General features: G+C 45.1%; 6 protein-coding genes across 10 annotated transcripts; 3 read left to right on the top strand and 3 right to left on the bottom strand.

The window, feature by feature from the left end:
* Positions 1-16,327: 16,327 nt before the first annotated feature.
* Positions 16,328-27,553, top strand: trim3.S (tripartite motif containing 3 S homeolog). 2 transcript variants are annotated; one of them, XM_041583207.1, is made up of 12 exons: positions 16,328-16,512; positions 17,805-17,939; positions 18,148-18,382; positions 18,691-18,842; positions 20,546-20,726; positions 21,140-21,863; positions 22,592-22,695; positions 22,784-22,951; positions 23,155-23,335; positions 23,547-23,617; positions 23,978-24,118; positions 24,619-27,553. In XM_041583207.1, exons 1-12 carry the CDS (start codon positions 16,343-16,345, stop codon positions 24,769-24,771), a joined length of 2,415 nt encoding a protein of 804 aa, XP_041439141.1. In that variant the 5' UTR covers positions 16,328-16,342; the 3' UTR covers positions 24,772-27,553.
* A 10,989-nt stretch (positions 27,554-38,542) lies between these two features.
* LOC108710103 (FH2 domain-containing protein 1) lies at positions 38,543-66,554 on the bottom strand. Its single transcript, XM_018250509.2, has 12 exons — positions 65,994-66,554; positions 45,268-45,840; positions 43,977-44,038; positions 43,646-43,748; positions 43,468-43,553; positions 43,125-43,225; positions 42,685-42,755; positions 42,441-42,548; positions 41,609-41,679; positions 40,891-41,008; positions 40,577-40,741; positions 38,543-40,093 (listed from the first exon to the last, which is right to left on the bottom strand). The coding sequence occupies exons 2-12, from the start codon at positions 45,742-45,744 to the stop codon at positions 39,332-39,334; spliced, it is 2,124 nt and encodes a 707-aa protein (XP_018105998.1). The 5' UTR covers positions 45,745-45,840; positions 65,994-66,554; the 3' UTR covers positions 38,543-39,331.
* A 6,435-nt stretch (positions 66,555-72,989) lies between these two features.
* On the bottom strand, positions 72,990-91,961 carry LOC108709065 (arfaptin-2). 3 transcript variants are annotated; one of them, XM_041584692.1, is made up of 8 exons: positions 91,827-91,961; positions 89,795-89,894; positions 88,433-88,541; positions 80,579-80,694; positions 80,190-80,411; positions 79,024-79,181; positions 78,487-78,661; positions 72,990-77,090 (listed from the first exon to the last, which is right to left on the bottom strand). In XM_041584692.1, coding segments are annotated over exons 1-8 (1,038 nt in total). In that variant the 5' UTR covers positions 91,829-91,961; the 3' UTR covers positions 72,990-76,934. The 3 variants fall into 3 exon arrangements, with proteins under 3 accessions (XP_041440626.1, XP_041440627.1, XP_041440628.1); XM_041584693.1 differs by lacking the exons at positions 88,433-88,541; positions 89,795-89,894; positions 91,827-91,961 and adding an exon at positions 85,596-85,651; XM_041584694.1 differs by lacking the exons at positions 88,433-88,541; positions 89,795-89,894; positions 91,827-91,961 and adding an exon at positions 81,122-81,214.
* Positions 91,962-92,019: 58 nt separating this feature from the next.
* timm10b.S (translocase of inner mitochondrial membrane 10 homolog B S homeolog) lies at positions 92,020-104,344 on the top strand. The gene is given in 4 exon segments (NM_001091849.1): positions 92,020-92,066; positions 102,854-103,043; positions 103,601-103,696; positions 103,794-104,344. Coding segments are annotated over 3 exon segments (378 nt in total). The 5' UTR covers positions 92,020-92,066; positions 102,854-103,013; the 3' UTR covers positions 104,046-104,344.
* Positions 104,345-112,886: 8,542 nt separating this feature from the next.
* On the bottom strand, positions 112,887-120,573 carry rrp8.S (ribosomal RNA processing 8 S homeolog). Its single transcript, XM_018250505.2, has 8 exons — positions 120,520-120,573; positions 119,965-120,139; positions 118,924-119,068; positions 118,054-118,804; positions 117,775-117,904; positions 114,317-114,423; positions 113,760-113,856; positions 112,887-113,262 (listed from the first exon to the last, which is right to left on the bottom strand). The coding sequence occupies exons 2-8, from the start codon at positions 120,061-120,063 to the stop codon at positions 113,149-113,151; spliced, it is 1,443 nt and encodes a 480-aa protein (XP_018105994.1). The 5' UTR covers positions 120,064-120,139; positions 120,520-120,573; the 3' UTR covers positions 112,887-113,148.
* A 368-nt stretch (positions 120,574-120,941) lies between these two features.
* On the top strand, positions 120,942-140,620 carry ilk.S (integrin linked kinase S homeolog). 2 transcript variants are annotated; one of them, XM_041583174.1, is made up of 13 exons: positions 120,942-121,089; positions 123,610-123,718; positions 125,322-125,487; positions 125,614-125,709; positions 126,052-126,148; positions 127,176-127,259; positions 127,774-127,859; positions 128,256-128,365; positions 129,756-129,883; positions 137,447-137,568; positions 139,166-139,265; positions 139,559-139,689; positions 139,797-140,620. In XM_041583174.1, exons 2-13 carry the CDS (start codon positions 123,630-123,632, stop codon positions 139,944-139,946), a joined length of 1,359 nt encoding a protein of 452 aa, XP_041439108.1. In that variant the 5' UTR covers positions 120,942-121,089; positions 123,610-123,629; the 3' UTR covers positions 139,947-140,620.
* Positions 140,621-141,992: the final 1,372 nt, after the last annotated feature.

Genomic DNA, 141,992 nt, shown 5'->3' with positions numbered 1-141,992 from the left:
GTGTATTTTACAAGTATCTATGTTTGGGGGTGGGTGGGTGTGAGGTTTATATCACAGGGTGAATATTAGGCATGGGGGCGGCACCGGAATTTAGGCCCCGCCTCTCGTGCCGTCATTTCACAAGTGCCAAGTTTTATACAGAATTGGTTTTAATAAGTTTAAATCTGTTTGTAAAAAATAAAGGAAATAAGAAACATTGCTTTGTGGAATTTATTCTGTACCCCAAATATCTAACCCCCCAATCTCTGTTTACCTCTGGCACTTAGTAAAAAAGTCGTACAGTTCAGTTGCTCAGAGACCAGCACATATAATGGGGTACAGTGTAGGGCATTATCTTGCTCATCATATTGCGCCCCCCAGTGGTTATTCCAACAATCACACACTCCATTGGGCAACACCGAGCCCCGCCTCTCAACCCCATAGAAGTTTATTCTTGTCTTCAGATCTAAGGACCCCCCCCCAAATTATTAGATTTAGGGTGCTGCCAAATTCTGCACATGGGGCTTTGGGTATGAAATGTACCCGCTAACACTACCACATCATGAAGTGGAGATTTTATCTGCATCACAGCTAATTGTGCTCCCCATGGGGCAGAATGCCCAAAATCTGTTCCTATAGAGAAACATCAGAGCTGAGATCCACTGACCAGGTGAGTTGTACAAGGAGCAGCTACTCATTCTCACTCGTTACTCATGTTACTCCTGTTACTCATTCTCACTCGTTACTTATGTTACTCCTGTTACTCCTGTTACTCATTCTCACTCGTTACTCATGTTACTCCTGTTACTCATGTTACTCATTCTCACTCGTTACTCATGTTACTCCTGTTACTCATTCTCACTTGTTACTCATGTTACTCCTGTTACTCATTCTCACTCGTTACTTATGTTACTCCTGTTACTCCTGTTACTCATTCTCACTCGTTACTCATGTTACTCCTGTTACTCATGTTACTCATTCTCACTCGTTACTCATGTTACTCCTGTTACTCATTCTCACTTGTTACTCATGTTACTCATGTTACTCATTCTCACTCGTTACTTATGTTACTCCTGTTACTCCTGTTACTCATTCTCACTCGTTACTCATGTTACTCCTGTTACTCATTCTCACTTGTTACTCATGTTACTCATGTTACTCATTCTCACTCGTTACTCATGTTACTCATTCTCACTCGTTACTCATGTTACTCCTGTTACTCATTCTCACTCGTTACTCATGTTACTCCTGTTACTCATTCTCACTCGTTACTCATGTTACTCCTGTTACTCATTCTCACTCGTTACTCATGTTACTCCTGTTACTCATTCTCACTTGTTACTCATGTTACTCATTCTCACTCGTTACTCATGTTACTCCTGTTACTCATTCTCACTCGTTACTCATGTTACTCATTCTCACTCGTTATAAAGAAAGAATTGTTCAGTGTACCTTCCTAAAAAAGCAATACGTTTTCCGAACGAAAGAGGTGTGATTACCAAAATAATGTGTTATAGAAATGAAAAGAAAAATTTTGCAATAGTAAAAATAAGGAAAGCGCCTTAGATTTTGCCTTGACAAAGCCAGCAGGCGAAACACGTGTTGGCACACTGGGAAGCGCTTTTTGTGAAGTCTCCTGGGCGCTTTCCTTATTTTTACTATTGCAAAATAATTTCCTATTGATCTTAAACCTTTGCGACCGCATTGATTCTTCTTTTATAATCTTACCTGTTATCCAATGGCACTGTGGGATTTGTAGTTTTATAGGGAAGATTAGCTCTCCGAATTATAAGATAGCAAGGTAAAATTGAGACTACAGTCCCCAGTGACCTACTTTCTCCTCCGTGTGGGGTCCCAGACTTAGAAAAATACAGGCAGCTAGAACTTGGGACTTCTCCACCTCTAACAATTTTCCTATTCCTCCTTTCTCTTTCAATGCTGGTCTCCTTTGAATAATTTTATGCAAACGTTTTTTAACACCCTATAACTTTAACGGGGGTGTATGGATTAATTATTACTCACCAATTTTCATGCAGTCTTCAAAGATTACCTTAATTGATTTGCAGCAATTTTAATGAATTTAGTAAAGTTTACTTTTTAACAGTTAATCAGTTATTTACAATCTTCTATAATGAATGGATTTTAATGTGTGATATATAATAATGAATTAACTTTAATCTCACCTGGGTCAATTTAATCCTGGGTATTTAAGTTAACTTCTTAATTTCATTTGAAGCACTAGCACTTTATAGCACAATATTAATTAATCCTGTTACATGATTTTTAATTGCTAATGAATTATTAGCACCTAGCACATAGCACTTTATTGGGTAACCCAGCAATGGCTGCCCAATAATTGAAGCAACACTGGGTTAGTAACCGTTAACGAAACTGTTAATAAACTCTGACACTGCTGCACTAATACTTGAATTTTCTTTAATTGGTGGCCAATTGAATAGAGAGGGGTTTTACTTCTTTTCATTTCTATAACTCATTCTCACTCGTTACTCATGTTACTCATGTTACTCATTCTCACTCGTTACTCATGTTACTCATTCTCACTCGTTGTTACTCATGTTACTCATGTTACTCTAGGGAAGGTGCAGTGCACTGGGGTGATTTGTTACCAACAATGAGAATTGTTTTGTCATAAGGACCCCCGTCTCCTCCCGAGGATCTCAAGTAAAAGCCCCTCTTGCCCCCTTGTGGCCCACGGCCCTGTGTCAGCTGTACTGTATGTCATTGAGTTTGGGGTTATAGTTCTTGTAAAGTCCCAGTACAGCCGGGGGTCTGGGGGACTTCATGTTGGGTTACTGTATGGGGGGCAGGGAGTTCATTCTTATGCAAAGTCCTTGGTTTCAAAACAGAATAGCAAGGGACAGGGGTGCAGGGCAGAGCCGTATATACAATATATATAATATGTGTCATGAATAATATTATGTTATTGGTGAAATCATTGGAGTTATTCACACTGGTCTTATTGCTCAGTCGGTCAGGCCTGTCCCTTTCTATTCTCTGCACTAGTTTTCTTGACTCATGAAAGAAAGGGATTTTGTACTCACTCGAAAATCTGGAGGCGGGACAGAAGAATTGGTCTCTTGGCCCCTCCCTCAAGATATATAGGCTCCACCTCTGTTCCCCAGTTCTGTTACAAAGCTCAGTGAGGTGATTAGGAGAAAGAAGGAAGGAAGGTCAGGAGACAACCCCAGTATGGAAAGTAACATATATATATACTGTATATACATACGTAGTTCAAGCCTACTAGAATAGGATATTCCGGTGAGTACAAAATCCCTTTCTTGCAGTGCAGACCAGTGGGGACGTCCAAAAGCTTTCCTGTAAACAAGGATGGGAAGGCTGACCCTCCGTTATATTAGTTACTCATTTAAGCAACTGCCGCTTGTAAGACTTTACAGCCAAACAAGACCTGTGTAGAAGCAAAAACATGTAACTGGTAACATTGAATAAAAGTGTTGGGTGAAGCCCATGTGGCTGCCCTGCACTGGGGGAGCCAAGTTTTGAAGAGCCCAGGAGAGTGTAGGACTGATTAATGGTCTCTACAAGCCACCCTGTGATAGTCCTTTGTGAGCTGGACTGTAGGAAACTAAAAGTGAGTCTGATCATCTAAAGGCAGGTGTCCTCTCTTTGTAGGTCTTCATTGCCCAATATCAAGCTTGTGTCGCTATCTTTCCTTATCATTAGTTGGATTTGGACAGAAAGGTGGGAGAACAATCTCCTGGTTTATATGGAACCTCCAATACTACTTTTGGTAAAAAAACAGGTCCTGCCAGGAGGACGAGTTTGTCATTGTGGACTACAAGCTATGGCTCTTTATGTGACAATGCTGCCATTTCAGACACTCTTTTGGCAGAAGTAATCGCAATAAAAAAGGTGACTTTTAGTGTTAACCATTTTAGGTTGCAGGTGTTCATAGGTTTGAAGGTTTCCTTTTGTTGTACTGACAATACTAACGTTAGGTTCCATGTTGGTGTTGGGTTCCTAAAGGGGGGTCTGATTCCCAGAGCTCATTGAAGGAACTGTTGGATGTCTGGATGATCTGCCCATTTGAAGTGAAATAACACAGATAATGTGGATACCTGAGATTTTAGAGTGTTAGGTGCTAATCCTTTTTGGAACCCGGTGGTTAAAGTCAGTCTTTACTTGTGCTGTACTGTCATCCCAACACAGTTGTCTCCCCTCACACCAGTCAAGAAAAGTTTGCCAAACATTGTGGTAGGATTTTGCTGTGGATGTCTTCCTTGCTTGTAGAAGAATGTTTATTACTGGTGGAGAAAAACCTCTCTTTGCCCACAATTGGGTCTCAAAAGCCAAGCCGTTAAATGGAGCATGTCTAGCTTGGGGTGTCATATTGGACCTTGTAGAAGAAGATCTGGTCTTAGTCTCCACGGTCTGGACATGCTGACAAGATCTGTGTACCAGAGTCTATTTGGCCATCTGGTGCAATTAGTATGGCTATTAGGGATGTCGCGGACTGTTCGCCCGCGAACTAGTTCGCGCGAACATCGGGTGTTCACGTCCGCCGAATGTTCGCGAACATCGCGCGACGTTCGCCAATTTGGGTTCGCCATAGCTGGCGCTTATTTTTGACCTCTCACCCCAGACCAGCAGATACATGGCAGCCAATCAGGAAGCTCTCCCTCCTGGACCACCCCCACACCCCCTGGACCACTCCCCTTCCATATATAAACTGAAGCCCTGCAGCGTTTTTTCATTCTGCCTGTGTGTGCTTGGAAGAGATAGTGTAGGGAGAGAGCTGTTAGTGATTTGAGGGACAGTTGATAGTAAGTTTGCTGGCTAGTAATCTACTTGATACTGCTCTGTATTGGAGGGACAGAACTCTGCAGGGATTTGAGGGACATTTTAGGTTAGTTAGCTTTGCTGACTAGTAATCTACCTTCTACTGCAGTGCTCTGTATGTAGCTGCTGTGGGCACTGCTTCTGATCTCATCTGCTGACTGCTGCCTGTAACCCAATAGTCCTTGTAAGGACTGCTTTTATGTTCTTTTTTGTTGTTTTACTTTGCTACTGTAAGAGCCCAGTGCTATTAGTCTAGCTGTGTTGGGGAGTGGGACTGGTGTGCTACTGTGCTCCTCCTAGTAGTTCAGCACCAACCCGAGAATTTTTTTTTTTTAATATACATATACATATTTTTTTATTTTACTTATCTTACTGTTCTGTAACGTGTCCAGTGCTGTTTGCTGTTCTTCATAGTAGTGCACTTGCAGGCATTATTTGCCCAGTGTGTTCTTCAAACAACTGCCACCTAGCTGTGTGAGCTTTTTCACATTCTGTCTAAATATCAATAATAATACCGTCTCCAGAAACACCACCCGAGTGACGTTTTTCAGGCAGCAATAATATATTCCGTATCCACTGCTGTAGTGTATACGTTGACCTTGCAGGCATTGTTTGCCCAGTGTGTTCTTCATTTTCAAACAACTCCCATCTAGCTGTGTGAGCTTGTTCACATTCTGTCTATCCACTGCTGTAGAAGTGTATACGTTGACCTTGTAGGCCTTGTTTGCCCAGTGTGTTCTTCATTTTCAAACAACTCCCATCTAGCTGTCTGAGCTTGTTCACATTCTGTCTAAATATCAATAATAATACCGTCTCCAGAAACACCACCTGAGTTGTTGTTGTTGTTTTAAAAATAATGCCAGGCAAAGGCAGGCCGCCACGAAGAGGCACAAGGGGCCGTGCTGCTATGCTATCCTGTGGCCCTAGGAAATTGCCCAGTTTTAAAAAGGCAATGACCCTGAACTCCCAAAATGCTGAAGAGGTAGTTGACTGGCTTACACAGCACACCCCATCCTCTACCGTTTCTAACTTTACCACAACATCCTCATCCTCCACTGCTATGGGCACCCCACGTAACACTTCCTCCACCACCGGCGCCCCTTCTTCACTGGAGTCAGAGGAGTTATTTTCACATGAGTTTCTTGAACTGAGTGATGCGCAACCATTATTGGCAGAAGAAGATGAAGGAGATGAGGACGTTACACCAGATTTAATTCTGGCAGAGAACACAACAGAGATGGACATAATAAGTGATGAGGAGGTCCCCGCTGCTGCTTCCTTCTGTGAGCTGTTAGAAGAAATTGATGCATCTGAGGAGAATGAGGATGAGGAGATTGATGTTTTGTGGGTGCCTAGTAGAAGAGAGCAAGAGGAGGATAGTTCAGATGGAGAGACGGAGAGTCAGAGAGGCAGGAGGAGAATAAGACTTAGAAGAAGCAGGGAGGACAGCCCGCAGGGATCAGTAGGGCAACAACATGTATCGGCACCTGTGGTCAGCCGGCCAACGCACCCGCCATTGCCGCCAATGCCGCCAACTTCTACTGTTACCGCCAGATTGCCAGCTTCAAATAGGTCAGCAGTGTGGGATTTTTTTAATGTGTGTGCCTCTGACAAAAGCGTTGTAATTTGCAATGAGTGCAGTCAGAAACTGAGTCTTGGGAAGCCCAACAGCCACATAGGTACAACTTCTATGCGAAGGCACATGAACGGCAAGCACAAAGCACTATGGGAGCAACACCTCAAAGGCAACAGGCAAACTAAAAGCCACCCTCCTTCTGGTCCAGCATCTTACTGCTCTACCTCTGCTCTCCTTGACCCGTCTGAACCACCCTCCACTCCGCCTTCCACCTTGACCACCAGTTCCCATTCCCAGTCATCTGCCCCCAGCCAAGTTTCTGTGAGGGCCATGTTTGAGCGTAAGAAGCCAATGTCACCCCCTTGCCCGGCGTCTGACAGCTGGCTTGTCTGCACTCTTAGCCCGCCAGCTTTTACCATACCAGCTGGTGGACTCTGAGGCCTTCCGCAAATTTGTAGCAATTGGGACACCGCAGTGGAAGGTACCCAGCCGCAATTTTTTTTCAAAAAAGGGAATACCACACCTGTACCAACATGTGCAGAGCCAAGTTACCGCATCTCTGTCACTTAGTGTTGGGCCAAAGGTCCATATGACTACTGACGCATGGTCCTCCAAGCATGGTCAGGGCAGGTATGTCACCTACACTGCCCACTGGGTGAACTTGGTAATGGCTGGGAAGCAGGGAATGGGTAGCTCAACAACAACAGTGGAGTTGGTGTCACCGCCACGGATTGCACGCGGTTCTGCCACCACCTCTACTCCTCCTTCGCTCTCTACCTCGTCTTCTTCTTCTTCTTACTCTGCTGCTGGGTCCTCCTTCTCCTCCTCCACACCTGTGCACCCCCAGCTCCCCCTAGGCTATTCGACGTGCCAGGTACGCCGTTGTCACGCTGTCTTGGGGATGACGTGCCTGGAAAGCAAAAACCATACCGGATCTGTACTCCTGTCATCTCTGCAGTCACAGGCCGATCGGTGGCTGACCCCACACCAACTGAAGATCGGAAAAGTGGTGTGTGACAATGGAAGCAATCTGTTGGCAGCGTTGAGACTAGGCAATTTAACACATGTGCCCTGCATGGCACATGTTCTGAATTTAATAGTCCAACGTTTTGTCTCAAAGTACCCAGGATTCCAGGACGTTCTCAGGCAGTCCAGGAAGGTGTCGGCCCATTTCAGACGTTCCTACACAGCCATGGCACGCCTTGCTGACATTCAGCAGCGCTACAACATGCCAGTCAGGCGTTTGATTTCTGACAGCCAGACTCGCTGGAATTCAACGCTCCTTATGTTGGAACGTCTGCTGCAACAACAAAGGGCCGTCAACGAGTACCTTTTTGAACTGGGTGGTAGGACTGGATCTGCACAGCTGGGGATTTTTTTCCCCCGTTACTGGGTGCTTATGCGCGATGCCTGCAGGCTCATGCGACCTTTTGAAGAGGTGACAAATATGGTCAGTCGCACCGAAGGCACCATCAGCGACCTAATACCCTTCGCTTTATTCCTGGAGCGTGCCGTGCGACGAGTGACAGATGAGGCTGTAGACCAGCGTGACGAGGAGCTGGAAGCGCACGATTTCTGGTCGGAATCACCAGAACGAACCCAGGCACCTGCTGCAACGCAGGGAGAGGTGCCAGAAGTGGAGTCAGAGGAGGAAGGTGGCTTTGTGGAGGAGGAGGAGGAGGACCAACAGGAGCAGGCTTCCCAGGAGGTTTGTGGTGACCGTTTGGGGACCCCTGGTCTTGTACGTGGCTGGGGGGAGGAGACCGTGGATGATGCAGTCCTTGATAATGAGGAAGCGGAGATGGATAGCTCTGCATCCAACCTTGTGAGAATGGGGTCTTTCATGCTGTCATGCCTGTTGAAGGACCCCCGTATCAAGAGGCTTAAGGAGAAGGACCTGTACTGGGTCGCGACTCTACTAGACCCTCGGTACAAGCATAAAGTGTCAGAAATGTTACCAACATACCACAAGTCCGAAAAGATGCGGCATTTACAAACCAGCCTGCAAAACATGTTGTACAATGCTTTTAAGGGTGATGTCACTTCAGGAACTCATCAACATTCCAGGGGCAGAGGTGCCAGTAATCCTGCCACGAGCACACCTGCAAGGACAAAGCCCTTTGGCCAGTCTGTAACGTCAGACATGCAAATGTTTTTCTGTCCAAGGCAGCGGCAGAACCCTTCGGGATCCACCCTCAAAGAACGCCTCGACCGGCAGGTAGCGGACTACCTGGCATTAACTGCAGATATCGACACTCTGAGGAGCGATGAACCCCTGGACTACTGGGTGCGCAGGCTTGATCTGTGGCCAGAGCTGTCACAATTTGCCATGAACCTCTTGTCTTGCCCAGCCTCAAGTGTGCTCTCAGAAAGGACCTTCAGTGCAGCAGGAGGGATTGTAACTGAGAAGAGAACTCGCCTAGGTCACAAAAGTGTGGATTACCTGACCTTTATTAAAATGAATGAGGGGTGGATCTCGGAGGGTTACTGCACGCCGGAAGACTTGTTCTGAGTTTCTGATTCTGACTCCCCATGCAGCTGTCCTTCTCTGCACGCCTCATGACTCCACATACAGCTGTCCTTTAGCGTCCTCCTCCCTCCACCACCGTTACAAACTAGGGTGCAAACCCTACTGGTTTCATTTGAATCCAGGTAAATCCTGAGTTTTTCTGGCCTCTGTGCTTCAGTGGCTGCGACAAAAAAAACATAATTTTTCAGGAAAGTACACATGCCTAATTTTTCAGGGTTCTGCAACAGTGGTAAAATCGCATCTTTTATGGTCACCGCAGGTGATCAATAAAGTAGACCAAAACTGGGCCCACACTGCAGAATCAGTGTTTTTTGGTTCACTTCACTGTACATTGAATTACCTCTGCCTGACCGTGCACGTGCGCACAAGCACGGTGACTGCTAAACACACCACTACAGAAATGTTGCCACCAACAGGACGAACATCCTGGAGGTGAGAAGCAACTAGTAATTAAAAACTATTATTTGCTCACTTGACGGTATCATTCATAAAAATTGTTACAAAGTATCTTATTTGCACCTGTTAGCTGTTCTGAGCTCTCTGCCAAAAGCTAATTAAGTTAGAAACTGGTTTTTTTCTGGCTGTTCAGTGCAGAGAAAAGAGGGACTTTCCAGTACAAAAGAGGGACAGGGGGTTGAGTGGTCAAAAGAGGGACAGTTGGGAGGTATGCAAGTGCCACCTAGCTGTGTGAGCTTTTTCACATTCTGTCTAAATAACAATAATAATTCCGTGTCCGTAAACATCACCTGAGTGATGTTTTTACAGCAGCAATAATATATTCCGTATCCACTACTGTATACGTTGCCCTTGCAGGCATTGTTTGCCCAGTCTTTAACCAAGTGCCACCTAGCTGTGTGAGCTTTTTCACATTCCGTGTCCAGAAACATCACCTGAGTGACGTAGTGTGATTTCTGCCCTTTACAGCACAAAACGCAGCGCTGTGTCAACAATGTATTTTTCAGATACATTTTTGCCCTTGATCCCCCTCTGGCATGGCACTGTCCAGCTCGTTGCACCCTTTAAACAACTTTAAAATCATTTTTCTGGCCAGAAATGTCTTTTCTAGCTTTTAAAATTCGCCTTCCCATTGAAGTCTATGGGGTTCGCGATGTTCGCGAACCATTCGCATTTTTGTCCGGAAGTTCGCGAACATGTTCGCGAAAATTTTTTCCGATGTTCGCTAAATCCCTAATGGCTATCACTTTTTACTGGAATCACCAGGGAATCACTAAGGTATCTATGAAGGCCACCCTTGGGTCCTTGGTCCTGGAGCAGTAGCACGGGACTTGTGCCTTGATGCCAATATGTTGATGTCCAGTGTACCCCATTTGGTGGTTATCTTAGACCATGTCATGACTGGTGCTACTTCCTGCAGTGCTAGTGGTTCCTCCCTGCTTGTTTACGTAATCCACTTCTGTGGCATTGTCTGATTGGATCAGGACTGGTTTTGTTCGAAGTAAGTTGGACCATCCTTGAAGAGTTAACACTATAGCCCGCCCTGCAGTTCTAGCATATTGATTGGCAATCGGGACTCCTGCTTAGTCAGTCAGCCTTGTAGTGTGTGAGATGGGCAAACTGTTTCCCATCCGAATGTACCGGCATCGGTCGTTACCACTTCCCAAGTTATAATCACCCAACTTCTCCCTGTGATTAGGTTTGTTGTACCTGCCGTGACTGTGGGTATTTTGAGGAGACCGGTTGAGGCACTAATTATGTTTCCTACCTTGGCTTCTGTTAACTGCACTGTTTGACGTCTGGAGTTGAACTATAGACCCAGAAAGAGTATTTGCTGGGAAGGTAGTAGTGCACTCTTTTGGAGGTTGATTAACTACCCGTGCTGTGTCAGGACTTGTACAGTTAATGTCATTGCCTTGGTTGGTTGACTTTGTGCTTTGAGTAGGAGGTTGTCTAAGTACAGTAATACATGGAGTCCCATTGTTCTTAAGTTCTCATTGGTGCTAGAACCTTTGTGAACACTTGTGTACAGAGACTGAAGGGAAGAGCCACAAATGGGAAGTGTTGATCTCCAACTGCAAACCGGAGGAATATTTGGGATTTTGAGTACATGGGAGATCAATGTCATGTAGCATTTGGGTTCCATGAAGGCTATTGCTGACCTGATCATTCCATCTTGAATTTTTGGTTGTGAAAAAATTTGTTTAGTTGTTTTAGGTTTAGGACTGGGCAGTATGTCCCCCTCTTTTTTTGTTAACAGAAAAAGGTTGGTATAAAACCTTTAGAATATTTCATGTTGTGGTTCTGGAGTAATGACTCGCGCTTGTTGCAGGGACAATACTGTTAGGAGTAAAGGTGGCCATACATGGATAGATCCGCTCGTTTGGTGATGTCGCCAAATGAGCGGATCTCCCTCCGATATGCCCACCTTGAGGTGGGCAATATCGGGCAGATCCGATCGTGGGCCCTAGGGCCCAACGATCGGATCCTAGCATTCGGAAACGGGCGGTCGGATCGCGGGACCGCATCACTGAACAGATGCGGCCGCGATCCGACGGTATTTTTAACCCCATCCAATCGAGATCTGGCCGACTTTGGCCAGATCTTGATCGGGGAAGCCCGTCGGGGGCCCCCATATACACGTCAATAAACTGCCGACTCGGTCTGTCTCCAGCTTTTATCGGCCCGTGTATGGCCACCTTTAGGTGTGTTGTTTGTGTGGATGTACGATTGAAGGAACGAAAACTATGATTTGGTTTGGACCAAGTTTGTTTGGCGGTTGATTGTTTGGCTGGTCCATCCGTCTCCTTTTTCCAGATGGAAGGAAGGTACTCCTCCCTCCCGTAACATCAGTAATAATTTGTTTGAGATCTGGTGCAAACAAGGATTCTCCTGTCTAATGTAGCCCCAACAGCTGATTCTTAGAGGTTGTATCTCCAGACCAGTGGTGTAACCAGAGAGCCCGGCAACTAGAACATTGGCAGCAGATTGTGCGACAACTTCCAATGCTGAGTCTGCCAGGAAAGAGATTGCAGCCTATTGATGTCCCCAACTAATTCTTGAGCTGAGGCTGGTGGACTGTGTGTCTTCTCCTGTGCCCAGAGTTTTTCTGTACAGACTAAACCTGCTGCAGCCATAGCTGGTCATAGGATTGCCACTGATTGTCCCTTTTTAGGGAGGACTCTAACTTCTTATCCATTGGAAGCTGCTTGTTTGGTTGGAAGAGTAGTTTGGTTAGAGAGTCTAAAGATGGATGAGTCTATTCTAGGTGGTTTATCCCATAACTTGTTCCTCAGGTACCGGGTAAGTAAAAACGTTTGGTTACAGTAGACCCCTCTCTGCTTGTCCCCATTCTGTGGCAATTGATTTTGTGATGGAATTGAACATGGGAAAGGTCTGTGTTTTCTTTTCATGGACTCCTAAAAATTTATTTTTGAGCTTTTGAGACTGATAGTTTCATCCTTAATCTCGAATGTCTCCATCATCTCTGTCAGTAGTTTTTTGGCAATATCTGGTTTGTTTGGAATCTGAGTCAGTTTGTGGGTCACAGTCAAGTTCCTCAGACGCCTCAGACAATTGTGATCTCACAATCATGAAATTGTTTTAGTATTAGGGGCAGCTCCTTCCTCACTGTCTCTCAGGTGGAGACTCATGTGCCTTACGCTTGGTTGGCTGTTAATGTTGGTGGAAGGTTGAAATGGGGTCACAATCCAGTCTGGGAAATCCCCTACTTGTGGTGTAAATATAGTGTCAGTTATATTGTGTCCCACTTCTGAACAGTCAATAGAGTTAACTCAGCCTGCAGCCTTGTGCCTTTATATGGTCACAGAACAACCTCTCAGTGACTTCTAATATCCTTATCATTTACAGTAGGGGGTACATTATCCCTTATAATACATGAGTGATACTCAGAGTTCCCTGTATAACTCAGCCTGCAGCCTTGTGCCTTTATATGGTCACAGAACAACCCCTCAGTGACTTCTAATATCCTTATCATTTACAGTAGGGGGTACATTATCCCTTATAATACATGAGTGATACTCAGAGTTCCCTGTATAACTCAGCCTGCAGCCTTGTGCCTTTATATGGTCACAGAACAACCCCTCAGTGACTTCTAATATCCTTATCATTTACAGTAGGGGGTACATTATCCCTTATAATACATGAGTGATACTCAGAGTTCCCTGTATAACTCAGCCTGCAGCCTTGTGCCTTTATATGGTCACAGAACAACCCCTCAGTGATGTCTAATATCCTTATCATTTACAGTAGGGGGTACATTATCCCTTATAATACATGAGTGATACTCAGAGTTCCCTGTATAACTCAGCCTGCAGCCTTGTGCCTTTATATGGTCACAGAACAACCCCTCAGTGACTTCTAATATCCTTATCATTTACAGTAGGGGGTACATTATCCCTTATAATACATGAGTGATACTCGGAGTTCCCTGTATAACTCAGCCTGCAGCCTTGTGTCTTTATATGGTCACAGAACAACCCCTCAGTGACTTCTAATATCCTTATCATTTACAGTAGGGGGTACATTATCCCTTATAATACATGAGTGATACTCAGAGTTCCCTGTATAACTCAGCCTGCAGCCTTGTGCCTTTATATGGTCACAGAACAAGCCCTCAGTGACTTCTAATATCCTTATCATTTACAGTAGGGGGTACATTATCCCTTATAATACATGAGTGATACTCAGAGTTCCCTGTATAACTCAGCCTGCAGCCTTGTGCCTTTATATGGTCACAGAACAACCCCTCAGTGACTTCTAATATCCTTATCATTTACAGTAGGGGGTACATTATCCCTTATAATACATGAGTGATACTCAGAGTTCCCTGTATAACTCAGCCTGCAGCCTTGTGCCTTTATATGGTCACAGAACAACCCCTCAGTGACTTCTAATATCCTTATCATTTACAGTAGGGGGTACATTATCCCTTATAATACATGAGTGATACTCAGAGTTCCCTGTATAACTCAGCCTGCAGCCTTGTGCCTTTATATGGTCACAGAACAACCCCTCAGTGACTTCTAATATCCTTATCATTGACAGTAGGGGGTACATTATCCCTTATAATACATGAGTGATACTCAGAGTTCCCTGTATAACTCAGCCTGCAGCCTTGTGCCTTTATATGGTCACAGAACACAGTGACTTCTAATATCCTTATCATTTACAGTAGGGGGTACATTATCCCTTATAATACATGAGTGATACTCAGAGTTCCCTGTATAACTCAGCCTGCAGCCTTGTGCCTTTATATGGTCACATAACAACCCCTCAGTGACTTCTAATATCCTTATCATTTACAGTAGGGGGTACATTATCCCTTATAATACATGAGTGATACTCAGAGTTCCCTGTATAACTCAGCCTGCAGCCTTGTGCCTTTATATGGTCACAGAACAACCCCTCAGTGACTTCTAATATCCTTATCATTTACAGTAGGGGGTACATTATCCCTTATAATACATGAGTGATACTCAGAGTTCCCTGTATAACTCAGCCTGCAGCCTTGTGCCTTTATATGGTCACATAACAACCCCTCAGTGACTTCTAATATCCTTATCATTTACAGTAGGGGGTACATTATCCCTTATAATACATGAGTGATACTCAGAGTTCCCTGTATAACTCAGCCTGCAGCCTTGTGCCTTTATATGGTCACAGAACAACCCCTCAGTGACTTCTAATATCCTTATCATTTACAGTAGGGGGTACATTATCCCTTATAATACATGAGTGATACTCAGAGTTCCCTGTATAACTCAGCCTGCAGCCTTGTGTCTTTATATGGTCACAGAACAACCCCTCAGTGACTTCTAATATCCTTATCATTTACAGTAGGGGGTACATTATCCCTTATAATACATGAGTGATACTCAGAGTTCCCTGTATAACTCAGCCTGCAGCCTTGTGCCTTTATATGGTCACAGAACAACCCCTCAGTGACTTCTAATATCCTTATCATTTACAGTAGGGGGTACATTATCCCTTATAATACATGAGTGATACTCAGAGTTCCCTGTATAACTCAGCCTGCAGCCTTGTGCCTTTATATGGTCACATAACAACCCCTCAGTGACTTCTAATATCCTTATCATTTACAGTAGGGGGTACATTATCCCTTATAATACATGAGTGATACTCAGAGTTCCCTGTATAACTCAGCCTGCAGCCTTGTGCCTTTATATGGTCACAGAACAACCCCTCAGTGACTTCTAATATCCTTATCATTTACAGTAGGGGGTACATTATCCCTTATAATACATGAGTGATACTCAGAGTTCCCTGTATAACTCAGCCTGCAGCCTTGTGCCTTTATATGGTCACAGAACAACCCCTCAGTGACTTCTAATATCCTTATCATTTACAGTAGGGGGTACATTATCCCTTATAATACATGAGTGATACTCAGAGTTCCCTGTATAACTCAGCCTGCAGCCTTGTGCCTTTATATGGTCACAGAACAACCCCTCAGTGACTTCTAATATCCTTATCATTTACAGTAGGGGGTACATTATCCCTTATAATACATGAGTGATACTCAGAGTTCCCTGTATAACTCAGCCTGCAGCCTTGTGCCTTTATATGGTCACAGAACAACCCCTCAGTGACTTCTAATATCCTTATCATTTACAGTAGGGGGTACATTATCCCTTATAATACATGAGTGATACTCAGAGTTCCCTGTATAACTCAGCCTGCAGCCTTGTGCCTTTATATGGTCACAGAACAACCCCTCAGTGACTTCTAATATCCTTATCATTTACAGTAGGGGGTACATTATCCCTTATAATACATGAGTGATACTCAGAGTTCCCTGTATAACTCAGCCTGCAGCCTTGTGCCTTTATATGGTCACAGAACAACCCCTCAGTGACTTCTAATATCCTTATCATTTACAGTAGGGGGTACACTATCCCTTATAATACATGAGTGATACTCAGAGTTCCCTGTATAACTCAGCCTGCAGCCTTGTGTCTTTATATGGTCACAGAACAACCCCTCAGTGACTTCTAATATCCTTATCATTTACAGTAGGGGGTACATTATCCCTTATAATACATGAGTGATACTCAGAGTTCCCTGTATAACTCAGCCTGCAGCCTTGTGCCTTTATATGGTCACAGAACAACCCCTCAGTGACTTCTAATATCCTTATCATTGACAGTAGGGGGTACATGATATAATAGAGGAGTTTGGCTGGAGGAATAAAGATGGCGGCTGAGAGAGTGGAAATAAAGGGTAAGTAAGACGCTGGTGTCAGGGAGATTTATCTGAGGGTTTGTGTAGGAGGTGAATAAGATGCTAATGTATATGAGTGTAGGTGAGTGAGGGGTCGGTGAGGGGTCGGTGAGGGGATACGTTGTTATTAGAGGAGAAGTCCCAGTGAGAATGTTTCAGTGAAGCAGAAGATTTTCTCCATATAAATCAGAGGGTCTGAGGGCGGATGGGAGGAGTCTGACATGCTAACGAGTGGGCGTGTCCCAGCGAGTAGGAGGCGGTGTGTGACGTCAGAGAGGGGCTGTCCCAGTGACGTTGTTTCTCTCAGCTGTTCCGCAGTACAATGGCAGCCGGAGGGATCCCGGGCGAGGCCTGTGGGAGAGAGTCGGTCGGTCGGTAACGGAGAGCGGCGGTGAGTGACACGTGACAGTTGCTATAGTGACAGAGAGACGAGACAGAGGAGAGTGAGACAGTGAGAGACACAGAGGAGACTCCCTAATTGTCACTGCAGAGATTCCACTTGTCTCCTCCCTCCCCCGAGTCACGTGTCTCTTCTCTTCATTCATTTCTATATATATAATATATATGTGTGTGTAAGTGAGTGTATAATATAATATATAATGTATGTGTGAGTATAAGTGAGTCAGTGTATATAATATATAATATAAGTGAGTATATAATATATATATATGTGTAAGTGTATAATATATAATATAATGTATAAGTGAGTATAATATGTGTGAGTGTATAATATAATATATAATATAATCTATAAAGTGAGTGAGTATAATATAATATAATCTATAATCTAATCTATAAGGTGAGTGAGTCCCAGTGAGAAGAATGAGGAGTAATGGGGGGGGGGGAGGGAGACCAGTGAGTTTCTCAGGGACAAGTTTGGGGGGACAAGGGGGGGTCAGATGATTGTGTCTCTGTTATTGGTCAGGCCCATTGAATTAACACTGGGGGTGTTTGTGGGTTTCCTTGTCCTTTAATCAGAAGTGGGGGGGGGGGCAGTTGGAGGAATTGTCTGTATTTCAGCCCCCCCCCTCTCTTAGCAGCACATGGGGGGGTCGTAAATTTCTAACGTCCCTGAAAGAACAAGAGAAAGAAATTGTCCCGATTATTATCCAGCCAGGAGGCCCCTCCCCCGAGGAACTGCCCCCCCTGAACTTCAAGCTCAGTCCTGTCCCAGGGACACGGGGGCCTCGTTATTTTTATCACCCCCCCAATTCTCCCCACAAACCCAATGCAGCTCAGTGACTGGGGGCAAAGAATCAGCTGATGTCACTTCCCTTATAATCAGAACATTGAGCTGTACATGGGGGGGTCTCACCCCTAAACTGCCCCCCCCCCTCACTAATACTGATCAGAGACAATAAGAGATTCCCCTGGTCTCACTTTTCAGCCAATCAGCAGCAGCGACAGGACAAACCCACTGGGGGTTCCTATTGGTGTAAACTTGGCCCCAGGCTGGAGATAAGGGGGGGGGGCAGGTTCATTAAGACTCAGTGATAAACTAACGAAAAAGAAGTTATTAAATTACAACTGGGAGTCTTTATTTAAAGGGCAATGTCCCTAATAATTAACTGAGCAGCATCTTGTCCCTCATCCCCCCATTTCCGCTTATGTTGTGCCCCAGCTCTTGATCTCTCTCCATCTCTTCTCCCTTTCAGCTCTATTTCTCCTCACTCTCTCTCCCAGTGCGTCTCTATCAGTGAAGATCATGGCGAGTCCGGTGGTGCGTGAGATTGACAAGCAGTTCCTGGTCTGTAGCATCTGTCTGGAGAGATACCACGTTCCCAAGGTGCTGCCCTGTCTGCACACGTTCTGTGAGAGGTGAGTGGCACTTACTGGTCTTGTCACCTGCAGGTCTGTAGTCATTCTGGGACAGGTAAGTGCCATCTAGTCACGTGCCATGTCTCCTGCCCATATAAACACCTTCCCTGCCAGTGATGTGGGGGAGTTGAGTTGAATGTGTTGATCATGGGTTGAGGTTCCTTTGCTGACTGCCATATATATATACTGACCTCCCTCTCATGTTTAGATGCCTCCAGAGCTATATCCCACCCCAGAGCCTGACCCTCTCCTGCCCAGTCTGCCGCCAAACCTCCATCTTGCCTGAGAAAGGAGTCTCCGCCTTGCAGAACAACTTCTTCATTACAAACCTGATGGAGGTCCTGCAGCGCAGCCCAGAGAGTGGGCGCCAGGAGCAGAGTGTCCTGCCGAGTGAGGGCCAAGTAGCCGGGACCCCATTATCATGCCCAAACCATCAGGGCAAGGTAAGTGGATATTCAGTATTGACCTCATAGTCCCTCCACCTGGGGACTCTAACACCCATCTGATAATAACGGTTGTGTCCAACCTCAAGCTCTTTCTAATGATCCAGAAGTCCCTCCATCACCAGGAGATCCATATAATACTATCAATCCCCTATATGTAGAAAACAAAATACTCCGATATTTCTTCCCATCCTGGAGTCGTTTTTATGTCCCCTCCTACAGCTTCTCTGTTACCCATTTGTAAACGTGAGAATGTTCCTCCCAGTGTCCCATCTCTTGCTCACAATCTTGTTCTCTCTTATCGGCAGACAATGGAGTATTACTGTGGCCCCTGTGAGACGGCCATGTGTGTGGAGTGCACCGAGGGGGAGCACCGGGAGCATTGCACCGTCCCACTGAAAGATGTTCTGGAGCAACACAAGACATCACTACGCAACCAACTGGAGAGTATTAGGAGCAGGTACCCCATCCTGTGCCATGTGCCCCCCAACATCATCCCCAACATGATCCACAGCTCCACCTTATCCCCCGTCATGGATTCCTTATACCCTTATTCTTGGTCAACCAGGGCTTGTCCGTTGAGGTGGAGAGGGAATGTGGGCAAGGAGGGTTAGTGGAGGTGGCAGTGGTGGGTCGCATCATTGGCTCCATCTGCAGGGGTGGTGGCTGCAGTGGGGGGATGCAGAAGCCCATTGGTTGGAAAACATCATGTTTCCTGGCAACTAGAACTCGTAACAAGCTCAATCTGCTTCTTATATTGGGTAATTCCAGTCCAGTCTGATTGACCAGAAGGGCGGCTCTATGATTTTGGGGTAAAAAGCTGACTGAAGCCCATCTCCATTGAGTAATTACCCAGTGCTGTGGAATGGTGCAATCTGATTGGTCTGCCAGGAGGAATGTGATTCGTTCTTGGTTAGAATTAAGCCAGAACAGTCACTGCAATGGGTGAAGGAAGTTGGTTGTTAATAGAGATGTTTGTAGCACTAAGTACTAATCACTAATTATTAATGAATCTTCTGAATGAATGGAGCAGCCCAAAAAAACAGCAGATCTTTTCTACTTCACTTTCCCAGGCGTCTTCTCCAGACTTCAAATCCCATGTTTACACGTGTCTCATATTTACATGTATGTTACAGTTGGATATTTATCAGATTTCATGCGCATGTGCCGGGGGGGGACATATTGTCACCCCAACTGAATTGGCCTTTCCATGTGCTTAAACGACCCCAAAACAATGCGCCGTCATTGCTTTACTAAACGACAGGGGTCCCATCCTTTTTTGCCAGTGAGTCGCATTGAAATGTAAAAAGAGTTGGGGGGGCAACACAAGCAGGAAAATAGTTCCTGGGGTGCCAAATTAGGGCTGTGATTGGCTGTTGGTAGACTCTATGTAGACTGACAGTTACACGAGACTCTGCTTGACAACTAAAACTTGCCTCCAAGCCTGGAATTCAAAAATAATCTCCTGCTGTGAGGAAACTGGGAGCAACATGCAAGGGGTTGGGGAGCAACAGGGGCTGGGGGTAACACACTGGGGGAGACAGGGGTCGGGGGGTAACACACTGGGGGAGACAGGGGTCTGGGGGTAACACACTGGGGGAGACGGGCGGGGGGAAAAACTGGGGAGACGGGTCTGTGGGTAACACACTGGGGGAGACAGGGGTCGGGGGGTTAACAAACTGGGGGAGACAGGGGTCGGGGGGTTAAAAAACTGGGAGAGACAGGGGTCGGGGGTAACACACTGGGGAGACGGGTCGGGTGGTTAACAAACTGGGGGAGACAGGGATCGGGGTAACACACTGGGGAGACGGGTCGGTGGTTAACAAACTGGGGGAGACAGGGGTCGGGGGTAACACACTGGGGAGACAGGGGTCGGGGGTAACACACTGGGGAGACAGGGGTCGGGTGGTTAACAAACTGGGGGAGACAGGGGTCGGGGGTAACACACTGGGGAGACCGGGGTCGGGTGGTTAACAAACTGGAGGAGACAGGGGCCGGGGGGGAACACGCAGGGGGAGACAGGAGTGGAAGGAGCCATCATGTAAAGTGCCTGACACAAGTCCCACTATATTAATATGGAACAATCAAGCAATTCCTAAATTCCTATAATAGAGGACATTTGCCCGACTGATTGAGACTGACCCCTGACTTGTTGTTTCTCAGGATTCCTCAGCTGACCTCGGCCATTGACCTTGTGACTGACATCAGCCGACAGGTGAGCGAGAGGAAGAATTCGGCCGTCAATGAGATTTGCTCTGCCTTTGAGGAGCTGGAAAAGGCTCTTCAGCACAGAAAGAATGCTCTGCTGCAGGACCTGGAGGCAATCTGTTTGAACAAGCAGAAGGTAAGTCCTTGAGTTAACAAGCCTGGAACTACAACACTACTAGCTAAACCAATGGTAGGGCCCTCTCTAGCTGGGGGCCATATTGTACCCATGCTGATCACTTGATGTCCAGTCTTGTTCCATAGTGTAAGGACAATGCACATTTAACTTGGTTTCCAGGGATTTGGGTGATGCCATAATCATTGTGGCCTTTTGCAGAAGCTCCATCAGGATTTAGTGATTGTGTTTTTTCAGTGTTTGTGGTTTGTAGATGCTCCAAAGTATTGTTGACTTTTATGACTTGTGCGCAGCTTTCCAGCCACTGCCTGGCATTGATGCTCCAACCACAACCTTCTCCTGTTACTGATTTGCATTTTGGGATAGATTTGAGTTTGTAAATGTAATTCTTTTTGGTCTTTTCTTTTTTTTCCCAGGTCCTCCAGTCTCAACTGTCCTCCCTACAGCAAGGTTTGGACAACATGGAGAGCAGCGTGCGTTTTACAGAACAAGCCCTGGGTCACGGCTCAGAGACAGAAGTCTTGTTGGTGAGGAAACAAATGAGCGAGCGACTCAATGAACTGGCCTCGCGTGAGTTTCCACTCCATCCCCAGCAGAACCCACAACTTGAGTTTCGAGTGGAAACTGAGGGACTCAGACGCTCCCTACAGAACCTGGGGGCCCTGCTCACCACAAATGCTGTTGCGTATGCATCAGTGGCCACAGGAGAAGGCTTACGCCAAGCCCTGGTCGCACAACAGACATCAGTTACAGTTACCACCAAGGACATGGATGGCGAGTTGGTTCGCAGTGGCAATGCCACCCTAAAAGCCCAAATCACAGGCCCAGATGGAGGAGCACAAGAGGGAGAGGTGACCGACAATAAGAATGGAACATATGAGGTTGTGTACACATTGCGCATAGAAGGGGAGCACCTCTTATCTTTAAGGCTTTATGGACAACCTCTGCGTGGAAGTCCTTACCGAGTGCGAGCAGTAAAACCTGGGGATGTGCCGCCTTCACCTGAGGATGTCAAGCGCCGGGTCAAGTCTCCAAGTGGGGGTCACATTCGACAGAAGGCTGTGAGGAGACCCTCTAGCATGTACAGTACTAACAAGAAGAAGGAGAATCCCATAGAAGATGAGATGATACTAAGAGTGGGTGAGAGGAGGAGAATATTGGGTGGGGAAAATTTGCTACAAAGCATGGGATGGAATTCTAAAGGAGGACTGATACTAATACAACTAAAGGAAAGGTTTGGGGTCGGTCAGAAAGAGATGCCACATACAAGGCACTGGTTATAGTAACACATCATAGGGGAATGATTGAGATCTGCTCAGGGGAAACTTGGGTGGGATTCTGTAGGCACTGGCAATACACATAACCTGGAAAAGGCTTTGGGATCAGTTCAGGGCCACCATCAATGGGCTTCTGTAGACACTGAAAATACAGTACACATAACATAGGGGAATGTTTTACTAGGGATGCACTGAATCCACTATTTTGGATTCGGCCGAACCCCCAAATCTTTCGCAAAAGAATCGGCCGAATCCGAACCCTAATTTGCATATGCAAATTAGGGGTGGGAAGGGGAAAACATTTTTTGCTTCCTTGTTTTGTGACAAAAAGTCACGCAATTTCCCTCCCAGCCCCTAATTTGCATATGCAAATTAGGATTCGTCCGAATCCTGCTGAAAAAGGCCGAATCCTGAACCGAATCCTGTATTTGGTGCATCCCTATGTTTTAGATCTGCTCAGGGGCACAATGGAATTAGTGGGACGGGATTCCAGAGTCACCATTGGTACTATTTATAGATGAGAGAAAGTTATTGGTATCACTGGGAATGTTCTGGTCTCTTTATCTAATGTACCATCTTATACTTTTCCAGGCTCCCGAGGGAGAGATAAAGGGGAATTCTCCAATTTACAGGGAATCTCCACCTCCTGCAATAATCGCATAGTTGTGGCCGACAGCAATAACCAGTGTATCCAGGTAAAGAGACACAAGTGTGATACCTTAGACCTTTGTCCATTCCCTAGATCTACCCACCCTCTCATCTCCCTCATGCTTCTCTTCTCAGGTCTTCACCAACGATGGCCTATTCAAGTTGAGGTTTGGAGTTCGGGGTAGGTCCCCAGGGCAGTTGCAGCGTCCAACAGGAGTAGCAGTGGATTTGAATGGAGATATTGTTGTAGCAGATTATGACAATCGCTGGGTCAGCATCTTTTCACCTGAGGGCAAGTTCAAGGTAATAGATTTCTGAAGTCTGAATCTGATAATAATGAGTCTTCTGTTTATATTCTTTTCTCCCCAGTTCACTTCTTTCTCCAGTTCGTCCCACATTTCCACATGATCCTTCTTCCCCCTTTCATCACCTATTTCTACTGACTTCTCACTGACGTAACTAGAGTTTTCTCTGCCTCCCCCTCCCATGTTACTTTCTTTTTGCAGAACAAAATTGGTGTAGGGCGTCTCATGGGGCCTAAAGGAGTTGCTGTTGACCGTAATGGACACCTAATTGTAGTAGACAACAAATCCTGCTGCATCTTCATCTTCCAGTCCAATGGGAAGCTTGTGGGGAGATTTGGGGGACGTGGACCTGGGGACAAGCAACAACCTGGAGCTCTAGATGGTAATAATTGAGGGACATTTGGGGGAGCGTTGGCCTGATAGGCTTCCGTTACTTGCTGCTCAGGAATTTTGGGAATGGTTAGGGGAAGAAGGGAAGTTTGGGGTCTTGAGGATGGAAGATTTAATAAGGAACATGGGAATGAAACCATGGGTAAGATGGGATGGTGTTTTTGTGGTAACATGGAGTTTAATTGTGTTTTGTTTTGGCCCAGGCCCCCATTTTGTGGCAGTGAATAACAAGAATGAGATTGTGGTTACAGATTTTCACAACCACTCAGTCAAGGTAAGTCGTGGCCCCTGTGAGTGTATCTGGGTGTCTGGCTGAATCCAAAACTGATTTGGTGTCCCCTTAATATGAAATGTAGAAATGAAATGTTGGGAAATAAACAGTCAATGGTTTCAGAGAGATGGAAGGTAAAAAACCCAACTGGCATAAGGAGTAAAGGGAAAAGCTGTGGTCTTGGGGTTTAGAGACATTGGGTTGAGGCCGAAGTAGAAGAAAGGAAAGGGCTCGGCACTACACGGAGGAACTATTTCCCTCTAACCCATTGTGGAATATTTCATGCTCCAGCCTTTTCTCGAAATTCTTTTGCTGAGCATTTCCAACTATTCCCTGATCCTTTCTATGTTCTTATTCATCCAGGTCTACAGCGCAGATGGTGAGTTCCTCTTCAAGTTTGGATCCCATGGGGAGGGGAATGGCCAGTTTAATGCCCCCACTGGAATTGCTGTGGATTCTAATGGAAATATAATTGTCGCTGACTGGGGCAACAGCAGAATACAGGTGATGAAAAGGGTGGGGTATTAGCCACTGAGTGACAAAAGGTTAAAGAATCATTAGATGAGGAGAGACACTGGACCTCCGTTTGTAGAACTGCGGAAAGAAGGGGGTGTCGGGTGAAAGAGACTTAAGGAGAGGCACTGGACATCATTTTGTAGAGCTGAGGAAAGAAGTGGTGTGTGGGTGATAGAGACTCAAGTAGAGGCACAGGATATCAGTTTGTAAAACTGAGGAAAGAAGTGGTGTCAGGTGATTAAAGAAGAGAAGGATGTTGGAGGAGACAGAAGCACATATCGGGCATTATGGGGTATGGTTATGTGTTTCCCAAAATACCCAGTGTAAGGGAAGTCCTACATCACATGTCATTATGGAATAGGGACGAATATGTCCCAGAATTCCCCTGGCTTTTAGAGCAGCAATGTGTGGGAGGTTCTTGATGGGTGAGAATAGAAGCTTACCCAGAATTCATTGGTTTGATGATCAATTGCTTCTTTCTGATTCAGGTGTTTGACAGCTCAGGTTCATTCCTGTCCTACATAAACACCATGGGGGACCCACTGTACGGCCCCCAAGGTCTGTCTCTGACCTCAGATGGACACGTGGTGGTCGCAGACTCTGGGAACCATTGCTTCAAGGTGTATCGTTACCTGCAATGATGGGCTACAGCTTTATCTGCCAGTTCCTCACCCAACTTTATGTCAAGCCTGAAGTGATGTCTTCTTCTTCTTCTTGTGAACTCAATGTGTCCTGCAGCCAAGCTCATCTTGTGCCAGATACTGCTACGTGTTTTCTGCAGCACCAGATGCACCACACCCAGCCTCACTCCTACAGACTGGTATCTATCCAGGCTTATACCCATTCCTGCCCAGCTTGGCCTTGCTGTGTTTGTGTGTCTGCCCTCAGATAATACTGCAAAGGAGTTGCTTCTTCATGGAATTCCTGCCAAGGTGGCCTCAGGACAGGGAGGTGTTTGCCTGGCGGCTGAATGTTTACCTGGGACAAGAGAATGGAGGCAGGAGTTGGTCTCCTGGGCTGCTGCTTCCCACTCCTGGCCAGTTTCCAGTGGAATGTTTACAGACTGGAGTATGTCTATAGCTCACATGTGGTGGTGCCAGGGCTCTCAGTGGCACAAAATGGATCCCAGGTGGACTTGGACTTTTGACCACTGGCTTTCTGGCCCCTGCCAACACTGCTTGCACTAGAAGGCTTGGGGTACAGAGAGGTCCTGATTTCAGGAGGTTCCCTTCTGTGTCTCCTCAGAATGTCCACTAAGGAGCACACTGGAATTCTGCCTCCAGAAGGGAATCATTTTTTTTAGTGTTTTAGTTTGAATTTTTTACTCCTCCGACTAAGCCCTTACCTCAAACACACCCTTATATACCTAGGGGCCATGTAAAGGGCCCCACTCCCAGCATGCTCTTTATCTAAACCCACTGGTGAAAGCTAAAAACTCTTAAGGGCAGATATAGCGCAACTCCTTATATGTCCCCTGGCAATTTCACGTGTCCCAGTTACAGATTTTCTGTGGTGGGCTTCCAAAAAGTCCTTCCCTCCTCTGCATATTTGGTCTATTGTAAAATGTATCTTTAGGGGGCAGCAGAGGAGGAACTGCCCTTTCTGTTCTCTATCTGAGTTTTGGAAGTGTCAGCTACTCTTCTGTCTCTGATGGGACCTAGACCTTCTGCTGCTGTTGTGTCCTTCACATTTCAACTGCATCTAGCGACCAGGGAGCATAGCAACCTAAAACAGGGTATGGGGGGGGGGGGTGTTAGGTGAGAATAAACAGATATGGAAAGGGAAATTACAGATCATTCCAAGTTCAAGCAAAGAGATAGGTGGCACAGTAATGGGCATCCATACATGGATGGATAAGGAGAGGGGTATATATATATATATATATCAGGTGGAGAGAAGAGACAACTCCAAAAAGTAGCACTCATCGTGTCAATAGAAATGCACGGGCACCTACTACCAGGGTGGTACCTATGAATGACCAGGGGTATGTGATGGGTCAGTAACGGGCAAGAACATGGACTGTAAGGGGGGTATAGAAGAAACAATGAGGGCAGGTATTGATGTGTTGGCTATAGCAGGGCATTGAGGTGCCCATAGTAAGGCTGGTCGAGTATATTGTAAGAAGTTACAGGTCCTTATGCCAAGCTCAGGCTGGCAGTGCCAATACATTGGGGGTATTTAGAATGCACAAAGGTCATGGGACAACTAAGGGAGGAGAACTCAGGGTGGCTCTGGCACAATGGCAGGAATATAGGACGCCTGCTTTTAGGGTGGTACATTAGAATAAATACGAGGGGGCATTTACTGAATGTAACACTTTTCAGGAGTCACAGGGTCCCCCCTTTCTAGGGGGCTGCACTTTACTGTCATATTTCATTCATCTGCGCCAGACTTAGCCCCTCACCATAGTCTGTGCCCCATCACAATGTCACACTCAACCTCAATTCTTGGGGTACACTCCACTGCACCGTGCTGAGGGGTGAGTGGCACCGACTTGCTATAGAGTTCCAAGAAACAGACTATAAGGTTTTTGGGTGTGCTGATAAAGGGGCAGCTGATGGAGGGTCGCCACAATAAACACAGGGCATCACCCAATGGAAAAGCATTTGCACATGTGGTCCTTTAAATTTCAGCTCCCAGCCGGGGCCACACTTACTGCTGGGGCCAAACATTCTGTGGGGTTTAAGGGAAAGCAAGAGCTGCCATTGAATGTATCTGGGCTCATTCTCATTGGGGTTTCATACCAACCTGGGGAAAGACGGGAAGTGGAACCTCAAGTCTACTGACTCCCTAACATTGGCCGTTAGACTAGTCAACGACTCCCCCTCCAAATCCTGTTCCATCTCTTTGTGTCTACACTGGGGCCCCATGTATTTATATAAAGCAATGACTTGCCCCCCCCTGTACTTTATACTAGAGTTGAGTGAGAATTATGGGGGTGTCCCGGCTGTGCTGTTACTCTGTACTTACACTGAATGTAACATATACTGGGGTGCAATATGGAACCTGCGTGCAATGGGACATTGGAACAATTTGCCCCTGTGACTCTCATGCCAAATAAGCTCTCGCCCTGTGTACTTGGCACATTGATGGGGGGGCAGCGACACATACTGGGGGGCACAGAGAGAGAATGTTCTAAACCTTCATTTGTTCTCATACAAAAGAAAACAATATGGCAGCTCCATGGTATATCTATACTGTATATACACACACATGATTTAGCCTGTACGTGTCATTGGAGAACATTGTGACATCACCCGCCTATAGGAGTGAAGAGAAACGGAATGAAAAGAGAATGTGGCCAAAGAGAGATAAAGGACTGAGCAAGTTGTTGGCCAAAAGTCTCATTGTTCCACCAAATGTTTAGTAAAGAGGAAGAAATAAACTGCTCACAGCAAATAAACTTGTATCTCACTCACTGTCTGACCCGTGTAATGTAACGTTACCTGTAGTCTGACCCACAATTCATTGGATCTGATTTTAACCCATTCTTCATGTGTAGTGGAACGTGTGGAAGGCCCTCCTCTCCATGTTCTCCATGTACAAGTTGGCCATAATGGGAGAGACTGGAGAAGTCAATGTACAGCCATGTTTGTGTGTGTGTAGAAGGGCTCCTTGTAGTTGAAGTATGTGATGTTTAGGCACAAGTCTAGTAACAAAGCAAACTTGGTTAGGGCTGAACTCTGTTCTGCTGCTGCTCCAGTCTCAGTTGCCTCTGTTGTAGGTCCACTGTCCATGTGACACCATTGTCTCTTCTAATTGGACTCCATGGATTTTGGGCACAAACTCTGTGAATGTGATGCACTGTTTTGCTGACCAATGGGGCGAAGATGTTTGCCAAGTATTTTGCAATGTTGTAAGTTGTCAAGTTGATGCTGCAGACAATAGGCCTGAGTGGGGCTCCTTCCTTGTGTATGTTGGGGAGTCCGTATAGGCATGGGGTGGCTTCTCTGGGGCACAGATGGTGGTACAAGGCTTGTTTGATGGCTTTGTCCTGGTAAGCAATGTCCTTCTTCTTTTAACTGCTTGTTGGGTTCGTACATATCACCAAGTAGTCTGGTCATGTTGTAGTGATGAGGGGGCAAAAGACGTAACAATTACAATCTTAGAAAAGATGTTTCCAAGAAAGATTGTTGGTTTCTATACACACGTGTAGAGCTGAATGGTCAGATAAACTGATAGAAACAATAGAATTCTACCTGTATCTGACCATTCAATAGTAACAATGGCCCATGTTTGGGACCCTTCAAAGGAACCCGATCAAAATTTTCCCTCCAGCCCAATTGACGAGCCGACTGATATCCAAGTCTTCTGCCGATATTGGTCGGATCTTTTTCCACCATACTATAAATAGATTTGCACCGAATATTGTACGAAAATTCATTTTGTATGATATTGTCTGTTCATCTATGGCCACCTATAGTGTATTGAGCACCACAGTGTATGACCGTTTATCTGCTGGTAGGAAAGAAATGTTTTGTTGTGATGAGTTGCACAACTTCTTGCTAATTCCATCCCAGTAACTACACAACATTCGTCAGTTCCAGCTGTCATCTCTCCGGTTACTTACACTGCACCATTGTGATGGGATCATTGGAAGAGTTAATATGACGAGGAGCGGTCAGTTGAAGTGAAGAAGCTGCTCAGATAAGTAATGACCCAAGTATAAGAGAAGGAAGAGGCGCTGCAGCAGTGTTACTGTATAACAAGTCTTTATTCCAGCCAGTGGCAAACACAACATGTTTCAGCTTCAGTTCCCTTTATCAAGTGAATAAGGACCATTAACACAAGCTCCCATTTAACACTCAATTGCACTTTGACCTATACAACATAGTGCAGTCTGGGTAATCCATTTAAAGAGAAATGTACTAACACATTTTCCAACATTGCTGCGTATAAAGGTTGTATTACAAGATATAAATAGTAAAGTCAGTGCTCAGACCATAATTATGTGCACAAATATAAGAAGTAACAAATACAAAAGCTTAAAGCCACACTCTCTGTTTGTCTGTAACATGGATTCCCTGCTAGAGGCTGCTGGGAGTTGTAGTCCATAGTGAGCGTGTGCTGACGAGCAGTGAAAGGATAAAGTGACACTTATATCTGTGTGTGTAACATTATTATTAACACATAAATAGGAAAGTCAGTGCTCAGACCATAGTAATGTGCACAAATATGAGAAATAGAAAACTTTGCAGAAAACAAAGTTAAACATCCCAATCTTGTATTTGTCTTTATTTATTTGTATCCAATGTCGATAAGTCCAGGATGGTAAAAAATGTCCAATGTTTAGAAAGAACAAAATGCCCATTAATATAGAACCAGTGAAACAATTCCCTGAAAGGAACAGAAGGAATAAATAAGTGTCCGTTTAGGCGACTGTGTAACTAAAAGCTGAACTACTTAATGATGAGACACTTAGTGGCAAATAAACTAAGATGCAAAGTTGCGCCAGGCGTAACTTCGCCGCACTTCGCCAGGCGTAGTTTCGCCAGCGCTCCGCAAATTCACTAAAATCCGAAGCTGCGCACAGGGGTAGCGTAAGGTTGCGAAGTTGCGCTAGCGTTGATTCGCTATATAAAGTGAAGTTACGCTAGCGATAGTTAATTTACATACGGCGCCAAATTCAAATTTCAATGGAGGAACACGTATCAGCAGTACAAATGCCTGGGAAACCTTCAAATCAGCAAATAAAATGTTTATTTTGCCCTACACATGTGCCCACTGTCTAGGTAAGTTGCCATGAGTCAGGAGATGTAGGGGGGAAGGAGGGGAGCCCCAAAAAATTTTCGATCTTTTTCAGCCTATCAGCCATCATGTAGAAAACACGCCAGCGTTTTTTTGCGACTTTTTGACTTTTTTTGAAACAATCCCTATCTACTCTATTGCGCTTCGCCAGGTCTGAGGTGGTGAAGGAAGTCTGGCGTAAAAGGTAGCGTTCAGTACACTGCGCAAGTTAGTGAATTTGTGTAGTTACGTCGCTAGCGAACATTCGCCTGGCGTAAGGTTGCGAAGTAACACTAGTGAAACTACGCCAGCGTTCGTTAGTGAATTTGCGCAGTAGTGAAAATGCCAAACGCTAGCGAATTAACGCTAGCGTTCGGTGCTTCGCGGCTTAGTGAATTTGCCCCTTAATGTCTGTCCCACGTAAATAAAGCTGAAGTAAGTGTGTAAGTGTGAGACTTCCTATAGTCACAGGGATACAGACATACCCTAAGTATTAAATACGTCCCAACACTCCCTATGTGACCCAGAATATATTATGTGGATTATAGTATAATATTTACACCAGCATATACTGGAGTCATTTATCTCCTGTAAAGCTGCCCATAGACGCAAAGATCTGATCTTATGAATCGTGGATTCGTACAATTTTCGGACCGTGTGTGGAGAGTCCCGACATTTTTTGTCCCATGGAGATCGGTCGTTTGGTCGATGGGACAGGTTAGAAGATTTCTGTTGCTGCAGATAATATCTCTGCGTGTATTGCCCATCGTACGATTTTCAGAGGGAGACTCACCAGCTTTGGTTGGACATAGATATCGTACGATTACTGTCAGGGGCAGAACATTGCTGATCTGATCTTTTACTAATCTGACTGGTAAGACTTTGATCTGAATGGTTAGTGGCGGGTCGGGAGATGGGAAAGTCCGATTGTACCATGATTCCTACAATCAGATCTTTGCATCTATGGCCAACTTTAGTCATATTACATTTACGGCAGGAGATCCGTGTAAGACTGTGTATAACTGGCTTAAATCTTTATAGTCTTAATATCTGCCAGAAAAGAAAAAAACCAATATACAAGAAGGTTAACACAACTTTTGTTACAAGAAGCAACTTAAACTGTATTGGTGATTCATCCCATGAGGTATAACAATATCTAAGCGCCTAATCCACCTGGGTTCCCTTTGGAGTCGTTTTTTATTCCAATTCCCTCCTCTTACTGGTTTGGAAATACCTCCAACACTTTCCATTTCAATTGGCAAACGCTTTGTTTACTGCTGAAAAAATGTCTGACACTGGTGTATCAGTGTCGGTGTCTTTCTTGGAATTGCGGATATTGCCCTTATGCTCCTTCATGTGAGAATTCACAGACCGTATTGTCCCACATAGAACATTCCGCATGGGCCTTTCAATACAGAAATGACATATTTACGTTGCATGTGGCATAAGCCTCCAATCATATAGTGGCCCCACTCAAATGATACTTTATATTTGGCCCTTAATAATGGAGTCGCAACAGTTACATTTCATACACGGGAATGGGCCTATTTTGGGGTTTGCCTTCAAAGAGCTTTTTTTGAGGGGTAAGTTGAGTTGAACTTAATAAATCTTTAAGTGAAGAACCTCGTTTCTACGCAAAACTGGGCTATTGTTATAATGAGCCTCCATACTTGTCATCTGATTGCAGAATTGGCCAAAACTTTTTAATAATCTCTTCTATTTTATGGCTTTTGTTGTCATATCTCCCTACAAACATCATTCTATTCCTGTCACTATTACGTTTTTTAGGCTGCAGTAGTCGCAAATTTTCTACCTCATTAGTAATAAGTTGTAGTTTGCCTTTAGATTAACCTCTCCCTCTCTGCACAACACAATGTGAGGTGATTGGCTGCTTCTCTATAGAGGAAATCATTGGCCGCTATTCTTCTTGTTCTCATGTACTATCTTTTGGGGATCCCTAACATGTAACAGATTATTTCTATCCATTGATTTACTATACAACCCAGTTATTAATCTGTTATCTATGGATTTAATGTTGACATCAAGGAAATTCAGCTCATGCTTTGAAGTTTCAAAGGGAAATTTAACTGTACGGTGGGACGTATTGGCCTCATTCACCATTTGCTCAAATGTGCTTAGGGGACCATCCCATATAATCAATGTATGGTCCACGTATCTATAGTACTGTCTGATATAAGGTAAGTATGTGTCATTTAAGAATAGTTTCTTCTCTAGCCCATACATACGAAAAGATTCGCTAGGGATGGCGCGACCGCCGAACCCATCGTGCCCTGTTTTTGCCAATAAAATTGCCCATCGTACATAAAATAATTCTTACCCAGGACCATCTCCAAACAATCAACAGAAAGTAAACTAGGGCATTGGCTAAATTAGTATTAGTATTAGTATTAGTATTAGTATTAGTATTAGTTCCACACACAACAGCCCTTCTCCCTGAGGAATGGAAGTAAACTTTCTTTCTATATCAATACTACACAAAGTGATCTCCCCTCCTATAATGCTCAAATAGGGGTATAAGTGAGTTACAGGAGATAAATGACTCCAATATATGCTGGTGTAAATATTATACTATAATCCACATAATATACGCTGGGTCACATAGGGAGTGTTGGTTCGTATTTAATACTTAGGGTATGTCTGTATCCCTGTGACTATAGGGGGTCTCACACTTACACACTTACTTCAGCTTTATTTACGTGCAGGGCCGCCATCAGGGGGGGACAGGGGGGACAAGTGTACGGGGCCCGGGCATGAAGCAGGGCCCGGCAGCGCTGCATTTTTTGAAGATCTGGGCCCCCCTTACGAGCGCCCGAGCCATACGTCTTGCCTCTTTCCTCTTGCGTGCCGAATGCGGAAGTGCCGAAAAGCCGAAGCCGATGCGCCGAAAAGACCCGAAGTCACGGAAAAAGCCGAAGTCCCAAAGTCACGAAGCGCCGAAAAAACCCGAAGTCACGAAAACAGCCGAAGCCGAAGTCCTGAAGCAGCGCAAAGACCCGAAGTCACGAAAACAGCCGAAATTGAAGTCCTGAAGCGGTGAAAAGACCCGAAGTCACGAAAGGAGGCGAAGTTGAAGTACTGAAGCCATGAGTTCAATCCTACTGACACCAGTTTGTGTTTTTTTTTTTTTAATCCCCTGGCCACCAATGTATTATTTTAATATTCTATAGGCCCCTGCCACCAATCTTTTTTTTAAAACTTTTTTTTTGGGGCCCCAATTTTTTTTTTAACTCGTAAGGGGCCCCTTGCCACCATTGTATTTTTTTGTTTGTTTTTTTTTTAAAAAAAAATTAATTTTCTTTTTGGTGGCCCCAAATTTTTTTAATTTGTAAGGGGGCCCCTGCCACCAGTTTTTTTTTTTTTTTTTTTCAAAAAAAATTTTTTTTCAAATTTTTTTTGGGGCCCCAATTTGTTGTAACTTATAAGGGGGCCCCTGCCACCAATGTTTGTTTATTTTTTAGTTTTTTTACATTTTTTTTTGTTGGGGCCCCAAGTTTTTTTAACTTATAAGGGGGCCCCTGCCACCAATGTTTTTAAAAAAAAAAAATAATTTTTTTTTTTCGGGCCCCAATTTTTTATAAGGGGGCCCTGACCATCAATAGCTTTTTACAACTTGTGTGGGGGGGGGGTTACTTTTTTAGCGCTGATGTCTGTGTGGTCTTTTAACTGTGATGTGGAGTGGGTGGGATCTGGGGTGGAGCTTGGTCGTCAGTGTGGGCGGGGCCCAGGGGGGCCCCAAAAATTTTGTTGTACGGGGCCCCGTGATTTCTAATGGCGGCCCTGTTTACGTGGGACAGACATTAAGTGTCTCATCATTAAGTAGTTCAGCTTTTAGTTACACAGTCGCCTAAACGGACACTTATTTATTCCTTCTGTTCCTTTCAGGGAATTGTTTCACTGGTTCTATATTAATGGGCATTTTGTTCTTTCTAAACATTGGACATTTTTTAACCATCCTGGACTTATCGACATTGGATACAAATAAATAAAGACAAATACAAGATTGGGATGTTTAACTTTAATTGTTTTAATTGTTTTGGTCTGAGCACTGACTTTCCTATTTATGTGTTAATAATAATGTTACACACACAGATATAAGTGTCACTTTATCCTTTCACTGCTCGTCAGCACACGCTCACTATGGACTACAACTCCCAGCAGCCTCTAGCAGGGAATCCATGTTACAGACAAACAGAGAGTGTGGCTTTAAGCTTTTATATTTGTTACTTCTTATATTTGTGCACATAATTATGGTCTGAGCACTGACTTTACTATTTATATCTTGTAATACAACCTTTATACGCAGCAATGTTGGAAAATGTGTTAGTACATTTCTCTTTAAATGGATTACCCAGACTGCACTATGTTGTATAGGTCAAAGTGCAATTGAGTGTTAAATAGGAGCTTGTGTTAATGGTCCTTATTCACTTGATAAAGGGAATTGAAGCTGAAACATGTTGTGTTTGCCACTGGCTGGAATAAAGAGTTGTTATACAGTAACACTGCTGCAGCGCCTCTTCCTTCTCTTATACTTGGGTCATTTGCAGCAGTTGCAGCACAGAACAACTAATAAGGAATTGGACGCATACCATTTGGAAAAGTTGTGCTGACCACCATCCCCCTCTTCTATTCGGATAAGTAGTGAGACATCTCCAATGAATGCTCAGCAAGTCCAGTTGCTCTAGATCTACTTCCACTAGATGAAGACGATGATGAATGAAAAGCTTCATGGACAAGTGAATGTAAAATTGACGAGAGAGAATCCCCACATGTTTCCTAAGCAGAAGAACATCAGCCTCTTTCTTTCTCCTGACAATTTCCTTGACTACTTGCTGGTCAGACTGGTGGGAAAGTGACCAGCAGGTGGCGCTGTTGTAACAAAATTCAAATAGACAGGAGTAGAGGAGTTAAGGTGGCCATACACGGGCCGATAAAAGCTGGAGACAGACCGTGTCGGCAGCTTATTGGCCCGTGTATGGGGGCCCCCGACGGGCTTCCCCGATCGAGATCTGGCCGAAAGTCGGCCAGATCTCGATCGGATGGGATTAAAAATCCCGTCGGATCGCGGCCGCATCTGTTCGTTGATGCAGTCCCGCGATCCGACCGCCCGTTTGGCGAACGCTAGGATCCGATCGTTGGGCCCTAGGGCCCACGATCGGATCAGCCCGATATTGCCCACCTCAAGGTGGGCATATCGGAGGGAGATCCGCTCGTTTGGCGACATCGCCAAACGAGCGGATCTATCCGTGTATGGCCACCTTTAGTTGAGAAGTCTGAAGCTCCACCGAGGAGAGTAAGTAGGATTAGAGCCCCGGGAGTGAAGAGTAAGGATTACGTGTAGAAGTTTAGGGACTAAGTAGTAAAAGTAGGTTCCACTTAAAGGAAAATCCAGAAAGCTGGGGGTGACCCATGCGTATTAAGCTAATCCTATTACTGTGATTTATGTTGTACGGTGAGTCTAGGCCTCAGCACATGTTCCTGCATTAATATTGGCGACTGCCTTGTGGATCAAGTTAAATGAATCTGTTGCTGTGCTGAGAGATGTAGTTAAACTACTCCCTGGCCGCTAACATATTTGACGGCTCATGCCTGAGAGAGAGAGATCCAATTATTGGTTTTGGGAGCCCCATTTTCCCATAGTCTTACACTTTATTAGACTTCTCCTCCCTGCGGGGACTTTGCTTCTCAGTAAGACTGTACAGCACTGTGTATTCATGGGGCTCTTACAGTGAATAGACACTTACTGCTCATTCCAGACCAATAGCCCAATGTTCCCTGTAACGTACCAGTCACTTTGGCATTTCACACAGAAGCCTCTCAGGGATTCCCAGTCATTCCCTTCTCTCCCCAGTACAGGACATAACCCAGGTCTCTCCATTGCCTCTTGCTGAACACCCCCAGGGCTCATAGTTACCCCAGGGTCTCTGTGTCACTGACTGGTGGGCTACTTGCCAGGACACTGTGCCCTGTCTAACTTGACACTACTAGCCCCCCCCCAACGCTGGGGAATTCCTAGAATTTACTAAAATGTTGTCCTACTCCTTAGTCCCCTCTAGAGGCCCCTGTATTGAATTGCAACTGATAATGGTTTATACCCCATCTCTAGGCCCCCGTCTAGTGGCCACAGGTAGAAGTGACCCTCAGAGAAAGAAATATGACTCTGTATTCAACTTGACATTGACCCTTGCGCCGGGGGAACACAGACCCGATTATTTCATGAAAATGCCAAAATCAGGGGTAAATTGCCAGATATACGGCTGGTGACACCCAAAAAGATCACATTGACACAACAGGGACAAATATTCATGTGCAAATCTATATTTAAGAGGCAATTCAGCTTAAACCATTAGTATGTTATAAAATGTCCTGCTCAGTTCAAGTTGGGGCCACAGTGTGTGACGTGACGTATGACAAGGCCACAAATGTTCACCAGTTGGTTTCAGTGATTTTATTACGATACAATTACAATAGAACAACCAAATGGAACTCTCTCTCCATGCTGGGAAATTCCTGATGTGAGTAAATCCACGGGTAACTGGCTGGTAATTCTCCTCAACTGGAGTAATGTTCCACATAGGACCACCAACATATCCAACATGGACCAAGTACCAACCCCCCACAGTGCAGTTAGGAATCCAAAAGGAATCTCTCCGTCCCCGGGTGGCCAATACTTTGGTCAGACGTAGCACCACAGCCACTATGTCCAACAACAACAACAACAACGTCTGTAACAACTGCCTCGCCCAGGTCCTCTGTGTCCAGTTTGGAAATCCCCTGGGCTTAAGACCCCACCCCCTTGCTATCATTCCATTGGCTGCTCTTCCTCTTTACTCCCCCAGGTGTAGGAGGAGTCCTGCCTTCCATTGTTCAAGCAGGTGGGTGTAAGTGACCTGTAGCAGATACTACAAGGTAACCACCAGCCTCTCCCCCTTAACCCATTGTCTCCTGGAGTGATTTATATACAGATATCGTCTGTTAATTGCTTGAGACTAGGGTTGCCACCCGGCCTGTATTTTACCACCCTAGCCTGTAAAACACCTGCCAAGACCGGGGCCGGTATTACAAATTTACCAGCAATGTAGCTGCCGATAAATCTGTAATACCCCTATCAAAAGCCCTTGGCCTGCCCCCAATCTGCTGAAAACGTACCTTTTTTTCCCAGTGTCTGTCCAATCGCCCCCTCCGAAGTCACAACACGACACCTTTCTTCCCGCCCCCACCATGGCCGGTGGAAATCTTTTTGAAAGGTGGCAACCCTACTTGAGACCATAGCTGAGGTCTCCACACAATATATACAGTCTGTATCTCTAGGGTACGGTATATAAAGTTAATATCTATAGGGTACAGTATATAAAGTCAGTATCTATAGGGTGCGGTATATACAGTCTATCTCTAGGGTACAGTATATAAAGTCAATATCTATAGGGTACATTATATAAAGTCTGTATCTATAGGGTGCGGTATACAGTCTGTATTTCTAGGGTACAGTATATACAGTCCGTGTCTCTACAGTGCGGTACATACGGTCCGTATCTCAAGGGGACATTATATACAGTCTATCTCCAGGGTACAGTGACACCCAGTAGAACTAAATCCAGTGAGTGTAGAACTACACTTGATAAAGGACCTTGCCCGAAACATGTAGTGTGATTTTGGATATTCACCCCCCAATAAAAGAATTTTGCAGTCTCAGAATATTGCCGCGGGTTTGTCCTACAGTCCAACCATTTATGAGCCATCCAGCAGAATTGCGGCTAAAGCAACTGGACTTTTCCAGACTGGATCAGATAATGTTCTAGTCCAATCCCCAATGGAGGGGCTGCTTGGAGAGGAGCAGAGATATACATTTAGCAGAGACTATTGGGGTGCCCAAGTCTGGTCGGTCTGCCCAGGAAAAAGAAATAATGGGCAGAAAGCATTTAAGGCAGAGAGTTGCACAAAATCCAGTCCAAGTGGGCAGGAACCACACCTGGGGGCAGTTGGCAATAGGAAGGTGACAGTCACTAGCAGAACAGTCGGCTCTTGGAATGGAGAAAGGGGATACCCCACCCCAGTGAAACCCCCAGAGTCATCACCTCAGTGTTCCCCAGATGGAAGGATCCCCTCCTGTGTGATGTTACATGGACTGGAGCCTCTGCAGAGGTTGGGTGGGACTTGGAATTAAAGAGAAGGAACCAATGGCAGGGGGTAAGAAACTTTAGGGAGAATACACTCTGGAGTCCATTTGTAATTGGGGTTATTCAAGAAGGGGGTCACCTGGGCCTGCCTGGGAGAATGAAGATTTTACCACCTTTACATTTCTCAGTCTCCCTGAAATGCCCATTATTGTCCTGGAGGTCAGAGCTGTGACATTTGGAGGGTAACGACCGACCTGAAATATCTTCCCTAAATTCTGTGGGTTCCGTGTAGATCTCATCCCAACACTTACCTTGTTGTGCAATTCAATTTTTGTCTATTTAATAATAACCTGGGGGCCGTTCAACCAGATTGATTGATTGGAGCATTCATGGGGTGCACTACAAGTAGCAATGTCTCCAGGGGTTCAGTTGTAGATCAAAGAGCACCCTAATAAGGCAGTGTCCAATGGAGCAGTAGCACTCTGATTGGCCGAGACCTATCCAACCTCTCTCTCTGGGAATCTCACTGCCATGAATAAATGCACAGGGGTCACCACAAAAATCCCTTTTATTACAAGTTCCATTAATCATTTTCAGTCTTAAAAATAAGCAAGTCACCTGCCACCAAGAAGCACTGCCACCTACACTCACACTCACACTCAGATACACAGACTGGCCAAGCTCAGCTAAACACTCAGTAACATTATCCAGGTGACAGAATGAGGTGCCAATAAGCAAGGCAACCAGCGAATCTATAAAAGCCCCACCCTATATACAGTTCCCCCTATAAATAAAACTTCTGCCCTCCATTGGGTCCCTAGGAAAGTGCTTATGTCTCTATAGAAGTACCATTAGGGTCCATTTAAGTCAGACGTCCTCCAGGTGAGGGAAATCCATTCAGACTCATTGTCTTGAATCCTTCCAACACCCCCAGAAATAATATTAATAATACACAATATTTAATTTGTCCCCTGTAAGTTCCAGGCCATGACCTTCCCCTGTACAATAAAGAGGGGCAATGTCAGAAGTTCCATAGACAGTACAAACATCTGCCAATGGTTCTGAGATCAGGAGAAACAGGAGGACTTCCCAATGACTGGAGGGGTTACACTTATGTGCCCACCTGTGATCCTCCAATACTGTGTCCTTCATGCCCAACTGGCACTTCTGTCCCTTCTTGCTCTCAGCCTTATAGACTTAGAAGACTCTTCTCAACCCCCAGTTGTCTTTATTACCCAAGTGCTGCAAACCCCCCACTGTCTCTAGAACGTGCGAGACGCACACTGGTCCCACCGGGTCTCCACGCTCTCCATGATGTACAATAACCTCCTATGGTCAATTATTTGGGAGAACGACGAACATTGTCAAAACGCCTGAAGAATGTGGTAAGTGCAGAGGCTTCACTGCCCCCCTTTTGAGGATCCTCCCCAAGAGAATGGTGAGAGGGCTCAGGACTCCGTATGCTCCCCTTCTTTTGGAAAAAGCCCCCCCGGCGGAGAGAGTTGGGGGATTCTGATTTTGGAGAGGACTGGTCTTTTTGGGAAGACTTTGGAGTATGTATAAGGGGGGCATTTTTGGGGGTGTGTGGAGATGAAATTGGAGCCACTTCTGATGCTTCATCAGGGGGTACAGAATTTATTTTACATTGTACATTGGGAGAAGTATTTTGGGAGTTCTGTGCCCCGTCACTGCCCCTGTAGGGGATAGAAGAGAGTGTGTGCCTTCGGTTAATCTTGCCTGGTGTTTCCTGAAGCTCATCACCCCCAGAGCTGACTTTTCGCCTGAGTCCTTGCTTGGTATCAGATCGGGGGGTGGCTGTGGGGTCTTCCTCCTCTGTAATGATGTCTGAAGAGAGGACTCTGGATCTGTAGTCACCGGGTTCTTCCACAATGGATGGGGAGAGATGGAGGGTGTCTATAGAGTGGGTGCGTGGAAGTGGCCGTGGCTTCCTCACTGAGCGCCCCCTGCGGGGGATTCGGAGCAGCAGGAATTCTAATTCCACATCCTGAAGGTCCTTGTCAAGGGTGGAGCAGCTGGCAATGGATCGGCGCTTTTCCAGACGCTCCTTGCGGTGTTCTGCCTTCTCTCGCTCCTGGTTCTCCTGCAATAAAGGGGACACCCCATCAATACTCACACAACTGATCATTGGGGTCATATAGCCAAAAACAGTTCAGCATGAGCTACGCATGAAAGGAGTGACCTCTGGGAGACAAATTTGAGGAATAAAGGGCACAAAGGTATTTTAGATTTCTGGAGGAGTAATTCATACCCTTCACTTATACTCATTAATAATAATAATAAGAATAATATACAATGTATATGTTCCTAGATCCCCCAGAGGGAATTAGAGGAACCTCACTTTGTTTGGGTCTCATGGGACAGAGAACTTCAGGAAAGGATCATGACAAGAGCTTTAGGGAGGGCCACTTTGTACAAAATAAGCCTCCAAATTAATCATGGTGCAAAAGGGTCACTGCAGCAGCTTATTCTCCTAATTTCCCTCCCTGTGTATCTTTCTGAAACTTAAATGAGCAACTGTTGGGTTTGTGTGACACCTGAGAAGTTGATGCCCAACAGGACCCACCTGCACAGCGGAAAGGAATCGGGCACAGAAAGTGCTGAATACCAAACACATCTCCTCCATCCTGAAAGCAGACTCATCCTCGCAGAAAAACTCCATGAGTTCCCGGCGCTTATCTCGCAGTTTCTGCAGAGAGTTCAGAACCTCACGGAGCTCGGCCTCAGCAAGCTGAAAGAAGAGTACGGCAGTCAGAACCCACAATGAACCTTCTGACATATTTACACTCATAGGCTCCATGTGCCACCTTTCAGTGGGCCCAATAAGACATTACCACTGCTGAACAAATTGGGTTCTTCTCCACCCAAACATCTCCTCACCTTCAGGAAGGGTCCCATGGAACTCTTGAGGTCTGACTGCTCTCGGAGAGCCTCCCTTGTGCTGCTCAACTTCTTTGTCAGGTTCTCCAAGTCACTTTCTATCTCCTGTGAATTGATACTTGGGGGCAAAGACAACATTGTTAGAACCGGAAGGGAATCGATAGGGGGTCAGGGATATGGTGGGGGGAGGAATGAAGGGGACTAAGTTAGTGGAAACCATAGGATGAGTGTAAGAGGCTGCAGGGGGCAAGGTTTTGGGATCACTTACCCAATTCCCCAGGCTTTTGGTGCCAAGTCTGGGGTACTTTTGAGCAAGCGCCACAGAGGGATCCGCTTCTTCACAACTGGTGCCAATCTCCGGCCCCGGGGCCACTGATGAAAGAAGCAGCAGCAAACGATCCACGGTGCTCGATCAGAAATACCCCAGACAGGAGCACAGGCCCAGGTATGTGATTAGAATTGCTGGGGACCATTTGCAAATCAGTGACCCCCCATATTTAATGGCAACTAGCAGAGTCACAAGAGATCTATATATAAATATATATATATGGACTATGGGACATTTGGAAGAGCTAAATTTAGGGATGGAGTTGTGCTTTTCTCCAGTCAAACTAACTATGGAAGTGGGGGGGAGCAGGAAGGGGAACATGGGGGGGGGGTCATTGGGTTGAAATAAAGGAGCAACGTGCCAGTGTCTGGGCCCAGGATCCCCACTTACCGGGACGCTTGGCTGATATGCGCCAACTTGTCTGGGAACGTCAGGAGGGAGCGGCTGTTCCTCTCGGCTTCCTGCCCAAGAGAAGAAACAGGGGCAATAGGCAGGGGCAACAAATAGTGATTGAGAGGAAAACCTGCTGCTTTTCAGAAAGTCTGCCCCTGCCCCTAACAAAGATGGTTGAGATGCCCCAAGCAAAAACCCCAGAGTCAAATATTCTGGAACTGCCTGCACAACATCCCGCGTGGCCATTCAATTCCCATTTGTTGAGGAAATCCCTTATAATTCATAGAAGTGCATTGATTTCCCTGCCTTTGGGCCTTTAGATGATTTCCCAAAAACAAAAAAATACTCCAAAAACATATGTAACGGTCCAATTGTAAATACTCAAAAGCTGCAGTGGGTGTGGCTATATCTCAGTGTGGTGCCACCCCTCAATCAGCACATGTGGCCACCGACCTGCACCAATCACAGATTTGCTCCTCCCCCAACCCTGGAACTGGACTCATCAGGAGGGGGATTATTATAAAGCTATAATATATATATTATATATATATAAATATACGGTACATAGCCAAAATAGCATGGCTTGAACATTTAGCCAACTGCCCATACACAGGCAAACAGGTAGTGTTACATCACACTTGATAAAGGGTTTGACACCCAAAACATGTCAGGTAAATATGGAAATAGATGCACTTTGCAGTAATTGCTGCCTGGGCTTGTTCCTACCTTATAATTGTTATAGTTAAACCAAAAATTAGCCCTCTGCTCCCCCATATCTTCTACATGGTCTGCTCCCCCCCATCTCTCCGCCATTTCCAGCATTTCTTACCTTTGCAACAAAGTGCATGAGGTTGACTCCGGGTTTGTTGGCTTTGGTGTCGGCCAGTTTGAGCAGGGAGCCCATCCGAAAGCCCAGAGCACTCCCGGCATAGCCGCCCTATTAGAGATCAGGGGAATGGTCAGTGAATGAGTGACGAGAATATAGTGGGTCTGTGAGGGATGAGTATAGGTGATCAGACAGCAGAGAGTATACCAAGGGTTAGGGCTACTTCTGTAGTTGGGGATGAACTCACCGCATTCATATAATTGCCAGCTTTCAGCACCAGATGAATGACCGTGTGTAGCTCGTCACACGCCACCAGCTCTGGAACAGAACATAGAGTAGGTCAGGTTGAAATTAATTAGCCCCTTGCTCTACAGGCTTCTCTACCTGCTCCTCAACCAACACCCCTCTAACGCTCTCCTCAACCCAATCTTATTGTCCATCCCTGCCATCTCCTCGGGCCCTTTCTGGCAGTTCCAACCACTCCCTCCCCTGTCAGCTCCTCTGTTGCCCCCATCTGCCAATCTGTTCCTTAACCCCAACTCCCTCATGTCAGCCCTCATGATTCCATCATTAGCACCTTCCACTCCACCCATGCCCACAAGCCACGTGTTACCTGTCATTCAACACCAGATCTCTGGTTTCGGCCAGTGTAAAAGGGTTCTAGACAATCCCTGAGCCCATTCTTACCAGTGGCTGCTGCCGTCTGGATTTCCACTGCCTGTTTCATAGAGTTCAGTTGAGGAAAGAATTCTTCCTTGAGGATCATCACTTGCAGCCTCTGGGAACAACTAAAAGCAAAGAAAGCAAGAACATAATAGATATTTTTCATGTTTAAGTCATTTGAAGAAAGGGTTAATCTGATTCTGTTGGTGGAGGACAATGCTGTAGCCCATACATCTCCGTATATATCATCTGTAATTGGCAGCACTTGTCATTGTTTCCTGAAAATCCCAACTTTATTTAAAAACAAATGAATAATTATCTCCATTGCCAATAGGTGGGAGATCATGTGTGAAATGAATCTTCTGACCTGGGCACCTCGACTAGAAGTATCATGAAGAGTTCTGGTTCAGACAAGTTGCTTCGGTCCCCTTTGAAAGCTCTTAGTCTCTTCACCTTGAGGCGTGAAAAGGAGAAGATAATGTACATATCAGACATGGAGTTAAACCCCAAATGAACGAGGTCAATCCTTTTTCTCTCCCACTTACCTCGTCTTTCTCAGGAAGTAGTTTTAGAAGTTCTCTCAACTTCTCAGCTCCAAAATTAGATCCCACACCTCTCTTTATATCCTCAATCATCACATGTACCGGCCTAGTCAGAAAGGGAACATGGGAAGGAAAAGTGACACAAAAATGTTTCAGAGACATTAGATTGTAAAGGAGGAGGATTCTGAACAAGAATGGGGGGGGAGGCAAGAGTCTACAGACAAGGAAACAACATGGAAGTCTAGTGAAGCGCTAAACATGTGTCTTTTTCATCACACAAAATTGTCAGCATTTTGGTTTTTATGTGTCATGGCCTCCCATTTGGTGCACTTACCTCTTGAATTGCTTCAGGAATATTCCCAGGTTCATGATCTTCTTAGAATCCAGAAGGGACACCTAGATGTGATGGGTAGAGCTTGTTATGCATCTTCAGACAGAAACCCCAAAGAAATGTCCCAGGCTCCTTTGAACCTTCTCATTCTCAAAATCCATAACAATGATCTAAGGGAGGCCACTGCCTCCAGAAACATCTGTGTGCTGCTTCTCTAGAATCCCTGACATCAAAAGGACAGAGTGAACAGAAGGTAAAATAGAAGGGACACTTTTTTCAAAGAACCTTCTCAAATGTTAGTACTGTAAGTGCCTTTAACATACTAAATTCCAAATAACTTGCATGTTTTATACGTTTAGGGCTCAATCACACAGCAGGGTTTAAACTAGTTACATTAGGCCAGAACAACTGGACCATCATCATATAGTGACCAGGTGGCCAAACACAATGCAGCATGAATAACTTAGCAGCTCTAAAGATACTCCCTATACAAAGACTATTGCCCCTATTGGATTATATAGTTGGGATCTAAAAGTGCAGGAAATTGGATATAAACCAGCTGTTATGGGGCAGAAGAACCACACAGAGCCTGCATCTTTGCAGGCCAAGACCTATTTCTCAAGACTCTGAACATAAAGATGAAACCTGCACAGGTCTACCAATTCCCTGACAATAATACCCTAGTCTGACCCAAAATCAGGACCAACCATTATTAGATTGTGGGGAGAAGGGCAGTCAGCATTTCGGAAATAAATGGGATGCCTGCAACACCTTGGCATTCTGGGTAAATGAGATAACAGCATGCCCAACACATTATTAGAAAGGAACATTTGTTTAGGTTGGCCCTCCCTACCAGGAAGATCTGGGGCACTCTGAGATCCATACGGATGGAGCAAACTTTATCTAGACATTAGGATGATTCACCAGGTCTCATTGAGTTAAGCCACGTAACAATCTTTCCTGCAGTGAAATGAATAGTTTGACATGTTGTCCTGTGGTGCACTGTTCCATAATGACATCATTATTCCCACCAAAATCATCTGCAATGATAGAGTTTATAGGGTTCCCAAATAGGCTGCTTCCTGGTCTAGAAAACAAATGATTCAAAATAGTGTAGAATGGAGCACACCGTAGGCAGGCTCTGCTGCAATAAATTTTATTTGGATTATCTAGAAAACAAATTGCTTCCATTGGCAAGCTGCAGTGGCCCTAGAAACCACTCAGAACCCAATAGCATATGTTTATTTTATGGAGAAAGCCGTAACATTCCACCAAATGAACTGCATTTTCTCACCTCTGGTTCATGGTCAGCCTGTTGGTGTCGTGGCCTGAACCTTGCACTTAATCGCGCTTTACGTGGCTCATCTCTCTGAGCAAAGAGCTCGTCCATGTGTGAGACATCGATCTGAAGATTTGGCTGTTGTGACCCAGATGTCCATAGATTGCGTCCCTTCATCACACGCTCAGCAGGTATTGCATCCCAGTTGAAGTTGCGCAATTTGGATCTACGATGGTCTCCAAGCCGCTCAGGAGCTGATGGAGGACGTGGCAGAGTTGTACCCCCAGAGGACTTAGGGGACAATGATAACTCCCCTGATGGTGGGGGAGGAGGAGGAGGAGGACCATGGAATTTAGTCAGTGGAGGAGGTGGTGGCGGTGGGAAAGAGAACCCTGCAGGAGGAGGTGGTGGGCAAGGTGGTGGACAAGGTGGAGGACATGGTAGAGAAGAGTTCATACTAGTTACCATGGCAACAGAACCAGTCTCATCCATCTACCCTTGGGCAAAATGGATTTTACAATTCTTTGGTTGTGCCAATAGCGGGGAAAGGGGTAGATTAGAACATTCCCAGAAGGAGTTTCTTCCAACCTAAAGAACAAGAAGGGAAGACAGTCAATACACAAATGTTACAAAATCAATTCCTCACAGAAATAGCCCTACCGTCCCTTACAAGAACACTATAATCGCTATAAACAAAATACAACAACCCAAGCATTACATATACCCACAAACATAGAGCTACCAGCATTGCAGGAAGATGATCATACAACGGCCAATATAGACATCTGGGAGCCCTTCCAGCACATCTTGACAGCTTATTGGCCCATGTATGGTGTCTTCCCCAACAACCTGCCCAACCCAATATCTAGTAAGAAAAAAAAAAGCACCCAGATATCGATCCACTTAGAAAATCCCATAGGGTCAAGTTCCACTCATTTGAAGGCCACCAACATCTACAGGCAGAAGAAACAAGGTGGGTACCATTAATAGAATCACAATGCAGAAAATGTAAAGTTTGGTGATACCTTTTATTGGCTAACTGAATAAGTAACAATTGCAAGCTTTTGGAACCCACAGGCCCCTTCATCATGCAAAATACAAATGAAAGGCTGGAAAGGCACATCATATATTTACTGTTAGATTCACAATGGTAAGAGAAATAAGGTGCTCCAGAATATAATGTAGATAGCTCACCAGATAGTAGATGTGGTCCAAGTGCACCAGCCCCAGACACCCAGCTTTAGGGAGCAACAAACCAGGATATATGACAAAAAGAGCACCCCCTCTTTACAGAGGAGACCCACAGGCTTGCCGAGGATTTGTCAATCTATGCCAAATCCAAATTGAATTGCAACCTGTGCAGTGTGTGTTGGAGAGAGCCAAGGTGGGGTATGTGATTACTCGTCTGGAAGGGAAAGCTCTAGAATGGGAATCTCCCCATGGGAAAAAGACTCTCCTTTGACTCATGATGCTTTCTGACCATATGGGACGCTCCAGGTCGGGATACATCGGCTTCATCTCGACAGATTCGCCAAGGGAATCGGAGCGCTAGCAAATATGCTATTGATTTCTGCACGCTAGCAGCTGAAATATAATAAAGAATAATGAAGCCTACCATCTATTCTATCATGGGTTATCTACTCAGCTAAAGGACGATTTGGTCTCTCGAGTTCTACCTACTCAATTTTATGACCTCATTGCACTAGCAATAAAGGTGGATACTCGGCTTTGAGAACATCAGTCAAAGATAGGACTAGGAAATTCCAATCCATGCTGGCCCCGCGTTTCCAGAAACCCATTATTCCCAGCACATCTGATATCTCTTCTCTGGCTTTATCTGAAGAGCCTGTGCAAATAGGGGGAGCTCGACTCTCCAAACATGAGAAACAGCAAAGACGTGCTGCCGGGTTATGCCTGTACTGCGGGGGGCAAAGCCCATTTTGTTTACACTTGTCCTGCTAAACAGGGAAACTCCAACACCTAGGTAAGTTTGGGGATACTCACCTGGGCGGAAGCGATCCTTTTCCCCAACAAACTTCTCACAGACTTCTGCTTCCCGTACAGCTTCAAGTTGCTTCAAGAGACATCCATGTACAAGCCTTCCTAGACTCCGGAGCTGCAGGAAACTTCATGGATCAAACTTTTGCTGTGCACCATGCCATACCCCTGCAAGCCTTGCCTGTACTCTAATAAGAGTTCTGGCTATCGATGATAGACCTTTTTCCACAGCTTTCATTTTCAAGTCATCATTGGACTTACACTTTCAAGTTGGCACTATTTACAAGGAGAATTTGTATTTCCTCACCATTGACTGTCCCTCCACACCAATAGTTTTGGGGTTACCTTGGCTGCGACTCCACAATCCAGTTATCGATTGGTCGGAAGCACAAATATCCCATTAGAGTTCCTTCTGTCAATATAACAGTCTGTCTTCCAACATTCTTTTGAAGATGACCGCTGCTACTCTAGCACTTCGCTCTCTTCCTTCAGCTTATCAAAGCTTTTTGGATGTGTTCAACAAGAAATTTGCAGAGTCTCACCCCCCACACTGGTTGTACAATTGCCCCATTGAGTTACTTCCTGGCACCATGCCACCTTGGGTCATACTTATCCCCCTCTCCCAGAAACAAAAGCTTTGAAGGAGTATATCCAGGAGAACCTTCAGAGGGGATTCATTCGTCCTTCATCTGCCCCTGCTGGAGCAGGATGGCAGTCTACAACCTTGCATAGACTATCAGGCTTGAACAAAATTACATCCAAGAATCTTTATCCCCTTCCTCTCATCTCGGAATTGTTCGACCAACGTAAGGGAGCCAGCATCTTCACAAAGTTGGATCTACGCGGAGCCTATAACCTGATCCACATCCGTGAGGGCCATGAGTGGAAAACTGATATCTACTCGAGACGGTCACTATGAATACTTCATCATGCCGTTTGGGCTCTGTAACGCGCCTGCAGTTTTTCCAGGCGTTTGTTAACGATGTTTTTTAAAATCTTCTGTGCCAATGTGTTGTAGTACACTTGGACGGCATTCCAATCTTTTCTAAGACTCTGGCAGAACATCGACTCCAAGTCTGTGAAGTTTTCTCTCGGTTGAGGAAGAATGCACCGCATGCCATGGGTATACCCATACTGTATGGGTATATCATCTCCCAAAAAGGATTTGAGATGTATCCTGCCAAAGTCTCCACGATCCAAGAGTGGCCTCTCCCTACTAGCACAAAATCATATAGAGATTTATTATTTCATTATAACTTTCTGCCATGGTTCCAGAAATAAGAAGACAGACGCACTTTTTAGAAGCTTCATTGTGGAAGATCCTTGTATTCAGGACACTGATCCTATTGTTCCGCCAGCCAAAATTGTGGCTGCCTTGTTCCCCTCCATGGCTTCACAGATCTTGTTAGCCCAGTCTGCAGCACCCTCGAATACACCCTTGGGGGTAGCTTTTGTACCTGTAGATCTCAGTCACACCGTTCTTTGTCAGTCTCATAACTCCAAGCAAGCTGGTCATCCTGGTGCCAGAAAGACGACAGACCTTTTATCTCGTCTTCTCTGGTGGCCCTCCATTTGGAAGGATGTTAAGGACTTTGTGTCTTCGTGTAATGTATGTGCTGCATCTAAATCTGGACATTCTCCCCCCAAAGGGTTACTCCAGCCACTACCCATTCCCTCTCTACCCTGGACTAATTTAGTCATGGCAGTGGATCTACTGGTCTCCTTGGGACACATGGTCATTTGGGTGGTGGTGGATAGAGATATTCATTCAGCATATTTTTAGTCTCCATGGATTTCTGGCTGAAATTGCGTCCGATAGAGGTTCCCAATTTGTTTCCAAGTTTTGGAGAGCTTTGTGCAAAGCCCTTAATATTTCTCTTCAGTTTTCTTCTGCTTACCATCCTCAGTCTAACGGTGCTGCAGAACGAGTTAATCAAGCACTTGAACAATTTTTGAGGTGTCAAAACGATTGGGCTGACCTACATCCTTGAGCAGAATTCTCTCACAACAATGCCCTGCATGCCTCTTCTGAAAGATCTCCCTTCTTCTGTGTTTATGGTCAACATCCACTGGCTTTCCCTCAAGACCTGCTTCTCACTAATGTACCTGCAGCTAATGACCAAGTCGCTCATATGTCGGCTGTCTGGCATGCTACAAAGTCCAACTTAGTGAAAAGTTCTATCTCATAAAAAAATTTTGCTGACAAGAAACGTGCCCCTACTCCTCAGTATGCCATCGGAGATAGGGTTTGGCTTTCCACCAGGAATATTCATCTCAAAGTTCCAACTCCGAAGCTAGGTCCCAAATTCATCGGCCCTTATTCCATAATTTAGATTATCAATCCAGTATCAGTTTGCCTTCAACTACCTCCCGAGATGCGGATGTTTTTCATGTATCCCAGCATTGATCTCAGAGGATTCTTCTTCTTCTTCTTCTTCTCCTCACCCCACACCGATACTTCTGGATGGTCATCAGGAGTTCAAAGTAAGAAGAAATTTGGATTCCTGTTTTTCCAGAGGTTCCTTACAGTATTTGGTTGAATGGAGAGGGTTTGGTCCTGATGAATGTTCCTGGGTTAAGAAATTTGATATTCATGCTCCTGTACCACAAATTATTCCTTTCAAAACCTAATCATGGTGGTCCTGAGGCCCCCCAGAAGGAAGGGGGTACTGTAATGAATACTCACCATCCATGCCGATGCCATAGGCAAGATGGCGGTGCCCAGGACTCCCACATGGCACATTCCGATGCCAACGTGTCAAAATGTGCGTAGAGTCAGCATGTGATGCATGAAGTCATCACACTTGTTTGGAGTGAAAATCTGCCTATAAAAGATGCCAGAACCTTACAGACCTTGCCCAATTATAGGTTCAACTCATTGTGTTCCTGGGTGTGACTTCTATTATTGACCTTGATTCATGTTATTGACTTTGGCCTGTTATATCGACTAGAACCTTGATGCCTGGATTGACCCTTCAGCCTGGACGTTGACTACTCTTCTTCTTGAACCCTTTTGTTACAACGAAACGTGTTGGACTTCCTGTTTCCTTCTTGGTCTGCAAATCCTAGCGGAGCCTGCGGGCCCTGACACCACAGGACCAAAATATTTTAGTTAAAACTAAAAATGTTAAGAATTAAAAAAATGTATCCTTGCATCTCCATCCGCCCTATGTGTTTTGTACCCACAAGGGCACTTAATCATGGGCCATGATTATACCATTAATAGATACATATAATCCACAACAAAAGCTAACCAGAGATGTACAGAACTCTCCACTAATAGGAGCTGAAAATAATATTTGCACATCCACTTGCCCTTGTAATTACAACAAACCCCAAATGAATGTTAAATGACAGTTACAAGTTCCCAATCAGAAGGGAACACAACATGTAAAATATGCCTGAGGCCACTCAGCAGAAACAGTTCTGCAATCTATTCAATATAATCCAATGGCTAAATATGAATATTAATTCCTCCTTTGGAACCCAGTTGAAAAAGTTCTGTCAATTCTGTAAAACCAAAGGAACCAGTGGGGGGGGGCTTAGACCAGTTCCCTCTCCTTTTCTCATTTTGTTAAAGGAAGATCCCGCCTTTTGGAGCATTAGAACATATTTCTTGTCTGGTCCAGTCCTGGCATTTGATGACAAACCTCTGCCCACTTGTCCCCTATAGATCTGCGCCTGTATGTTCTCCACCCACTTCGATTGTAAGCTCTATGGGGTAGTGCCGGGCCAGCCCATTCAGGCCCCCAGGCAGCCTGGCCAGTACAAGCGCCCAACAATGGCGCATGCGCTAGGGACCACGTACACATGCGCAAAACCCTGATTGAAAAAAAAAAAAAAGATGCCGGACTAAGGGGGTAGGAGAGGCAGAGAAGGTGCCTGCATGGTGCCCCCCCCCAGCTTTGCACCCTAGGAACGTGCCTACTCTGCCTCCCCCTAGTTCCGGCCCTGCTATGGGGAAGGGACCTCCCTCCCACTAGTACTTGGCACTTATTCTTTGTGTATTTATACATATTTCTTAGTGTGCATGATATTCTTTATGATAATGGTCCTTGTTCCACACTGTAGTACAGCACCGTGTATTCACAAACAGAATTACACATAGACAATATATGAGGTCAAAGTACATGGGTCCTTGTCCCTGCGACTTTCTCAATAACCCAAAGTCATGGAAACAAATATCTTCTTCAACTGGTGCCCTAGTTCCCAGGATACCCGGCAAGGCATCACCACATAAGCACATGGGCAAGCCTGGAGTCTTAGGGCCACAAGTTTCAAATGAAAATGGTATTTTATTGCTAAAACACAATTTGGTGGTGGTTTATGTGACTTGTGCACAAGCCAATTTGTGGCCTAATCCCAGCCTAAGAATAACCTTGAGCCACATTCCTACTGATTCCTGTCACGTTTCTCAATAACCCCCCAAACTACTCATGTGGTTTCTCCCTGGGCACAATTCCCTCCATGACACTCACAGTGAGTTCCCACCAGTAGAGAAATGCGGTGATTTCCCATAGGCCAAAAAGCTTAAATTTATATGGCGATATACAACAGAAAGAGCAACTGCCATCTCTTTCCAACCACGTATACAATTCCCATATAAACATATGAAGATGACCCAATTCTAAACATAGGGGTAGACTGGCCAATCAGGTTGGTTATCCTCCAGCTGGCGCTCTCTCTAGTCTCCACTGGTGACAAACAGCACTTTATTCAGGGACTCGTATACAAGTTGTAGAAACCAATCTACAGGGCACAGGGAGTCGTGTGATTATTTGTAGGAAACCCGCTGGCACTTCCCTCCAAGTGAACTTGGAAACCACAAATTCCACCCATACCAACCAACACCTTCATGACTGACAAACAAAAGCCATGGGACGGGTGCAAATGGAGAGGTATCACCAGGTAGAACACCCATTGAAATGGAATCCACTCAGCTGCCTCCATTGCACGTGCAAAGGCTTCAAACCTGCCCCACCTGGAAGCCACAATGATGTTATTCCAAGTAAACTAAAGCCACAGCTTGGCATTTATACCAAATACAGAGTTTATTCCTCTTATCATATTTACATAAGGGAACGTCAGCCAACGTGACTCCCAGTAACATCCAAGCCTCAACCACACCAAGATTTGCTACTGGACTCTCCCACATTCAAATGTTCCCCAGTTACACCCAGCGCTCCATTATGCACAAGCCACAGAGAATGAATTTAGTCATTGCTGGTACAAAATACACTGGAATTTAAATTGTTTGTTGGGCGGGGGTATTTACTTTGACACACACACTGAATGGGAAAGCCATTGAATGAGATAGAACAGACTCTTGCATGTAATAGTTGAAGCCAACTGGAGCTTTCTAGGAGCAGAGATGAGTTCTCTATGGCTGGGGATGGTGCCCCTGGGTGACAACACAGATACAAACATGGGTTTTACCCAGAGCAAAATCCCCTCTCTGCTTGTGGATGAGGAACTACACCCTAATACTAAGGAGGGAGGTGGTTTTGGTGCGCAGGAACTTACTATAAACACTGCGCTCTGCCTCAGTCACCAGGAACAATCAGCAAGTCAAGCGGAAACCAAAACAAGTGTCTCATCCACAAGCTGAACACAAACAGGTGTAAGGAAACGTTTTGGGCTCCTTTCCAACTTTGCACAAAAATGCAAATAAAAGAGGCGTTTAGACCCCACTAAACTGCACTTAGGAATATTATCAGTAATCAAAGTATCCCTCCTCAGTGGAACCCCAGTAATATTTACTCCTTCAACCTTTTCTAACACATTGAATTGGATTGAGGCTGTGACATATCCTTCTCCATGACACGTCCTACTCCAGTCCATAGTCCTCCTGTTACCCCTCTTATGTTACCGGCTGGGGAGCCAGTCACTACCTATCTGGTACTGTCAGTAACGGCCTCACCTCTGTGCCTTCCATTGGTCATAGGTCCCATCAGTCTCCACCAATCCCAAGGGGCTTTTCAGAGAATCTTAGTCCCTGAACAACAGATACAACCTTCATGGTGAGCGTAGGGCAGGACTTTGTCTACTTGTAACATACATAGTAACATAGTAAGTTAGGTTGAAAAAAAGACACAGGTCCATCAATTTCAACCTTTTAACTTTTTTTTTTTAACCTGCCTAACTGCCAGTTGATCCAGAGGAAGGTGAAAACCCATCTGAAGTCTCTCCAATTTGCCTCAGGGGGGAAAAATTCCTTCCTGACTCCAAAATGGGACCAGTCCCTGGATCAACTTGTACTATGAGCTCTCTCCCATATCCCTGTATTCCCTCACTTGCTAAACACCATCCAACCCCCTTCTTATACCTATCTAATGTATCAGCCTGTACCACTGATTCACTTCCCAGCTCTCCCTGTAACACCCCTTTCCCTCCTCTAATCTCATTGGCTCCCTCCTGTCTGCTGGGAGGAGCTACTGGTGAATAAAGCATCCGACCCTTCCTTGTACCTATCTAATGTATCAGCCTGTACCCCTGATTCACTTCCCAGCTCTCCCTGTAACACCCCTTTCCCTCCTCTAATCTCATTGGCTCCCTCCTGTCTGCTGGGAGGAGCTACTGGTGAATAAAGCATCCGACCCTTCCTTGTACCTATCTAATGTATCAGCCTGTACCCCTGATTCACTTCCCAGCTCTCCCTGTAACACCCCTTTCCCTCCTCTAATCTCATTGGCTCCCTCCTGTCTGCTGGGAGGAGCTACTGGTGAATAAAGCATCCGACCCTTCCTTGTACCTATCTAATTTATCAGCCTGTACCCCTGATTCACTTCCCAGCTCTCCCTGTAACACCCCTTTCCCTCCTCTAATCTCATTGGCTCCCTCCTGTCTGCTGGGAGGAGCTACTGGAGAATAAAGCATCCGACCCTTCCTTGTACCTATCTAATGTATCAGCCTGTACCCCTGATTCACTTCCCAGCTCTCCCTGTAACACCCCTTTCCCTCTTCTAATCTCATTGGCTCCCTCCTGTCTGCTGGGAGGAGCTACTGCTGAATAAAGCATCCGACCCTTCCTTGTACCTATCTAATGTATCAGCCTGTACCCCTGATTCACTTCCCAGCTCTCCCTGTAACACCCCTTTCCCTCCTCTAATCTCATTGGCTCCCTCCTGTCTGCTGGGAGGAGCTACTGGAGAATAAAGCATCCGACCCTTCCTTGTACCTATCTAATGTATCAGCCTGTACCCCTGATTCACTTCCCAGCTCTCCCTGTAACACCCCTTTCCCTCCTCTAATCTCATTGGCTCCCTCCTGTCTGCTGGGAGGAGCTACTGGTAAATAAAGCATCCGACCCTTCCTTGTACCTATCTAATGTATCAGCCTGTACCCCTGATTCAGGGAGACAATTCCACATCTTCACAGCTCTCACTGTAACAAACCCCTTCCCAATATTTAGCTGGAACCTCTTTTCTTTTAATCGGAATGGGTGACCTTGTGTCAGCTGGAAAGACCTACTGGTAAATAAATCATTAGAGAGATTATTATATGATCCCCTTATATATTTATACATAGTCATCATATCACCCCTTAAGCGCCTCTTCTCCAGAGTGAACATCCCCAATTTGGCCAGTCTTTCCTCATAGCTAAGATTTTCCCTTTACCAGCTTAGTTGCCCTTCTCTGTCCCCTCTCTAATACAATAATGTCCTGTTTGAGTGATGGAGACCAAAAGTGTACGGCATATTCTAGATGGGGCCTTACCAGTGCTCTATACAGTGGGACCCCCTCCTCCCGTGACTCTCTGCCCCATTTAATACAAGTCAAGACCTTATTTGCCCTTGATGCTGCTGACTGGCATTGCTTGCTACAGACAAGTTTATTATCTACAAGGACTCCAAGCTCCGTCTCCATTATGGATTTGCCTAGTGCAGTCCCATTAAGGGGATAAGTGGATATTGTTACATCCCAGGTGCAGGACTTTACATTTATCAACATTGAATCTCATTTGCCACTTAGCTGCCCAGATTGCCAGTTAGTCAAGATCCTGTTGCAAGTGCCACATCCTGGATGGAATTAATTGGGCTGATAGTTTTGTCTCATCTGCAAACACTGATACATTACTTACAACACCCTCCCCTAAGTCATTAATGAACAAGTTAAATAAAAGTGGACCCAATACTGAGCCCTGGGGGACCCCACTAAGAACCTTACTCCAAGTAGAGAATGTCCCATTAACAACCACCCTCTGTACCCGATCCTGTAGCCAGTTTCCTATCCATGTGCAAACGACTTCATTAAGCCCAACAGACCTTAGTTTAGAAAGCAGTCGTTTTTGGGGCACAGTATCAAACGCTTTGGCAAAATCTAAATAGATCTACTGCCCCCCCACTATCCAGAATCTTACTTACCTCATCATAAAATGCAATCAAATTAGTCTGACATGACCTATCCTTCATAAAGCCATGCTGATTGTTGCTCATAATGACATTGACTAGGACAGAATTTTGAATGTGATCCCTTAACAAGCCTTCAAATAATTTGCCCACCACAGATGTCAGACTTACTGGCCTATAATTGCCAGGCTGAGATCGTAATCCCTTTTTAAATATTGGAATAACATCAGCTTTTCTCCAATCCATAGGCACCATACCAGATGACAGTGAATCTGAGAAAATCAGAAATAGGGGCTGGTCTAAAACTGAACTAAGCTCTCTTAGAACCCGGGGGTGTATGCCATCAGGCCCTGGAGCCTTGTTTACATTCATTTGTATTAAAGCTTTATGAATCATATCCTGAGTCAGCCACTGACTAGATTGAGCTGAGCCATTAGTGCAGCTATAAAGTGAGCCTGGGAACTCACACTCCTCTATTGTATACACTGAAGAAAAGAACTGATTTAACACATTTGCCTTTTCTGTATCTGTTACAACCATACTGGTACCATTATTTAATGGAGCAACACTCTCAACCTGCATCTTTTTACTATTAATATATTTAATAAACATTTTGGGGTTAGTCTTGGCCTCTGTTGCAATTAACTCTTCATTTCTTTTCTTAGCCTTCCGGATTGCTGATTTACAACATTTATTACAGTGTTTATATTCATTAAATGCAGCTTCTGTCCCTACAGATTTGTAGTCAGACAGACAATGTGACAGAGAGATGACACAGAGACGTCATAAAAGAGAGAAAGCCTAGAGCCTGAGAGCAACAACACAATAAAGAGACAGACATAATATTTGTCTTCTTCTTTGATTCCGGCTCCTTTATGTTGAGAGAAAACAGTTGTTACACGCGGCACGGAAACAACTCCTCTCCCACTCTTGAAATGTTTTCTTTGCTCCATCTAAAAATACCCATGAGGCAGCTGGGCGTGCCCCCAAAATAAATACCAACACGCAAACATTCCTCCCAGCGCTCACCTGCGCCCCGAATCAAAGGAACAATCACCCGAGTCTCAATGTGACACCAACAGAGCTGCCCAGTCTCAGGGGCATTAGATCTATCTAGATTCTATATTATATTATACAGGGGCAATAGATTGGGTTATATATATATATTTACACAAAAGCTATGAAAATCCTGTAAATTATATCCTTATAAACGGTGAGTTCTGATGTCATCAGTTATAAACGGTGAGTTCTGATGTCATTTCTGTCACATGACTCACTGAAATTTGTGTATTATAATAAATAAAGTACCCCCAGTTGTAAAATATGAGGATATTAGAAGTTACCTCAGAGTTCCATGACCTGTATAAAAACACTCGGCCTTCAGCCTCGTACTTTTATATGGTCATGAAACTCCTCTGTAACTTATAATATCCTTATATTTTACAACAGGGGGTACTTTATTCACTATATATCTAGATTCTATATTATATTATACAGGGATGTTACATGTACAGATCACAGGACACTGAATGGACTGGGACCCAGTTGGGCTGTGGTTTATACAATGGGGATTCCCACAATGCACCAGTCTGTCCCAGTCAATTTACTGCAAGTGATTTGGGGAAGGAACGGGGTGACTCTGGGCCAACAGGAGAATCAGTTTCCTTTTCAGAGAACCGAGAGTCACATTATTTAGGATTTAATTGGGCAAAACAACATTAAAGGGAAAATAACCCCCCAGGGCTAAATGGGCAGACAGGACTCAGGGGGCAGCAGCCGATGCACATAAAGAATATGAAAGTAAAAAAAGTGAGACGATGGACAATTATAGGACAAGTACAACTCCCCCCCCACCCAGTTATTTGCTGAATCAATAGAACCCGTCTAGCAGCAAATGTCATGGGCAGAAATAGCAGAGGAGCAGGTCATGGTCCCACGGAAATGATTGGAACAAATAAACCGAAGCTGAGACAAGAACAAAGGAACAAAGGACAAAAATGTTCAGATTTACTAAACATCAGACCCGCCCCCTCTCCTCTGCCCAGTTCTACTCCAGCTCCTCTACTACTACTTTGCCCCACTGCCATTTCATCTCCCTATTCTTCTATTTCATTACTGTCCCCCTTATATATTTATATATAGTGATCATATCCCCCTTATATATTTATATATAGTGATCATATCCCCCTTATATATTTATCTATAGTGATCATATCCCCTATATATATTTATATATAGTGATCATATCCCCTTATATATTTATATATAGTGATCATATCCCCCTTATATATTTATATATATTGATCATATCCCCCTTATATATTTATATATCGTGATCATATCCCCCTATATATTTATATATAGTGATCATATCCCCCATATATATATATATACATATATATATCTATATATCTATATATCTATATATCTATATATCTATATATCTATATATCTATATATCTATATATCTATATATCTATATCTCTATATCTCTATATCTCTATATCTCTATATCTCTATATATCTATATCTATCTATCTATCGTGATCATATCCCCTTGTATATTTATATAGTGATCATATCCCCTTATATATTTATATATAGTAATCGTATCCCCTTATATATTTATATATAGTGATCATATCCTCCTTATATAATTATATATAGTGATCATATCCCCTTATATATTTATATATAGTGATCATATCCCCGTATATATTATATATAGTGATCATATCCCCCTTATATATAGTGATCATATCCTACTTATATATAGTGATCATATCCCCTTATATATTTATATATAGTGATCATATCCCCCTTAAATATTTATATATAGTGATCATATCCCCTTATATATTTATATACAGTGATCATATCCCCTTATATATAGTGATCATATCCCCTTATATATAGTGATCATATCCCTCATATATTTATATATAGTGATCATATCCCCTTATATATTTATATATAGTGATCATATCCCCTTATATATAATGATCATATCCTCCTTATATATTTATATATAGTGATCATATCCCCCTTATATATTTATATAAAGTGATCATATCCCTTTATATATTTATATATAGTGATCATATCCCCTTATATATTTATATATAGTGATCATATCCCCTTATATATTTATATATAGTGATCATATCCTCTTTATATATTTATATATAGTGACCATATCCTCCTTATATATTTATATATAGTGATCATATACCCCTTATATATTTATATATAGTGATCATATCCCCCTTATATATTTATATATAGTGATCATATCCCCTTACATATTTATATATAGTGATCATATCCCCTTACATATTTATATATAGTGATCATATCCCCTTATATATTTATATATAGTGATCATATCCCCTTATATATTTATATATAGTGATCATATCCCCTTATATATTTATATATAGTGATCATATCCCCTTATATATTTATATATAGTGATCATATCCCCCTTAACCGTCTCTTCTCCAGTGTAACCAATCCCAATTTGTCTTTCCCCATAACTGAAATAATTAGAATAATTAGGATTATGAGCATCATGGGGGGCAAGATAAATAATAACCTCAAAGAAAGGATTCAGGGTCACCCCCAGTCATGATCTTTAGCTCTACAGCACCCCTCTCCTCAGGAGCACCCTTGGTGCATTTCTTATGGAGAAAGCCTCACCTATAAAAGAGGTGGTTCACGAAAATTATGTTCTGTAACAACTCCACTGAGGTGCAAATGATCTCAACAACATGAAGCGTCAATCAACCCCAAAACAATGTGATCCTAATCACTAACTACCCCTGACAACAACAGCACCCTATGACCTGGGTACCCCTGGAACTATAGCAGGGTGACACCCCAATGATTCTATATATCTGTAACCTTGTTATGAGCAAAGGGGGCCCAGTCTGAAGGTCAGTTAGGGGGAGATTCGGGGTGAGTGCTTATTTGAACCCTGGGTACCCCTGGAACTATAGCAGGGTGACACCCCAATGTTTCTATATATCTGTAACCTTGTTATGAGCTAAGGGGGCCCAGTCTGAAGGTCAGTTAGGGGGAGATTTGGGGTGAGTGTTTATTTGTACCCTGGGTACCCCTGGAACTATAGCAGGGTGACACCCCAATGTTTCTATATATCTGTAACCTTGTTATGAGCACTATATATAAATATATAAGGGGGATATGATCACTATATAAAAATATATAAGGGGGATATGATCACTATATATAAATATATAAGGGGGATATGATCACTATATATAAATATATAAGGGGATATGATCACTATATATAAATATATTACGGGATATGATCACTATATATAAATATATAAGGGGATATAATCACTATATATAAATATATAAGGGGGATATGATCACTATATATAAATATATAAGGGGGATATGATCACTATATATAAATATATAAGGGATATGATCACTATATATAAATATATAAGGGGATATGATCACTATATATAAATATATAAGAGGGATATGATCACTATATATAAATATATAAGGGGATATGATCACTATATATAAATATATAAGGGGGCCCAGTCTGAAGGTCAGTTAGGGGGAGATTTGGGGTGAGTGTTTATTTGTGCCCTGGGTACCCCTGGAACTATAGCAGGGTGACACTCCAATGTTTCTATATATCTGTAACCTTGTTATGAGCACTATATATAAATATATAAGGGGATATGATCACTATATATAAATATATAAGGGGGATATGATCACTATATATAAATATATAAGGGGGATATGATCACACTATATATATATATATATATATATATATATATATATATATATATATATATATATATATATATATATATATATATATATATATATATATATATATATATGGGGATATGATCACTATATATAAATATATAAGGGGGATATGATCACTATATATAAATATATAAGGGGGATATGATCACTATATATAAATATATAAGGGGGATATGATCACTATATATAAATATATAAGGGATATGATCACTATATATAAATATATAAGGGATATGATCACTATATATAAATATACAAGAGGGATATGATCACTATATATAAATATATAAGGGGATATGATCACTATATATAAATATACAAGAGGGATATGATCACTATATATAAATATATAAGGGGGATATGATCACTATATATAAATATATAAGGGGATATGACCACTATATATAAATATATAAGGGGGCCCAGTCTGAAGGTCAGTTAGGGGGAGATTTGGGGTGAGTGCTTATTTGTACCCTGGGTGCCCCTGGAACTATAGCAGGGTGACACCCCAATGTTTCTATATATCTGTAACCTTGTTATGAGCTAAGGGGGCCCAGTCTGAAGGTCAGTTAGGGGGAGATTTGGGGTGAGTGCTTATTTGTACCCTGGGTACCCCTGGAACTATAGCAGGGTGACACCCCAATTTTTCTATATATCTGTAACCTTGTTATGAGCTAAGGGGGCCCAGCCTGAAGGTCAGTTAGGGGGAGATTTGGGGTGAGTGTTTATTTGTGCCCTGGGTACCCCTGAAACGATAGCAGGGTGACACCCCAATGTTTCTATATATCTGTAACATTGTTATGAGCACTATATATAAATATATAAGGGGGATATGATCACTATATATAAATATATAAGGGGGATATGATCACTATTTATAAATATATAAGGGGGATATGATCATTATATATAAATATATAAGGGATATGATCACTATATATAAATATATAAGGGATATGATCACTATATATAAATATATAAGAGGGATATGATCACTATATATAAATATATAAGAGGGATATGATCACTATATATAAATATATAAGGGGATATGATCACTATATATATATAAATATATAAGAGGGATATGATCACTATATATAAATATATATGGGGGATATGATCACTATATATAAATATATAAGGGGATATGATCACTGTATATAAATATATAAGGGATATGATCACTATATATAAATATATAAGGGGGCACAGTCTGAAGGTCAGTTAGGGGGAGATTTGGGGTGACTGCTTATTTGTACCCTGGGTACCCCTGGAACTATAGCAGGGTGACACCCCAATGTTTCTATATATCTGTAACCTTGTTATGAGCTAAGGGGGCCCAGCCTGAAGGTCAGTTAGGGGGAGATTTGGGGTGAGTGTTTATTTGTGCCCTGGGTACCCCTGGAACTATAGCAGGGTGACACTCCAATGTTTCTATATATCTGTAACCTTGTTATGAGCACTATATATAAATATATAAGGGGATATGATCACTATATATAAATATATAAGGGGGATATGATCACTATATATAAATATATAAGGGGGATATGATCACTATATATAAATATATAAGGGGGATATGATCACTATATATAAATATATAAGGGATATGATCACTATATATAAATATATAAGGGATATGATCACTATATATAAATATACAAGAGGGATATGATCACTATATATAAATATATAAGGGGATATGATCACTATATATAAATATACAAGAGGGATATGATCACTATATATAAATATATAAGGGGGATATGATCACTATATATAAATATATAAGGGGATATGATCACTATATATAAATATATAAGGGGATATGATCACTGTATACAAATATATAAGGGATATGATCACTATATATAAATATATAAGGGGATATGACCACTATATATAAATATATAAGGGGGGCCCAGTCCGAAGGTCAGTTAGGGGGAGATTTGGGGTGAGTGCTTATTTGTACCCTGGGTGCCCCTGGAACTATAGCAGGGTGACACCCCAATGTTTCTATATATCTGTAACCTTGTTATGAGCTAAGGGGGCCCAGTCTGAAGGTCAGTTAGGGGGAGATTTGGGGTGAGTGCTTATTTGTACCCTGGGTACCCCTGGAACTATAGCAGGGTGACACCCCAATTTTTCTATATATCTGTAACCTTGTTATGAGCTAAGGGGGCCCAGCCTGAAGGTCAGTTAGGGGGAGATTTGGGGTGAGTGTTTATTTGTGCCCTGGGTACCCCTGAAACGATAGCAGGGTGACACCCCAATGTTTCTATATATCTGTAACATTGTTATGAGCACTATATATAAATATATAAGGGGGATATGATCACTATATAAAAATATATAAGGGGGATATGATCACTATATATAAATATATAAGGGGGATATGATCACTATATATAAATATATAAGGGGATATGATCACTATATATAAATATATAAGGGGATATGATCACTATATATAAATATATAAGGGGGATATGATCACTATATATAAATATATAAGGGATATGATCACTATATATAAATATATAAGGGATATGATCACTATATATAAATATATAAGAGGGATATGATCACTATATATAAATATATAAGAGGGATATGATCACTATATATAAATATATAAGGGGATATGATCACTATATATAAATATATAAGAGGGATATGATCACTATATATAAATATATAAGGGGGATATGATCACTATATATAAATATATAAGGGGATATGATCACTGTATATAAATATATAAGGGATATGATCCCTATAAATAAATATATAAGGGGGCACAGTCTGAAGGTCAGTTAGGGGGAGATTTGGGGTGAGTGCTTATTTGTACCCTGGGTACCCCTGGAACTATAGCAGGGTGACACCCCAATGTTTCTATATATCTGTAACCTTGTTATGAGCTAAGGGGGCCCAGTCTGAAGGTCAGTTAGGGGGAGATTTGGGGTGAGTGTTTATTTGTACCCTGGGTACCCCTGGAACTATAGCAGGGTGACACCCCAATGTTTCTATATATCTGTAACCTTGTTATGAGCTAAGGGGGCCCAGTCTGAAGGTCAGTTAGGGGGAGATTTGGGGTGAGTGTTTATTTGTACCCTGGGTACCCCTGGAACTATAGCAGGGTGACACCCCAATGCTTCTATATATCTGTAACCTTGTTATGAGCTAAGGGGGCCCAGTCTGAAGGTCAGTTAGGGGGAGATTTGGGGTGAGTGATTATTTGTACCCTGGGTACCCCTGGAACTATAGCAGCGTGACACCCCAATGTTTCTATATATCTGTAACCTTGTTATGAGCTAAGGGGGCCCAGCCTGAAGGCCAGTTAGGGGGAGATTTGGGGTTAGGATTTTGTGGGTGCCATGACTGAAGATAACCCCAATGCAAGGCACTCTCAGCCGCCCCCTCCTGTGTGGGCAAGTGGTATTAAGATTATCCAGGGTGGGGGGGGTAAATTTCCATTCACGTGGAAAGAGAAAAATCTATGTAAAAATAATAAAAAATGTTGTCAAGGAAATTATGATATTGGTAAATGTCCCCCCGAAATAAGACAAACAGCACAAAGAAGTTGGGGTGCTGAATCCTTATCAGTGGAGCACTGACCAGAGCTGAGTATCTAGTTGCTCATTACATAATCTCTGCAGATTGAAACCAATGATTCACTCTCCCCTAACGACACTAATTAGCAAAGAATTTCTAGGAGTTTCCTGCATTAATTATCGTCCTCATATTCTCTCCCTTATTCAGGGCTTGTTCCCCATGCACCCCAATATGCGCATCCCAATAAATTATAGGGCCAGCAATTGGGGGACAACAGCCCCAGGAACCAATCATATTCAGTAGTTTGTGTCAGTCAGAAGTGAAGTGCAGGATGCAGGTGTCAAACTCAAAGGCCCCAGGGCCCCAGGAACCCATCATTACTGTGTGTTGTGTTACTATTGGGTGGACATCTCAGAAACCCAACCAAGGGACCCGGGCCCTCCATAGCAACCACAGAACTGACACTTGTATAGATTAAAATGTGGGGTGGACACCACTATGGAACCTACTGCAGGTCCAAACACCAGTCATGGGAGATCACGCGCCTCTCAGAAATATAAGGTCCAAGTGGCCAGAATGAGGTTCTCCTGGTGCGACCGTGTTTGGAGAATTTTCCATTAGCACATTAACCTCTAAATCATTTGCATCATTCATTTAGTCTCCTCCTCATGGTTGTGAGAAGGGACCCTGGATGCCGGGTTCTCTGATGGGCCCTTGGGGACCCAATTGGACATGTCTTAGGTAGATACTGATGGTGAGCTTGTCATTGGCCCATGATCCACCACTACCAGCAGCGCTTCTGTGTTTTTAAATAATAAATTCTCAATGAAATGACAGAAGATCAGCACATGCCACAGAACCCACTGTTGCCCCAGTAGAAGTACCAGACCCAGTACCAGACCCAGCGCAGGCAGTGAAGCAGCTGAAGTCACAGAGGGAGCAGTTTCTTGACGCACAAGACAAAGGAATGTTTTGCTCATTTAAATAAGAGACAAGAAGACAAAGTCAGGGTGTGGGAGCAACATTCCTATTTCTCTTCTGACTTCCTAATATACCAGCCCTGCCAACTGGGGGTTCAAGCCGCTCCTCTCTGCACCCCACAATGGACTCTGCCAGAAAGTCAGAAAACCAACCCATGAAACTTCATTCCCTCCGACCCGCCATTTCCATTCTGGGCTTCCCAGAAACGAGAGACCAACTGGCCAACAAATACATAAAACTAGTAATTGTGTGACATATCAAATAAAGGGGACATTACCCCCAAACATCAATATCTCCAGTGCCCGAGGTGCACGACCTTACAACCCCCAAATGTCCCTCCAATAGGCTGTGATTCAGTTAAGGGGGGGGGGGGGAGGGAAGACCCAAATCTAGAAAACAAATACAACCCAACAATCCATATCAAGATCTTATACCCACCTATATCTCCTTATATCCCCCTATATCGAATTATATCCCCTTATATCCACCTATATCCCCCTATATCCCAGCATTTCATTCCCTACCCCACTATAAGCAGCTGCCCCCCAAACATGAAGCCCCCACATCAGCAGCTGAAAACCCACCAAGTATATCATTTCCCACTCAAGTATTAGCAGCTGGCCCCCACTAATATGCAAACACGACCCCCCAGTGAGAGTAGTTGGTTTGAGTTAATATTCAGTAAATTCAGCAGGTTCTCCCCTCCCCCCAGGCTTATTAAAATTCACCCCTAAATATCCCAAGAAGGTCCCCCACTATCTCTAGTGCAGAGGAAATGGTTAATTAGCAATCATTGGGATAAACAGGGCAGTTGGCTGGCAGTTTAGTCTGCAGCAGGAATCTCAATTAAAGGCTCATTCTCAGTGTGGATTTAACATGTGGTTTTAAAGGGATCAGTTGGGGCTCTCTAACCCCCGCCACATGTTAAACTTTAGCAACAAGGAGAAGATAGGGCCCGCCATTAGATGGGTCTCCCCTATAACACATACAGGTGCCAAACAAGGATCTGCTGTAGTAGTAGTACTTACCTAGAATGGACACCAGCTGCCTCTCTCTAATGGGAGGTGAGAATGTGCTCTCTCAGGACTATGATAAATGCATGTCTCTCCCACACTCCCTTCCCCTCAGAGGGTGTCTCACTGAAGAGAAGTCTCTCCAAGTACAAGCAGTCTCTAGGCTGTCAGTCTAAAGTAGATGTGCCTTTTCTGGATCTTCATTATAAAATGTCTCAGGTCAGAGATTATTCATGTTATTTACACCCAAGTCCAGAGTCTCTCCCCAACTATCAGTCTCTATAGCTGATGTCTCTCGCCAGGTGTCTGTCTCTGTCTGTATAAGGATCTTTATGAGACTGTCACTATGAGTCTGTGGGTGAGTGAATAGAGAAAACTCTCAGAGCAGCACCTGTGTCAGTGGGTGTGGCCTTACTCACCTGAACCCTCATTTCTAAATATAAATATACAGGACCTGCTGTCTCTCCCCATTCATTATCTCTCACTGGGCTGCTGTGGGTGTCTCTTATTATTCCTAATTACATTCTTGGTATGACAAGTTCAACAGGAACTTTGTGTCTATAAATCTCCCGATCTAATGGGAACTTGCTCTGTGTGTCCAGATGTCTGTACGACTGTCTCCCCTTCCCTCTTCCATTGTACCCCCAACCCTATTTGCCTCCTCTCTCCCCTCTTTGTACCCCCAACCTTAAACTTCCATATCCCTGTATTCCCTCACTTGCTAAAAAGCAATCCAACCCCTTCTTATACCTATCTAATGTATCAGCCTGTACCCCTGATTCACTTCCCAGCTCTCCCTGTAACACCCCTTTCCCTCTTCTAATCTCATTGGCTCCCTCCTGTCTGCTGGGAGGAGCTACTGGTGAATAAAGCATCCGACCCTTCCTTGTACCTATCTAATGTATCAGCCTGTACAACTGATTCACTTCCCAGCTCTCCCTCTAACACCCCTTTCCCTCCTCTAATCTCATTGGTTCCCTCCTGTCTGCTGGGAGGAGCTACTGGTGAATAAAGCATCCGACCCTTCCTTGTACCTATCTAATGTATCAGCCTGTACCCCTGATTCACTTCCCAGCTCTCCCTGTAACACCCCTTTCCCTCCTCTAATCTCATTGGTTCCCTCCTGTCTGCTGGGAGGAGCTACTGGTGAATAAAGCATCCGACCCTTCCTTGTACCTATCTAATGTATCAGCCTGTACCCCTGATTCACTTCCCAGCTCTCCCTGTAACACCCCTTTCCCTCCTCTAATCTCATTGGCTCCCTCCTGTCTGCTGGGAGGAGCTACTGGTGAATAAAGCATCCGACCCTTCCTTGTACCTATCTAATGTATCAGCCTGTACCCTTAAACCAAAACTGTAGGGCATATTCTAGATGGGGCCTTACCAGTGCTCTATACAGTGGGACCCCCTCCTCCCGTGACTCTCTGCCCCATTTAATACAAGTCAAGCCCTTATTTGCCCTTGATGCTGCTGACTGGCATTGCTTGCTACAGACAAGTTTATTATCTACAAGGACTCCAAGCTCCGTCTCCATTATGGATTTGCCTAGTGCAGTCCCATTAAGGGTATAAGTGGATATTGTTACATCCCAGGTGCAGGACTTTACATTTATCAACATTGAATCTCATTTGCCACTTAGCTGCCCAGATTGCCAGTTAGTCAAGATCCTGTTGCAAGTGCCACATCCTGGATGGAATTAATTGGGCTGATAGTTTTGTCTCATCTGCAAACACTGATACATTACTTACAATACCCTCCCCTAAGTCATTAATGAACAAGTTAAATAAAAGTGGACTTCTTAACTGAAACCAAACTGCTTTGCAAGTATTCAGCAAATACCTGACCTCTATCTTACAGCCCTCCTCTCTATTCTTTGCATCATCCCTACTTTTTATTCTACAGTCCTTCTATAATTTTTTCCACCAACTCTTCGTCCTACAGTTTTCTTCTCATCTATTGTGTCTTCCCAACTCTCTTTCCTAGTCATTGTCTTCATCCAATGACTTTCCTACACTGTTCTACATTCCTTCCCTCCATCACTTGTGTCTCCTCTACTGTGTCCTACAGTCCTGCTCTCTACTTGGCTTCTCCATTTCCTACGCTACAGTCCTTCTCTTCAACTAGTTTGTCTCCCTTATTCTTTGTCCTATAGTCCTTCTCTCCATCCATTATTCCTTACCTACTCCTAGTCCTTCTCTTTATTATTTGTCCTACAGTCTACCCTATTGTCGATTCTACAGCCTCTTTCTCCATCATTTCTGTCTTTCCTACTCTCCATAATGTATCCTGCAGTCCAATTGGTTGTGTTGTCCCTACTGTCTGTTTTACTGTTTTTCTCTCCATCACTTGAGTCTTCCAACTCCTTGTCCTACAGTCCTGAAAGCCTTTAAAGGAGAAATCAAGTTACTGAGTAAGTTTACTCCCAATAGATTAGCCACAATAGTACAAGCTAGAACACTATTTATTCTGCAGAATGCTTTATCATACCTGAGTAACAGCTCTAGACACTCTCTCTGTATGTTTAGGATAGCAGCTGCCATATTAGCTCGATGTGACATCACTTCCTGCTCACTCATAGCTGTGGGCTCAGATTACAGGAGGGAAGGAGAGGGGAGGAAACTGAGCATGCTCAAGCCCTAGCCCTGGAGGTTTAAGCTGAAAACAGTTAGTCTGATACAGAAGCCCATGAGTACACAATAGAAGGAAAGAAATGTGCTGTTTCTTTTGACAGAGGACTCAGAGCAGCATTACTTTGAGGGGTTACTGGTGTATTTATATAGACCTTTCTGATAAAACTTACTTAATTTTAACATTTCCTTCTACTTTAAAAAGAATTCAATCCACAAATAAAAAAAACCCTACCCCCCTACCCTACATAGACCCCCTCCATCCCCCCCCAGCCTAGCTGCTACTCCGTGCAAATGCCCCTAACTCTTTACTAAACCCCTTGGTGCAGATTCTGTCCAGTGGAGTTCACGGTAGCCATGTTGTTCCAGCTGTTCGGTAATCTTCGGAAAGAGACTGGCAGAGCGGCACATGCGCAGTAGGAGCAATTTTCTGTTTCGCGACCGAAACTCACGTAAATTGTTGAAGCGCCGGCCTCATTCCGAAGATTACCGAATCTGCTGAAGATGGCTACCATGAACTACTGCAAAAATTCGCCGAAGCGTGTTCGAAAAATCACTTGCATCAAAACTGTTGTGCGTCAACACTATGCGGACGCCCATTGACTTTAACACTGGCGTCATAATTGATACGAGCGTAAAAATTTACATGAGTGTCAATTTTTGAGTTACATAAATGTTTCGCTGTTGCAAAATTTGAAATTTTTTTGGTGAAGCATTACGGGAGAAATTCGCCCATCATTAGTCATCATCCCGTTGTTCTGTTGTTTGGCTGCTGGGGGGAAAGGGAGGGGTGATATCAGTCCAACTTGCAGTACAACAGTGACTGAATTTTATCAGAGCAAAAGTCACATGACTGGGGGCAGCTGGGAAACTGACAATACACTTGATAAAGGGCACATAGGCCTGAAACACATTGTCTACGAGCAGTCGGCCAATAAAAGGAAAACCACAGAATTGATATGCTTGCTGAGTGCTCTCCTCGTTTCCAAAAAATTGAGAACTGACAATATGTCTAGTCCTATGCCGGGTTTCAAAATGAAATATAAAAAATTTGTTTTCTCTTTTTGAGAAATGGATTTCAATACAGAATTCTGCTGGAGCAGCACTATTAATGGATGTGTTTTGAAAAGAGAATGTCTTCCCATGACAGTGTCCCTTTAAATAGAAATAATGAATCCCCTGTGGCTGACCAGCCTACAATACAACTTCCATCAACTCAATAACATATTTAATAACATTTGTTTCATAGAAGTATTAGCAACAATTCATTAACTCCTAAACCAATCAAACTTGTAATAGCAGCAACCTGTCACGTCACTGAAATGTAGTTAATGTCCCAATAAATAAATGCAATTAACGCTCGCGATTTCTTTAAAAATGATTTACCCAACAAGCAGCAAAAAGCAGCAGGAACTGAGGAAGTCTTTTCTTTTCTGCTAATTGGCTGAATTGAGAAATGTGGATATATAATTGCTTATAATAATATATAATTCATCTATTGGGACATTAATGTTTACTTTTGTTTCTGTTGTACATTTAGACTGTATTAGACTGAGCAGCCACAGGGGATTCATTATTTCTATTTCAGTTGATGAAAAAATGGACAACAACAAGTTGCCGTATCTTCATGACATTGGAACATCAGGAGTTGTACTGGGAAATACACACACACGTTGATTTCTAAATGTTGTGCCCATTAACCCTATGTATGCACTCTATAGTTATCATTAACGTGTTTGTGAAGATTCTCATTCATCCAGGTCATGGTCAAATCAACTGGACTTGCCGTGTTTTTCTTGAACATGTTTCACCAGTCATCCAACTGGCTTTCTCAATTCAGAATAAATTGGAAATAGGATCTTTTTTTGGGACTATATCCTCTGGACTGTTGCTCCAATCTGCATAATCTGTTTATCATAATCCACAAGGATGTCATGAAATTAGGTGTTGATTGTATTAGCAAGATTGGAGCTTTGAGGTGTTATTAAACCTTCAAGATAGAGGAGCCAAAACAGCATTGTATGTGTCTGACAATAGATGTCGCACCTCCACCTCTATTCAGACTTGGTTCTCAGTTTTTACATATAAAACCTCTATTGTACCAGTCGCTCTCCTGGTCTAGAATCTGCACTTCTTCAAACACGTGTCCTTTTTCCTATAGATGTAGGTACACGGCTGAGCAGGTCTGGACTGAGAATTAAAACAGGCCCTGGCATTTCAGTACACAGAGGCCCAAGTAGTCCACTAAATAGTGACTTTCTATGGCACCTTATAGAAGCCCCTCTGGCATTTGCCAGAACCCACAGATTGCCAGTCCGGCCTGTGGTTGAATCCTGACCAGCAGAGCTGACTCTCTTGTGCTGCGCCATATACTGGTTAAACTGTTGTTTGTTTCTGCCACATACAAATCAGAACTCCCCTCACTGCACTGAATACACAATGTTACTCTTCTTGTGCTTTGCGGTTGGGTCTTTAGGGTCAACTAGTTGCTGCCTCAATGTGTTGCCGGGTTTAAAGCAGATATTTTATAAACACCACATCCCTATCTGCTTTAAACCCAGTTTCAAAAGAGGTGTTAAAAAAGCCATATATGTAAATACTGAAAACACCGTGTGAATAGAGGTGGGGGTGCGACCTCTATTGTCAAGACACATACAATGCTGTTTTGGCTCCTCTCCCTGGAAGGTTTAATAACACAATCTTGCTAATACAACCAACACCTAATTTAATGACATCCTTGTGGATTATGATAAACAGATTATGCCAATTGGAAAAACATTCCAGAGGATATATTCCTGAAAAAAGAAACTATTTACAAGTTATTCTGAATTGAGAAAGCCAGTTGGATGACTGGTGAAACGTCTTGAAAGAAAAAAAACCAGCAGGTCCAGTTGATTTCCAGCTTATTTCTACAGAGAAGTTTCATTAACAGTTTCATCAGCTCCACTCATGGTACACTGGGAAATATTGGACATTAAGAGTTTCTCATGGTTCAGAGGAACCACAAATTCTAGCAGGTAAAACAGGATTTTTGACAGTTCTTCCATGAGTTCATATCTGGATTTTGTCTTTCTCTGTCCTATAGTCCTTCAAATACTTGTCTTCTCTCTGTTTCTATAACCCTTCTATCCATTGTGTCTCTTCCTGTCTCTGTCCTATAGTCTTTCCAACACTTGTCTTCTCTCTGTTTCTATAACCCTTCTATCCATTGTGTCTCTTCCCCTGTCGCTGTTTTATAGTCCAACACTTGTCTTCTCTCTGTGTCTATAGCCCTCCTATCCATTGCATCTCTTCCCGTCTCTGTCCTATAGTCCAACACTTGTCTATCCACTCTCTTCCCGTCTCTGTCCTATAGTCTAATACTTGTCTTCTCTTGTGTTCCTATAGCCCTTCTATACATTGCGTCGCTTCCCCTGTCTCTGTCCTATAGTTCTTCCAACACTTGTCTTCTTTGTGTTTCTCTAGCCTTTCTATCCATTCTCTTCCCCTGTCTCTGTGCTATAGCACTTCATGGCTCTGTCCTTGTTTCCAATAGTCTTTCTATCCATTTGGTGCCTTCTCTTGTTCACGGAAGACTTCCTCATGGTGTTGCACTTGTAACATTTCTCCCATCTGCTCATTGTTGCCCCTATAAGTGTATTTTATTTGCTCCTGGGACAGTCCAAAAACATGCCATTGTTTGCAGAGACTTGTGGTTAAGGAAAGGTCTAACGCAGGTCTTTGCTGCAAAATTCAAGGAGCTTTATTGTGACACGACATGTTTAGAGCCGAGCTCTTTTTCAAGTAGAATTCGGCTCGAAACATGTCGTGTCACAATAAAGCTCCTTGAATTTTGCAGCAAAGACCTGCGTTAGACCTTTCCTTAACCACCATTTTTCCTTGCTGATGACTATGCTACAGTACATTGGACCGGAGCAGTGGTTTAAGGTCAATTGTACTGAATTTTTCCTCACTTGATTTCCTATAAGCAATTGTTTACAGATCTTGGGATTGGGAAGTAGAGGAATACTTGATGGTATGTAGCTGCTTCAGCAATATTCCAAGTGGTTGATGGTGTAAACGCCATCATTGTTGCGCGAGTAGATGGCAGTTAAACGGTTACTCCAAAAGTCCTGACATCTCAATATGTTTAGGACAGTCACTCTAAGCAGTAACAGTATCTTCATACCAAAGCGGTGGGGGAAGTATGGTTCAAATCATATCTGATCTAGGCATGCATGGCTATCTTTTTCCCATGATCACCCATGTCAGACGAGAGTGAAGCAGTGAGGTGCTCATGGGAAGAAAAGCAAGAACAAATGGCGAAGCCAGCAGGACTCTATTATCCTCCCTTCTCCTCAGAAAGACGACACCATCCACTGGGCTCAACTGGCCAGACCTCTCATTTGTGGTATTGTACATTATTTATTTGCTGTTTCATCAATTTAATGAAATATTTCCATAATCAGATGCTCTTTATCCCATGTTACCCCCACCCCAGTCTTTTCTACAACACAACAAGACACAAAAAGATCTCCATTCATGCTCCACCAGCGAGAATCCTTCGACGATCTTCTCTGTGAGACCAGTTGTTTCTCTACCCAACAGTACAAAGGTTCTTCTGCCCAGAACCCTCCTAGTTAGAGCATCCCTCCGGCACAACAAGCTCTTTACCCACCAAATCTGCCTCCAAGAGAACTTCCCCACAGATCTCCCCAAGTGATACAAGGTATGCATGGATGAACCTCACCAACACTCCAATGAGTGTGGATTCCCTCGTGAGTCTCCTCAGGCTCAATGACAGTCCCTCAGTCCCTGGGACCTCTCAGAGCCCCCCCATTTGTAGTGCCAAGATTCCAACCCTCCTGGGCATTAAATTGGACGACGGTAGTGTTCCCTAAACACAGATAATTCCATAAAGTTCTAGCACTTGTCCATATGCACTCGCCCAGCAGATACTCCCTGTACTGTACACAAACCCAGGGTTACACACTCCCATGCACCTGTGCTCAGTGGAGTGTTACACACAAATTAACAGACACACAAATGCACAGACATGGTGTGTAACAGCACCAAGCACAATCCCACTGTGCTATGTACACACTCAAGTTTCACAACAAGCCCCCGAGGAGTGTTACACACAAAGGACATGATAAACACACACACACACACACATGTAGCACAAAGCATTGCACATACACACAGAGTGCTGCACTTGGCAACACGCACAATGTTATTCCATCAATTAGTGAATAATTAAAGAACAGGATTTTCCAGAACATTCAGCCACACCCTATTTAGCCTCCAATAGGAATGGTTGTGTATGTTGTAACGCACGGAAACCTTCGCACAAACACACACAGTGGGGGGCCTTGTTCCTTTTGTCTGTATTTATCAATGAGAGCAGCAATGGTCTGGTCGGGGGGCTCAGTCCCCAGATACCTACGTCTATTAAACTAACCCCATCATAGGGGAGCACAAGCCTCTCTGTACATCAATGGCAAAATGCCCAAAAGCTCTGGAATGTTCTCTATAAAATAGCTCAGAGGAAGTGCAGGAGCCGACTCCCAGAGGAGGCGAAGGATTACAATGAGCAGGCAGGAAAGGGATTAGAGCGTCAGCAGCAGGACGACTAATTACCGACAATCCCAAATAAACTCTCCCTAATCAGCAATTACTTTACATTTGCTTCTTAATCTGATTAACCCAACGGGACAGACAAACGGAGTGTATCACTGGACTCACACACGTGCACACACATGCGCGTGTCCTCTGGTCATGCACACACACGCTTCCTCTGGTCATGCACACACACGCTTCCTCTGGTCATGCACACACATACACACGCTTCCTCTGGTCATGCATGCATATACACACACGTGAGCACACACACACACGCTTCCTCTGGTCATGCATGCACATTCACACACATGAGCACGCATGCACATCAACACACACATGCGTCCTCAGGCCATGCACACACACACACAGTATTAGTGTTTCCCATAGAATTAGTGATTGTTCACTTACAGTCTGTTGGGCCAGTTAAAGGGCAAGTAAGACCAAGCCATGGAATCCTCACAACTCCCTGCCACCATCACGTATAAAAAGAGAGATTTCTTAAAGGGCCAGTAACACCATTTTTATTTGAAAATATCTGTAGGTTTCTGGTAGAGTTGTTGGGGGCAGATGATACACAGAAACAGGGCCTTTGTGTGGCAATCCAACCCCTTTTCTCTGTGGGGAGGGCTCTGGGTTATTGGCTGTTTTTGTATATAAATCTATATGTAAATGTATACAGCCATTTATTGTACAGCGCTGTGGAATATGTTGGCACTTTATAAATACATATAATATATACATACAGATAATATATTTATACAATAAATAAAAATGATGCCAGGGAAGCGTGTAGTTGCACAGGGCAGAAATAAATAGCACGTCAGGGCAAATACATTCATTTTTGTTTTGGTGTTACTGCTCCTTTAATATTATGTTTTATCTCATGCATCTAATTGGCCCGTAATTCCTCCAATCAGCGTCCAGTCATGGCTGAACCCAGACAAGATCAGACCTTTCTGTGGGATTCCATTGGCTGTAACACTAACAAGGGCCCCTGGTGCCAAGACCCAGTCCAAAGTCCGAGCCCAACTACATGATGGCACCTAAATAAATATGGCAAGTAGGAGGAGCTACAGACTTCTATTCTATTGTCCTCCCTCCAGAGGTTTCCAGGTTTGAGTGTGGAAATGGGCAGGAAAAAAGGATTTATCAGTCGGTGTGAAACACTGAGTAGCAGCTGAACTCTCACTGCCATACACCAGCCCCAGGGCCAGAAGCCGACGTTGAGTGGAACTGACAGTTTGCACTGCAGGCAACTGGTGTATGATGCAAAGGCTACAGCGGCTGGTGCACACCCAACGCTCAGCAAATCCTTCAGCACAGACTCATCAGCTTTCCACAAGTAACTGACTGTCTGCAACAGGGAAACAACAAGAGAGAGACGACCTACCCACAGGAAGTGACTGCAAGAGAAAGCCAATAGACACATGGAACAGGGGGAGCTTTAGGGTAGGGGGCGGGGCAGGAAGTCAGTAGAGAGATGGAACAGGAGGAGCTTTAGGGTAGGGGTCAGACGTCAGTAGAGAAATGGAACAGGAGGAGCTATAGGGCAGGGGACAGAAGTCAGTAGAGAAATGGAACAGGAGGAGCTATAGGGTAGGGGGCGGGGCAGGAAGTCAGTAGAGAGATGGAACAGGAGGAGCTTTAGGGTAGGGGTCAGACGTCAGTAGAGAAATGGAACAGGAGGAGCTATAGGGCAGGGGACAGAAGTCAGTAGAGAAATGGAACAGGAGGAGCTATAGGGTAGGGGGCGGGGCAGGAAGTCAGTAGAGAGATGGAACAGGAGGAGCTTTAGGGTAGGGGTCAGACGTCAGTAGAGAAATGGAACAGGAGGAGCTATAGGGCAGGGGACAGAAGTCAGTAGAGAAATGGAACAGGAGGAGCTATAGGGTAGGGGGCGGGGCAGGAAGTCAGTAGAGAGATGGAACAGGAGGAGCTTTAGGGTAGGGGTCAGACGTCAGTAGAGAAATGGAACAGGAGGAGCTATAGGGTAGGGGGCGGGGCAGGAAGTCAGTAGAGAGATGGAACAGGAGGAGCTTTAGGGTAGGGGTCAGACGTCAGTAGAGAAATGGAACAGGAGGAGCTATAGGGTAGGGGACAGAAGTCAGTAGAGAAATGGAACAGGAGGAGCTATAGGGTAGGGGGCGGGGCAGGAAGTCAGTAGAGAGATGGAACAGGAGGAGCTTTAGGGTAGGGGTCAGACGTCAGTAGAGAAATGGAACAGGGCTATAGGGTAGGGGACAGAAGTCAGTAGAGAAATGGAACAGGAGGAGCTATAGGGGGCAGGACAGGAAGTAAGAGAGATTGAACAGAAGGAGCTTTAGGGTAGGGGGTGGAGCAGGAAGCCAGTAGAGAGATGGAACAAGAAAAGGTCAAGAGCCAATTAGAACTGTACTATAGGGGTGTGGCCTGCTTGTACCACCATCAAAAGGTTCTGTCTCATTCACATGGTTCCTGAGTCTCACTGAAACCCCCAGAGGCATGCAGAGACCCACTCACACAGCCAGACTTACATACACAGCTAGGCATACGTATGGAGTACAGTCTCACTCACATACTGAAGTACACACTCACCTAGTCCCACTCACATACCCAGGCATATGTACAGTGTGCACTCACACACTCACCCAGTTGCACACACCAATTGTGTCACTCATGGCCAGACACACGTAGGGAGTGTCACACACACACACAACTCTATAAATAAGCGCTCCTCCTGCTGCCCCCGTCACTGTTCCTCCAGCCAGGAGGGCTTGTCACTGGCCCGACTGCTCAGCTTGATGTTGAACTGCTGCAGGGAGGCCTCCAGTTGCTGCTGATTGCCAGCGAAGTACGAGGAGATGGCATTATGGAAGAGCAGGAGCTGCTTGCGCATCACTTTCACCTGCAGGGGGACAAACAGCAGCGGGTCACAATCTTGCCAAATTCCAGCACCCTCACTGGCTCTGGTACCAGATCAATTGGGGCCACTCAATAGGACATGCCCACTCACTGGCTCTGGTACCAGATCAATTGGGGCCACTCAATAGGACATGCCCACTCACTGGCTCTGGTACCAGATCAATTGGGGCCACTCAATAGGACACTCACTGGCTCTGGTACCAGATCAATTGGGGCCACTCAAATTGGGGCCAACTGGAAAGGACCATGCCCACTCACTGGCTCTGGTACCAGATCAATTGGGGCCACTCAATAGGACATGCCACTCACTGGCTCTGGTACCAGATCAATTGGGCCACTCAATAGGACACTCACTGGCTCTGGTACCAGATCAATTGGGGCCACTCAATAGGACACTCACTGGCTCTGGTACCAGATCAATTGGGGCCACTCAATAGGACACTCACTGGCTCTGGTACCAGATCAATTGGGGCCACTCAATAGGACACTCACTGGCTCTGGTACCAGATCAACTGGGGCCACTCAATAGGACATTCACTGGCTCTGGTACCAGATCAACTTGGGGCCACTCAATAGGACATGCCCCACTCACTGGCTTCTGGTACCAGATCAATTGGGGCCACTCAATAGGACATGCCCACTCACTGGCTCTGGTACCAGATCAATTGGGGCCACTCAAATAGGACACCTCACTGGCTCTGGTACCAGATCAATTGGGGCCACTCAATAGGACACTCACTGGCTCTGGTACCAGATCAATTGGGGCCACTCAATAGGACACTCACTGGCTCTGGTACCAGATCAATTGGGGCCACTCAATAGGACACTCACTGGCTCTGGTACCAGATCAATTGGGGCCACTCAATAGGACACTCACTGGCTCTGGTACCAGATCAATTGGGGCCACTCAATAGGACACTCACTGGCTCTGGTACCAGATCAACTGGGGCCACTCAATAGGACATTCACTGGCTCTGGTACCAGATCAATTGGGGCCACTCAATAGGACATGCCCACTCACTGGCTCTGGTACCAGATCAATTGGGGCCACTCAATAGGACACTCACTGGCTCTGGTACCAGATCAATTGGGGCCACTCAATAGGACACTCACTGGCTCTGGTACCAGATCAACTGGGGCCACTCAATAGGACATGCCCACTCACTGGCTCTGGTACCAAAACTTCCCCTGGCCCGTTCTATAGACAAACAACCTCCATGGCGCAAGCCAATAGGGTTGACCCTGTAGTTCTGACACCCCAGAGATTCCAGCCCATGCACTGAGCAATCTCCCATGTTCCATTAGCTCTGGGGTCCCTCACTGAGCCGAGTACAGAAACACGGTCTGTTGGAGGACGGTCTGTTTGGGGGGAGACTGACCTTGTTCTCCTGTAGGAAGCGCAGTTTGATAGTGACGTCCCCCCTCAGCTTCTCGTATTTGACGCGGTGCGACTGGAAGTTCTGTTGTGCGACCTCCATACGACACAATGTGGCTGAATCCCGCGGCCCCAAACTCAGCTCCTCCAGGTCGGCCCGATAAGCATCAAACTCCAGTCTGAAACATACAGTTGTGTTACATATTTATACACTCATGTACAGTTACACACACACTCATGTACAGTTACACACACACACACACTCATGTACAGTTACACACAGACACACACATGTACAGTTACACACACACTCATGTACAGTTACACACACTCATGTACAGTTACACACACACTCATGTACAGTTACACACACACACACACTCATGTACAGTTACACACAGACACACACATGTACAGTTACACACACACTCATGTACAGTTACACACACACACACACTCATGTACAGTTACACACAGACACACACATGTACAGTTACCGATAGAGGGGAATGTCACACAATCACGTGACAGCACAACGCACCTTGCAGTCTCATACAGTTTGACAGTCATCAACGTGTCCTCCATGGTTTTATTAACGAGAGTGTTGATACTGGACACAAAGAAATTGACCGCCCCGAGGAGCGTCTCCCCATTCTTACACAGCAGTTTCTGGGTCTCTGCGTTGTACCCAAACTCCTCCTGTCATTGCAGGGGTTAAAAACAAGGAAAAGAAACATCAAAGAGAGGAGCCAAATGTAGGAAAGTATTAAGGGGACAATTGACACTTAAAGGGGAAGTATAACTGAACTGATAATTACTTTCTGTTTCTGTTTATCTTATGCAATTAAGGAACATAGAAGATTAAACATTGTGTTCTGTTTCTAAAGTGATCAATTTACTCCTCTCCCCCATGCAGTCCCGGACCGACAATATGTCAGTTCGGGCAATTTCCCGAAGGGCCGCTCCATTTTTCTGTGAAATGGGCCGCTTCTGCTTTATGGCGATTTGAGGTAGAGAGATTTACAGCGTGCACCCTGTGATTCTCCTTCACAGACACACGAAGCACCTGCGTGTTCCTTCCTCCTCCCTCCTCCTAAGATCAGTCAGGAAGGCAAAGTCCCTCTGATTGGCCAGCAGACGGGGTGGGAGGTGTCGGAGAGTTCCCGTGCTGTTTCAGGAAGCTCCTAGGAGAGGTAGGGGTGTCTGTGTTTGTGTCTCTGTGTCTCTCTGTGTTTGTGTCTCTGTGTGTTTCCCTGTGTTTGTGTGTGTCTCTCTGTGTTTTTGTGTGTGTGTGTTTCTCTGTGTTTGTGTCTCTTTGTGTGTCTGTGTGTTTCTCTGTGTTTGTGTCTCTTTGTGTGTCTGTGTGTTTCTCTGTGTTTGTGTGTCTTTTTGTGTGTGTGTCTCTGTGTGTGTTTCTCTGTGTTTGTGTATCTGTGCATCTCTCTGTGTTTGTGTGTCTCTTTGTGTGTGTGTGTGTTTGTGTCTGTGTGTGTGTATGTTTACACGTGTGCTGCTTGGGCTGCTTTTTGCTCCCAGTCCGGCTCTGCCCCATGTATTAATGTTAACTGTCTTTTAAACTAAAGATTGATAGGAACCCCAATACTGTGTCTGTGTGATATTAAAGGGGAAATGACAGGGGAGGGTACATGTATATATTTATAGGGCAGGTCTCAGTGAGTGAATCCTCACACTCAAGGGCTGACTCACCTGCAGTTCAGGGGACTTCTGGCTCAAGTCAGAGAAGGCATCACCGAGGGCCCTCTGAGTCTGCACCAGGCTGTAGAAGTGAGCAGTGAGGGCCCGGGCCAGGTGTAGGACCCCCTCGTACTTGCGCTTGGTGTCCCTCAGAAGCTCTATCTGAGTTTCCAGCTCCAGGTCGACAGTGCGAGTGCCCCGGCCAAAGCGCTCAGAGATCATCTGCTTGGTGCACTGAGACAGGGGGAGATGATAAAGAGAGGGTCCAGCAGAGAGCACAGGCAGCACAGGGTTAAACACAAACACGCAGGGTTAATGGATAATAGGAAAGGGATATACAGGTCAATGTACGGTGGCTCAGAAGCAGGATTTGCTAGTGACAGTATAGAACAGACTCTTACTTTATAAGTGTTTATTCCCCACTTCTTCACAAGATCAAACTTCTCCACAGCTAAACCTCTGTTGAGTTCCTCAGAGGTGAGAGCAGAGTGTGAGGAGCACTGCTGAGACATGGCCCCTGGGAACAGAACACAGCCAGCATCACTACTATTACTACTACTACTACTACTAATGCTACTACTGCTACTGCTATTACTACTACTAATGCTACTACTGCTATTACTACTACTACTCCATCAACTACTACTCATCATAAACACAAGCCCCTTACTGTCCTCAATACTAATGTGACCCTCATACTCACACACAGGCCTCACTTATATTCACTCACTGCTATCAATATACATTGCAGTATCCACTCCAGCCACTAGAGGGGTCCCAAGGAGGTATCGCGAGTGACTATACACACACACACACACACACAGACACATATACTGTACATACATATATATATATATATATATACACACACACTCAGGCCCAATGATGGGAGGGGGAAACGTAAGTAGTTGCCGTTTTCCTTGTGGGAAGAGCCAGTGTCCTACCTGGGAGCGGCTCCTGATTGGCTATCCTGAATGCAGCGGATGGGGAGGGAGAGATGATTGGAGCACTAGGATAGGGGTCAGCAGGCGCTACTGATTAGGGGTTTGTGTTAGACAAATAAAGGAAGAAAGGTAACACAACAGGGAGCAATGAGAGGAAGGAATGTACCAATGTAAGGAGAGCAGAGGTGGTACGGGCATTAGATGGGCAGCAGAGGGGTCAGGAAACAACGCAGGACACACAGGGTGGGGGGGGCAGTTGGTAGAAAGAGACAAAGGGCAGTGGGAGCAGAGGGATAGGACAGGGGCAGTTGGGTGAGGAGAGAGGGGTGGGTAATGGCCAGGGAAATACACATCAGAGAGGGAGAGGGGGGTTAGAACAAGGAATGGAAGAGATACACAGCACAGTGATCTGTCACAATGGAGTGTTAGTGAATGAAACAATGAAACATGAACAACAGGACTCCAGGAACAGCATGACATCACATCAGGAACACTCAGAGATACCCATATATAGTCTTTACACTATTATATCTCAACTGTCTCCCCTTGTGCTGTCTAATGGTACACCCCAGAGCAGTGTAGGGGACTAAACCATTGATATATAGTGAGGGACTATACCATTGATATATAGTGGGGGACTATACCATTGATATATAGTGGGGGACTATACCATTGATATATAGTGGGGGACTATACCATTGATATATAGTGGGGGACTATACCATTGATATATAGTGGGGGACTATCCCATTGATATATATAGCGGGGGACTATACCATTGATATATAGTGGGGGGGCTATACCATTGATATATATAGCGGGGGACTATACCATTGATATATAGTGGGGGGGCTATACCATTGATATATAGTGGGGGGGCTATACCATTGATATATAGCGGGGAACTAATACCATTGATATATAGCGGGGGACTATACCATTTATATAGTGGGGGGTTATACCATTGATATATAGTGGGGGACTATCCCATTGATATATAGTGGGGGACTATACCATTGATATATAGCGGGGGACTATACCATTGATATATAGTGGGGACTATCCCATTGATATATATAGCGGGGACTATACCATTGATATATAGTGGGGGGGCTATACCATTGATATATAGTGGGGGGGCTATACCATTGATATATAGCGGGGAACTATACCATTGATATATAGCGGGGGACTATACCATTTATATAGTGGGGGGTTATACCATTGATATATAGTGGGGGACTATCCCATTGATATATAGTGGGGGACTATACCATTGATATATAGTGAGGGACTATCCCATTGATATATAATGGGGGACTTTACCATTGATATATATAGCGGGGGACTAAACCATTGACATATAGTGGGGGACTTTACCATTGATATATATAGCGGGGGACTAAACCATTGATATATAGTGGGGGACTATACCATTGATATATAGTGGGGGACTTTACCATTGATATATATAGCGGGGGACTAAACCCATTGATATAATAGTGGGGGACTATACCATTGATATATAGTGGGGGACAATACCATTGATATATAGTGGGGACTATACCATTGATATATAGTGGGGGACTATCCATGATATATAGCGGGGCTATACCTTGATATATAGCGGGGACGCTATACCATTGATATATAGCGGGGGACTATACCATTGATATATAGTGCGGGGCTATACCATTGATATATAGCTGGGGGACGTATACCATGATATATAGTGGGGACTATACCATTGATATATAGTGGGGACTATACCATTATAGCGGGGATATACCATGATATATATGGGGACTATACCATTGATATATAGTGGGGGACTATACCATTGAATATATGGGGATATACCATTGATATATAGTGGGGGACTATACCATTGATATATATATGGGACTATACCCATATATATAGTGGGGACTAAACCATTGATATATAGTGGGACTATACCATTGATATATAGTAATAGGGGGACTATACCATTGATATATAGTGGGGACTATACCATTGATATATAGCGGGGCATACCAATTGATATATAGCGGGGACTATACCATTGATATATAGTGGGGGACTATACCATGATATATAGTGGACATATACCATTGATATATAGCGGCTATACCATTGATATATAGCGGGGGAACTATACCATTGATATATAGTGGGGGACTATACCATTGATATATAGTAGGGGAGAAAAGAAAAGGCAACAGATGGAGGAAGAGAATCCTCCTATAACCTTTATCTACTACATAAGGACACATCACACAAATGGGCGGAGGGATACCCTGAATTAAAGGGGAGCTTCACCTTTCACGTAACTTTTAGTATGTTATAGAATGGCCAGAAAAGCAACTTTTCAATTGGTCTTCATTATTTATTTATTTTTATAGTTTTTGAGTTATTTGCCTTTTTCCTCTGACTCTTTGCAGCTACTGCAACTTTGTATTCCTCATCTTTCTATTCAGGCCTCTCCTATTCATATTCCAGTCTCTTATTCACATCAGGGAATGGTTACTGGGGCAATTTGCACCCTAGCAACCAGATGGGTGAAATTACAAACTGGAGAGCTGCAGAATAAAAAGCTAAATAAGTCAAAAACCACATATAATAAAAACCAATTGCAAATTGTCTCAGAACATCTCTCTATATATCAACAGTTAACTGAATGGTGAACACCCCCTTTTAGTACATATATTAGTGCCCACACTCCTCTCTAGAACCCCATTTACCCACCAGAACAGCTGCTCCCTATGCGCTGCTCCTCCTCCTCCTCCTGCTTCACCCCACACTTATACACTGATACTCCCACATCAAGTCTACACACACACACACACACACACACACACACTTGTAATAGTAGAACAAACCAATACTCCCAATTCCTTACTAATACTAATATCTCTTTGTTTCTGTTAGGGTCTGACAAAAGTCAGAAATAGTCATTTTCACAGTGTTTATCCCAAAAGAAGAAGTGGAAATAAAAGCACCGCACAGACACTCTCTTAATTCTATAGTCACCCGTTATTATCTCATTATCCACCACCAGATACATTCACATCAGGGATAAGGGATTACTAAACTGGCCTAAACTGGAATTATTTCAATTCTATGTAATCAAAGTTATATAATAAATAGTCCTTATATACAGTGTAATGTCCCCTGTATGAATTCCTAGGAGGGGAACCACAGGGATCCTCAATTAATAAAGTGCAGTGCAAATAAGTGAAGGACCAAATTAATTATAACCTTAAAAATTACCATTTCATTGTGCAAATCCAATCAAAATTCATCCATGTAAAGTGCCGTGCAATAAATACCCCTATAATAAATATCCCCAATTAATTAAAAATGGTAGTAAGATAATAATTATTTCATGTGACCAACCCCAATACGAGATACAATTAATACCACTTGCTCCAGTTCATGAAAACAGACAGCACAGCCAATCACAGAATTCCAGCACAACATTCCATTGGCTGCAGAGACAAATCACACAAGGAATACAACAATTAAAGGAAAAGGCCCATCCCACTGGGTGGAGTAAGAAAATAAAGAGGCCGGTGACTATAAGGAGGAAAAGGCCCATCCCATTAGGAGGAGTCAGGAAATAAAGAGGCCGGTGACTATAAGGAGGGGGTCCATCCAATTAGGAGGAGTCAGGAAATAAAGAGGCTGGTGACTATAAGGGGGCCCCATTGGGGGGATAGGGGGGCCCTATAAGGAGGGGGCCCATCCCATTAGGAGGAGTCAGGAATAAAGAGGCTGGTGACTATAAGGAGGCCCCATCCCATTAGAGGAGTCAGGAAATAAAGAGGCTGGTGAGAGGGGCCCATCCCATTAGCAGGAAATAAAGAGTGTGACTAAAGGAGGGGGCCCATCCCATTAGGAGGAGTCAGGAAATAAAGAGGCTGGTGACTATAAGGAGGGGGCCCATCCCATTAGGAGGAGTCAGGAAATAAAGAGGCTGGTGACTATAAGGAGGGGGCCCATCCCATTAGGAGGCACCACAGAATAGGAGAATTAGTGCAGATCCCACAGGCCAGACACCATGTTGTGCTATAGATGAGAGAAAAGAAAGAATGGAAACCTTGTGTCTGTGCATGTGGGGACCACACTCCAATGTAGTTAGGGTTAAACTGCACCGCCGGTGTCACGTAACGTGTGACGTATGACCAACTAGCACACACCGGGAAATACCACACCTTTAAGAGGGGTTTACACAGGGGTTTATTTCCGATATACAACAAACAGTAGATCAGGAACACGGCATTAGCATGTGAACTCCCCCAAGTCCCAAAACACTCCTGGTCCGAAATAAAGAGCCTCCCTTGGAGCAATCCACTCCAAGATGCACACGCCCTCCAGGCAAATCCAAATCCAAAGTCAGGGAGTTCCTTTGGGCAATTTCAAAGGGGTAAGGAGCAAAGTGCCTTTGGGTGAATCCACAGAATAACCATACCTCGAGGGGATCCAGGTATAAACAGTCCTCTGGGAGGTAGGGAGATCCAAACTGTTGGAGGGAGTCTTCTTGCCTCAGCTAGGATAAACTCCAAGGAACCGCAGAGGAGGGTGACCTGCCGCAGCCAGGTTACACCCCAGACGAACAACAACAACAACTCTCTAGCCCTCCCCTCTGGTATACCTGGCCTTTTCCCCACCCCCTCGGGTTGATTGGCTGGGAGGCCGGCCTTGCTTCTGGTTAACCCCACCCAAGCAGGTCTGATTGGCAGGGGCCCTGCTGCATCATTAGGGGAGGGGGAAATACCTTGGAGGGGGTTGTCCAGCTCTTCTGGAGGGCTATCCTGGGAGCTCCTTTGTTTAAAGCTTTTTGGCGGGAAAGTAGAACAAAGAAGAAACACCATCTTGGATTGTATGTGTACTAGTCAATTAGCTATGGATAAAATGGGACCAGTAGAAGGGGATTTTGGTCACACTCAGTATTTGTCACAGCCGGTTCTAAACAAAACCAGATAACCAGCCTGTGAGTTCCAAATATGATCAAGAAACCATGTCCCACTGTGGGACCTATTCACATGATCCAGTGACAATCAATGTTCTTATCCACCAGTGAGCAGGGCCTCCTCCTAAACCAAACTGTCAGCTCACTGCCCTACTGCCACTGCATGTGCCCCCAGAAACCAAATACCCAACCGGGTCACCCCTCTCACATCTGCTACATCATGTCTATTCTATCAGCCCTTTCTCTTGCACCATCAGCCTCAGCCTCAGCACTCTAATGCTCATTACTCTAACCAATCCCACCCTCAGCAACAGCACCGGCCAAGCCAACTGCACTGCCCTCCATGTGCGAACGGCTTAACTCAGTGTGTGCTCACATACGCCAAGCACCGGAGTGGAAACCACTAGAGGAGAGCAGCCAACAGGTACCTGCCCAGCACCCCTCTTTCATTGCACCATAGGCAGGTGCCTCTTCTGCCTACCCAGCCCTGTTCAGCAATGTTTCCTCATAACTGATCCCTTCCATTCCCTTTATCAGCTTAGTCACTCTTCTCTCTACTTTCTCTATTTCATTACTGCCCCCCTTATATATTTATGTATAGTGATCATATCCCCCTTATATATTTATATATAGTGATCATATCCCCTTATATATTTATATATAGTGATCATATCCTCCTTATATATTTATATAGTGATAATTTCCCCTTATATATTTATATATAGTGATCATATCCCCTTATATATTTTATATATAGTGATCATATCCCCCTTATATATTTATATATAGTGATCATATCCTTTATATATTTATATATATGATCATACCCTCTTATATATTTATATATAGTGATCATATCCCCCTTTATATTTATACATAGTAATCATATCCCCTTATATATTTATATATAGGATCATGCCCCTAATATATTTATATATATGATCATATCCCCCTTATATATTTATAATATGATCATATCCCCCTTATATAAATTTATAATAGTGATCATATTCCCTTATATATTTATATATATAGTGATCATATTCCCTTATATATTTATATATAGTGATCATATCCCCTTAATATTTATATATAGTGAAATATCCCCTATATATTATTATATAGTGATCATATCCCCTTATATATTTATATATAGTGATTCATATCCTCATATATTATATATAGTATCATATCCCCCTATAATTTATATATAGTGATCATATCCCCCTTATATTTATAATATATGATCATATCCCCCTTATATATTTTATATATAGTGATCATATCCCTTATATTATTAATATATAGTGATCATATCCCCCTTATATATTTATATATAGTGATCATATATATATTTATATATAGTGATCATATCCCCCTATTATATTTATATATAGTGATCATATTCCCTTATATATTTATATATATATGATCATATTCCCTTATATATTTAATATAGTGATCATATCCCCTTTATATTTATATATAGTGAACATATCCCTATATATTATATATAGTGACATATCCCCTTTATAATTTATATATAGTATCATATCCCCCTATATATTTATATATATGATCATAGTGATCATATCCCCTTATATATTTATATATAGTGATCATATCCCCCCTTATATATTTATATATAGTGATCATATCCCCCTTATATATTTATATATAGTATCATATCCCTTATATATTTATATATAGTGATCATATCCCCTTATAATTATATATAGTGATCATATATATTATATATAGTGATCATATCTCCTTATATATTTATATATAGTGATCATTATCCCCTTATATATTTATATATAGTGATCATATCCCCTTATATATTTATATATAGTGATCATATCCCCTTATATATTTATATATAGTGATCATATCCCCTTATATATTTATATATAGTGATCATATCCCCTTATATATTTATATATAGTGATCACCAGTAGAAGTGCAGATCATTGTATAACACACACACAGTGACATTATGAAGTTACATGTTGTGTAATGTCAGGAAATATTGTGCCCAGTTGAGTGAAGAATAAAATAGGAGAGCAGGAGCGTATGATTCTCTCTATAATACATACTCCCAGTGCCTCTATGTTGGGGTACATTTAGTGGTTACCCCCAGCTGCAATGAGGCTCTGAGTGGGCAGCTCTATACTTCTATCCCTCACTCTGTGTGCACTTTATATTTCACTTATACAATCCTTCCATTACCCAGTGGCACTAAGACCGTTACGTTGCCACGCCCTCTTGGCAATGGGAGTGGCCTAATGGTGTCTATAACAGGTAAGTACTTTTAGCTTTTACAGTATTGTTACCTTTAATAGTACCAGTGGGAATGATCCCCTCTGTGGTGCCACCATAACCCCCCGATACGATACTCGTCTCATTGAGATTGGGACCAGAGACCATAACCTGCTGCAGATCCTGCCAGGGAAAGAAAGGGTTAATCTTTCAGACTCGCCACACTTTCTTGTTACAGTGATGAGCCTCACAACAGGACCCCTTGTTAAATAGCAGCACAACATTAGCAATGCACCGGTCTCAATGAATCCTGGGAAATGAATCACAGAGAATCCCATCCAGCCCCTGACCTTTGTTGATATTAACATGTTCCAGTCTCTTTTGAATTTCCTCATGTGAGAACCATGCAATTAGTTGTATTACTAGAATTAGGGCTATTAAGAAGAAAACCTTCATTAATTGGTTCCTCATTTGTGTAGACAGATGAAAAATAACAGTTCAGAATCTCTGCTTTTTTTCTGTTCTCATCTGACCCCCCTCCCCTGATATTAAAGGCCACGCCCCTTCCTGCTTCAATTGTTTACTATTTATATAATATATAAAATATATTCCTCGCTGCAATTCCCTCTCCATCTCAATGTGTCTAATGTGAATGCAGTAAAGGCTTGTCCCCCTTCCCCAGAAATAAAGACTCTTTCCAATTACTTTCATTATCTATTTGTGGTTCTTTTTTCTAATACTCTAATACTGAAGTGTGAAGATTCATTGTGAAGCAGCTGTAGAAAGGGGGTCAGTGACCCTGTCACTAAACTGATCCATTAGTTGATCCATTTCTTTGTCCCTGCTGAGCAGAATCCCTGAGTTGTACTAAAGGGGTTGTTTCCCTTTAACTGTTAGTGTGATGTACAGAGGGATATTCTGAGACAATTTACAATTGGTTTTCATTTTTTATTATTTGTGCTTTTTGACTTATTTAGCTTTTTATTCAGCAGATCTCCAGTTTGCAATTTCAGCCATCTGGTTGCTAGGGACCAAATTCCCCTAACAACCATGCACTGATTTGAATAGAAGAGACTGGAATATGAATAGGAGAGGCCTGATTATAAAACTGAGGAATAGCAAGTAGCAATGACAATAACTTTGTAGCCTCGCAGCTTTTTTGATGGGGTCAGTGACCCTCATTTGAAAGTGGGAAAGAGTCAGAAGAAAAAAGGCAAATAGTTAAACATACTAACAGTTTAAACATGGAGCGCCCCTTTAAAGGCAGGGTGTGCCATTAACTTACCTGCCCCTGTGAGTGAGCGTGAGACCCACTTACCTGCTGCAGGAACCTGCCACTCATGTGACTGAGCCCATTTATAATGGTACAAGCACTCCCAACTGGTTTCTATCCAAACCTGGGACAGACCATTATATGGGGGAGGTCAGTGACCCACCTGCTCCAGACTCTCATCCAGGGCCCCAGACACCCCATTCCTGCTGATAGCGATTTCCATAGTGGCAGCTTTGCTCATCATTCCATCAGACATTGTTATCCTGCGGGAATGGGGGGGGAGAATAAAGACAGTTACACCCACTGGGACCAACTGTGAGCCAATGAGACAGGACGGAAGTGCCAAGTATCAGTACAGGAAGTTGGTGGGGGAGGGTACAGTTAGTGGGGGGGGGGACAGTTGGTGGGGGAGGGGACAGTTTGTGGGGGAGGGAAGAGTTTGTGGGGGGAGGGGACAGTGAGTGGGAGGAGGGGACAGTGAGTGGGAGGAGGGGACAGTGAGTGGGGGAAGGGGACAGTGAGTGGGGGGGGACAGTGAGTGGGGGAGGGGACAGTGAGTGGGGGAGGGACAGTGAGTGGGGGAGGGACAGTGAGTGGGGGGAGGGACAGTGAGTGGGGGGAGGGGAGTGAGTGGGGGAGGGGACAGTGAGTAGGAGGAGGGGGAGAGTGAGTGGGGGAGGGGAGTGAGTGGGGGAGGGGAGAGAGTGAGTGGGGGAGGGAGAGTGAGTGGGGGGGAGAGTGAGTGGGAGGGAGGGGACAGTGGAGTGGGAGGGGACAGTGAGGGGGGAGGGACAGTGAGGGGGGGAGGGACAGTGAGTGGGAGGAGGGACAGTGAGTGGGAGGAGGGGACAGTGAGTGGGGGAGGGGAGTGAGTGGGGAGGGGACAGTGAGTGGGGGGGATGGGGGGGGAGAGTGAGTGGGGGGGAGGGGAGAGTGAGTGGGAGGAGGGGAGAGTGAGTGGGGGGGGGACAGTGAATGGGGGAGGGGACAGTGAGTGGGGGGGAGGGGACAGTGAGGTGGGGGGAGGGGACAGTGAGTGGGGGAGAGTGAGTGGAGGAGGGGAGAGTGAGTGGAGGAGGGGGAGAGTGAGTGGGGAGGGGACAGTGAGTGGGAGGAGGGGACAGTGAGTGGGGAGGGACAGTGAGTGGGGAGGGGGACAGTGAGTGGGAGGAGGGGACAGTGAGTGGAGGAGGGGACAGTGAGTAGGGGAGGGGACAGTCAGTGGGGGAGGGGACAGTGAGTGGGGGAGGGGACAGTCAGTGGGGGGAGGGGACAGTGAGGTGGGCGGAGAGAACAGTGAGTGGGGGGAGGGAGAGTGACGTGGGGAGGGACAGTGAGTGGGGGAGGGAGGACAGTGAGTGGGGGAGGGACAGTGAAGTAGGGGAGGGGACAGTGAGTGGGGGAAGGGGGCAGTGAGTGGGGGAAGGGACAGTGAGGTGGGGGGAGGGGACAGTGAGTGGGGGAAGGGGACAGTGAGTGGGGGAGGGGACGGTGAGTGGGGGAGGGACAGTGAGTTGGGGAGGGGACGGTGAGTGGGGGAGGGACGGTTGAGTGGGGGAGGGGACGGTGAGTGGGGGGAGGGGACAGTGAGTCGGGGGAGAGAACAGTGAAGTGTGGGGGAGGGGAGAGTGAGTGGGGGAGGGGACAGTGAGTGGGGGAGGGACAGTGAGTGGGGGAGGGGACAGTGAGTGGGGAGGGACAGTGAGTAGGGGGAGGGGACAGTGAGTAGGGGGGAGGGGACAGTGAGTGGGGGAGGGGACAGTGAGTGGGGAGGGGACAGTCAGTGGGGGGAGGGGAGAGTGAGAAGGGGAGAGTGAGTGGGGTGGGGACAGTGAGTGGGGGAAGGACAGTGAGTGGGGAGGACAGTGAGTGGGGAGGGGACAGTGAGTGGGGGAGGGGACAGTGAGTAGGGGGAGGGGACAGTGAGTAGGGGGAGGGGACAGTGAGTAGGGGGAGGGACAGTGAGTGGGGGAGGGACAGTGAGTGGGGGAGGGACAGTCAGTGGGGGGAGGGGAGTTGAGAAGGGGAGAGTGAGTGGGGGTGGGGACAGTGAGTGGGGGAAGGGACAGTGAGTGGGGGAGGGGACGGTGGAGTGGGGAGGGACAGTAGGGTAGAAATGAGAGGAGAAGCAGAAGAGCAATATAAGACGTAAGGGTCAGACAGACAAAACTACAGGTTTATATCTCAGGCCTCACATAGTCTCCGGTATTTCCGGTGCGTCGAGCCCTCCAGTTCCTCCCCCAGCGCTGCCCAATAACCGCTGCTTCTCCCGTCCCCTCTCTCTCAGGGGCCCCGGTCACGTGTAACTAGAGGGTCACATGACTGCGCTGTGACAGGAGCCGGACAATCACGTGACTATCGCGAGAACTCAGTTATCCGGGTGACCTTCTCAGTCTCCCACGTGACCGGAAGAACCGGCGTTTGGCAGCTTTCAGGTTGGTGTCCCCGTGTCTCCCGCCCCGAGTCACTGACCCTCCCCAGTCCCTCAGACTCATCTCATGTCCCACGTGACTGACACTGTCCTCGTTCTACCGGAGACTCCCGTTATGTCTCTATTCCTTGTACCTCTCTCTATGAGCTGTACCTCTCTCTCTATTAGCTGTACCTCTCTCTATGAGCTGTACCTCTCTCTCTAATGAGCTACCTCTCTCTATGAGCTGTACCTCTCTCTCTGTTAACCTCTCTCTCTATTAGAGAGCTGTACCTCTCTCTTTGAGCTGTACCCTCTCTCTATGAGCTGTACTCTCTCTATGAGCTGTACCTCCTCTCTATGAGCCCTCTCTCTATGAGCTTGTACCTCTCTCTCTATGAGCTGTACCTCTTCCTATGAGCTGTACCTCTCTCTATGAGCGTAGCCGTCTTCTTATTGAGCTGTACCTCTCTCCTATGAGCTGTACCTCTCTCTATGAAGCTGTACCTCTCTCTATGGAAGCTGTACCTCTCTCTATGAGCTGTACCTCTCTCTGGAGCTGTACCTCTCTCTCTATGAGCTGTACCTCTCTCTCTATGAGCTGTACCTCTCTTCTATGAGGCTGTACCTCTCTCTCTATGAGCTGTACCTCTCTCTATGAGTGTTTACCTCTCTCTATTGAGCTGTACCTCTTCTCTATTAGCTGTACCTCTCTCTATTTGAGCTGTACTCTCTCTATGAGCCGTGTACCTATGAAGCTTGCCTCTTTATGAGCTGTACCTCTTCTTCTATGAGCTGTACTCTCTCTATGAGCTGTACCTCTTCTCTCTATGAGCTCTGTACCTCTCTCTATTGAGCTGTACCTCTCTCTATGAGCTTGTACCTGCTCTCTCTATGAGCTGTACCTTCTCTCTCTATGAGCTGTACCCTCTCTCTATTGAAGCTGTACCTCTCTCTCTATGAGCTGTTACCTCTCTCTAATTGACTGTACCTCTCTCTCTATGAGCTGTACCTCTCTCTCTATGAGCTGTTACCTCTCTCTATTGAGCTGTACCTCTCTATGGAAGCTGTACCTCTCTCTCTATGAGCTGTACCTCTCTCTATTGAGCTGTACCCTCTCTCTCTGTACTCTCTCTCTATTAGGCTGTACCTCTCTCTATTAGCTGTACCTCTCTCTATGAGCTGTACCTTCTCTCTCGTATGAGCTTGTACCTCTCTCTCTATGAGCTGTACCTCTCTCTCTATTGAGCTGTACCTCTCTCTCTATGAGCTTGTACCTCTCTGCTCTATGGAGCTTACCTCTCTCTTATGAAGGCTTAACCTCTCTCTCTATGAGCTGTACCTCTCTCTACCTCTCTCTCTATGAGCGTACCTCTCTCTATTGAGCTGTACCTCTCTGATTAGCTGTACTCTCTCTCTATGAGCTGTTACCTCTCTTCTTCTATGAGCTGTACCTCTCTCTCTATTGAGCTGTACCTCTCTCTATGAGCTGTACCTCTCTCTCTATGAGCTGTACCTCTCTCTCTATGAGCTGTACCTCTCTCTATGAGCTGTACCTCTCTCTCTATGAGCTGTACCTCTCTCTCTATGAGCTGTACCTCTCTCTCTATGAGCTGTACCTCTCTCTCTATGAGCTGTACCTCTCTCTATGAGCTGTACCTCTCTCTCTATGAGCTGTACCTCTCTCTCTATGAGCTGTACCTCTCTCTATGACTGTACCTTCTTCTATAAAGCATTGTACCTCTTTATTAGCTTGTACTCTTCTATTGCTGTAATTGTATATCTGTTTCTCGGGGGGGTGGTCAGTAGAGAGCTGCTGGGAGTTTTGTTATAACAGGTGAGACAGTAAATAGTGGGGTCAGACACGGCCTATGTGAGTGAATAGAGAAACTTAATGGGATCAGATGTGAGAGATTATTGGGGGGGGTTCAGCAGAAGAATGCTGCAGAATATACACAAATATAGGGACAGTAGAGTCCACGAGTGAGTTGTTAGGGTTTACAGGTGTGTGTAGGGTACCAGTGTGTGTGTGTGTGTAGGATACAGGTTGTGTGTTGTGTGTGTAGGGATAAGGTGTTGTGTGTGTGGTGAGGATTACAGGTGTGTGTGGTAGGGTACAGGTGTTGTGTAGGGACGGTCGATGTGTGTGTCGTGTGTGTAGGATTACAGGTGTGTCGTGTGTAGGATTACAGGTGTGTGTGTGTAGGAACAGGTGTGGTAGGGTGTACAAGGTGTGTGGTTGTGTGTAGTATACAGAGTGTGTGGTGTAGGATTACAGGTGTGTGTGTGTGTGTGTGTTTTGTGTAGGTAAGCGTGTGGTGTGTGTGTAGGGTACAGTGTGTTGTGTGTGTGTAAGGGTAAGGTCTGTGTGTGTTGTAGGATACAGGCGTGTGTGTGTTAGGATACAGGCGTTGTGTGTGTTGTTAGATACAGGTGTGTGTGGTGTTGTAAGAATACAGGTATGTGTGGTGTAGGATACAGGTGTGTTGTGTGTAGGATACAGTGTGTGTGTGTAGGATTACAAGTGTGTTGTGTAGGATACAGGTGTCGGTGTGTGTTAGGAGGGACAGGTGTGTGTGTAGTACAGGTGTGTTGTGTAGGATACAGGTTGTGTGTGTAGGATTACAGGCGTGTGTGTTGTGGTGTGTATAGGATACAGGCGTCTGTGTGTGTTAGGATACAGGCGTTGTGTTGTAGGTACAGGATGTGTGTGTAGGGTACAGGTGTTTTGTAGGGTACAGTGTTGTTGTGTGTGTAGGATACAGGTGTGTTGTGTGTGTAGGGTACAGGTGTGTGTGTGTGTAGGGTCAGGTTGTGTGGTTGTGTGTGGGTTACAGGCAGTGTGTGGTGTGTAGGATAACAAGGTGTGTGTAGGATACAGGTGTGTGTAGGATACAAGTGTGTGTGGTGTAGATACAGGTTGTGTGTGTGTTGTGTAGGATACAGTATGTGTGTGTGTAGGAGGACAGGTGTTGTGTTGTGTAGAGGACAGGGTGTGTGTGTGTAGGAGACACGGTGTGTGTGTGTAGGATACAGGTGTTGTGTGTCTGTGTAGATACAAGGTGTGTGTGTGTGTAGGATACAGGTGAATGGGTGTAGATCAGTGTGTGTGTAGGATACAGGTGTGTGTGTCTGATTGGTGGTAGGATACAGGTGTTGTGTGTGTGGTAGGATAACAGGGTGTGTGTGTGTAGGAACAGGTTTTGTGTGTGTGTGTAGGATTCAGTGTGTGTGTGTGTAGGATAACAGTGTGTGTGTGAGAACAGTTGTGTGTGTTGTAGGATAAGTAGCTGTGTGTGTGAGGATACAGGCTGGTGTGTGTGTAGGATACAGGTTGGTGTGTGTGTAGATTACAGTGTGTGTGTGTAGGATACAGGTTGTGTGTGGTGTTGTAGGATACAGGTCCATGTGTGTGTGGTGTAGGGATGACAGGTGTGTGTGTGTGTAGGATACAGGTGTGTGTGTGTAGGATACAGGTGTGTGTGTGTGTAGGATACAGTCGTGTGTTGTGTTAGGATACAGCAGGTGTGTGTTGTGTGTGTAGATTACAGGGTGTGTGTTGTGTAGATACAGGTTGTGTGTTAGGATCAGGTGTTGTGTGTGTAGGATACAGGTGTGTGTGGTGTAGATTACAAAGGTGTGTGTGTTGTTAGATACAGGTTGTGTGTAGATACAGGCGTGTGTGTGTAGGATACAGGTGTGTGTAGGATTACAGGCAGTATCATCTGTTGTGTGTGTGTTAGGATACAGCGTTGTGTGTGTGTGTAGGATACAGGTGTGTGTGTTGTGTGGTGTGGTAAGGATTAAGGTTTGTGTGTGTGTAGGATACAGGTGGTTGTGTGTTGTAGGATTACCAGGTGTGTGTAGGATTACGGTGTTGGTGGTGTAGATACAGGTGTGTGTGTGTAGGTACAGGTGTGTGTGTGTAGGATACAGGTGTGTGTGTGGGTAGGATACAGTGTGTGTGTGTGCTGGTGTTAGGATACAGGTGTGTGTGTGTTGAGCATACAGGTGTGTGTGTGGTAAGGATACAGGTGATGTTGGTGAAGTGTGTAGGATACAGGTTGTGTGCCTGTGTGTAGAACAGGTGTGTGTGATGTGTAGGTACAGGTGTGTGTGTGTGTAGGATACAGGTGTGTGTGTGTGTAGGATACAGGTGTGTGTGTGTAGGATACAGGTGTGTGTAGGATACAGGTGTGTGTGTGATGTTGTGTGTAGATACAGGGTGTGTGTGTGTGTGTGGTGTAGGAATTACAGGTGTGTGTGGTGTGTAGGTACAAGGTGTGTGTGTCTGTGTGTGTGTGTAGGAACAGTGTGTGTGTGTGTTGTAGGATACAGGTGTGTGTGTGTGTGGTACAGGTGTGTGTGTGTGTTGTGTGTGAGGATTAACAGGTATGTGTGTGTAGGATACAGGTGTGTGTGTGTGTTAGGATACAGGTGTTGTGTGTAGGATACAGGCGTGTTGTGTGTGTTGTGTAGGATACAGGGTGTGTGTAGATACAGGTGTGCTGATGTGTTGTGTGTGTGTGTAGATTAAGTGCGTGTGTGTGTTGTGTGTGTTAGATACAGGTGTGTCTGTGTGTAAGGATACAGGTGTTGTGTTTAGGATACAGGCGTTGTGTGTGTAGGATACAGCTGTGTGTGTGGATACAGGCTTGTGCATGTGTGTGTGTTAGGATACAGGTGTGTAGGATACAGGTGGGTGTGTGTGTTGTGTTGTGTAGATTACAGGATGTGTAATGTGTGTGTAGGAACCAGGTATGTGTGTGTCGGATAACAGGTATTGGTGTTGTGTGTGTAGGATTACAGAGTGTGGTGTTGTGCTAGATACAGTGTTGTGTGTGTAGGATTACAGGTGTGTGTGTGTGTGGTGGTAGGATACAGGTGTGTGTGTGCTAGGAACAGGGTGTGTTGTTGTGTAGGATAACAGGTGGTGTGTGTGTGTGTTGTTGTAGGATACAGGTGTGGTGTGTGTAGGATACAGTGCTGTGGTGTGTTGTGTAGGATTACAGGTGTGTTTGTGTAGATTACAGGTGTGTGTGGTTGTAGGATTACAGGTGTGTGATGTGTAGGATAAGGTGTTGGGTGTGTGTTAGGATACAGGTGTGTGTTGTTGTGTAGGATACAGGTATGTGTGTGTGTGTGTAGGAATACAGGTGTGTGTGTGTGTGTAGGATTACGGTGGTGTGTTTGTGTGTTGTAGGATTACAGGTGTGTTGTGTGTGTGTAGGATACAGGTGGTGTGATTGTTGTAGGATACAGGTGTTGTGTAGGTACAGGTGTGTGCTGTGTGTAGAGATACAAGGTGTGTGTTGGTTACAGTGTGTGTGGAGGATACAGGTTGTGGTGGCTGTTGTTGTAGGATACAGTGGTGTTGATGTGTGTGTGTGTGTGTGTGTGTAGATACAGGATGTGTGTAGGATAACAGGTGTGTTATGTGTGTGTAGGTACAGGGTGTGTTTTGTGTTGTGTAGGATACAGGGTGTGTTGTGGATACAGGTGTTGTGTGTGTGTAGATACAGCGTGTGTGGTGATGTGTGTAGGAGTAACAGTGTGTGTGTTGTGTTGTGTAGGATACAGTGTGTGTTGTGTGGAGGGATACAAGGTGGGTGATGTGTGTGTGTGTGTGTAGGATACAGGTGTGTGTGTATGATTACAGGTGTGTGTGTGTGTAGGATACAGTTGGTGTCGTGTGTGTAGGAACAGGTGTTCTGTGTGTGTGTGTGTGATTAGGATACAGGTGTGTGTGTGTGTAGGACAGGGTGTGTGTGTGTGTGTGTAGGATCCAGGTGTGATGTGTAGGATACCCAGGGTGGTGTGTGGTAGGGATACAGGTGTGTGTGTTGTGTAGGATTACAGGTGTTGTGTGTGTGTGTGTAGGATACAGGTGTGTGTGGTTTGTGTGTAGGATACAGGTGTTGTGATTGTGTGTGTTTGGTAAGGATACAGGTGTGTGTTGTGTGTAGGATTACAGGTGTGTGTGGTGTGTAGGATACAGGTGGGTGGTGTGTGTAGGATACAGGTGTGGTGTGTGTGTGTTAGGATACAGGTGTGTGTGTGTGTGTAGGATACAGTCTCGTGTGTGTGTGTAGGATACAGGTGTTGTTGTGTAGGATACGGTGTGTGTAGGATTACAGGTGTGTGTTGTTGTGTGTGTGTGTAGGATACAGGTGTGTGTGATCCTCCTGTGTGTGTGTAGGATACATGTCGTGTGTTGTGTGTTGTAGGATACAGGTGTGTGTGTGTGTAGGATACAGGTTGTGGTGTGTGTAGGATACAGTGGTGTGTGTTGTAGATACAGGGTGTGTCTTGGTAGGATACAGGTGTGTGTGTGTAGGATACAGTGTGTGTGTGTGTGTGTGTTGTAGGTACAGGTGTGTGTGTGTGTGTGTGTTAGGATTACAGGTGTGTGTGTGATGTGTGTGTGTGTAGGATACAGGTGTGTTGTGTGTGTAGGGATACAGGTGTGTGTGTGTGTAGGGAATTACAGTGTGTTGTGTGTGTAGGATTACCAGGTGTGTGTGTGTGTAGGATACAGGTGTGGTGTGTAGGATACAGGTGGTGTTAGGATACAGGTGTGTGGTGTGAGTGTAGGATTACAGGATGTGTGTAGTACAGGTGAATTGTGTGTGTAGGAACCAGGTGTGTGTGTGTAGGATACGTGGTGTGTGTGTGTAGGTACAGGTGGTGTGTGTGTAGGGATACAGGTGTGTGTGTGTTTGTTGTTAGATACAGGTGATCATATGTGTGATGTGTTGTGTGTAGGATACAGGTGTGTGTGTGTGTGTGTAGGATACAGGTGTGTGTTGTGTGTTTGTTAGGATACAGGTGTTTGTCGTGTAGGATACAGGTGTGTTGTGTGTAGGATTACAGGGTGTGTTGTAGGATAACAGGTTGTGTGGTGTGTTGTGTGTGTGTAAGGATTACAGGTGGTGTGTGTGTGTGTAGATACAGGTGTGTGTTTGTGTGTGGAATTTTAACAGGATGTGGTGTGTGTAGATACAGGTGTGTGTGTGTGATGTAGGATACAGTGTGCTGTTGTGTGGTAGGATTACAGGGGTGTGTGTGTGTGTAGGATAACAGGTGTGTGTGTGTGTGTTTAGGATACAGGTGTGTGTGGTGTGTGTAGGATACAAGGGTGTGCTTGTGTGTTAGGGATTACAGGTGGTAGTGTGTAGGATAACAGGGTGGCTGTGTGTGTGTGTGTGTAGGATAAGGCGTGTGTGTGTGTGTGTGTTGTATTACAAGGTGATGTGTAGGATACAGGTGTGTGTGTAAGATAAAGTATTAGTTGTGTGTGCTGTAGGAGACAGGTGCCGTGACTGTATCGGTGTGGGGTTATAGAATGCGGCGATGTCGGTGGGTCTTATAGCTTGGGGTGTTTATCTTGGTCACCGGGGTAGCGGCGGGAAGTGGTGGTAGTGTGGGTAGGCATGGGGGTCGAAGCGGTCAATTAGACGGGTTCGACTTACGAATTGGTATCGAGTATGGGGTCGTCTGTCAAGAGGCAAGTTATTCGTAGAACAGGGTGGTCAAGTTGGAATTCTGTGCATGTATATGGTGCGGTGGGGTGGTGTATAGTGCATCAGTGACTTGTAGGTCATGTGGTGGTAGATACAGGATGTGTGTGTGTAGGATACAGTGTGTGTTGTGTTTGTGGATACAGTGTGTGTGTGTGTAGGATACAGGGTGTGTGTGTTGTAGGATACAGGGTGTGTCGTTGTGTAGGATACCAGGTGTGTGTGTGTAGGGATACAGGTTGTGATGTAGGCAGGGATCAGGGTGTGTGTGTGTGTAGGATACAGGTGTGTGTGTGTAGGATACAGGTGTGTGTGTGTGGTGGTAGATACAGGTGTGTGTGTGTGGATACAGGTTGTGTGTTGTTGTAGGATACAGGTTGTGGGTGTGTAGGATTACAGGTGTGTGGTGTAGGATAACGGCTGTGGTGTGTGTGTAGGTTAACAGGTGTGTGGTGTGTGTAGGATAACAGGTGTGTGTGTGTGTAGGATACAGGTGTGTGTGTGTGTAGGATACAGGTGTGTGTGTGTGTAGGATTACAGGTGTGTGTTAATGTGGTAGGATACAGGTTGTGTTGTGTTAGGATACAGGGTGTTGTGTGGTAGGATACAGAGTTGGGTGTGTGTGTAGGATACAGGTGTGTGTGTGTAGGGATACAGGCGTGTGTAGGATACCAGGCGTGTGTGTGTTTAGGATACAGTGTGGTGTAAGGATACAGGCGTGTGGTCTATGTGGTGTGTAGGATACAGGTGGTGTTGTGTGTAGATACAGGGCGTGTGTGTGTGTAAGATACAGGTTTGGGTGTGTGTGGATTACAGGTGTTGTGTGTGTTGTAGGATACAGGTGTGTGTTGTGTATGTATACAGGTGTGTGTGTTAGGATACAGGTGTTGTGTCTGTGTAGGATACAGGTGTGTGGTGTGTGTAGTGATTACAGGTTGTGTGTGTGTGTGTTTGTAGATACGGTGTGTTTTGTGGTGTTGTAGATACAGGTGTGGTGTGTGAGGGATACGGTGTAGTGTGTGTGTAGGATAAGGTGTGTGTGTGTTGTGTAGATACAGGTGTGTGTGTGGTGTCGTGATAGGATACAGGTGTGTGTGTTGTGTAGGTACAGGTGGGTGTGTGTGTGTAGGATTACAGTGTGTGTGTGTGTAGGATACAGGTGTGTGCTCTGTTGTAGATACAGAGTGTGCTGTGTGTGTGCTGTGTGTAGGATACAGGTTGTGTGCTGATAGGATACAGGTGTGTGTGTGTGTTAGGATACAGGCGTGTGTGTGTAGGATTTACAGCGTGGCTGTGTGTGTGTTAGGATTACAGGTGTGTGGTAGGTACAGGTGTGTGGGTGTGATGTTGTGTGTGTGTAAATACAGTTGTGGTGTTGTGTGTGTGTGTGTAGGATACAGGTGTGTTGTGTGTAGGATACAGGGTATAGTGTGTGTGTAAGATCACGGCGTAGTGTGTTGAGGGTTACAGGCGTGTGTGTGTGTGTGAGGATACAGGTGTGTGTAGGATACAGGTGTGTGTGTGGTGTTGTGTTGTAGATTACAAGGTATGTGTTGTTGGTTGTAGATTACAGGTGTGTGTTGTGTGATTTGTAGATACAGGTTGTGTGTGTTAGGATACAGGGTGCTGTGTGGTGTAGGATTAACCCAGGTGTTGTGTTGTGTGTGTAGGATACAGGGTGTGTTGATGTAGGATACATGTGTGTGATGTGTGTGTAGTGTAGGATTACAGTGTGGTGTGTGTAGGAACAGGTGTTGTGTGTAGGATTCAGGATGGGTGTGTGTGTAGGATACGGTGTGTGTTCGTGTGTTGTGTGTTGTGTAGGATACAGGTGGTCGTTGTGCTGTAGGATACAGGTGTGTCGTATGTGTTGTAGATACAGTGTGTGTCGTGTTGTGTGTGCTGTTGTGTGGTACAGTTGTGTGTGTGTGTGGTTACAGGTGTGTGGTTGTGTGTAGGATTACAGTGGATGTTTGTGTAGGATACAGGTGTGTGTTGTGTAGGATTAACAGGTGTGACTTTGTGTGTGTAGGATACAGTGTGTGTTGTGTGTTAGTATACAGATTGTTGTGTGTGTGTGTAGATACAGGTGTGGTGTGTGTGTAGGATAAGGTTGTTGTGTTAGGATACAGGTAGTGTGTGTTTGTTGTGTAGGATTACAGTGTGTCGTGTGTAGGATACAGGTGTGTGATGTGTGTGTAGGGATACAGGGTGTGTGTGTGTGTGTGTGTGTGTGTGTGTAGGATACAGGTGTGTGTGGTTGTAGGATACAGTGTCAAAACGTCTGTGTGTGTGTGTAGGTACAGGTGGTGCTGTAGGATACAGGTGGTGTGTGTGTGTGTGTAGGATCAGTAGTTGTGTGCTGTGTGTGTGTGTAGGTACAGGGTGTGTGTGCTGTAGGATACAGGTGTGTGTGTGTGTGTAGGATACAGGTTGTGGAATTGTGTTAGATACAGGTGTGTGTGTGTGTGTAGGATACAGGTGTGTGTGTGTGTGTAGGATACAGGTGTGTGTGTGTGTAGGATACAGGTGTGTGTGTGTGTGTAGGATACAGGTGTGTGTGTGTGTGTGTGTAGGATACAGGTGTGTGTGTGTGTAGGATACAGGTGTGTGTGTGTGTGTGTGTGTAGGATACAGGTGTGTGTGTGTGTGTGTGTAGGATACAGGTGTGTGTGTGTGTGTGTGTAGGATACAGGTGTGCAGCAAATGATTTCAGCAGGTGAGTAGGAAGGGCAGTTACAGAGAATGAAGGAATCAGATCTAATGTCGTGGGTCAGATCAGGGGAGGAGCAGTTACAGGTAATGACTTGGGTAGAAATGGAAGGACAGGTAATGGCTCAGGTAATGGCTCAGGTAAAGAGCACAGGGGACCCACTTACAGACAATAAAGGGGGAATATAATGGGGAGGAGAAAAATCTGTATTACCTTCATATGGATCAGTCTTCTGAGACTCCACATCACATGATCTGACAGTCAGCACTCACCTGTGTCCCCTCCCACTTCCACCTCAATGGCCCGCCTCTAACAGTATTACCTCTAATACAATGGCCACTCACTGCTGTACCACTTACTGTATTACACTCATTTGTTGTCACTCACTGGTTATTTCTTACACTCCCTCTACTATTAGCCCTAATAGAGGCACTTAGTATTATATGTAAGAGAAGAGCCCTGCTGTATTTCCTGGAATATATAGGCATTCCTTCCTCCCTCCCCCAGTACTGTATTACCTGTGATATAGGGGCACTCATTCTCATACACATGTTCCTGTCTCTTCCTTATTATTTGCAGGTTCAAGTGAAAGTGCTGCCCCCACGTCAGACCCAACAGAGACCCCACAGTCAGATGTATTGTAGCCTGTACCCCAGGAAGGAGACATGCTCTGTAGCTAGCCTGTGATTGGACAACGTGTTCAGCTGAGCCACACCAGGGAGAGACCATCAGTGCTACAATGGAGGGGGAACAGCAGCAGCTGCGCAATGTAAGGAAACCTACACAAACTCCTATTGGTTGAGCTTGTTCCCTTCCTTGATTACTTCTGGATTAGTCTAAGGACAATGTGATGATTCAATTACTCTGCTCAGCTGCTTCTTTATAGAAAACTAATGCCCTGGCCTGGGGTTGTTTCTGCAGCAGCTCTGCACTTCCATCATTCTTCCCAGATGCCCCTGAGCAGGACTCCATGCTGTGAATGTAACAGACGTTGTGATTGGCTCCTGGGAGAGGGAAGAAACATGGCGGCGTTGCTATAGAGACTTCCCCAGGCTGCCGCATTTTGTGCTGGACTCAGTGTGGGAATGTTTTGGGAGCAGCCAGGGAATAAGGGGTTATTTAGCAAGGAAGGGAATACAGGGATATGGAAGCTCCATCCAGGGACTGGTCCCGTTGTATCTTGGACTGAGGATGGAGCTGCCATGTTGCTATGGATTTATAATGCTAGTGACCCAGTGTCTCTCTGCACTGACCATTAAGGCAATTAAAGATCAGTCAAGTGAACTGCATTTGTAAAGTTAACTTGCCCTTTATTTGCCCCACCAGCTCCGAGACTTTCTGCTCGTGTATAACAAGATGACGGAGCTGTGCTTCAGCCGCTGCGCAAAGAATCTCAACTACCGCTCGGTAACCATGGAGGAGGTATGACTGTCAGTTTGGTGGGGGTGTATGTTTAGCCATGTTACAATCTCCTTGTGGGGGTCCTGCCCTAACCCTGACTTTATGTGTCCCCCTATAGGAGCAATGCCTGGACAGTTGCGCATCCAAATTCATCCGCGCCAACCACCGCCTCATGTCGGCCTACGTGTCTCTGATGCCCAGCGTGGTGCAGCGCAGAATGGCCGAGTATGAGGGGGCCGCCGCTAATGTGCCTCCCATAGAGACTGAGCCCAGCGCTGATCACATGCCCCCCGTTATTTCTTCTCACTCGGGGAACTCGCCCACAAACAAACAATTGGACTCGGTGTCAGACTTACCGGTGGGAAAATAAAACGTCATTGTGCCTGTGCCGAATTCTCTGCACCACCTTTTTGTTTCTTTTTAAATGTCTTTATTGTTTGCACCAAGCAGATCCCTAAATGCAACTTTGCAATACAATTGTATAACCTGGAGTAGATCTACTTATTGTAATGATGAGAAGTCGACATTGAGCATCACGTTACTATCAACTTACAACACATTCACCAACTGTCACGTGACAAGACTATCAAGGTGTTCATTAAAGTGTCACTAAGAGGTTTCTCTCTGCTGGTTCCTCAGACCTACACCAAGTAGTGAATGAGAAAAACACACAGCGAGTCGTGTTTCTATGGATTTTGTCCAAGTAGTAAAAAAGGCTGTAACCCTTCGCTCTCTATCAAGAGTGACTTCCAGCCAATCCATACGCTAATTCTAATCAAGTTTAGTAAACGACTTCAAGTCAAGGAGACACATTCCATATCTGGCCCTGTAGTGTAGCTTTCCGACCGACTAGGGATGCACCCAATCCAGCATTCGGCCTTTTTCAGCAGGATTTAGCCAAATCCTTCTGCCCAGCCAAAATAAATCCGAATTTGCATATGCAAATTATGGACGGGGAGGGAAAGCAAAAAATGTTTTCCCCTTCCCATCACTAATTTGCATATGCAAATTAGGGTTCAGATTCAGTTCGGTATGGTGTTCGGCCGAATATTTCGCATAGGATTCGGGGGTTCGGCTGAATCCAAAATAGTGGATTTGGTACATCCGTAGCGACCTGTGAGACAATGTTTGCTCGTTTCTTGTGGACCTTTGGTACTTTTGCTGCGTCTCTGAAGATGGCCCACGTGGGTGTGAGATGTGAATATGTAACGTGACTTTACAACACTCACTGACCACATTACAAAACTGTTGGATCAACGGACAGGACCATAAACAATGATAAATGTCAGCTTTCAAGGCCTGGCGCTTTGGCCAGGCGTCCGAGTTGGACCAAACCACTTTTCCCCGTATATCAGGAGTGCGTGTGTAAAAACATGACATGGAAGTGTTAGAAATGATAATGATTTAACATAAGTGAATGGCTTGTGTTGTGTAACGTATGGAACGTGTTGCAGCCATTTCCCTATTCCTCTGATAAAGTCCCTGTTGGACAATGAGGCTTAAAGGGATACTGTCATGGGAAAAAAAATTTTTTTCAAAATCAATCAGTTAATAGTGCTGGTCAAGCAGAATTCTGCACTGAAATCCATTTCTCAAAAGAGCAAACAGATTTTTTTATATTCAATTTTGAAATCTGACATGGGGCTAGACATTTTGTCAATTTCCCAGCTGCCCCAAGTCATGTGACTAGTGCTCTGCTAAACTTCAATCACTCTTTACTGCTGTACTGCAAGTTGGAGTGATATCACCCCCTCCCTTTCCCCCCCCCCCCAGCAGCCAAACAACAGAACAATGGGAAGGTAACCAGATAGCAGCTCCCTAACACAAGATAACAGCTGCCTGGTAGATCTAAGAACAGCACTCAATAGTAAAATCCAGGTCCCACTGAGACACATTCAGTTACATTGAGAAGGAAAAACAGCAGCCTGCCAAAAAACATTTCTCTCCTGAAGTGCAGGCACAAGTCACATGACTTGGGGCAGCTGGGAAATTGACAAAATGTCTAGCCCCATGTCAGATTTCAAAATTGAATATAAAAAAATCTGTTTGCTCTTTTGAGAAATGGATTTCAATGCAGAATTCTGCTGGAGCAGCACTGTTAACTGATTAATTTTGAAAAAAAATTTTTTTTCCCATGACAGTATCCCTTTAAGAGTTTCTACACAACGAGGTGGAAGGTCGTATTGTGTCTGATTGAAATTGTCTCCATCCTGAGCTGCAATAGTGACACTCACCGTCTGCACATGGAGCCTGACTTGGAAATAGGAGAAAATCGCAGGTCAGAGAGGAATATCGTTGTTTGAGTTCAGAAAGGGAATAAAGATCTGTGAGATTGCGCAGTAATGGGGTTATGTAATAAAAGGCACTAAGTTTGCCCAGGTGCAGTAACCTATAGCAACCAATCAGCAGGTAATATTTACTGCTCACCAGTTTAAAAGCAAACAGCTTATTGGTTGCTATTGGTTACTGCTCCTGGGCAAACTTAGTGCCTTATATTACATATAGGGGTAAGTGTCTCATTGTGTAAAGTCCTGATTTGCCCAAACTAGAAATGGGTTTCCAATATAATAATTATATTACAACTACAAACAGTAAAAAGGGAGACAGTGAAGGGGAGAGAAAGTCTATGATGTGCTGTAATATCCGAGGGTTATTCTTTACTGTCTAAACGTAAGAGAGAGAAGTCAGAGAGTGTGATCTAGTGCAATACATTCTCTATTATTAACCCAATCTGCACAGCGCAGGTTACAAGACAACGTATATGTCTGTATGTCCCACCATGAGGTTTTAATAGTTAAAGTTTAGTCCTGCTGATCCGGGGAGACTGCACCAGCTTTTACTGTCACCCCACTTGTTATTTCTGGGTGGGAGACCCCCGCCTTGCTCAGCAGGAATGGCCCCCCATCCCCAGGGATCACTGGTTGTGTCTTATTGTAATTAACCTTCATTTTTATTCCTGCGCTGCTGCACTTGCACCATGTATAGCTCCTCCTCCTCTATACACCCCGCCCCTTAGCATGTTTCAGTGTTTAAGCCACGCCCCTGTTAATTAGCTCATCTCCCTTATAGACAAAAGGTAAAAAGTGGCAGAGCATGTGACATACGTTATATTACACTGTATGAAACGCCCACATCATACAGTTGTGCCACTTTATTGTCCCACGTACATTGGGAGGCCAATAACATCCATGCGCATCTGTCTGATGCAACTTACTATAAAGCGCAGGGAATGTGGGTGACAATAACCAGACAAGCACCAGGGTCTCTACCACTATTTATAGGGGAGTAATGGAGGTGTAACTGCAGCATAGACACCTGGGTAAGGAGGGTCCAGTTCTCAGCCAATCAACAGGCTCGTAGCTTTGGCTGCATCAGAGGAGGTTCCATGTGTAACCCGGGGAGACAGGGACAGTCACTGAGCAAATTCACAGCAGTGACATTAAAGGAGAGAGATATATATATATAATACACAAGAGCCATGAATATCTTGTAAATTATATCCTTATAAACGGTGAGTTCTGATGTCATCAGTTATAAACGGTGAGTTCTGATGTCATTTCTGTCACATGACTCACTGAAACTTGTGTATTATAATAAATAAAGTTCCCCCAGTTGCAAAATATGAGGATATTAGAAGTTACCTCGGAGTTCCATGACCTGTATAACTCAGCCTTCAGCCTCGTACTTTTATATGGTCATGAAACTCCTCGGTAACTTATAATATCCTTATATTTTACAAGAGGGGGTACTTTATTCACTATATATATATAATAATTGCAAAGGTACCCGCACTCTGTCCATGTGTTCACTCTTGTGGCTGCTTAGTGAATAATTCATATATAATTATGATTAGATTATTATAATATATAATTTCTTCCGTCACCAATGTTTTATTGCAACATCACTGCATCCAATGTTTTAACCCACATAAAGTGTTAGTGATAAATCCACAGTTTATATACCCATTATCCCCCCCCCAACAAAGGCGCCAAAATGACGTCCTGATGTCCAAGATGCAATTGGTGCAGATCATTTAAAGGGATTAGTGAAAAGTGTCAATTCCACAATCCAATTAGTGGATCCAGAATGAAATATCTTGTTTTTTATTCTTACTCTTTTTTATCTGGATCCAATGCTGCTCTGATACTGTTCTTTGTGCCCCACAAGGGCACTTAAAGGGATCCTGTCATGGGAAAACATGTTTTTTCCCAAAACACATCAGTTAATAGTGCTGCTCCAGCAGAATTCTGCACTGAAATCCATTTCTCAAAAGAGCAAACAGATTTTTTTATATTCAATTTTGAAACCTGACATGGGGCTAGACATATTGTCAATTTCCCAGCTGCCCCCAGTCATGTGACTTGTGCCTGCACTTTAGGAGAGAAATGCTTTCTGGCAGGCTGCTGTTTTTCCTTCTCAATGTAACTGAATGTGTCTCAGTGGGACCTGGATTTTACTATTGAGTGCTGTTCTTAGATCTACCAGGCAGTTGTTATCTTGTGTTAGGGAGCTGCTATCTGGTTACCTTCCCATTGTTCTGTTGTTTGGCTGCTGGGGGGAAAAGGAGGTGTGTGATGACTCTAACTTGCAGTAAAGCAGTAAAGAGAGACTGAAGTTTATCAGAGCACAAGTCACATGACCAGGGGCAGCTGGGAAATTGACAATATGTCTAGCCCCATGTCAGATTTCAAAATTGAAAATAAAAAAATCAGTTTGCTCTTTTGAGAAATGGATTTCAGTGCAGAATTCTGCTGGAGCAGCACTATTAACTGATGTGTTTTGAAAAAAACATGTTTTCCCATGACAGTATCCCTATAACGTCTTTAGCACACGGGCAGATTCGGGGACATTTATTCGCCTGGCGACTAATCGCCGCTTCTTCGAGCGACGATCTCCCCAAACTGCCTTCCGCCTGCTGAAATGAAAAATGGCCTGTGGCAATGCACTCGCGGCGCTTCAGATTCCAAAGTTGCGTCAGGAGGAATTGGCCCATGTGCTAAAGCCGTTATGATGTGGATCACATGGAGGTGTCTCAAGTCATTCTGTGTCTCTATCTCCTCCGTGTGTGTATGAAATAAAGACGTAGTATTAGGGCGACACAGTATTCAGCCCGTGCAGTTGATCACTCCTGGACGTTCCAATAAAAATGCTCTGCTTGTGGTTTCTGCTATTTCTTTGTTGGATGTGACGGATTTCCTTTAGGTGATAATTTCTTACAAATCGACTCATCACTGGTCAACATGGAGCAACGTTACTTTACACTTCATATCAGAGAACATAATAAAGATCATTTCCAGTGACATTATGTTTGTGTCCGTCTCTTGTTCCTGCATCACATCCCCACGATTAAGGGCCCATCCCTCAGTGCCCATTAGTAACCCCTATCCATGAACTTGACATGACATTTAACTTGGATCCTCCTCCCTCTTGATGATGTCACTATCGATCCGCACAACCCTAAGAATCTGCGGCAACGACTTGAACAGATCTCTAGGGTGGTTGCTATGACGATGTACCAGGGTGTTCCTATCTGTGGGTTTTATGTAGATGAATGTTTGCAGGTTCTCTCCTAAATGGACAGCAGGTTGTTAAGAAGTGATTTTATTTATTAAGCAGCACTTAAACATTGGCATTGTATGAAAATAATCCTTGTTTTTTGTTGCAAGTTAATGTGGATCTGCTGATTCTGGAGACAATGTCAGTCATATTTGTACTTTTCATATTTTCATTCAAATGGATCAAACACACAGACTTGTTTTCACTGTCCATCTCCAGGCTTGGCATGCTCTGGCTAGTGGCTGCTGGGAAGCTAAGCTTAGGGTTCGTACAAAGAGAGAACCATTTAAGATTTAGAGGTTTAATTTAAGGTTGTGACATCCAGGTAGAGATGGAGGACAGGCAGGAGGAGACGCGAGTAAGGAGTTCTGGGTTGAGATCAAGAGATGAGAGATAGATCTGAGTATCGTCAGCATAGAGGTGGTAGTGGAAACCATACGAGTTGATTCAATTGACACTGAAGGAACGATTGGTGATGTAAGAAGAGAACCAGGACAGGGCTGTGTCACGAAGGCCAAGCGACTGGAGGGACTGGAGGAGGAGAGGGTGATCTACAGTGTCAAATGCGGCTGAGAGATCAAGCAGTATTAGTAGTGAGAAGTGATTGTTGGCTTTAGCGGTTAAAAGGTCATTAGTTAGTCGAGTCAGGGCAGTTTCCGTGGAGTGTTGTGGCTTAAAACCAGATTGTAGGGGGTCCAGCAGGTTATTGTCAGAGAGGAATGAGGTAAGTCGGTTGTAGACTAGGCACTCAAGTAGTTTAGAGATGAAAGGTAGCAGAGAGATAGGTCGGAGGTTGTCAAGATTGGAGGGCTCAAGAGAGGGTTTTTTCAGAATGTGGGTGACAAGAGCATGTTTTAGTTGAGAAGGAAACAGTCCAGTTGAGAGGGAAAGATTAAATAGGTGAGTTAAAGCTTTGATTAGACAAGGATTGGTATTGGGGAGAAGTTTTGAGGGAATTGGATCAAGCGGCAGGTGGTAAGGTGAGAAGAGGCCAGAAGCTTTGAGATTCCTCATCAGTGACAGGGGTGAAGGAGCACAGGAGAGACTGGGGAGTGTGGAGGGAGGGTGGTGGAAGTCTAGGGGGGTTGAGTAGTGTCATGTCCCTTCTCAAAGTCAAGAACTGGAGGTCTATTGCCCTCTTGAACACAGATAGGAAGCTTCTGGTGAAGGTCCTTTTTTGTAGGCTCATTTTGTTTTCAGGCACTTTATTGTCCTATAACTTTACCCACCACACAATGTCCTTGGGACACACCAGTTTAAGAAAGCTTGGTTCTTGGGAAGCTCTTCGTTGGGTAACTCTTCCAGCCAAGTGATGCACTTGTAATGCCCCAGTTTAACTTTACTTTGTCTTGGGGCACTTCCTGTTGGGAAACTCTTTGAACTGGTTTCTCGGCTTTTCCTGCAATTGTGACTGCCCTGTCTTCTTCAGAAATACCCAGTTTGAAGACCGTTCCACCCGCTCGTTTTCTGCAGCTTTCAGTCCAGTGTGTGCTCTGTGGTCTCTTAGAAACAGCTGGGAAGCCTCCATCAACTAAATAGCCATGCAATGGTAGAGTCACTCATGCAACATGTGACAATTCTGCATTATTATAGCAAGTCACTGCTGCCACTATTGTATTGGTGCTACTTGGTCACATTGGGTCATGGGCTGACTGAGACTGCTAGTGGCAATAGAAAGAAGGCCAAGCTCAGTTGACAACACAAGAGGCCCAGTCCGTTTATCCATACTGAGAGGGAGGGATTGCAAGAAGTCACAAGGAAGGACCACAGGTGTACAAGGTGGGCCCCTATAGATGAAGCGCAGAAATAGTTTTAGAATCACACTCAATATTAAAGGATAAGGAAAGTTAGAAAGACAATTTACTGCACAAATATGGGAAACATCCTGTCATCTCTCTAAGCTCCCTGGTAGGCGCCATTGTACTTTTGACATAACTTCCTTCTGGAGCGTATCATTATGTGTGTGTGTGTGTGCGCTTGAGCTTTCAGATCCCCCCGGCCACAAGGATGTTCCTCCACAAGAGGATCAAGAGTTTGATGTAAGCATTTGCTCATGTCCTTACTCATCAACTCAACTTGCATTATACCTTTACTTGTCCTTTAAATGCACCCCAGTCACCAAGGTACTTGTTATCAGCACCGTCTCTCCCAATTTCTCATTGCTCGGCTTCTGGCTAATCTGGCAGGTCTTGCAGGTTCATGGATAAGCAATGTTCAGCACAGCATACAGAATGTCTCAGCATCCTCAGGACCAGCAGCTCTTGGGCTGAGTGAGGGCATTCAGAGTAACACATACAAAGCCTGTGAGCTCACAGTGCTGTCCAACTGCTCATTACACAAGATCTGTGGACTCCTAGTATCAGAGATTTACCAAGAGACTGCACTAGTGACATCCCAGGGATGAGAGAGTCCAGCATCCAGAACTCTCCCAGGGATCTTCACTTTGTCCCACCAAGGTTCCTGGGTTTCTGAGCAGAGAAGCCCTGAGCCTTAAGCTTAAGGCTTACTGCATAGAGCACCACAGGGAATTGGAGGCTAAGCCTGAAGTATGTGAGGAGTTGGCATGAGACAAAGTCTAACGTATCTATGGGCACAGTTATTCAGGGGAAGCATAAACCACCAATGGACAAAATAGTGGGAGGGTTCAGTAGAGGGCACAGAAGGGATATCTAAAGGTGTAACAAGGGAGAGTCCCTGGACATCATGAAGCATAGGTTAGTACATGGAAAGGTAGGTGATAGTACATTTAGAGTAACATCCGGTGAGAAAGAGCAGCGGCCCCTGTACAGATTTCTCCAGGTTGAATGGGACCTTCTCAGAGAGTTGATCACACAAGCCGTGCAGAACATCAAGGAGGCAATGTCATCTTGTCAATGGCAGGTGTACAGGCAAGTATACAAAGCTCTCTGTGTGGGTTTTGTGCCTCAGGGTTGTCTCAGCAAGTTTGCCCTCCAGCGACCTGGGTGAGGGACCTTCAGCTTCGTTTAAAGCTTTTGTCCAGTTATATGTCCTCCCCATCACTGCTCAACATCACTTACAACCTGAGCACATTCCAGGCTCTAGCATGGCTCCTTCAGTCTCCTGCAACACAGAACTTGTGCAGACAGCAACAACCTTGACCGATACGTCCTGCACTGTCAGGTAAATTCTGGCCTCGGCATATACCGTGTATTTATTATGTTATTATGAACTGAATCTTCCCCCCCCCCATGCAATATCCTAATGTGTGTACTTTAAAGGTAATTTGTGGCTCTTGTGTATTAGAACTGCCCTCGCTAAGCTGCCCCTGTGCTTCTCTGATTGGCAGGTTTTAGACAGGGCTGAAAAGGTTGCGCCAGAGTTGGTGGGCCTCAGATGCAACAAACTCAGTAGGACACGCCAATCTCTGCTGCAAGAGACTCTTTGCTCCAAACTCTGTACCCTGCCTGAGGTGTCTGTGTTGTACCCAAGGACAAGATCCCATTATCCAGAATCCTTTGCTGCCTCACTTCATGTTCCCTATATATACACAGGTGGGACTCAGTTCAGAGAGGCCCATCATCCTCTTCTTATTCCTCCATCTTTGTGGAGCCACCGTCGCATGCATGCAGTCAGCTTATTGTGTCCCTGCGCTAATTGGAGTCCTCTTCGAAAAGAAGAGACTGACAAATAAAAGTAACTAAAACTTGTAATTATATTGGCACAGAAACTGCACAAACAATTGGGCCCAATAAATTGCAACATCTACTAAATCACAGAATGTCGACTTTTGGGATTACAATAAAACTTCCGGCCAGTGAACTGAGCCCAACAGAACACGGGATTTGGTGCCACTCCTCCCATTACAAACTATGGGGGCGGGGCTCCTCAGGAACAGAGAAGGCCATGGGCACACGTTTGGCAGAGGCAGAACCTTGAGAGGAGGACTAATGTCCAGATCACCTCTTCTTATAAAGACACGGGTGCAGCTCCAGCCCAGGGTGGGTGACTCGCTCCTTTGCGGGGCCACTCTTGCTGAACTCAAACAGGAAAAAGTGACTGTTGTCTGTGTTCTGGGGAAAAATAAAGTTTGTTTATGTCTCACTAACCCATAATGACCTACCGGCCCGCACTTGTACAACTGGACATAACTAGCCACAACACTGGTGCTTCTCATACTGACGGCTGCTTCCAGAGACCTCCCAATGCAACAAATATAGATAGAATGACACACATATGTGCAGTAGGGTGAGAGCTTATTTGCTGCCCTGGGTACCCCACAAATTACCAGCTTATCTGCTGCATAGCTGTGACTTTGCTCCTAAGCAAGGCCCTTGATCCCCAGTATTGTACTGGACACCAGCATAAGTATGTAATGGAGACCCTTGGATACCTCACTGCACCTCCAGCAGTAGCGCTATCAACTGCCCCATGAGACATATTCTAGGGAAAGCACAGCAGCTTCCTACTTGGGGAGCAGTGACAATTAACAAGGAACAACATTCGCCTCTCTGTCACATTATTGTACCCAGACCCTTGGGGTGGTGGGACCCATATGCCCCTCACTTACCTTTGTTATGTTCTTGAATCCCAGCAGAGACATTGCACTCAGGAACTGCCTGATGTCATCAAAACGACTGCTCACTTCAGCCAGTAGCAGCACCCCCCTGTAAATGAGAACGCAAGGAGAGGAGTGAGAATGGGGGGGGGGGGAGCATGGTGGGACTGGTAAAAGTGGAGAATGGAGGTGGAGGGATTTGGACATGAGAAGGATTACTGCAAACAGCAGATCATAGGGAAGAGCTATTTCTTAGAAACCTATACTGAGAGAAGGTTTTTGGCTCAGACTTGAGTATCATTTGATTGGTTGCACTACCTTGAAAATATTGGGGGTTGGCTATAAAGTGTCTAAATAGAGGTGCCTTGGCATACATTCCCCAGTCAGGAAGCCCATTGTGCTACTGGAGAGAGTAAGGGAATAAAAAGGGACAAGAGTAGGAAGAATGAGGGGGAGAGAATAAAGGAAGAGAGTAGGAATAATGAGGGGGATAAGGAGAGAATAAGAGAAGAGGGCGCAGACAAGGAATGATGGAAGAGGAAAGTAAGGAAAGAGAAGAGGAAACAAACCCCGGGATCAGGACTCTATTTGCTTCTTTGAGGAACTCACTGACATTCTTCCCCATCAGAGAGAGACAAAATACAGCGATATCCACAGTCTCATCCGACAGGGGGACCTGCAAGTACAGAGATACACGAGAGTCACTCACTGATACCTACCTGTGTAACCTCCCCGTCTTACACACTTACACATAATGATAATAATAATAATAATAGCTTGTTCCAAATAATAGCAGTGTGGGGTACAATTAGTGATCTCATTCTGGGATAAAGACAGGAGTCAATTATTATAGTTATTTATGGAAGGAGCGAATGTTGTGCTGCTGGTTATAGTGAAACTCTGAGTAAAGGTGGCCATACACAGGCAAATTAAAGCTGCCGATATCCGTCCTTTAGACTGTGTGGGGGCTCCAGACAGTCAAGTTTGATTTTCTGTACAATCCAGGAGAACATCAGTTAGTTGATGCTTTCCTGCGACCCCTCGGAGCCCATTCGTAGTATTGTAATCCGATCGTTTGGCCCCAGGGCTGAACATACGGATTCATTCAATATCGCCCAGCCGTTAGTGACCGATATAGAGACCTTGCTAAACGAGCGGATCTTATCGTGTATGTCCACCTTAAACCTGAGGGATGAGGAGGAAAAGGGAAAAGGACCATTGGAATGGAGAGAATGAGCCAAAATGACTCCATGATCAGCTCCAGGAAGATGAGTAAAGAAGGAGTAAAGTTGTGATACTGATACAATTACAAGTGACTATGTGAAGCCAAAGCTATCGGCTGAAGAGCTTACAATTAGTCAAATAACACACTGAGTAAAGAGAAATGGCACAACAGTTTGGACAAACTGTCTGTGGCCCCTACACCCAAAAACGACAATCTTGTTTCATCAGTCCCCAAACACTGAATTGAAGCCCCAGTAGAGAGTGAAGCACAAGCATCATGATATGGGGGTGTTGGGCCTATTTATCCCTTTATACCGGGGATCATGGATCAGTTTCACTCCAAATACTTGTCATGTTCCCTAATGCCCAACAGCAAATGCCCTTGAAATGGGGGGACAACGAGGCCAAACACCCCAGTAACTGAGCAACAACTTGGTTCTGCCCCAACAAGACTGACCTTATGGCCCCCCAATGTAGTAGAATTGTGACAGAGGTTGTTGGAAGTTGGTGGAGTCCAACACAAACACTGTTACACAACTCAATATTAGTTCCCTCATTCAACACAAACATCTTTCACTTGATACAGTCAATGAGTTGGGAAAGAACAAGGATATTCCCTAATATTCCCTAAACTTTCTCTAAAGGAATAACACACATTTCAGCCATTGGAATAGAATGTGCAGTTCCCAATGTATTTGCCTGGATGGGAATAAAACTTATTATAAGGATTTTGGACTTTATTCACTATTTTTTCTTAACACACTGCTATTATTCGAAACACAACTTTAAATATTAGTGATGGATGAATCTGACCCATTTCGTGTCACCAAAAATTGACGAAAGACAGAAAAATTTGCCAAATGCATTGACGTCTACAACAACTTGTGTGTGTGTGTATATATTATATGTTTGTGTATATATGAGTGTGTGTGTGTATATGTATATATACTATATGCGTGTGTATATACTATGTTTGTGTGTGTGTGTGTATATATATATATATATATATATATATATATATATATATATATATATATATATATATATATATATATATATATATATATATATATATATATATATATATATTGGTGAGGTCGCTACCAGGATACCTGGGAAAGTCCAGGACGGAGCTTATTTATGCCCCAGGTTCCTAACAGAGTGGTTCTGGGACTGCTAGTCCAGCCCGGGTGTTTTGAGTTGTCCTGAGGTATCTCAGGTGGTTAATTAAAGAGGCAGCTCAAGCCAGAGTGGAGATTTCCTGGCTGGGAAAAAGACACAGGAAAGCTGCCTGTGTGAGAGGGATTGAAATCACCAAAAGGTTTGGGATTTTATATCTTCCTGTATGTTCTTTGTTTTGGGGATACAGGCGGTAGGCCTTCTCCTGGTAGTTAGGAGAACTGACCTGTATTAGTTAGAAGCCCATTAAGTGCCTAGGATTTTATTTTGAATTGTTTATGTTGTTTTGCTGCAAGTGAAAATAAACTGCCAGAAAGAAACAACCCCCTTATGAGTTGTGTATACTATGTGTGTGTGTGTGTATGTGTGTATTGTACAACACGAGCCCAACTTGTAGCCATGTCTTCCCACTCTGCCCATGATTCTGTGTGTATCACTAGTTCCAACATCTCCAGTCTGACCCACACCCAACCCTAACCTGCAATGCTCCCCCAAATTTCACTCAAACCTGCCCAACTGCCACTAAACCCACAGCTTTCTGGTGATCAAGTACATCACTGCTAAGGATCTATAGGAAGGTGTAAGTAATGGTGAATCCTTTGGGATACGTCACATGGGAATAAAGGCCCCATTTCCCTCAGATGGGAATTCTAATCCTTTCATCACATTCCCATCCCTACAGGCGGCAGTTGAAATTTATTTGCGTTTTATTGGATGGCCATTACATTGTAAAACATGAATCCGTCTGCCATTGAAAGAGACTGTGCTACGTACAGCCGCCATATTCCCATTCCTGCAGAAGAGCCGGATCAGCTGTACAGATATTACATAAGAATAACAATGTGTCAGGATATGATGTCATTTCCTGTTACCGACTGGTTTATGGTCTATGAATACATATGGAGGTACAAAACGTACCAGGCGTTACTCGAGATTACTTGCAATTGGCTTATTTGCTGATTGGCGTATTGCTTATAAATGCAGAGGTACAAAACGCGTCAGGCATTGCTCATGATGTTATTTGCCAATTGGCGTATTGCTTATAAATACACCCACAGGTACAAAACGCATCAGGCATTGCTCATGATGTTATTTGCCGATTGGCGTATTGCTTATAAATACACCCACAGGAACAAAACGTGTCAGGCATCTTCAGCGCATATGGAATAAAAGCCTTTGATTTATTCCTGCCTTGAAATTCCCAGTATGCGAGTTGCAACAATTAGAAGTAAAGTCAGGATATTGGTGAGACTCTCCAGATCCAGTTATAATTTTGGATTGTTCTTGGTGCCAGGAGGGATTCTGACTGTAAAGTCTGAGGGAGTAGTTAATAGAATCCCACCCTTAAACTTTACACAACATTCATCTGAGACTCTGTTTTGCTCCAAGTTGATTTTGGGTGGTACGTCCTGTCTCCACAATCTCAGGAACGCAATGGGTGGAGCTACTGGCGCTTTCCACTGGATACTGCCACTGCACTGTGCCACCAGTCCTAAAGTCAAACTCCTCATTCATCCAATGGACAAGCATCTAAACCTATCCCAGCTACAGACGCCCAGCCCCCCCCCCCCCTCGTCATTCAGCCCCACTCATTCCATAGGACTTAGATAAAGCAGCCACTTACCTTGGACATGTCACACACAGTCACGTGATCATTCAGAGCCACCAGGTCAAAGGAATGGACCGTGTTCCGAACACTTCGAGCAATGAGAGCATCGCCACAGCCAAAATCTGCCACTACCAGCGAGGAAGGCCTACAAATCAGACAATCACAATGAAACCAGTAAGGGAAGGAAGTGGTGACCACAAAGGGGCTAGAGCGGAGCACTGGGCAGATGGAGGGTCACAGGAAAGTTCATGGATTATCATATTCAGGGATGAACATGCTGCTTTCCCCTCCTACCTGTTCTTGATGAACTTGATGATCTGGGTGACCGGGTTGACTGGCCAGTGCTGGACTTGTTGGGAGAAACCTTTATGATAAACACTAAAAGCTTCCGGGTCGTTTTGGAAGAGGCGAAGGGCCTCGTGGCTGTCTGATGTGTAAAGTTGTTGGTTAATGTAACGGAAACGGGCAGAACTCAGGCGTTCCTCCATGCGGGAACGTAACGATGTGGAACGGTCACAGGAAGGACTTTCCCCCACTGTCTCCTCCTCTGCTGGAATCTCAGGTTCCTCCTCATTTGTTCCTATGTCATTCCCTTGCCCCTCCCTCTGCATTATTTTCTTCAGCTTCTGCACCGTACGCCTCTGCATGAGGGCCCCACTCTTATTTGCAGTGCCTCCAGTCATTGGCTCGGGCCTGGCACGTTTTGCTGCAACTCTCTCTTCTTCTTGACCATCTCTATTCAGTCTCCCAGCTTTGTGCTCTTTTATAGTGAGAGTCTTCCTGGGCTTATGATCACCCAAATTATTTGTAGGCACTGTGTTATCTTGTACTTTGGTCTTCTCCCCTCTGTGCCCTCCCCGGGGTTCCCCTGCCTCCCCACTCCTCTCCACATTCCCCTTGGCACAGTCTGAGGAAGGTTTGAATTTGTTCTTGTGCTGTTTCTTGTTCTTCAGCTTATTCCTCCATTGCTTGCGGCTCAGCCGGGGCTCAGAGGGGAGAACAGGATACACAACTGGCTGTGCGTCTTCACACTGAGGGGTACGGTCTGTGGAGAGACAGGACATATAAATCACCCATACACAGCCCAGCTGTGAGTGCCTGTACACAGAGATACCACACAACTATAGGCAGCTTCTGCCCATCAGGTCTCTGAGGGAGCCTCACCTGGAGACACAACATGTTGTGCTGCACAAGTCTGAGTCTCTGCAGCATGTGAGTCCTGTTCCCTAATACTGGGGGTCTCAAGTGAATGCAGGATCTCCAGCAGCTCACGATTTCGCTTTGTTCGCTTTTTCCTGCTAAGACCAGACTGAGAAAAAAAAGGTGAATAAATATATGTATACTGTGCATCTCATTATCTGCCCCCTTAATAACCCCCCAGGGAGACCCCTCAAATGCAAAAGGCAGGCACATACTTGTTACTTAACTATACCTGTCCTTCCTTCCCTATACACCCCTGTCCTACCTTCCCTATACACCCCTGTTGTACCTGCCCTTCCTTCCCTATACACCCCTGTCCTACCTGCGATTCCTTCCCTATACACCCCTGTCCATCCTTCCCTATACACCCCTGTCCTACCTGCCCTTCCTTCCCTATACACCCCTGTCGTACCTGCCCTTCCTTCCCTATACACCCCTGTCCTACCTGCCCTTCCTTCCCTATACACCCCTGTCCTACCTGTCCATCCTTCCCTATACACCCCTGTCCATCCTTCCCTATACACCCCTGTCCTACCTTCCCTTCCTTCCCTATACACCCCTGTCCTACCTTCCCTTCCTTCCCTATACACCCCTGTTCAAACTGCTTTCGTACTAGGGATGCAGCAAATCTAGGATTCGGGCAGAATTCAGCCTTTTCAGCAGGATTTGGCCAAATCCTTCTGCCTGGCTGAACCCTGATTTGCATATGCAAATTAGGGGTGGGGAGGGAAATTGAGTGACTTTTTGTCACAAACCAAGGAAGTAAAAATAGTTTTCCCCTTCCCACCATTAATTTGCATACAGAAATTAGGATTCAGATTCAGTTTGGTATTTGGCCGAATCTTTTGCAAAGGATTCGGGGGTTTGGCTGAATCCAAAATAATGGGTTCTGAGCATCCCTATTTCCTACCGTATATATCCCTGTCCAACCTGCCCTATATACACTGAAGGACATCACCCTAAATCAGAGCCCCCCACCCCCGTGTAAGAGAAGGCCCATCTCACATTATCTTTCTTGGCGGCTGCTTCTCCGGAATTTCTCGCCAAACATTGGGTCAGTGAGCGCGCCTCTGAATTATCATTCCACTCACACACGTCAAACATTGCGGCAGCTCGTGGGTTCCACCCAAACAATATCCGACACCCCCAGACTGTGCTGCTCCCACAAATCTCTACAACACTGTATGGAGACAATAGTCAGAACACTAAGTACAAGCCCCTCGTGGTGCCCTCACAGGTTCCCTTGCAAAGGATTATGGGGTGTGGGCTCAGAGCCAGGAAGTACAGGGGCCACAGTGTATAGGGGCAGGGCAGTGAGGGGCCACAGTGTATAGGGACAGGGCAGGGAGGGGCCACAGTGTATAGGGGCAGGGCAGAACAGATAAATAATAACAATAAATATAATATGAGAGATACAAGACACAAGTGTGGGGGAGAGATATATAGATAATATAATATATAACAGGTGACACAGGAGGAGCGAGTGCAGAGAAATAATAAGTTGAGGGGAGACATAATTCCCCCGTGTCTGTGTCAGTTCCAGGAGTTTATATGAAATCCCGGGGGAGTCGGAACGAGACAGAAATCGAGCTTCCTCCAGTCACAGAACTCACCACTCGCCGCCATGTTCCTGTCACGTGACTGCACCATAGAGACGCGCGAGGGTTACACTAGGAGCGCCCCCTGCTGTCCCGCCGGGGGAAATCTCAGCCCCACATAACATTCCCCTCACATCAGCCTCTAGAAACCTTTCCTGTCCCAAACCTGACTCGCCTGCCTCACTACTTCTCCCACAGCTATAAAGTACTCTATAGCAAACCCACCCCCGCACACTCATGCCACATGGTCTCGCCCACACCCCGCATCTCCCTATATATGGACACAAACGCATTGAAGTCTATTTGGGCGGGTCATTATCCATAATAACTTCTCATTGGCTGAATGTCCCTAGTCCCGCCTCTATTCATTCATCATTCTATTACTGTCGTTACTCTGGTTGGCTGTGCTGCGTACGCCCCGCCTACTAATCATGTCATTGGAGAATATTTTCCTATTGCGCGCCGCCCAACTTCGGAATGTGACGTGTTTGCGGGAGCGCGCACGTTCGGGTGGGGAGGAGCGCGCGCTTTGGTGAGTAAAGTCTCTCATCGACTCCTATAGCATTAACGGCAAGAACCGGGAAGGGCGGGGCCTGTAGCTGTGGGTGGGACCGGAACGTTCATGTACAAACGTGTTTTTATTTATTTTATAGGAGAAATGTATTCAGTCTGTGTGGGTTATGTCTCTCTCTCTATATCTATATATATATATGTCTGTCTGTTCCCTCTCTCACATCTCTCTCTCTATTTCTTCCTCTCTCTCTCTCTCCCCCCCCTCTCCCTCTCCCTCTCTCTCTCTCTCTCTCTCTCTCTCAAAACAAATCAAATGATCTTTATTGACAGGAGCAAATACATATTAAGCTTTGCCAAAGCAGGTAGAGGGGTGAAATGGGTGGGGTTAGGGGGGGCAGTTTATGGGAATAGGGGAAAGTGGGGTCTCTCTCAGTCTATGACAGTCTCTTACATATTGTGCAGCTATTGTTACTGTCAGTGTCTCTTCTCCCAGTAGGAAGTGGAGTTTCCTCTTTTATGGATGTGAAGTCTGGGATGTGAGGGGGGAATCTGTGGAAGTGGGGGTCCCTCAGTGCTGAGTATTTGGGGCTCCATCGCTGGCACAGTCTGTTCTCTGTGGGTCTGTAGGTCTGTCTGTCCCAGTTCTGTCTCCAAGTTGTGGCCACTCAGTCTGTACATACTCACCATCTGTCTGTCTTTTGGCTTCTGTAGCCTTTCCACATATGGGGCCAGTCTGTTCTCTCTCCCCAGTGATTGGTCGATAGAAAGTTTCTGGCAATTTGATATTTCCTTCCTCCAGTCACAGACGTATTGCTCTTTGTATTTGTTTATTTTTTGTGTTATTTGGCCTTTTGTCAGTTGGTGGGAGTCTTGGGTGGGCAGGGTGCTGATGAGTTCTTATTTCAGGGTGCTGATCAGTTGTTTCAGGGTGCTGATGAGTTGTTATTTCAGGGTGCTGATGAGTTGTTATTTCAGGGTGCTGATGAGTTGTTATTTCAGGGTGCTGATGAGTTGTTTCAGGGCGCAAGGTTTGCCCTGGGTCGGGTGGTTCAGCCAGGCTTTATGGTGGTGGCTCATGGGGCTACTGATGTGTAGATGTGGCCAGTATGAGAGCGCCCTCTTGTGTATGACAAACATTAGGGGAAATGGCCGACAGGCAGAGTTTGAGGAGCTCCGGGGGATCTGGAGAAGGTACTTACAGAATTCCTGGTGGAATATTTCTGTTGGACTAGAATCCCATTTGGATTGGTCTGGGTAAGTGACAGGAGCCCAAACTTCGCTTCCATAGAGGAGGATTGAGTGATGAGACTGTGGAAGATTCTAAGCCAGACTCTCACTGGTGGTTTAAGGTGGTACAGGGGTCTTCTGATGGCATAGAAGGTCCTGCAAGCCTTGTCTTTTAGGGCAGCTATTGCTGGTTTAAAGCTTCCTGATTGGCTGATTTCTAGGCCAAGGTAGGTATAGCTGTCAGTGCCAATCAGTGGGCAGTTGTTTAGTGTGAAGGAGGGATTTTTGTGTTGTTTATTCTTCTTTTGGAAAACCATGACCTTCGTTTTGTTTGGGTTAATGGGCAGTGCCCATGTTGTGCTGTACTTCTCCAGTACTGCCAGGCTTGCAGGTCACTCTCTGCACAGCAGAACTTCACCTCTCTGTCATTTCAATCCTGGTGCTGAGGAGGAATCTAGTGCTGCTGCCAGTTCATTGATGTAGATGTTAAATAGAGTTGGACTCAGGCTGCAGCCCTGTCTGACCCCACGGTCTTGCCGGAACCACTCGCTTCTCTTCCCGTTAATCTTCATGCTCATTGGTTCTCAGTATATGAGCTCTTTATGACATCACATGTCTTCCCTCCTATGTCACTCTCCAGAAGTCTCAGCAATAGACCTGGGGGCCACACGTGGTCCCTGATGAGGCTGTGCAGGGTGTAGATCAGAGGTGCGATGGTTTGGCATGAACCCTGCTTGGCTCTGGCTGAGGACATGGTGCTGGGTCAGGAATGGGAGGATTGGCCTATTTAGGGTACAGTTTGCCCATTGTGCTGCCCACACAGATCCCTCTGTAATTGGCTGGGTCGTAACGCTCCCCACTTTTGTAGATGGGGGTTATGAGGCCCTGGTTCCATATCTGAGGGAAGTGGCCAACACTAAGGACAAGGTTAAAGAGTTTTGTTATTGCAGCATGTGTTTCATGGGGTATTGCAGGTGGTTTTTGCTCTCTCCTCTCTCTCCTTCCTCTCTCTCTCTCTCTCTTCTCACACATCTCTCTCTTCTTCTTCTTCTTCTTCTTCTCTCTCTCTCTCTCTCTCTCTCTCTCTCTCTCTCTCTCTCTCTCTCTCTCTCTCTCTCTCTCTCTCTCTCTCTCTCTCTCTCTCTCTCTCTCTCTCTCCTCTCTTACATCTCTCTCTCTTGTTTCCAGCCAGCTGTGTAATATCTCTCTCCTCACACATCGACTGTGCCCGGGTGGGGAATAGACGGAGGGTCTTTAGGGTAGGTAACCTATAGGGTGTCTGTAGGTAACAGACTTGTGCTTCTCCTCTCAGGACCGTATCTTGCTGCCAATATGGATGACATTTTCGCCCAGTGTCGGGAAGGCAACGCCGTGGCAGTGCGTCTCTGGTTGGATAACACAGAGAATGACTTAAACCAGGGGTAAGTGGGCACAGGTATTTAGCACTGTGTAAGGAGCAGGTCAGGTAGGTGTTTTGCAATGATTGATGTACGGGGTGTTTGGCAGAAGAGCTTACTCTGGCTGGGAGTGGTCACATAACCGTGTCAATCCCATGTGTTTCTTTCTACTCTAATTCTTGTGCTTCTCCCCTTTATTATTATTATTATTATTATTATTTTTATTGCTCTTCCCTTTATTGTTGTTCCACAGACCTTGAACTCAAGTAACTGCACTTGTCTGCTCCCACTCTTTTCATCAGGCCTCGTCCTGCCCCCTAAATATATGGTACCCCTAAAGGGCTTCGTCCCCTTCCAACACTTGTTTCAGTTCAGTTGGTTTCACTGCACCAGAAATAAAGACTTTTCCCAATCACTTTCTATTTCTGACAGTTTTACTAAACATTGAAATGTATCTTTTTGTTTCCTCTTCTAAAGATACATTTACTTGAAACAATTACTTGATACAATTACTTGATACAATGAGTTGATACATTTACTTGATACAATGAGTTGATACAATGAGTTGATACAATTACTTGATACAATGAGTTGATACAATGAGTTGATACAATGAGTTGATACAATTACTTGAAACAATTACTTGATACAATTACTTGATACAATGAGTTGATACAATGAGTTGATACATTTACTTGATACAATGAGTTGATACATTTACTTGATACAATGAGTTGATACAATTACTTGATACAATTACTTGAAACAATTACTTGATACAATGAGTTGATACATTTACTTGATACAATTACTTGATACAATTACTTGATACAATTACTTGATACATTTACTTGATACATTTACTTGATACAATGAGTTGATACAATTACTTGATACAATTACTTGATACAATGAGTTGATACAATTACTTGATACAATGAGTTGATACAATGAGTTGATACAATTACTTGATACAATTACTTGATACAATTACTTGATACAATGAGTTGATACAATTACTTGATACAATTACTTGATACAATGAGTTGATACAATTACTTGATACAATTACTTGATACATTTACTTGATACAATGAGTTGATACAATTACTTGATACAATGAGTTGATACAATTACTTGATACAATGAGTTGATACAATTACTTGATACAATTACTTGATACAATTACTTGATCCATGAGTTGATACATTTGATATGTTTGTCCCTGCTGAGCAGAATCCCTGAGTGTCATTAAAGGCAACTGTCAGACTTGATACAATAGTTACACTTATATTCCCCATAGATCTGTACTTTTTGGGAAAACTGTAAAAAATAAGATGGAAAGCAACTGAAAAAGACCTTTGCTTATGGAGAATAATCTGAAAACAACTGAACTTAAAAAAGTTTTTTCAGTTCCTTTCTATGTGTAAGTGTAAAGTTTCAGCTTGTTATTTCTTTACACCAGTATTAAACCAGTGGATCAGGGGGCACAGTTGGCTGTATGTTGGGTACAGGCCAGTGAAGTTATGGGGGTAGATTGAATATCAGGGGGTGCAGGAGAGAGTAGGGTAGGTACAATAATCCATGATTTGTATTCTCCCCTGTAATGGGTGCCGGTGTCTTTCAGGGATGATCATGGATTCAGCCCATTGCACTGGGCTTGCAGGGAGGGGCGCAGTAACGTCGTTGACATGCTGATTATGAGGGGTGCAAGAATCAATGTTATGAACCGAGGAGATGACACCCCACTTCATCTTGCCGCCAGCCATGGGCACCGTGATATTGTACAGAAGGTGGGTATGATGGGTCACATGACTGGAGTTTCTCCTCATTCACTACTACAATGCATCATTGGGAAGTATCTGGCTGGTGGGGGGCCCCTGCTGCTCCCCAACTCTGACCTCTCTTCTCTTTCTCAGCTCATTCAGTATAAGGCTGATGTGAACGCTGTCAATGAACATGGCAACACCCCCTTGCACTATGCCTGTTTTTGGGCTCACGATGAGGTGGCTGAGGTGAGTGACACTTGCTCTTTGTTTCAGCACCCTAAATGTTTATGTGGGAGAACCCAAGGTGCACCCATCAAAGTCGTTGCATTCTTATCACCTTCCAGCTCTGCCCTAGCACCATTGGAAGGTTCTGCCCTGTTACCCTCATTGCTCTTTAGTCAGTGCAGTTGGGTGGCACAATAGCACCTGTCCATATTGCTCCCCCATAGAGCCAACATCACCCCCCCATTTCCACAGCTGTTTGTGTCCCTCTGTAGCAGTGATCCCAGTTGACCCCAGTTGTCTTTTCCTGCTGCCCCCCCCACTCTTCTCCTGTCAGGTGTCACCCACTCATTCTTTCTCCCTTAGGACCTGGTGACTAACTCTGCCCTGATCTATATCAGTAACAAGTATGGCGAGACCCCACTGGACAAGGCTAAGGCTCATCTGAAGGAACTGCTGAAAGGTAAATGGGACAGCTGTGTTGAGTGTGAGTAAGGTAAGAGGTGAGTGTGACAGTGTTGAGTGTGAGTAAGGCAAGAGGTGAGTGTGACAGTGTTGAGTGTGAGTAAGGTAAGAGGTGAGTGTGAGTAAGGTAAGAGGTGAGTGTGAGTAAGGTAAGAGGTGAATGTGACAGTGTTGAGTGTGAGTAAGGTAAGAGGTGAGTAAGATAAGAGGTGAGTGTGACAGTGTTGAGTGTGAGTAAGGTAAGAGGTGAGTGTGACAGTGTTGAGTGTGAGTAAGGTAAGAGGTGAGTGTGACAGTGTTGAGTGTGAGTAAGGTAAGAGGTGAGTGTGAGTAAGGTAAGAGGTGAGTGTGAGTAAGGTAAGAGGTGAGTGTAAGGTAAGAGGTGAGTGTGACAGTGTTGAGTGTGAGTAAGGTAAGAGGTGAGTAAGGTAAGAGGTGAGTGTGAGTAAGGTAAGAGGTGAGTGTGACAACAGTGTTGAGTGTGAGTAAGGTAAGAGGTGAGTAAGGTAAGAGGTGAGTGTGACAGTGTTGAGTGTGAGTAAGGTAAGAGGTGAGTGTGAGTAAGGTAAGAGGTGAGTGTGACAGCAGTGTTGAGTGTGAGTAAGGTAAGAGGTCAGTGTGAGTGCTAGGACTGCAGTGAGTAGGGATAATAAAATGTGACAGCGGGGGGGTCGGGAGTGATCATTAGACACATTGGGGCTCCTCTATTGACATTGGGCAAGAAGATTATAGCCAGAGCTATGAGGGGAGCTCAGCATTGTTTATGGGGTCCCGTAGCAGTGACTGACACTGGGCACCAAGGCTTATGACTTAACACCAACTGTCGCCCTAGATATTGAATTGAGTCTCAGCTGCCACTTAGCCGAGTCCAGTTTGGCCGGGCTCCCCTGATAGCAGAGAGTTTATGTGAGTGGAAATGGAGATGCTCCTTAGAACCATCATATGTGACGCTGGGGGTCGTAGAGGATTTATGACTAATGATGGGGGTTTATAGAAGATCAATGACTAATGGGGGTTTCTTGCAGATCGAGCAGAGAAGATGGGGCAGAGTATGAGCAGGATCCCGTATAAGGACACATTCTGGAAAGGGACAACTCGAACCCGACCACGTGAGACCAGCGTTTCCCCCTGATAACACCCCCCATCTGCAAACTGCTCCCCTATATTCCATTTAATCCTTCCCCCCTCTTCTGTATTCAGCATTTCCCTACTATATAATACTCCTGAATTCTGCACCCCTATATCCTATTGTATCCCTCTATAGCTCCCCGCTTGCATTTCCCTTCTATACAAACTTAACCCCCTTCTGCTCCCCCATATCTCATAGTATCACCCAGTAGCCCCCTCTAGCCTGTCAGACACGTAACTCTATACAAATACCATATAGTAACATCTGGCTGATTCCCCTCCTTTGCTGCTTGTCATGCTCATGTTGCCCCTCCATGTTGCCCCTCCATGTTGCCCCTCCATGTTGCCCCTCCATGTTGCCCCTCCATGTTGCCCCTCCATGTTGCCCCTCCATGTTGCCCCTCCATGTTGCCCCTCCATGTTGCCCCTCCATGTTGCTCCTCCATGTTGCCCCTCCATGTTGCTCCTCCATGTTGCTCTCCCTTCTCACTACAGGTAACGGCACCCTGAATAAACAGGCTGGGATTGATTATAAGCAGCTCACCCTCAGCCACAAACTCAATGACAACCATTCTGGGGAGGTAAGACCACCAACTGGATGAGCCCCTCAGTCGTGTCTCTCTCTGTCCCTCTAATTAATTACAGTCTATCAGCCCATGTACCTGTCCTGCCTTCTTCCACTCCCACCCCAAATACCTGCACTGTCTCCCTGCATTATAGGGGGGCACCTATAAACAAATCCTAGCCCTCATGTAACAATAGTATCCGTTCTTAAAGAAATGTTAAGTCCAGAAGTCACGTAAAGGTTTTGCATTTGGTTTGACTGAATTCTAAATTGATGCTAAATGTGCCAGATTTGGTACATCCCTATTCCTAAATATTTGTATGCAATTCCCCTTGTTCCCCCCTTTTCCCAACTATGATTCATTCATTTGTTTGTCCCCCTTATTTTTCTGTACAATTGGGGTGTCTGGCAGCTCTGGAAGGGACGTTGGCAAGGCAACGACATCATCATCAAAGTTCTAAAAATACGGGACTGGAGCACAAGGAAGAGTCGAGACTTCAATGAGGAATACCCCAAACTCCGGTGGGATAATAAGCCCTGCCTTGTCATGAGGGGCAATAGAAAGGGACAGTACTGGGCTGTATAGAGAGAGATATGTGAGTGAGGGGACAATAAGAAGAGACAGCAGGATACTGGGCTGTATAGAGAGAGATATGTGAGTGAGGGACAATAAGAAGAGACAGCAGGGTACTGGGCTGTATAGAGAGAGACATGTGAGTGAGGGACAATAAGAAGAGACAGCAGGGTACTGGGCTGTATAGAGAGAGACATGTGAGTGAGGGACAATAAGAAGAGACAGCAGGGTACTGGGCTGTATAGAGAGAGACATGTGAGTGAGGGACAATAAGAAGAGACAGCAGGGTACTGGACTGTATAGAGAGAGATATGTGAGTGAGGGACAATAAGAAGAGACAGCAGGATACTGGGCTATATAGAGAGAGATATGTGAGTGAGGGACAATAGGAAGAGACAGCAGGATACTGGGCTGTATAGAGAGAGATATGTGAGTGAGGGACAATAAGAAGAGACAGCAGGATACTGGGCTGTATAGAGAGAGATATGTGAGTGAGGGACAATAAGAAGAGACAGCAGGATACTGGGCTGTATAGAGAGAGATATGTGAGTGAGGGACAATAGGAAGAGACAGCAGGATACTGGGCTGTATAGAGAGAGACATGTGAGTGAGGGACAATAAGAAGAGACAGCAGGGTACTGGGCTGTATAGAGAGAGACATGTGAGTGAGGGACAATAAGAAGAGACAGCAGGGTACTGGACTGTATAGAGAGAGATATGTGAGTGAGGGGACAATAAGAAGAGACAGCAGGGTACTGGGCTGTATAGAGAGAGACATGTGAGTGAGGGACAATAAGAAGAGACAGCAGGGTACTGGGCTGTATAGAGAGAGATATGTGAGTGAGGGACAATAAGAAGAGACAGCAGGATACTGGGCTGTATAGAGAGAGATATGTGAGTGAGGGACAATAGGAAGAGACAGCAGGGTACTGGGCTGTATAGAGAGAGATATGTGAGTGAGGGGACAATAAGAAGAGACAGCAGGATACTGGGCTGTATAGAGAGAGATATGTGAGTGAGGGACAATAAGAAGAGACAGCAGGATACTGGGCTGTATAGAGAGAGATATGTGAGTGAGGGACAATAGGAAGAGACAGCAGGGTACTGGGCTGTATAGAGAGAGATATGTGAGTGAGGGACAATAAGAAGAGACAGCAGGATACTGGGCTGTATAGAGAGAGATATGTGAGGGTACTGGGATTTCCAGCCATTGTGCCTGTTACTTTCCCTTTCTTACTTCCCATTCTGAACATTTACTTAATTTGCCTCTTCTCCCCACTCCTCCTCTTTCTGTTGTTTTCCTTCTTATTCTATTATCCCAAATTTTCTCTTCCTCAGGATTTTCTCTCATCCCAATGTTCTGCCAGTTTTGGGCGCCTGCCAGTCCCCTCCAGCCCCTCACCCTGTGCTCATCACACACTGGATGCCCTATGGGTCTCTTTTCAATGTCCTGCACGAGGGCACAAGTGAGTCGTTTGGGGATCAGGGTGTTCATAATGGTACAGAGAGAAGGAGATTTAGGGTGAGAACAAAGTATTAGTGAGTTGCACAAGCGGATAAATACTGACAAGCAAGGGGAGAGGAATGAGAGAGACACTAGTGAGCAGCAAAAGCAGTGAGAGTGCTAATGAGAAGCACAGAGAGAGGAATGATAGAGACACTAGTGAGTGACACAAGTAGTGAGAGTGCTAATGAGAAGCACAGGGAGAGGAATGATAGAGACACTAGTGTGTGGCACAAGCAGTGAGAGTGCTAATGAGAAGCACAGAGAGAGGAATGAGAGAGACACTAGTGAGTGACACAAGTAGTGAGAGTGCTAATGAGAAGCACAGAAAGAGGAATGATAGAGACACTAGTGAGTGACACAAGTAGTGAGAGTGCTAATGAGAAGTACAGAGAGAGGAATGATAGAGACACTAGTGAGTGACACAAGCAGTGAGAGTGCTAATGAGAAGCACAGAGAGAGGAATGATAGAGACACTAGTGAGTGACACAAGCAGTGAGAGTGCTAATGAGAAGCACAGGGAGAGGAATGATAGAGACACTAGTGAGCGGCACAAGTAGTGAGAGTGCTAATGAGAAGCACAGGGAGAGGAATGATAGAGACACTAGTGAGTGGCACAAGTAGTGAGAGTGCTAATGTGAAACAGAGGGAGAGGAATGATAGAGACACTAGTGAGTGGCACAAGCAGTGAGAGTGCTAATGAGAAGCACGGAGAGGAATGATGGAGACACTATTGAGTGACACAAGCAGTGAGAGTGCTAATGAGAAGCACAGAGAGAGGAATGATAGAGACACTAGTGAGCGGCACAAGTAGTGAGAGTGCTAATGAGAAGCACAGGGAGAGGAATGATAGAGACACTAGTGAGTGACACAAGTAGTGAGAGTGCTAATGAGAAGCACAGAGAGGAATGATGGAGACACTATTGAGTGACACAAGCAGTGAGAGTGCTAATGAGAAGCACAGAGAGAGGAATGATAGAGACACTAGTGAGCGGCACAAGTAGTGAGAGTGCTAATGAGAAGCACAGGGAGAGGAATGATAGAGACACTAGTGAGCGGCACAAGTAGTGAGAGTGCTAATGAGAAGCACAGGGAGAGGAATGATAGAGACACTAGTGAGTGACACAAGTAGTGAGAGTGCTAATGAGAAGCACAGAGAGAGGAATGATAGAGACACTAGTGAGCGGCACAAGTAGTGAGAGTGCTAATGAGAAGCACAGGGAGAGGAATGATAGAGACACTAGTGAGTGACACAAGCAGTGAGAGTGCTAATGAGAAGCAAAGAGAGAGGAATGATAGAGACACTAGTGAGTGACACAAGTAGTGAGAGTGCTAATGAGAAGCACAGGGAGAGGAATGATAGAGACACTAGTGAGTGACACAAGTAGTGAGAGTGCTAATGAGAAGCACAGAGAGAGGAATGATAGAGACACTAGTGAGCGGCACAAGTAGTGAGAGTGCTAATGAGAAGCACAGGGAGAGGAATGATAGAGTCACTAGTGAGTGACACAAGTAGTGAGAGTGCTAATGAGAAGCAGAGGGAGAGGAATGATAGAGACGCTAGTGAGTGACACAAGTAGTGAGAGTGCTAATGAGAAGCACAGGGAGAGGAATGATAGAGACACTAGTGAGTGACACAAGTAGTGAGAGTGCTAATGAGAAGCACAGGGAGAGGAATGATAGAGACACTAGTGAGTGACACAAGTAGTGAGAGTGCTAATGAGAAGCACAGAGAGGAATGATGGAGACACTATTGAGTGACACAAGCAGTGAGAGTGCTAATGAGAAGCACAGAGAGAGGAATGATAGAGACACTAGTGAGCGGCACAAGTAGTGAGAGTGCTAATGAGAAGCACAGGGAGAGGAATGATAGAGACACTAGTGAGTGACACAAGTAGTGAGAGTGCTAATGAGAAGCACAGAGAGAGGAATGATAGAGACACTAGTGAGTGACACAAGTAGTGAGAGTGCTAATGAGAAGCACAGGGAGAGGAATGATAGAGACACTAGTGTGTGGCACAAGCAGTGAGAGTGCTAATGAGAAGCACAGAGAGAGGAATGAGAGAGACACTAGTGAGTGACACAAGTAGTGAGAGTGCTAATGAGAAGCACAGAAAGAGGAATGATAGAGACACTAGTGAGTGACACAAGTAGTGAGAGTGCTAATGAGAAGTACAGAGAGAGGAATGATAGAGACACTAGTGAGTGACACAAGCAGTGAGAGTGCTAATGAGAAGCACAGAGAGAGGAATGATAGAGACACTAGTGAGTGACACAAGCAGTGAGAGTGCTAATGAGAAGCACAGGGAGAGGAATGATAGAGACACTAGTGAGCGGCACAAGTAGTGAGAGTGCTAATGAGAAGCACAGGGAGAGGAATGATAGAGACACTAGTGAGTGACACAAGTAGTGAGAGTGCTAATGAGAAGCACAGGGAGAGGAATGATAGAGACACTAGTGAGTGGCACAAGTAGTGAGAGTGCTAATGTGAAACAGAGGGAGAGGAATGATAGAGACACTAGTGAGTGGCACAAGCAGTGAGAGTGCTAATGAGAAGCACGGAGAGGAATGATGGAGACACTATTGAGTGACACAAGCAGTGAGAGTGCTAATGAGAAGCACAGAGAGAGGAATGATAGAGACACTAGTGAGCGGCACAAGTAGTGAGAGTGCTAATGAGAAGCACAGGGAGAGGAATGATAGACACTAGTGAGTGACACAAGTAGTGAGAGTGCTAATGAGAAGCACAGAGAGGAATGATGGAGACACTATTGAGTGACACAAGCAGTGAGAGTGCTAATGAGAAGCACAGAGAGAGGAATGATAGAGACACTAGTGAGCGGCACAAGTAGTGAGAGTGCTAATGAGAAGCACAGGGAGAGGAATGATAGAGTCACTAGTGAGTGACACAAGTAGTGAGAGTGCTAATGAGAAGCACAGGGAGAGGAATGATAGAGACACTAGTGAGTGACACAAGTAGTGAGAGTGCTAATGAGAAGCACGGAGAGGAATGATGGAGACACTATTGAGTGACACAAGCAGTGAGAGTGCTAATGAGAAGCACAGAGAGAGGAATGATAGAGACACTAGTGAGCGGCACAAGTAGTGAGAGTGCTAATGAGAAGCACAGGGAGAGGAATGATAGAGACACTAGTGAGTGACACAAGTAGTGAGAGTGCTAATGAGAAGCACAGAGAGGAATGATGGAGACACTATTGAGTGACACAAGCAGTGAGAGTGCTAATGAGAAGCACAGAGAGAGGAATGATAGAGACACTAGTGAGCGGCACAAGTGGTGAGAGTGCTAATGAGAAGCACAGGGAGAGGAATGATAGAGACACTAGTGAGCGGCACAAGTAGTGAGAGTGCTAATGAGAAGCACAGGGAGAGGAATGATAGAGACACTAGTGAGTGACACAAGTAGTGAGAGTACTAATGAGAAGCACAGGGAGAGGAATGATAGAGACACTAGTGAGTGACACAAGTAGTGAGAGTGCTAATGAGAAGCACAGAGAGAGGAATGATAGAGACACTAGTGAGCGGCACAAGTAGTGAGAGTGCTAATGAGAAGCACAGGGAGAGGAATGATAGAGACACTAGTGAGTGACACAAGCAGTGAGAGTGCTAATGAGAAGCAAAGAGAGAGGAATGATAGAGACACTAGTGAGTGACACAAGTAGTGAGAGTGCTAATGAGAAGCACAGGGAGAGGAATGATAGAGACACTAGTGAGTGACACAAGTAGTGAGAGTGCTAATGAGAAGCACAGGGAGAGGAATGATAGAGACACTAGTGAGTGACACAAGTAGTGAGAGTGCTAATGAGAAGCACAGGGAGAGGAATGATAGAGACACTAGTGAGTGACACAAGTAGTGAGAGTGCTAATGAGAAGCACAGAGAGAGGAATGATAGAGACACTAGTGAGTGACACAAGTAGTGAGAGTGCTAATGAGAAGCAGAGAGAGAGGAATGATAGAGACACTAGTGAGTGGCACAAGTAGTGAGAGTGCCCATGAGAAGCACAGGGAGAGGAATGATAGAGACACTAGTGAGTGGCACAAGTAGTGAGAGTGCTAATGAGAAGCACAGAGAGAGGAATGATAGAGACACTAGTGAGTGACACAAGTAGTGAGAGTGCTAATGAGAAGCAGAGGGAGAGGAATGATAGAGACACTAGTGAGTGGCACAAGTAGTGAGAGTGCTAATGAGAAGCACAGAGAGAGGAATGATAGAGACACTAGTGAGTGACACAAGTAGTGAGAGTGCTAATGAGAAGCAGAGGGAGAGGAATGATAGAGACACTAGTGAGTGACACAAGTAGTGAGAGTGCTAATGAGAAGCAGAGGGAGAGGAATGATAGAGACACTAGTGAGTGACACAAGTAGTGAGAGTGCTAATGAGAAGCAGAGGGAGAGGAATGATAGAGACACTAGTGAGTGACACAAGTAGTGAGAGTGCTAATGAGAAGCACAGGGAGAGGAATGATAGAGACACTAGTGAGTGACACAAGTAGTGAGAGTGCTAATGAGAAGCACAGGGAGAGGAATGATAGAGACACTAGTGTGTGGCACAAGCAGTGAGAGTGCTAATGAGAAGTACAGAGAGAGGAATGATAGAGACACTAGTGAGTGACACAAGCAGTGAGAGTGCTAATGAGAAGCACAGAGAGAGGAATGATAGAGACACTAGTGAGTGGCACAAGTAGTGAGAGTGCTAATGAGAAGCACAGGGAGAGGAATGATAGAGACACTAGTGAGCGGCACAAGTAGTGAGAGTGCTAATGAGAAGCACAGGGAGAGGAATGATAGAGACACTAGTGAGTGGCACAAGTAGTGAGAGTGCTAATGAGAAGCACAGAGAGAGGAATGATAGAGACACTAGTGAGTGGCACAAGTAGTGAGAGTGCTAATGAGAAGCAGAGGGAGAGGAATGATAGAGACACTAGTGAGTGACACAAGTAGTGAGAGTGCTAATGAGAAGCACAGAGAGAGGAATGATAGAGACACTAGTGAGTTACACAAGTAGTGAGAGTGCTTATGAGAAGCAGAGGGAGAGGAATGATAGAGACACTAGTGAGTGACACAAGTAGTGAGAGTGCTAATGAGAAGCAGAGGGAGAGGAATGATAGAGACACTAGTGAGTGACACAAGTAGTGAGAGTGCTAATGAGAAGCAAAGAGAGAGGAATGATAGAGACACCAGTGAGTGACACAAGTAGTGAGAGTGCTAATGAGAAGCACGGGGAGAGGAATGATAGAGACACCAGTGAGTGACACAAGTAGTGAGAGTGCTAATGAGAAGCACAGGGAGAGGAATGATAGAGACACTAGTGAGTGACACAAGTAGTGAGAGTGCTAATGAGAAGCACGGAGAGGAATGATGGAGACACTATTGAGTGACACAAGCAGTGAGAGTGCTAATGAGAAGCACAGAGAGAGGAATGATAGAGACACTAGTGAGCGGCACAAGTAGTGAGAGTGCTAATGAGAAGCACAGGGAGAGGAATGATAGAGACACTAGTGAGTGACACAAGTAGTGAGAGTGCTAATGAGAAGCACAGAGAGGAATGATGGAGACACTATTGAGTGACACAAGCAGTGAGAGTGCTAATGAGAAGCACAGAGAGAGGAATGATAGAGACACTAGTGAGCGGCACAAGTAGTGAGAGTGCTAATGAGAAGCACAGGGAGAGGAATGATAGAGACACTAGTGAGTGACACAAGTAGTGAGAGTGCTAATGAGAAGCACAGAGAGAGGAATGATAGAGACACTAGTGAGCGGCACAAGTAGTGAGAGTGCTAATGAGAAGCACAGGGAGAGGAATGATAGAGACACTAGTGAGTGACACAAGTAGTGAGAGTGCTAATGAGAAGCACAGAGAGAGGAATGATAGAGACACTAGTGAGCGGCACAAGTAGTGAGAGTGCTAATGAGAAGCACAGGGAGAGGAATGATAGAGTCACTAGTGAGTGACACAAGTAGTGAGAGTGCTAATGAGAAGCACAGAGAGAGGAATGATAGAGACACTAGTGAGCGGCACAAGTAGTGAGAGTGCTAATGAGAAGCACAGGGAGAGGAATGATAGAGTCACTAGTGAGTGGCACAAGTAGTGAGAGTGCTAATGAGAAGCACAGAGAGAGGAATGATAGAGACACTAGTGAGTGACACAAGTAGTGAGAGTGCTAATGAGAAGCACAGGGAGAGGAATGATAGAGACACTAGTGAGTGACACAAGTAGTGAGAGTGCTAATGAGAAGCACAGGGAGAGGAATGATAGAGACACTAGTGAGTGACACAAGTAGTGAAAGTGCTAATGAGAAGCAGAGGGAGAGGAATGATAGAGACGCTAGTGAGTGACACAAGTTGTGAGAGTGCTAATGAGAAGCACAGGGAGAGGAATGATAGAGACACTAGTGAGTGACACAAGTAGTGAGAGTGCTAATGAGAAGCACAGGGAGAGGAATGATAGAGACACTAGTGAGTGACACAAGTAGTGAGAGTGCTAATGAGAAGCACAGAGAGAGGAATGATAGAGACACTAGTGAGTGACACAAGTAGTGAGAGTGCTAATGAGAAGCAGAGAGAGAGGAATGATAGAGACACTAGTGAGTGGCACAAGTAGTGAGAGTGCCCATGAGAAGCACAGGGAGAGGAATGATAGAGACACTAGTGAGTGGCACAAGTAGTGAGAGTGCTAATGAGAAGCACAGAGAGAGGAATGATAGAGACACTAGTGAGTGACACAAGTAGTGAGAGTGCTAATGAGAAGCACGGGGAGAGGAATGATAGAGACACCAGTGAGTGACACAAGTAGTGAGAGTGCTAATGAGAAGCACAGAGAGAGGAATGATAGAGACACTAGTGAGTGACACAAGTAGTGAGAGTGCTTATGAGAAGCAGAGGGAGAGGAATGATAGAGACACTAGTGAGTGACACAAGTAGTGAGAGTGCTAATGAGAAGCAGAGGGAGAGGAATGATAGAGACACTAGTGAGTGACACAAGTAGTGAGAGTGCTAATGAGAAGCACAGGGAGAGGAATGATAGAGACACTAGTGAGTGACACAAGTAGTGAGAGTGCTAATGAGAAGCACAGAGAAAGGAATGATAGAGACACTAGTGAGTGACACAAGTAGTGAGAGTGCTAATGAGAAGCACGGGGAGAGGAATGATAGAGACACCAGTGAGTGACACAAGTAGTGAGAGTGCTAATGAGAAGCAGAGGGAGAGGAATGATAGAGACACTAGTGAGTGACACAAGTAGTGAGAGTGCTAATGAGAAGCACGGGGAGAGGAATGATAGAGACACCAGTGAGTGACACAAGTAGTGAGAGTGCTAATGAGAAGCAGAGGGAGAGGAATGATAGAGACACTAGTGAGTGGCACAAACAGACAATGTAGGAGAGTTGAGGTACCAGTGAGCAGCAGTGAGATGCGGGATGTATGTTGATATTGATATCACGTTGGTGAGGGTGGCAGGGATTGGTCAGTCTTGCCCAGTGTCATGTGACTATATTGTGTCATTTCAGATCTGGTGGTGGATCAGTGCCAGGCAGTTAAGTTTGCCCTGGACATTGCACGGGGAATGGCTTTCCTACACACCCTGGAACCTCTAATTCCGCGTCATTATCTGAACAGTCGCAGCGTCATGGTGAGTCGCCATATTTCTTCCCCGCCCTGACTTGCATTGGCTGCTCCTTGCCCCTGTCTGCTCACTTCCTGCTGCTCCGCCCCTTACTAACATCACTTCCTTTATCATTTCCTAGGAAACCTTTAAGCACTTTGCAGTTTCCTCCCACGGTTAGTTCTTATTGGTTCATTTCCCACAGCCCCATATCTTTTCTTTGTGCCCCATGTCCCCCTCTGCCCCACACCTGCCCCACACCTGCCGTGTCTTCATACCCAGTCACCATCCACTCCATTCCCTGCTGCCCATCACTTTCCCTCCACTTGTCTCCTCCCACCCAATCCTTCCCTTCAGTGCTGCCCACATTTCTATGTATGGAACTGCTCCTCTCTGCGTCATCATCTTCCATACCACCTGCCTCTCCCTGCCCCCCTTCCTTCCATGCTCCCTCTCCCCTTCCTTCCATGCTCCCACTCCCTGCCCCCTTTCCTTCCATGCTCCTACTCCCTGCACCCTTTCCTTCCATGCTCCCTCTCCCCGCACCCTTTCCTTCCATGCTCCCTCTCCCCACACCCTTTCCTTTCATGCTCCCTCTCCCTTTCCTTCCATGCTCCTTCTCCCTGCACCCTTTCCTTCCATGCTCCCTCTCCCTTTCCTTCCATGCTCCCTCTCCCCGCAACCTTTCCTTCCATGCTCCCTCTCCCTTTCCTTCCATGCTCCCTCTCCCCACACACTTTCCTTCCATGTTCCCACTCCCTGCACCCTTTCCTTCCATGTTCCCACTCCCTGCACCCTTTCCTTCCATGCTCCCTCTCCCTGCACCCTTTCCTTCCATGCTCCCGCTCCCTGCACCCTTTCCTTCCATGCTCCCTCTCCCTTTCCTTCCATGCTCCCTCTCCCCACACACTTTCCTTCCATGTTCCCACTCCCTGCACCCTTTCCTTCCATGCTTCCACTCCCTGAACCCTTTCCTTCCATGCTTCCACTCCCTGAACCCTTTCCTTCCATGCTTCCACTCCCTGAACCCTTTCCTTCCATGCTCCCACTCCCTGAACCCTTTCCTTCCATACTCCCTCTCCCTGCACCCTTTCCTTCCATGCTCCCACTCCCCGCACCCTTTCCTTCCATGCTCCCACTCCCCGCACCCTTTCCTTCCATGTTCTCTCTCCCCGCACCCTTTCCTTCCATGCTCCCTCTCCCTTTCCTTCCATGCTCCCACTCCCCGCACCCTTTCCTTCCATGCTCCCACTCCCCGCACCCTTTCCTTCCATGCTCCCACTCCCCGCACCCTTTCCTTCCATGCTCCCACTCCCCGCACCCTTTCCTTCCATGCTCCCTCTCCCTTTCCTTCCATGCTCCCGCTCCCGCACCCTTTCCTTCCATGCTCCCACTCCCCGCACCCTTTCCTTCCATGCTCCCACTCCCCGCACCCTTTCCTTCCATGCTCCCACTCCCCGCACCCTTTCCTTCCATGCTCCCTCTCCCTTTCCTTCCATGCTCCCACTCCCCGCACCCTTTCCTTCCATGCTCCCACTCCCCGCACCCTTTCCTTCCATGCTGCCATTTATTGCACCATTCTGTTGAACACTGTCCACATGTCCATACCCTGTGCCAATGACAGATAGATGAAGACATGACAGCCAGGATCAGTATGGCGGATGTGAAGGTCTCGTTCCAGTGCCCAGGCCGGATGTACAGCCCCGCGTGGGTGGCACCTGAGGGTGAGGCTCATCTTTGTTTCTTGCTTCTGGGGGTTCTGAGAGGCAGTGGAATAATAATGAAACCAGCTTATCCTCAGGGAATACGTGATGTGGAATACTGTGGGGTCACTTCTACCCTCCCCATTATTTAGTTATTGTACAGTTGTGTGTTAGTGGGAGTGCTCAGAGGTAGTGCAGAAAGTGCAGGAGTACAGGCAGTGTTAATCAGTCCAACCCCTCCAACCTTTTCTTCAGGCAGGATTGTCAGGTCTGGATGCTGAAATGATGGTATTTAACCCTCTATCCTCCCTTAGCGCTGCAGAAACGCCCAGAGGATATTAACCGTCGCTCTGCTGACATGTGGAGTTTTGCCGTTCTGCTTTGGGAGCTGGTGACCCGCGAGGTTCCATTTGCCGACCTCTCAAACATGGAGATTGGCATGAAGGTGATGTTCTGGGCAAGGAGGGGTGGGAGGAGCTATTCCTGTATTGCATTGGATTTAGCTGCAGGGAGTTGGGTTGACGACTGTGACAAGTTGTGGGTGTCTTGTAGGTTTCCCTTGAAGGCCTCCGTCCCACCATCCCCCCCGGGATCTCGCCCCATATCTGCAAGTTGATGAAGATTTGTATGAACGAAGACCCTGCCAAGCGACCCAAGTTTGATATGATCGCCCCCATCCTGGAGAAGATGCAGGAGAAATAAGTGCAGCGCTCGCACAAGTGCTACAATAGTGCAACACACAAGCCTCTGAGACAAGTCACAGCTACACAAGTAACACACGCCCGTTGGTGCCACACGGGTACAAAGTGCCTTTGCATGAATGAGAACCCGCTATAACCATAGTCTGGGGTACCCCCTCCAACTGTCACTGGGGTACAGGCAACCCAATGGCACAGTCTCCCCAAAGCTCAAGTCACTGGCAGGGGCCACTGTACCACTCCTATTGTTTTGCTAAAATTGCCAATTCTTCTTCAAGTTTAGGGTCGATTTGCATTTCTGGGAAGCGTTTACCCCACACTGTCCGTGGCTGCTGGGTCAGTGCCTGGGAACAATATGGAGTAGCACTGCTTAGTTACTGGGGGCCGGTGCTTTTGTGACTATGTGTCTGTTACTGCAGAGTGTTGTTTGGTGCAATAATGCAGGTACCGCCCCTCTCTATATCTGCCGCCGCCCCCCCTTATATATATACAGCGCCTGTCCTGCAAGTGTATAAATATTTATATCTGTATCACATTATATCACTATGCCATGTATCTTACTGTATGGGGGGGCCACGCTGCTCCCCTTTTTCAGCCTAAAAAAGCAAAAGTATTTTTTTTATATAAATTAACCCTTTGCACCTTGTGACAAACAAATAAATATTATTTTAAAACAAATCCTATCCTATACATTATTATTATTATTATTATTATTATTATTATTATTATTATTATTATTATTAACATGTATTTATATAGCGCCAACATATTGCGTAGCACTGTAAAGTAAATGTGATTATACAACTAAATCACATGAATTATATACATAGAACATATGGAGTAACAAACATCACAATCAATACAGGTACAAAAGGTGAGGAAGGCCGAATGCAAAAGAGCTTACAGTCTAAAGGGAGGGGAGTGGGCAAGATTGAATTAAGTGAGTGAGAAATGTGGTACTGTATGTGGTGTTGCGTTTGGTAGTTAAGCAGAGTGAGGGGAGGCTTCTCGAAAGAAGTGTGTTTTCAGAGATTTCTTGAAAGCAGAAAGGTTGGGAGAAAGTGGGACAGATCGTGGGAGAGAGTTCCAGAGGAGGGAGCAGCCCTTGCAAAGTCTTGAATGTGAGCATGTGAGGAGGTAATGAGAGAAGAGTTGAGTAGCAGGTCAGTAGAGGAGAGTAGTAAGCGGTTGGGTGAGTATATAGAGATGAGTTCAGAGATGTAGGGTGGGGCAGAGTTATGAAGTGCTTTGAAAGTCAGGGTCATTAATTTGAATTTGATTCTGAAAGGTAACGGAAGCCAGTGCAGGGATTGACAGAATGGCGAGGCAGAGGAGGAGCGGTTGCTGAGGTGTATGAGCCTCGCAGCAGTGTTCATTATGGACTGGAGAGCTGAAAGTCTCTGGAGGGGAGAGTTACAGTAGTCTAGACGCGATATGATGAGAGAGTGAATAAGAATTTTGGCAGCATCTTGGGTGATAAATGATGGTATTTTGGATATGTTCCTTAGGTGGAAGTGACATGATTTAATAAGTGACTGGATATGAGGAGTGAATGACAGGGCAGAATCTAGGATAACCCCAAGGCACCGGGCCTGGGGAGAGGGGGTGATTGTGGAATTGTTAACTATGATGGATACTTCCGGGATGTTACTGGTGTTAGTTGGAGGAAAGAGAACCATTTCAGTTTTAGAGAGGTTTAATTTAAGGTAGCGTTGTGACATCCAGGTAGAGATAGCGGACAGGCAGGAGGAGACGCGAGTTAGGAGTTCTGGGTTGAGATCAGGAGATGAGAGATAGTAGGCGCTCAAGTAGTTTAGAGATGAAAGGTAGCAGAGAGATAGGTCGGAGGTTGTCAAGATTGGAGGGATCAAGAGAGGGTTTTTTCAGAATGGGGGTGACAAGAGCATGTTTTAGTTGAGAAGGAAACAGTCCAGTTGAGAGGGAAAGATTAAATAGGTGAGTTAAGGCTTTGATTAGACAAGGATTGGTATTGCGGAGAAGTTTTGAGGGAATTGGATCAAGCGGCAGGTGGTAAGGTGAGAAGAGGCCA

Source organism: Xenopus laevis, chromosome 2S (genome assembly GCF_017654675.1).
Source record: "Xenopus laevis strain J_2021 chromosome 2S, Xenopus_laevis_v10.1, whole genome shotgun sequence".
Taxonomy (NCBI): Eukaryota; Metazoa; Chordata; class Amphibia; order Anura; family Pipidae; genus Xenopus; species Xenopus laevis.
This window is presented reverse-complemented; position numbering and strand designations above follow the sequence as displayed.

What these genes read in the sequence shown, in the direction of transcription:
- LOC108709065 (XM_041584692.1), bottom strand. An exon ending in TCCCACTGGTACTATTAAAG is followed by an intron (nt 80,695 to 88,432) that starts GTAACAATACTG and finishes TTCTGTTCCCAG; the next exon opens with GGGCCATGTCTCAGCAGTGC. An exon ending in GGGGAATAAACACTTATAAA is followed by an intron (nt 80,412 to 80,578) that starts GTAAGAGTCTGT and finishes CCCCTGTCTCAG; the next exon opens with TGCACCAAGCAGATGATCTC.
- trim3.S (XM_041583207.1), top strand. Translation starts at nt 16,343, where the DNA reads ATGCTAACGAGTGGGCGTGTCCCAGCGAGTAGGAGGCGGTGTGTGACG. An exon ending in TTCACAACCACTCAGTCAAG is followed by an intron (nt 23,618 to 23,977) that starts GTAAGTCGTGGC and finishes TTATTCATCCAG; the next exon opens with GTCTACAGCGCAGATGGTGA. An exon ending in GGGGCAACAGCAGAATACAG is followed by an intron (nt 24,119 to 24,618) that starts GTGATGAAAAGG and finishes TTTCTGATTCAG; the next exon opens with GTGTTTGACAGCTCAGGTTC.
- ilk.S (XM_041583174.1), top strand. Translation starts at nt 123,630, where the DNA reads ATGGATGACATTTTCGCCCAGTGTCGGGAAGGCAACGCCGTGGCAGTG. An exon ending in GACAACTCGAACCCGACCAC is followed by an intron (nt 127,260 to 127,773) that starts GTGAGACCAGCG and finishes TTCTCACTACAG; the next exon opens with GTAACGGCACCCTGAATAAA. An exon ending in GAGGAATACCCCAAACTCCG is followed by an intron (nt 128,366 to 129,755) that starts GTGGGATAATAA and finishes TCTCTTCCTCAG; the next exon opens with GATTTTCTCTCATCCCAATG.
- LOC108710103 (XM_018250509.2), bottom strand. Translation starts at nt 45,744, where the DNA reads ATGGATGAGACTGGTTCTGTTGCCATGGTAACTAGTATGAACTCTTCT. An exon ending in CTTCTAGTCGAGGTGCCCAG is followed by an intron (nt 43,226 to 43,467) that starts GTCAGAAGATTC and finishes CTTTGCTTTTAG; the next exon opens with TTGTTCCCAGAGGCTGCAAG. An exon ending in CCATGGGACCCTTCCTGAAG is followed by an intron (nt 40,742 to 40,890) that starts GTGAGGAGATGT and finishes CTCTTCTTTCAG; the next exon opens with CTTGCTGAGGCCGAGCTCCG.
- rrp8.S (XM_018250505.2), bottom strand. Translation starts at nt 120,063, where the DNA reads ATGTTTGACGTGTGTGAGTGGAATGATAATTCAGAGGCGCGCTCACTG. An exon ending in CAGCCGCCAAGAAAGATAAT is followed by an intron (nt 119,069 to 119,964) that starts GTGAGATGGGCC and finishes TTTTTTTCTCAG; the next exon opens with TCTGGTCTTAGCAGGAAAAA. An exon ending in CTGTGTGTGACATGTCCAAG is followed by an intron (nt 114,424 to 117,774) that starts GTAAGTGGCTGC and finishes CTGTACTTGCAG; the next exon opens with GTCCCCCTGTCGGATGAGAC.